The sequence below is a fragment of the Molothrus aeneus genome, chromosome 11 (assembly GCF_037042795.1).
Source record: "Molothrus aeneus isolate 106 chromosome 11, BPBGC_Maene_1.0, whole genome shotgun sequence".
Classification (NCBI taxonomy): domain Eukaryota; kingdom Metazoa; phylum Chordata; class Aves; order Passeriformes; family Icteridae; genus Molothrus; species Molothrus aeneus.
In genome coordinates, this window is record NC_089656.1 from 1764180 (window position 1) to 1905769 (window position 141590).

At 47.3% G+C, this 141590-nt stretch overlaps 4 protein-coding genes across 6 annotated transcripts; 2 read left to right on the forward strand and 2 right to left on the reverse strand.

Moving 5' to 3' along the window:
- Nucleotides 1-2736: 2736 nt before the first annotated feature.
- Nucleotides 2737-76925, reverse strand: LOC136561416 (hydrocephalus-inducing protein-like). The gene is made up of 65 exons (XM_066557712.1): nucleotides 76916-76925; nucleotides 74192-74475; nucleotides 68872-68991; nucleotides 66953-67087; nucleotides 65481-65680; nucleotides 61944-62041; nucleotides 61688-61710; nucleotides 60471-60697; nucleotides 57505-57697; nucleotides 56403-56502; nucleotides 55109-55227; nucleotides 53730-53953; nucleotides 51730-51797; nucleotides 49666-49898; nucleotides 48748-48848; nucleotides 47372-47507; nucleotides 46760-46924; nucleotides 43751-43989; nucleotides 42353-42605; nucleotides 41581-41724; nucleotides 40183-40323; nucleotides 39378-39694; nucleotides 37093-37291; nucleotides 36192-36401; nucleotides 35209-35337; nucleotides 32483-32660; nucleotides 31789-31964; nucleotides 30941-31074; nucleotides 29873-30009; nucleotides 29220-29341; nucleotides 28939-29132; nucleotides 27042-27216; nucleotides 26416-26667; nucleotides 26059-26170; nucleotides 25490-25588; nucleotides 25037-25189; nucleotides 23192-23331; nucleotides 22632-22760; nucleotides 22133-22334; nucleotides 21513-21636; nucleotides 19939-20264; nucleotides 19004-19095; nucleotides 18396-18583; nucleotides 18035-18217; nucleotides 17695-17814; nucleotides 16293-16449; nucleotides 16015-16187; nucleotides 15660-15858; nucleotides 14858-14957; nucleotides 14152-14251; nucleotides 13510-13678; nucleotides 13062-13300; nucleotides 12671-12743; nucleotides 11849-12053; nucleotides 11218-11444; nucleotides 10475-10626; nucleotides 9338-9530; nucleotides 8676-8784; nucleotides 7846-8094; nucleotides 7359-7501; nucleotides 6797-7018; nucleotides 5471-5631; nucleotides 4855-4955; nucleotides 3881-4268; nucleotides 2737-3085 (listed from the first exon to the last, which is right to left on the reverse strand). The coding sequence occupies exons 1-65, from the start codon at nucleotides 76923-76925 to the stop codon at nucleotides 2947-2949; spliced, it is 10803 nt and encodes a 3600-aa protein (XP_066413809.1). The 3' UTR covers nucleotides 2737-2946.
- Nucleotides 76926-80813: 3888 nt separating this feature from the next.
- NAE1 (NEDD8 activating enzyme E1 subunit 1) lies at nucleotides 80814-94195 on the reverse strand. 2 transcript variants are annotated; one of them, XM_066557585.1, is made up of 20 exons: nucleotides 94105-94195; nucleotides 92138-92241; nucleotides 91986-92046; nucleotides 91076-91106; nucleotides 90370-90441; nucleotides 89966-90045; nucleotides 89369-89478; nucleotides 88925-89034; nucleotides 88269-88331; nucleotides 87972-88035; nucleotides 86812-86903; nucleotides 85501-85560; nucleotides 85279-85412; nucleotides 85053-85128; nucleotides 84760-84799; nucleotides 83702-83788; nucleotides 82718-82810; nucleotides 82207-82321; nucleotides 82082-82131; nucleotides 80814-81132 (listed from the first exon to the last, which is right to left on the reverse strand). In XM_066557585.1, exons 1-20 carry the CDS (start codon nucleotides 94158-94160, stop codon nucleotides 81023-81025), a joined length of 1608 nt encoding a protein of 535 aa, XP_066413682.1. In that variant the 5' UTR covers nucleotides 94161-94195; the 3' UTR covers nucleotides 80814-81022. The 2 variants fall into 2 exon arrangements, with proteins under 2 accessions (XP_066413682.1, XP_066413683.1); XM_066557586.1 differs by lacking the exons at nucleotides 91986-92046; nucleotides 94105-94195 and having other exon boundaries at nucleotides 92138-92223.
- Nucleotides 94196-100317: 6122 nt separating this feature from the next.
- On the forward strand, nucleotides 100318-110348 carry CA7 (carbonic anhydrase 7). Its single transcript, XM_066557376.1, is given in 8 exon segments — nucleotides 100318-100446; nucleotides 100449-100485; nucleotides 102351-102548; nucleotides 105277-105395; nucleotides 106737-106832; nucleotides 107073-107135; nucleotides 108136-108291; nucleotides 108590-110348. Coding segments are annotated over 8 exon segments (921 nt in total). The 3' UTR covers nucleotides 108713-110348.
- A 5820-nt stretch (nucleotides 110349-116168) lies between these two features.
- On the forward strand, nucleotides 116169-121031 carry PDP2 (pyruvate dehydrogenase phosphatase catalytic subunit 2). 2 transcript variants are annotated; one of them, XM_066557275.1, is made up of 2 exons: nucleotides 116169-116257; nucleotides 118937-121031. In XM_066557275.1, exon 2 carries the CDS (start codon nucleotides 118992-118994, stop codon nucleotides 120594-120596), a length of 1605 nt encoding a protein of 534 aa, XP_066413372.1. In that variant the 5' UTR covers nucleotides 116169-116257; nucleotides 118937-118991; the 3' UTR covers nucleotides 120597-121031. The 2 variants fall into 2 exon arrangements, with proteins under 2 accessions (XP_066413372.1, XP_066413371.1); XM_066557274.1 differs by lacking the exon at nucleotides 116169-116257 and adding an exon at nucleotides 116267-116374.
- The last annotated feature ends 20559 nt before the right edge of the window (nucleotides 121032-141590 follow it).

The following is a 141590-nucleotide window of genomic DNA, read 5'->3' on the forward strand; positions in this document are numbered from 1 at the left end:
AACAAAAGGAAGGCTGCAAAAATGAGTTCACTCTGGAGCTAATTGCTTTTCAGAAGAGTTTAATTTAATACATGTTTATACAATTATACAATATAGGAAGCACAAGGGCTTTAAAACTGTATGTATACAAGGACACATCTTGACCTTTTCCTGGATCATTTTTACTTTTGCAATCTATAGAAGGTACACAAAATAGTATTTATAAGCCAGCCTACATTAAGTAGATGCAAACAGCTCACCTCGGTTGTTGCATCACAGAGCAAGGTGGAAAGACAAGCAACTAGATTTATTTCAACAAACAGCTGGCAAATGTTGCATATAAAACTCTTCTCCATCAGTTATGGAAAATAACCCAGTAATATTGCTTCAAACCTCAGAAACCACTCCTGGAGAAGCGCAGATCTGTCAACGTGTGTGCTCAGCAGCACTAGAGCACATGGCTGTCGGCAGACCAGCCAGCCTGGGCGGGACTTATCCTTGTAAACCCAGGGACCAAAGCCCAGAGGGGAGAAGTGCGGCTTGTTGGCGTCCTGTGGAAACCAAAGCCCACAGCAGCAGCTGAGGCCGTGAGGAGGCTGCGCTGTGGAACAGGACTTGGGGGTGTCCTGGCCTATTTCAGCTCCCTCGCACCCTCCTCCCTCAGATGAGCCGTGTGTGATTTACAGGTCATTATCAGAGCTCCACTTGGAAGTCTTAGCAAACACTCCAGATCAGCCCAAATATAAAAGGGAAAGAACATAAGAAAGGGGGAGAGGGATGAAAGGCAACAGTCTAAAAGATGAAACAGCAGCTGCATTCTTCTGTGGGAAGGCTGGGGAGTCCCGAGGGGGGAAATGGGGCACGGCTCGGGTACCTGTGATCCAGTGGCGCGGGTGGCTCCGGGCAAACCCCGATGCGAGGCACCCGCTGCCGAGCGCTGCCCGACTGAAGATGGGATCTGCGGGCTGAGGGGTGGGATCGCCGGGCTGAAGGACAGCGAGGCCCCGCCGGCCTGAGGGCTGGGATTGCCCGGCTGAAGGACAGGGAGGCCCCGCCGGCCTGAGGGCTGGGATTGCCCGCCTGAAGGACAGCGGAGGCCCCGCCGGCCTGAGGGCTGCGATTGCCCGGCTGAAGGACAGCGGAGGCCCCGCCGGCCTGAGGGCTGCGATCTCGCGGAGCTCAGGGCAGAGCCCGGCCCGGCCCCTCAGGAGACGCCGCAGCCGCAGCGCCGCCCGAGCGCCTCAGGGCGCGGCCGCCCTCGGACTCGGGACAGCCCTGAGCCTTCCCCTCAGCCAGGCGGGAAGCGCTTGGAGTTGTAGAACCGGCAGGGGTGAACGACATCTTTAAGACCATCAGTTCAACGTCAGCCCAGCACTGACACTGCAAACCCTAAACCACTGAACCATTTGCCAGTGTCAGATCCAGAGGCCTCTTTAACACCTCCAGGGATGGCAACTCCACCACCTCTCTAGCCAACCTATTCCCAGGCCCGAACTCCTGAACAGTGAAATTTTTTTTTCTAAAATCTAACCTGAATTTCCTCTCAAGGTGAGGCCACTTCCTCTGGTTCTTAGTGCATAGTTAATATCTGAGTTTATTAGAAACCCATTCTGTTATACACCGTTCTGATACAGGTGTGGACCTGATTGGTCATTTAATCAACACCTTGTCACACCATCTGCTAATTAAGAAGACACCCTTTGGTAAACTTCTTATGAAAAAACAACTGTTCAAAGCACCAGCTATAATTGCCTGCAATAATTTCTGAGATGTAAGTCATTAGTTTCAGCTCTACCTTCCCAGATAAGGTAACCCAAGTAATATTTCATTGGGAGAAACTGCTATGCCCTTTCTTGGAGCACTTCTGATCAGTAATAATGCTAATCTGGTTTCAATCATTAATTTGGTAATATGGTTCTTAAGGATAGCATTCATTCTCTCCACACATCCAGAGCTTTGAGGGTGCCATGGGGTATGGAATTTCCAATTTATGTCTAATACAACACATAGAATAGAAAAGTTTTGAAGTATAGTGTGTTCCCTTATCTGAGTCCATTCTTTCAGTTATTCATATCTGGGAATGATTTGTTCTAATAGCATCTTAGCTACTTTGGAGGTAGTTGCAGTTGAGGTAGCAAAGGCTACCAGTGGGTGAGGTGATCAACTGTTCCAAGAAGATATTTCCATCTCTGTATTTTGGGGAACTCCGTCTAATCTATTTGCGTATTTTGAAAGGGTCTAAGGGCTAGGGCTCTTCCCTCACTAGGCTGTTTTCTCATCACTTATCTTTTAATAACTTCAACTTTGTCCAGTCACTATTTGGCTACTGCAGAGACTCCCTCACAGCAATAAGTTCTTCAGAATTGATCATACAGTGCTTGAGCTCTCCAGTGTATTCCTTGGTGTAGCTTAATTAAAATTACTGTAGCAATTGCTTTATTCATTATTTGCCTCCCTGTCCTGCCCAGCTGTGACTGGAACTACACCAAAGGGAAAGTGCCTGCAGCCGAAGGAAGGCTGTGCCTGGGTATCTGGTTCTGTTTGTTGTTGCTGCCAGCATTGTTGTTTTTTTGCCTTGTTGTACATACTGGCAAAGAACTTCTCCCATATCTTTGCCTGAAAGCCCCTAATTTCAAAGTTATCATAATTTGGAGAGAAGGAGGTCACATTCTCCATTCCAGAGAGGTCCCACAGACACCTGTCTTTCAAACCAAGACAAGCTGACAATTAACAATTTATTAACAATTGTTTATTAACCATTAACAATTAGTTGTCAATCATGAATTAATTATCAATCTAATAAAGAGTTAAGTAATGTAGGTAATTAAAAGATAAGTTAGAGGTGTTCACTGGAGCTCAGAAGGGTAGCTGCGGAGGTCTCTGGTGAAGGGTGGGAGACCAGCAGCAGCAGAAGGCACGATGTTGCCGGCTCCTGCAGGAGGCTCCAGCTGACACAAGTGCTGTCCCTCAGGTGCTGCTTTCCAGAGCACCTGCTTCTTGGCTCCCTGGCCTTTCTCTGTCTGCTCTACCAAGAATGTTCTGCTCCCGGGCTCTGCCTTTCACAGTCACCTGCCTCATCTTCTCAGCTGGATTCAGGTTAGGAATCCTAGGAAGGAAGGGACTGGGATTAGCCAGACAAACATTCCCAGCCAGTTGCTCTGCAACTCGCAGAGCAAGTTGCACAGTATTGCATCCTCTCTCTGTGCAAGCAGCAAGCAGCAAATTAAACAACTGCACTCTCTGCATGGAGGCTGCAGAGGTGCAAGGGCAGGACCATGACCAGTTAAGTGCCTGGGGACCAACTACAGCACACAGGGTTCCATGTAGAGAAGGCCCTTGCTTGTCTCAAAAGGAAGCAGAGCTAGGGACTGGCTGGTTCCTGGATCTTTTCTTCCAGATTTTGCAACCTTCCAGCAGCGTGATGTTTCATACGGTGTCTTTTCCCAGTGCCTCCCTACCAAGGCCAGATGATGATCTTTCTGTGCTCCTGTGGCTGTTTCTGCCACCTCTCTGGGGCTGCCTGTCTCCCACCTCCCCATCCCAGCCAGAGGGACTGAAGGGAGGGTGTTAGGGGATGAACCAGGCTGTGCTTGGTGGTGCCCAGCATTAGGACAAGAGGCAATGGGCAGAACCTGAAGAGGAAATTCCACCTCAACCTGAGGAAGAACTTCTTTCCTGTGTAGGTGACAGCTTGCCCAGAGAGGGTGTGGAGTGTCCCTCACTGGAATGATTCCAGAGCCCTCTGGACACAAGCCTGTGCCATGTGCTCTGGGATGACCCTGCTTGAGCAGGAAAGTGGGACCAGATGATCTACTGGGGTCCTTTCCACCCTGTCCCACCCTGTGATCACCCAGTGATACCCATCAGAAACATGAGCTGGCAAGGGCTGGATGTTCCTCACCTGCACAGCAGGGTGGTCTGAAACGTCCCCGCGCACTTTGGGGAGAACTGCACTTGAAAGGCCTGCTTCTGGCCAGGAGTGATGATGCCGTGGTAGGGCTTGATGGAGAACAGTGGAAGGCTGTAGATGGCATCTGGGAAGATTTCCAGGGCGGAACCAACACGCTTTGAGCGGCGCAGCTTCTTGGAATGGTCCTGCTGCTCGAGCTGCTGCTTGGAATCCTGCTGCTGCAGCTGCTGCTTGGAATCCTGCTGCTGCAGCTGCTTAGCCAGCTGCTGCAGCAGCCGCAGCTCAAAAGGATGAGTTTCAAAGGGACTCTCCTGCTGCCACCCAAAACGATGCAGCAGCTTTCTGCAACGCCTTAAAGTTTCAGAGGAGAGGAAATGACCTGCAGAGGGGAAGAGGACACCTTTCAGAGACAAAATCCTGTGCTCCCAGCAGCTCTGCCTCCTGCTGCAGGTAGGTGGAAAAGAGCTGGGATGCACTTGGAGCATCTCTGGCCAAGTACTTTTAGCAGGAAAGAGAGCGTCTGGGAGCAGGGTCTCTGACTGCAGCACACACTCCTGTGCCAAAGCAGCAGAGTTGGTTTTAGACGGTGACTTTGCATTTGCCCTGGAGTGGGGAACTGCACACAGACAGTGGCTACAGGTCAGCTCACTTGTTACACCATTGTTTTTCCCAGTCTCAGACTTCTCAAAGAATCTGAGATGTCCCTGATGTCCCCCTTCCCAGTCCTGACCCAGCACGTGGTTGTCCTCAGAGCCTGGCTCAGCTCCTTTGCAGAGCAGAAGTGGCAGAGCAAGAACAGAAGGGGATGAACGGCAGATAGGGGCAAAAACTCTCCAGCTGCAGCTGGGAAGATGCTGATGAAAGTGGACGTGTGGAGAAGGATGAAAAAGCAATTCATGTTTTGGAGTGAAGTGGCAGGGCCCACCCCTCCCCAGGCCCTCAGCTACCAAGTGAAACGCCCTTACGTGTCAGAGCAGGTGAGAATGGCTTCTTCACTGCTTCACTATCTGCAGCTTCCTCCCAGTAGTATTCCAGGGCTACCTTCCCTGTGTTGCATAGTCTGAAACTGAAAAGCAAGAAGGAGGAGTAACAAAAAATTTCCAATAAATATAAAGCAAATAGTACAGTAACATTGTCTGATGGACTCCTGGTACCACTTTCTGCTGAAGAGCACCTTCTTCCCCAGGCAACTCTGCCATGCTCAGACTGCTGTCCTGGGTGGTCTAAAAAAGTATTTCAAATTCTGGAAGTTTAAGAGGAAAGGGCCAACATGGTGCCCAGGACATTGAAGCCAAGGGGCTTACTCTGGACTTTAGGTCTTGGTTTGACTACAAACTTATTTTTGAGCAGATGAGGACAGGTGACATGCAGTGAAAGCAAACCCATGGCTGCTCTCAGCAGAAAGGTATGGCAGCACTGAGGCTCTCCTGACCACCATCTCCTGCTTGGCCTTGTGTGCACGTAAAAGGGCCTGTGCTGGTTTGGGCTGGGGCAGAGTTCTGGGAAGCAGGCACTGGGCCAGCCCTGGGCAAAGGCAGCTCCTGCTCCCAGGAGGAGCTGGGCCTGGCCTCCAGCACTCACGTAGCTGTCCTTGTCTGGAAGGGCAAGGTATCCTTGAACTCAACCATGGTCGTGCTCAGTTTGAACTGGGTGTAGGCAATAACAGCACTGAGGTACACCTCAGCCTCCTGGCTGCTCTCCTCCAGCACAGTGTGAGCTGGTTCCAGGACTGGCTCAACCACCTGCAAACAGAGGAGGGAGGAATCACTGAGCAGAGCCCAGAAGGTCAGGCTGAGAAGGGAATCGTCTGGCCTCCAAGATCAGCCTCATAGAGGGACTGGAAAGGACCATTCACTTTTACTTCCCTGGAAGGATGACAAAATTGGGACTGCTCTGCTACAGTAGTAGTTGTTTCTACCCACTGATCCAAGCAGTCACTACCACAGCTGTTAATATCCCCATGGAGACTACAGCTGTGTTCCAGTCCCTGTACTTCAACCTTGTAGAGGGACTGGCTTTTTTCCTGTCCCCTATAAATCCAGCAGGTCTCTAAATTAGGGTTAAGTTCTCCTGCTGGAGCTTTGTGGATGGAGAACCCAAAGACTGAAGAGTTTTAGAAAGCACCTTTTCCTTCTTGTCTTAGGAGAAAGTGCTCTCCAGATGTCATGTCTGGAGCAACAGCCACACTGCTGGGAGCTGAGCATGGGCATTTTGGGATGTGAAAGATCTCACTTGGAAAGTCTCCAACTGCAGATGTTCTGATTGAAAAGAGGATGGTTTTTAGAGGCCTTAAAATGGTCCAGAAACTCAGAAAGAACCTTCACCCAAGATGAGTGTGTTTGGCAATAATGACAAGAAAAGCAAGAGTCTCAGGAGATGATCCTTCTCTGGCCTCCTCCATAGAGTCATACAGTGCCTGGGCTACTCCATGATGAGACATCCCACACAATACAGAGACCACAACTATTCTCTGGTATCCATGCAGACAAAACTTGGAGCTCACCAGCATATGCAGGAGAAGTGTATTTCTCTCCACTTTAAAAGAAGAGACTTAACTCCTTGTTTGTGAAAAGGCACCAAATGAGATGAAGAGATTTCGAACACCATAAAATGGGATAAAATCATAAAACATTGTCTCCCATTCAACATGGGCTGCAACACTTGTGCTTGTGGCACAGACTGATGGTTTGTGTGTGGCTAAAGGTCTCTTGTCCAAAGGCTTCCCCCTCTAGTGTGAGTGTATCCAGTCACTGTGCATCCACCTCTCCCCTGGACTGCACTGCTGGTGAGCCTCATGGCTGTGCAGTGTCCAGAGGAAGCAGGAGCTGCACAGCCAGCAGGGATGGTGTTATGGTGGTTCTTTTGGTAAAAGCTGGGTTGCCTTTTTTTTTCCTTTTTGCTTCTTACCTTCTCTCTTTTAGGCCACCTGGCTGCTGGGTCTTTCCATGTGATATCCTTCCACGTGACAATGCACATTTGGTCATCCCAGTCTAGGACCTTCCTTCGTGGCAGCTCAAAGTTGATCTTGGTCACCTTACATTTCACAAGGTGCCTTCTGAAGGTGGCTGGGACATCTGCTTTCAAGATCACTGTGATGCCCTTAGCACAGCCAGGATGGAGGTGTCCCACCTAGGGAGAATCAGGGAGTCAAGACCAAACTGGAAGCACTGCCAAGGGCAGGACTGACAGCAAAAGGGACTGATGTGGTGAACAGCTGTGCCAGGAATCTGCACCTCAGAGTGGATTTATGTGAAATTTGACAGACAAAAGTATGAACAAAAGGTGCCACCTCCCAAAATATGAAGCCTTTTCTGCAAGGCTGGCAGCCTTGGTCCAGCCAAGCCAGGGACTGCATCTCCTCATGGCACTGGAATGGGCTGTCAGGGGCATGTGAGGACTCCCTGCCAGCTCCTGGGAACACCAGGGCAGGCCTTGAGCAATGGGGAGAGGCAGAGCAGTCCACGCTCACCTTGGGGGAGAACTGGAATGGGCCGTCTGCCTCCCACTCAAAGCGCATGACCTGCGTAAGGGTGTGGTTGGTGATGGTGAAGGTCCTGCGGCAGCGCTTCCCGACGGGACAGTGCCCAAACTCAATGTGATTGACTCTGACAGCTGTAAAGGAGGAGAGCAAGGGATGTCAGCATGCAGGGAGCTCCACCTGCCCCCCTCACATGCAAAGACACCTGCACGTTCAATGCTTCCTTGCTCCAAGTCTTTCTCCCTCTGCAGGGAGTTCCCCAGGCAGTTCCCCATCCCACCACTTCCAGGGAAACACCCTGACACATCCCTAAGCCAGCGACATGCAGCACAGCACACACTGCTCCTCATGCATGGCTGCCCTGCCCACAGGCCACCAAGTCCCAAGGGTGACAGCCCAGGCCAGGCTAGAGGGAGGACACACGTGATCAGACATTGTCCTCTTCCTTGCTCCACCTTGGCAGCCTCTCCTCTCTTACCATCAATGATGTCTTTCCTCAGACTGCTCTTAGCATTCCTCTCCTGGGTGTCTTCCTTTAATCCATCAAGGGTGAATTCGTCCTTGTGGCCTTCACCCACCAGCTCTACTAGGGTCATGCAGACGTCCCCCACTAACAGACCAATCTTCCCTTCCAGACGTTGAGCCAGGGTGGGTTTGAAAATGACATTAAACTGTGCCGATTGCCCATGACGCAGAAGGAAGAAAGGCTGCTTTGAGGGCTTGGTCTCTGCACAGCAATGGAAATCAGAGTTAAGTGATACAGCTGTACAGAGGAAATATTTCCATAGGATAAATGAGGAATAAGAGGTTCAAACCAGCTGCCTTCTAAGCACAGCTTCTACCCGCAGTGGATCCAGACCCTCTTGCTATGTTCACAAGACTGCCACCTCCAGACACATCACCACTGAAGCAGCTTAACCTCAGGCTGATGCCCAGCCCTCATTCCACCTGCTTCCAGCCAGCTCCAGCCATATACAAAGCTGAGCCAAAGAGTGCTTTTGGCTTCTGCTGGCTGTCTGTGTGCTCAAGGGCTGTGTCTATTCAGGCTAGTACCTTTCCACATGCAGCAAATACCTCAGAGGGTCCACTGAGGTAGTCACAGTCCCCCACAACTCAACCCACCATGTCTAGAAGAACAGAACAACTTCCTAGAAGAAGATCCCTCAAAACATCCCCAAGAAGAGCCTGGGGGACAGACAGCCCAAAGAATGAAACTAACATCTGGCTGCTGCTCAGAGAAGCCAAGAGCAGGGCTCTTTTTTTGTTTTCCCTCTGTGCATGATTGCACTTCGTGGTTAATGAATTTACCGTTTCTGATGGAGTCCCCTTCCACACTTCCAGCGAGGGATGTCTTGAACGTGGAGGCCCTGCCTTTCAACAAGAACACTCCATGCTCATCCTCCAGGCGTAACATAAACTGAGAAAAGGGAAACCAGAGCACAGTGATGCTGGTGTAAGTACAGGATGGCACAGAGACTGACACAACAGTGCTGCTGGTCCCACAGGGGAGCCCAGCACCTCTCCCACTACAAGCAGCACTTAGCACAAAAGTGAAGTCAAACCAGCTGAGAAAAAAGGGCATTCAGAGGCATCTGGACAGAACTGACACAGAACCAAACAGGACAGAAAGTAAGGGGCAGAATGTAATTAAACCACAACTAAGTTTCCTTCAAATGTAGTAAACTGGGATCAAATACAATCTAATGGAATTGGGAAACCACACATGTCCATGAGAACAAAAGGTGACCTGAGAGATGGGGGAAAATACTTCACCACGTTTCTTGTGTTCAACTTAAAGAAAAAAGACTGGATGGAAAATTTTCAAGAACTCTCTTTTTGGAGAACAGATGTCAGTCACTTGCTTAAAAAGAATTTCTGACACCTCTTCCCAGGTCTGCCGTGTTTTCTGGGACCCTTCCCCTGTGCCACAAGCACTTGTTCCCAAACCTTCCTGAGCAGGTCCTCCTCACCTTGACAGGTGTGGTGCCATTGTTACGGAGGACCAGGGGGAGTATCTCTGAATCCTCCAGCTGGAGCCTCTTGAAGCGCAGCACGGCCGTTCCCCTCTTGCTGCGAGCACTTGGGCGCACGACTGTCACCGGCAGCTCCTGCCCCTTCCCACTGATGATGAAGGTCAGGATTTGGGGTTTAATTTCCACAGAGCTGCAGGAGAGGCGCAGAAAAAATTTCAGCTGGCACTAACCCATTTCTCACTGGGCAAGTGAAGCACCAAGGGCCACCCACAGTGTTTTCCCTGCTTGTTGCTCCTGGTGCTGGTGGGGGGCTCCCACAACACAGCCCCCCACCAGCCTCTTCCCAATCCACTCAGGGCCATTCGCTAGAGGAATCTGCTCCAAAGAGCCAGAGCCTTCCACAATAACAGTTAAAAACAATTTCACTTAATTGAATCATGAAGTACAGCAGGTAAATAAGGAGGCACCAGATGAGATATGGCAAATCCCCTGGCTGCAGTGAGATGAACTTATGCAACAAGCAAAAGCACAGCACAAAAGCAGTACAAAAGCAACAAGGCAAAAATAAATCATCGTCACCATCAGCAAAGATCATTTCCAAGAACAGTAAAAAAGCAACTGCTTTTTAGCAATTAGACTTGTCTTGTTCCAATTCAGCCACTAAAGGGTTGAGGAAGGGCAGGTCAAAGCCCCAGTTCACAGGTCCCAGGGCAGAGGAACTGGGTTCCTCTTTCATACCAGCTCAAATCACTCACATAAAAAAGCTCAATGAATGCCAGGGAGTCACAGAGGATCACTTAATTTTACAGAAACCAAGAGGAAAATGTGACTGCTGACTTGCTGGCACAGAAACTGCTTCATCTAAAACTTTGTCCGTGGAAACACCCAGGTCAGCTGCAGCACATCTCAGTAACTTCCAATTGGCTACCTAATATTTCCCTATCTTGATAGTTCTTCATACAGAATAAACTATCAGCCTCATTTGTTTACTCTAAGAGTTACTCCTATATCATCTCATGCCAAGTACTCTGCCTAAGGCTACTGAAAGCATTAGAGCTAACAAGAGGCCTGTGCCTTCTCAGTGGAGAGGCAGCTATCAGTGAGGCCTCCCCAGTATTTCACAGGGTCAGTTACCCTTTTGGGATGACAAGGGAAGCCTTGAAGATGCAGTCGTAGCTCTGCTTGTCTGGCGGGGTGAAGGTCACCGTAGCAACGGCACAGGATGAGCCACGAATGGACATCTTGACAGGATACAGATTGAAAACGTTGCTGACAGGGATTTGTTCCTTGGGGGAACCCAGAGAGCAGTGTTAGGAGAAAACACCTTTCAACATGACAGAGTTTTATTCATAAATGCATTACTGAGAACAGTCCCAGACATTGTGTCTTCCTTCCTGCCTCCCTGGGCAGGCTTCCGTCCTCCCCTTCCTCAGGGAATGCTGACCTTGTGCTAAAGCATTGTGTGTTTTGAGTGCTGGCAGCTGCCCCAGCCTATATGGGAGGTGGGCACTGCATGAAAGACCCTGCAAACAACCTAGAACTGGCCTTCAAAGAGAAGGAAAAGCCAGGGAGCCTGAGGAAATGCTCTGCTTTGAGCCCTGCCAGGTCAGTTCATAACAGCCCCTCTCTGTGTGTGCTTCCAGGAGAGGTTCAGAAGGATTCACTTCTCCCACTGAAGACCCAGAGGTGTGAGCCAAACCTTGCCCAAGACATGCAGAATTCCACACAACTGTTCCCTGGCTCTGCTGCTCTCCCCTGCAGTTTGACCTGCACTGAGCTAGCTTAGTCTGGGCCACAGGAAGCAACGCATCTGGAGAACAAAGCAGGCTCTCACCCGGCCCTCAGAGGGCAATCACCACCTTGGCTCCTGTTCTTACCTCTCCAGGCAGGATGGAGAGGACCACATCACATGGCAGACGGCCTGCATTGCAAATTCTGAAATGAGCTTCTGCCTCTTGGCCAACCAGAACCTTGTTGAAGATGAATCTGTTCTCATCTCTGATGAACAGGCCCGTGCATTCCACCAACTGCAGCTTGCGGTCGAGGTCGGTGCTGCTGCAGATCGGGTACTCCTTGAAGATTAACGCGACATCCTCAACAAGCGCTGTGGACAGACCAGAGGGATGAGCATGGAGAAGCCTCCCTGACCAGAGGGATGAGCATGGAGAAGCCTCCCTGATGAATTTGTCTAGACCCTCCTGGCCTCTCAGAAGCCTTGATAAGCCCTTTCTGCCCGGGTGACTGCTAAACCCAGCCTTGGGTGGGGGAGTTGGCTGTGAGGAAGGAGCTCAGTCAACCTCAGTCTTAGAGAGCATTGCTTTCCTTTTATCCTTCCATGCATCCCTCTCAGCCTGGGAGGGATGAGTCCACTGGTGGACTTGAAGAGGGCTGGAACCTCTGAGGATTTTAAGGTGGGACACCAGGGCTAGTGTGCCTCTCTATCCCAGCAGCAAGTTGAGGTGCTGATCAGCAGCAGGTGTGACCAAGGGCCCTGTGGGCAGTGTGTACCTGGGAGGCAGGACTCGGCAATCAGGGTGAAGGGAATGCCGTGGGGATTGTCCTTGGGGTCTCTGCCCATGATGTCAATGTAGAGATGCTCCTCACATGTCCCCTCCTGCCTTGCAAGGCATTCCACTGTGATCACCTGCAGGCCACATGGACGGATGGAGCCACAGCAGGGGGACACCGTGAACACGCCAAGATTGAGGTGACTCTGCAGAAAAAGTTCCAGGAGAGGCTGATGGCTAATAGCTGTGCCTTGAGCACCCCAGCAAAGAGTACGTCCTGCCCTGGCCTCCAGCTGGGCCCAAGCACCCAGTCCCAGGGCAGGGAAGGATGACTTCATGGCCCAAAGGCAGCCCCAGGCTGAGAGCAACAAACCAAGAGGAGCTGCAAGCCTGTCCCAAGTGGCAGAGAGAAAGGAGTTTGAATCTAAAGAATGAAGGTGGTAGTTCTGATCCTTCAACCTCCAGAGGTAACACCAGAGAGCAGAAATAGTTCTGAGAAATGATAGGAGAGAGGTAGGGAACTGAGAAGAAGAACAAGTAATGTTGTCTGAGCTCTGTGGACTGGGAGTTCAGTGGGGGATGGTTTTGCTTCTGAGGTGTTCACAGACCTATGCTGGCTTGCAGCTACCAAACACAGGACCTGCTCCCCTCTGTTGACCCCACAACTCCAGGTCAGAGCCAGGCTAAAGGACTGTCAGTGGGACTGAGCAGATACTGGTCTTGCAGACTACGTCCCACCCTGTGGTGATGAGCCCCAGCCTGGGCACAGCAGCATCTTCTCAATCCCCTGCAGCAGCACTGCTGGGCAGCAGGAGTCACCCACCTGTGTCAAGGAGCTTGACTCCTTTCCTGTCGAGTGCTCTGTAGCTGATGGAGCAGATTCCCCTTGCTTTGAACTGAGGGGAGAAAGCAGAGGTATCTGTCATGCTCAGCTCCCCTGCCTCAAAGGCCACAGCTGGCCTTCCTCCTCACAGAGAAAAGCCTTCCTGCTCCTGATGGCTCCCAGAGAGCAGCCAGCAGCTCCCATTGCTGGACTGAGCAGCTCTATCACCAGCTTAGTCCTACACATGGGGATACTGAGGTGTTTTTTAGCTCCCTCTCTCCAAGCCAGGGACGCAAATGGACGATAGCCCAGGTCTCCTGGCTGCCTGCCACATACCAGCTGTGTGGGGCTGCCTCCTCTGACAGGAAGGGTCCTGCAGGGCTTCTCATACCTTTTGATTTCCAATGCACATGCAAGCTTAGGTGCTTGGCGGATGCAGAATTTGAAATCGGCCATGCCTATGTTCTTCACCACAACACTCCTGGTCTTCGTGGTGCCCATGACCATGGCTCCGAAGTCGGTGGGTGAGGCAGGCACGATGCTGTACTTGCTGTACTCCGCTTCGGCCGACACCCTCACTGGGATGTTGGCGACAGCCGGGCGTCCTCGACCTGGGCTGGCATCTGCCACCTGTGTCCACAGGAAGGGGTGGTAAACAATAAAGAGGCCAGCCAGATTCTCAGCTCCCCTTAACAAGCCTCACAAATGGTGTTGAAAGACTTTGTTTGTGTACGTAGGAGAGAGGATTCTCCAGTTAAAGCCCTCCTTCCATTAGACATCTATCCTGTTTACACTCCCAAAACACCATGTGATAATGCAGCCCGGCCCAGGCAGCTCACCTGGCAGTACAGGATGGGTTTGTTCTTGAGGAAGATTTCACTCGTGGGGTGGAAGAGCATCTCAACATTCTCACCAGGCTGGGAGGCAATCAGCACGCCCGACTGAGGCTCAACAGTGAAGTGGGACGCCACGTCTCGCATCCTGGGACCTGTACCCTTCAGTGTGAAACTGGAGAGAAAGGGAAGGAATGGAGATCTCTGCAGTTAAAAGTACAGGTGCCACCAACACAGCCAGGACTTTGCATAGGACCAGAAAAAAAAGGGAGAGTTCAGCTCTGTCAGGGAATCCTGGATCTTGACAGAGAGTGCAGACAATCACAAGATTACTGCAAGAAACCTTGAGACTGAAATTTTTCATTCACTCCTTCACAGAGTCTCAGAAAGAGAAAGGAGGTGACCACCAAAAAAAGGCAATGAATCTCAGCATTTCAGTGGCTGAAATTTCTGGGGCTCTCCTTTGGGCTCCAGCTGAGCTGTGAAGAACTGCTGGTTTGTGGCTGAATTCTCTGGTAAAATAATTGAGATCAGAGACCCCAGGTTTTGTATTTACCGTGAGGTAGCCAGCATGGAAACAGGTTCTAGCCATTGACAGAGGGAGAATGAAGGCCTGGGAAATGCTCACTACCAGGCAGCAGGACTCACCTGTACTCAATGTTGTATACCCCTTTGTTCTGTAGACTCAGGATTTTCTTCACGTTATCCAGGACATTAATGGTTCCAAATTCCAAGCTTCCATCTGGACCTGCAGAACACCCACAGAGCAAGGTCAAACACGGTATTTGTAAGCTGCTGCAGAATACACCAGCTCACAAGCTACATGGAGGTCTCGGCACAAAACCCTTTTCAGCAAGATCTCATTCTTGAAAGTGTTTTCCAGCTACTTGTCTGCCCTTTCTCTTCTTACTCAAAATATCTGCAGGCTTAGTAGCTAAAGAGCTCGCCTTCCATTTCCTCGCTCCCAAGCACAAATCCAATTACTTTATATGCTGTGCTGAGCCTGTGGGCGTTGCCAACTGCCTGTTCACGTCACTGTTGTTTCAAAGCCCCCAGATCCAATCTGCATATGAAACTGCACACTTCAAAGTTCAGGAGGGATAGACTTAAGGCTGTCAGAGCCCTGACAATGCTTTATTCCACGCAGCTTGCAGAGTATGTGCTTTACATATCCATGCCTTCCTTGCATGCTGTCCCGTCCCATCCCGTCCCATCCCATCCCATCCCATCCCATCCCATCCCATCCCATCCCATCCCATCCCATCCCATCCCATCCCATCAAGTGCTTTGGTTGCCCACCTCCCAAGGTAATGCAGTGCACCTGGACTGCTTTGTTTGGGAGGCATCCACTGACCTTCAGGCATGTCAATGCTCAGAGAAACATCATAGACCTCTGCAGAGATTTCGATGTTTTCAGCCTGAACATTCCCCAGGATGTTTTCTGTATCTGAAACCTGAGGCAGCAAGAAACAAACACTGTTCAGATTATTCTTTTGGTAGACAGCCTGAAAGTCCTTGTCTCTTCTGGCTGCTTCCCCTATGGCCTCCCTGGCTTCACAAGCATTGGTGGACTCCCAAGCTTTGCTAACCTGTTCCTCTCATGGGCTGCCCCAGTGGGATTCTGCTGCAGTAAAAAACCCTATCAGCCCAACTCTGCACTCCTAGAGCAGGGAATGCTGCTGCTAAAGCATCCTTGAGAGGCACAGGAGTATAAGAACAACCACAAGAAGTGTGAGGTGTCTCAGAGCAGGTGGCATTGACAACCCTCTCCGATCACCTAGCACCCTGTCTGAAATGCAGCCCCTAAACAGAGGGAAGGGGAACAAAATCCCATGGGGAGATTTTGTTGCACTATGGAAGAGCTTCAGACAAAGTCCAGGAGGAACGTAGAGATCACGCTGCAGTCTGTACCACCAAACAACAACCTTCAACCTTTCAAAGGAAAAGGTGGTTGTGGCACAGGCTCAGGATGCAGTGTCTGCTTATCTGGGGGGATCTGGATGCACTGCATGTTCTGGCAAATGCTGTGTAGAGGCAGAAGTTGGGGTCACAGCACCCTTGTGTCTGTCAGGTGCAGCTCTTCCTGACTCTGTCCCTAGGAGCACATGGCTGCTCACTGTGCCCTGCCCTGCCAGGCAGAGCACAGTTCCTCTCACCTCTAGTCGGAGGATCTTCTCAATGTTGCCAATGTGCTCAGCCTTGAAATGCAGTGTCACTTCAAGCTCTGAGCAGGGATCAAGGATGCCATTATCTTGTGACAAGGAGAAGTTCTCAGCAAGGTCATCCAGGCCACTGAGCTGCCAGGCCATGGGCAGTAGGGTGTTGTTTTTCAGGACCAAGGTCCTGCTGTCAGTTCTGCAGAGAGAGGAAGGCACTTGGCATCAGCTGCTAGATGGTCACACCAGCCTCACCACTGAATGCAACTCGGAGCAGCTCCATCCATGCCCCAGAAACCAGAGTCAAATGTTTTCTCTTTGTCACCAGTCTTGGAGTGCTTGTGGGATGACTGACCTGTGCAGAAGCAGCTTGTCAAAAGACAGCTGCAGGGGGCTGACCTCCAGCTTCATGTCCACCCCATGGCAGCACAGGCTGAAGACCACTGGCTCCGGGTTCTTCCCAATGCTGCAGATGAGTTTGTCTTCCAGGAAGCCAGGGCAAGTGGGGAATGCCCAAATGGTCAGCTCCTGGACACGGCCCCACAGGAAGAAATCAAAGGAGCTCTGAGTGTGAGCAGGAGGAGCAGCCCCTGGGCACTTCTACAGTGCCTGCTCTACCTGCCCTTCTCCTACCCGCTTCTCCTTTGGTTTCAGGGTCATGCGGCGAGGGCTCAGAAGGAATGTCTCTTCCCCATCATTCTCAAAGGAGAACTGGACCTCTGCATCCGTGGGGGAGTTGTTGAGGATGGTCAGATTCTCCGAGTTGCTGGGACAGTTCTGCGCCTTGTACCTGTCCACAAAAGGGGAAAAGGCTGCAGAGCAGACTGTTGCCTTTGCCACACACCAAGGAGAGCACCGTGTGCACCCGAGGAAGAGGTGCTGGAAGACCCCACTCTTAACAAACAAACAAGTGAGGGAAATGGATCCCAGTCAGAGGCATGGCAAGGATCCTTGCCGTACTTTGATGCCTAACCCCTGGACTTGGTGCCTCCATCCCAGAAGCCTGATGATGCTCAGGCTACTTTGAGAGTTTTTAATACAACATAAATTCAAGGGTGCCTAGAAAAATAACAGTACACCAGGCACATTGGGTTCTTTCCCCTTCTTTCTTGGGGTGCCTTCCCTGCAGGATATAAAGAAAGGCTTTTGGAAAAAGAGTTTAGCTGATCTCTTTCATAAAAGTCATGAAACTGCTTTGGATTTCATGGATTAGCTCAAAGTCTGAGAGGAAATATAAAGCACCAATTCCCAAGAGGAATGCAAAGAGATAACAAATGATCCTTCTCTCGGGTGTGGAAATAACTTTGGAGTGAAAGGGTTAAAGAGGCAAACAGAAATCCCAAACCATCCATCAACCTGGCTAAAGATCGTCTGGTTTTTTAAACCATTTTAATTTCATTTCCTTGGGTTGTCAAAATAGACCGAACCCTCCAGAGTTCCTATGGAGACAAGAACTTTAATGCTATTAAAAAAACTAGTGACAGTAAAAGTAGAAATACACAATAGCTTCAATGACCACGTGTTTAGGCAGATTTTATCCAGCAGTGAGCATGCAATGCCATTACAGGAAAATGTAATTCCTGCTGTATGTTCCCCCCAACACCCATTTGCAGGTCAATAATAAAATCTTGTTATAATTACAGATGAATGAAAGTTTTACAAAACCATCTACAGAATAATTGCTTGATCAGGCTACCTGCAGAGCTCAAAGCACTTCAAAAACCACCATAAAGTTCATTTCCTAAGGGGTGAAGCTGAGATGTGGTGGGGGGCAGGAGTTGCCATCCAACATCTTTGGACTGGCGGCAGCACGCGGCTCTGGCCACCAAGGCAGCTACCAAGGCACCCAATGGGTAGGCAGAGCAGCTCCTCCAAGGCTCATTTGCCTCTTATCTGTTCAAGTTCACATCTGTGGTCCTTCAAACCTGTGTCTCTCCCAGGACTCTGCTGGAGACTGCCCTGGATTGTGCCACCAGGACAGCATGTCTCTCCAGGCATGTCCAGAAAAGTACAAGGCCCAGCAGGGAGCACATACCACTCTCTTGATTTCCCACACACCAGCGGTCCAAAGTGGAATTGCTTTGTGCTCTCAACATATTCCTTGAAGATGATTTCATCCTCCTCCATGGTCTCCCTCCAGTGTGGAAACACCAGCCTGGGCAGAGAAAGTGGAGAAGGAGGAGCTATGAGATGCTCCAAGTAGGAAATGTCATCAGAAAGCCATAACCCTTCCTGGTGGCTGAGGTACCATCTGCCTTCCCAGCTCCCAGCCCAGGAAGAGGTGTTGGGCCACCTCAGGCAGCACAATCTGCCCAGGCCTGGCTGTGAGTCCAGGGGCAGCTGTGCTGTGGGAGGCTGCCAGGGCCCAGCCTTACCGAGGGTTCTGGCTGATGCTGGGGTAGAGGCCGGTGACACTGCAGGGCAGCTCATACTGGCGCTTGGACAGCACGAGCTCAAACCTCAGCGTCTGCTCAAACTTCCCTGGCTTTTTGGCGAAGAAGTGGACCTTCAGTTCCACCTCACCCTGGGCAGGCACTTTCCACCGGTACCGTTTCAGCCTGGCAAATAAAGAGGAGGCTTCAGACATTGCTGAGGAGCAAATGAAGCAAGGAGGGTGCCATGGTCTCGCCATCCCATGGAGGCACTGGCACGGGGTCACTGTGGAGCTGGGGACAATGGACCTTGTTTGGCAAGAGGACCAAGAAGCAGAGGCATCACCTCCTCTTTGTGGCTCACCTGAGGAATGCTGCAGGGGTTGAGGGTCTTTCCAGCACTTTCAAAGTACTTCTGGATCTTGTTGCAGAGGAATCCCGGGGACTTTCTGTTCTCTGTGTGGAGATCTTTGCAGACCTGACTCTGCTGACCACTTTACCTGTCTTTGGCCGCCTCTCAGCAGAACTGCCCTTCGCATCTGGGGCCTTGGCCTAAGGAGAGAGAGAAAAGGGAGGGAGAGGTGAGCCCTGAGACATCCCCGTCCTGGAGAGTAAAATGGGGGTTTGTTCACCAACAGAAGAGAGAATAAATACATAAGTCCACCTGCCCATGGGCTTGGTTTTCCTTATTGGTGCTTGTTTTGCCTAGGATGCCCCTTCTTATGCAAGACCCTCTCCTCAAAGGAAGTTGATGGTTTTAAGTTATTTTTTTCCTTCTTGTCTTACAGAACTGCTCTGTTTCCAGCAGAGTCCCATCCCTGACAGAAAGGAGACCTGCAGACATGGGGCCCCCCATCACATCTTCACTACCTCTCCACAATGATCGCTTTCCATCCAGCCTGTCCCCCATGCCCCCATCCAGCCTGGTCCCTGCCCTGGCACCTTCAGTGCCAGCACCACTGGAGCACCCACCAGATTGTCTCCCATGGCAGCACCTCCTGGTGCCACAATGGTGAAGGGCTCCACACGCTCTGCAGAGCCCAGCCTCTCCTCTGGGTACTCGACTGTGGAGAGCGCAGCACCAGGGGGAAGGGGAGGGCTGTCAGGATGCAGTTCCAAATCTTTCAGCAGCTAAACAGAAGAGAAAATCCTGTTGATACTTCTGTCACCTTCATCCTCACAACTCCTTCTTTAAAGGCACCGAGCTTTCGGCAATGGGGTTTTTGACTTATAGGAAGTACAAGCGCTTTGCTATGCCCAGTGGGGTGAGCAGGCTCCAGAGCAGATGCAAGAGCAACAAGCGGGACCGGGAGAGAAGCCTCTCCCAAGTGACTCAGCTGAAGAAAACAATGGCCATGAGCTGCCCTGTCCTGGGACCGTTTATATTGATTTCTGGAGACTCTGAACAGATGGGATACTTGTACACAGAGCACTCCCACTTCTTGCCCATCTGAGGAATGGTGATAACCTCCCCATTCACATAGATGCTACATAGTCATTGTGGAACATCATCAGAGGTCTGGACAAGGCTCAGTGACATTACCACCTGGGAGGGACGCAATGCTCCAGGGCCCACAACCACGGCAAGCTCAGGATCTGAGCCTTGCAGGGTTTTACCTGTTCTTCCGTTGGCAGCTTCCCATCCCTCAGGATCTCTCCAATCATGGCCTTTGGATCTGTGACCTGGATGTCCAAGCACGGCACCCCGACACGCTTGTCTCTGACTGCTCCTTCTGCAACTTTGCTTTGTGTCCCCGGCTGAGATGACTGAAGACTGCTTCGGCCTTCATGTTTTGGTTTAAGCTGCTTCTTCACCTTCTCCCAAGGCCTTCTGGTCCTCTGACCTTTGTTTCCAGCTGCTGGCTGGGACATGTTTCCCTTTTGGATCACAGGTAACTGCACGGTACCCTGAACCCGGTCCCAGTAGGAGAAAACCTGTGCGATGTCCTGCTGTGATGACTCATAGATCTGAAACCTCAGGATCAAATTCTCATCTGGGTCCTCCAGGGCTTTGGTTTCCCCCCTCCCAGAGGCTTTGGTTCCCCTCTTCTGTGGGGGTTTGGGTGCCCCCTTCTCTGGGGCTTTGGTGTCCTTCTCTGGGGCTTTGATTTCCTTCTCTGGTTTTGCAGGCTGCCTCTCCAAGGAGACATTCTTCTTTTCCTCCTTCTGCCTCTCTTCCTCCACTAAGGCTTTTGCCTCCTCCTCAAGCTTTTGAGCCGGCTGCTTCAGCTCCCTTCAGCAAACAAAATAGAAAACATCGCTGAGAGTCACCACCAGAAACTTGGGCTCACTAGTCCTGGCTGGCCCTGCACTCCATTCCTTGATCCTGAGGCCATGGCAGAATTAATTTCTGTGGATTTTCCTCAACCCACAGAGGTTGGGAACATCCCAAGTGAGGGGATTGGTGGAAGGGGACCTCCAGGACCAGCCAAACCTAAGCCTTGCCATTGTAAGGCCTCAACTGTACAACCTCCCTCTTAAGGCACAGCCAGACACCTCCAGCCCACTGCCAAAGGCTGATCCACCAGCTCTTTGTGCTGATGCCTGAAAATGATCTTTGTCTCTTGACTTCCCAGTTTAAAGCAGAGCACAGATTGCTGACATCTGCTTATCTCTCCTACAATTCTCACTCAGCTCATTCAGCCCCCTTCTCTGTGGGCACAGCCTGCTCCTTAATGAGAATAATCCTAGCAGTCAGAAAGCAAAGGCTGCAGGAACTCCTTTCCTGCAAGACAGGCTCCTGTCAGCCAGATTTCCTGCTGGAACCCAGCTGTGACCAAGCAAACTATCTGACCAAGTGCTATCTGCCATGGAAACAACTTGAAGCAGCCTCATCTGTCTCCTCCCCATGAAACCAACTTCAGCCTGGCCTGAAAGGAGTCCTGAGCTTGCTTCAAGCACCTCCACTCCCAGCTCCACACTTTTCCTGTGAGTCCTGAGCTGGGCTGCCTTGCTGGAGCTGAGCTTCTCCTGGGCTTGCCCACGGCTGCAGCTGCAGGGGAGCCTAAAGGACAGGAGCTTTTCTGGCTGCTGTCCCAGCATAAGGAGAACCCTGGCAGATCAGCACTGCAAGGACTTCATCTGGGGCAGGAGCAGGACCCAAAGCAAGGGTTTGTCTGTGCCCCACACCTGCCCATACCACAATCTCACTGTTTTGGTGAAGAAGGGAGATGATGAAGAAGGTGCAAATCAACATTGTGGACTTGAAGAGACTTCTACAGGCAGTGCCAAGGCAAGCCCAGAGCCCAGCTCCCTGCAGGCAGCAGCTAAGCTGGGAGGGCTCAGCACTCAAAGAGAGAAGATGTTGTGTCTCAACAGAAGAAGGTCCTTCCTCTCTTGGGAGCCAGGGAGCTAAGAGAGTGGCCATCCTTGTGTTGCTTCTGGCCTTTGCTATCAAATACTTCTGAGCTCAAAGTCCTTGGAGCAGGGAAACCTTCTAGGGACAAAACTCTGAGCAGTAACCCATGGAAGGCTTACTCACCCCTCCGTCTGTGTACTCTTCCTTTCCTGTAATATTTTATCCATTTCTGCTTTCTTCTCCTCAGGGAGGGCATCATACTCATCCTCATCCATTTGCAAGATGTGTTCTGTGTTCCTCTGCAGAACTTTTTCCTGCTGCAGTTCTTTAGCACAAACCAGAGGAGAAACAATGAGTGACTGCAAGCAGAGCTGGGTGCTCTGGGTCAGCTGCAGGGATTCACAGCTTTTCCCCACCCAGCCTATCATCCCAGGAGATATTGGGGAGCTCATATCCCTGCTCCAAAATTCAGACAATCCCCCAAACTATGGCCGAGCAGAGAGTTCCTGGGCTTTGCCTGGCTTAAGTGCACCAAGGCTGAGGACAGTCGTTTGTCACTGAGCTACAGCAGCTGGCACTTGTGCCCAAGATTTAATGGTAGAGATTAACATCTCTAACATCTGAGGTCTTTAAACCTCAGACCTCCTGCAACTCTGAGATGAGTGCTGCTTACACTGAGGCAGAAGGTAAAAAGATTAATAAAAACATTTCTTACAAGCTCTGCTGCAAACCCAGATACACAGAGATAAGGTTGAGGGCTTGAGATAAGATTGAGAGAGAAGATTTGAGAGAAGATATCTCACCTTCCTTCTCTCTTTCTGCTTCCTTCTTTCTTTTAGCTTTGTCCTTGGCTTTCCAAGAAGCATAATCCTGATGCAGGTTCACCATGTAGATATGACGCCGGTTCTTGACAGCTTTGAGTACACAGAGCAGAGAAGACTCCAGGCTGCTTGTAAAGAGGCTCTCCAAGCCATCAAAGATCACTCCCTTGGAGCAGTCTTTCTGCTGCAAATAAAGGGAAGAGTAAGTCAGCCATTGCACGCAGGGGGCTCGCAGCTGGACACTAAGCCCAGATGTCCCAGGGCACCAGCTATCCTTGTTCCAAGTGCAGCAGCTAAGAGCAGCTGGGACCTGTCCCTAGGCTCTGCCAGCTAAGGGCAGCTGCAGCTTCCCCCAGGGTTCCCTGCACACAGTCCAGGATCCTCCAGCAGCATGTACAGACCTCCTCCTCCTCTCTGAGTTTGTTGTTCAGTGCCTGTCTCTGCAGAGCAGGAATGGCTCCTTTTCCCCCACCCCACACACCTTCAGCCTCTCACTGAGGATGTCCACCAGCAGCTCCTCGGGCAGCACACAGCTCAAGCAGTTCAGCTCTTCCCCACGACTGCTGATGATGTTCAGCTGCTGGGGCGCAGGAGCAGTGGAAACTGTGAACTGCAATGGGAACCATTGTAAGGAAAAGAAACCACGGTGGAAAGCCCTGAACAACTCCCACTGCTGGGCTTGGAGCTGGGGTTCCTCACTAGTGGAGACTAGAACAGACTAGCAGTGCAGGCTGGGGGCTCCAGGGGATGGTCCTGGAGGGCCCATCCCTTGGCCAGCAGAGACCTGAGCTTGCAAGCCCCAGTGCAGCCTCCCAGCACTTTGCTCCCTGCCTGCAGCCACACTAGCCAGGACTGCACTTTGCCAGCAAAGCACTGAGAACCAGAGGAGCTGTCTGCCAGAGCACATTCCCAGCCCAAGTCATGGCACGATGGACCCACAGGAGGCCCTGGCTGGCACAGAGCCTCCACTGTAAGCACTCCCTGCTCTTCTCAAAGACAATGTAAAGGTCCCAGGCATCAGCCAGGGCAGATCATGTTTACCTTGGTGTCCTTTATGTTGGGTCTGTTGGCTGGCTCCTTCTTTTGTGCTGGAGGGTTCTTGCCTTTGGCATACTTCTTGTTGAATTTTTCCCCAGAGGCTTCTTTATTCTTCCTGTGAGCAGTGAGCTGAGGCCTTTTACCTGCACAGGGGACAGACAGTTCAGGGGGGCTTTGTAAAGCAAGCAGGCACCTTTCACTGCATTGGGCACAACCTTGGGCCCTGGAAGGAACATGGCACTTGTTCCCCAGTCTGCTGGGCACTGGCAGCACTGTTTCCCAGAAGCAGCTCCTTGCCTGCTTCTCTTACCAGCAGGTAAAAGCATGCCATACTTGATTTTAAAGCCAGCACTATGTCCCTCCTAACAACTGTGCATGCAGGTGATGCTGCTCGCTCAGCAGTTCCCCTGAGGATCAAGCCAGAGATTTGTCCTCCAGGAGCATTGTTCCCATACACTGCACCTGTTGGGGTTCGTCTTTTATGTATGTTAAATTTCCCCCCTTATTGTTATGTTAGTGGTTTTGCCCAAGTTCCAGTTTCGTGTCAACCTCTGTGCCCCTCCCACGTTACTATGGTTTCCCCAATGTATCTCGTTTGTTCCCCTCCCCTGGCTGCCTGCCTGTCACTCGGCACCCCTGCCTCTTTTTCCAGAAGATTCTGGCTGGGGTGTCGGGTGATTGGTTCAGGGGCAAGGGCCCCACCCGCAACTGTATCCTATTGGCTCCCCACAAATGTCTATCTCCAATGTACCCTCCCTACCCCTCTTCTGATTTGTTGCCTCAAACCCCTCCATTTTCCTTTATAACTTGAGGTTTTGCCTGCCTCGGGGCTCCGGACTTCAACTCCCCGACCCGTCACCTTCCCTTCCAATAAACCTCCTTTCCCAAGAAGCAGTGAGTCGCCCTTTCTTCAGTGTCCTGCAGCATCGGAGTTTCCCATCTGCGGCCACTCGCCCTCAAGCACAACACCGCTTGGGCACAGGGCCTGGATTTCGCGTCTAGGCAGTGCCCGACTGGCTGGAGGCTGGCTGGACACTGTTTCTCTAGCCTGGGCGTTTTCTATCTCCCTGCCGCCGCTCCATGCACCCATCCTGCATTCTCATGTGGAGACCTGCAGCCTGCCCCACTTGCATCATTTGTCTCCACTGAAGCTAAATCCTCCTTGTGGGAAAACCCCAGACGGGACTCAGACTCTTCTTCCTTCCACCAGCTCCCAACCCAGCCAGGTTCAAAACTGAACAATGCAAAACTTTCCCCTGCACTGAACCAGGTCTGGCCTCACCCTGCAGTGCTCAGGGCACCAACTGCCCAGGAAGTTTCATAAATGTCTCTGTGTAACCTGACAGTGGCCATAGGTAACTCTCTGGAGAAAAGAGCTCATCTGGACCATGTCTCTCATTGGAAATTCCTCTGGGAGGCTGTCCTTCCCTTCCTCTTGTTTGCAAGGTTACACTCATAGTCAGCCCTCCTGTGCTTAATGAGTCACTTCAGAAGGCTTTTTCCTTGTTCAGGTGGGCAGCAGTTCTGCCTGCGGCCCATGAGGAGCAAGCTCAATTCAGCTTTGAGGAAATAGAAAATATTTGTGAAAGAGACAGGCGTGCTTCAACACTCCTAGAAAAACAAACATGTTCCAAGAATAGCAGAAAAGGGGGCTATAAAAGAACCCCTGACTGAGCCCTTAAAAGTATTTTTTTTTAAACAAGCCAGAGACACACTTCAGCCATGTTCCCTGAGAGACACAAGGACTGGAAAACTGCTGCTCTGAGTAAGCAGACGTGGACAGTCGTGGTGGGTTTCTCAAGCACTGGCTCTAGCATTTCTCCTTACCAGCATCACTTTTGTGTTTACCTTTTTGCTCCATGGCAGCCTGGGTGCAGAGCTCCCGGGCACGGAGCCCCGCTGGGCTCCCGTCCTTGGCCATGGCCTCTTTCACCACGGTGTCAATGGACACGCAAGCAGCGTCGTAATACTGACACAGGCCTGCTGCTATCTCTGTCTTTCCTGAGAGAGAGAGGAGGGCTGCTTGGTGACACTGGCACAGGAGGCATTGCAGGGACACGCCCTGGAAAAACCTCCAACAAGATTTAAAGGTTAAAAGGACAGTGGGAAAGCAGGTGTCCCTCCAGGGGAGGCCATGAGGGAGGCAGCTGCAGCGTGGGTACGAGCTCTGAATTCCAGAGCCAAGAGGATCATCTCCACCTCCCGTTCAGCTGAGGACTTTGCCTTAAGCACCATGGCCCACCAGGATGTGCTCCTCCTGCTTGTCCCTCTCCCCACAGCCCTGGGCTGCAGCTCACGTACCTGCCCGGGGTGGCCCATGGACGATGACAACCATCCCTCGGTGACTCCCAGTCTCTTTCAGCAGGGACTCGGGATTGAACAGGACAGTCCTGTGATGTGCTGCAGTGCAAAACCAGGGGGAAAAGTCAGCCTCCTGCCTACCTTTGATCCTCATCATCCTCCCCATCTCCTCAGATCCCAGGAAAGGAGACTTGGTGAAAGCAACATGAGCTGGTTCTTTTGTTGCTAGGAAGGGTCAAATATAAAAGAGCCAGTGATATTAGACCTGGTCCTACTGGCTGAGGAACTCATCCAGCCCTAGTCTTTGTGGCTAAGGGAGACAAGGGAATATCCTGATTTTTTCCCCAGTCTGTGGCAGGAACTTGCTTTGGCTACATCCAGGTTGGAAGAGGATGCTACAGCCCTTCAGCCAAGAGTTGCTCCACCAAGCTGGGGAACAGGCAGCTGTTAAAAGCATGGGCTTTCCCTGGAGAGCAAGGTGACAGAGAGTTCAGGGTGCATGGGCTGGACTCCCTGCTCTGACCACAGTCCAAACAGGGACACTGGCAAACCCTCACTGTTTTTCTGACCTGCTGCTGCCTTGCCCATGGCCTTGGCTTCAGCCTCAGCCCTGGCCTTGAGCTCTGCCTTCAGCCTCTTCTGTGCTTCATGGTCCTCAGACCTCACTGCCATCCGCAGGATCTGTGTGTGGAGGGAAGAGAAACCATACACAAGATTCCTTTTCTTGCCTTTCCTCACACAGACTCAATAAACCTATTTTCTGGCTCCTCCCTTCCTCCCAACAACACAAACTATTTAGTTTAGGTCTTCCCACAGCATGTCAGCAGAGTTGGCTTTACCCTGGGGATTGCCTCCATCTCCCTGGCACAAGCCTGGGAATCCTGGAGTGCTGTGAAGCTTGGGCAGCGTGTCCATGGGGACCAGACCTGCCTTCTCACCTTCTCCTTCTCAAGGTACTGCTCATCAAAGTCCAGGGCGTAAAACTCAATGGGAAATTTGCACGGGTTCTTCACCACCACTGTGGCTTCCACCCCATTGCTGTCCACCAGCATCCATCCCATCTCTAGTGCTGGGGGTCTGAACTCCAACCGTGGCTCCAGACCTTGTCCTGAGAGGTGCAGCTTTAAGCGATTGCTGCTCCCATAAATGTTAAGCTCCAGCTCATTCTCGTAAGACCTCTGAAAAGAGGAAAGTGCAGAAAACTCATCCATGAAGTCCCAGGTGACAGGACCCCAAATACAACAATGCTTGCCCCAAGGCTGGGGTGTTATCAGTTTCTCCAAGGTAAATGGAAACCAGATATTTACTTATGCTAGGGACTAGAGCATCTGTAGTAGTCTGGGTCTGAGTAACTGGGATGAATGCTGGTGTGCACTGTAACTGGGTATTTGGGAATCAGATGGATGTATGTACAATGGACTGTCAGACATTTTCACCTAGTCATGCAGGAGTGCAATGCTTCTGGGAAGGGCCCTCGAGGCTACAGTGTCCAGACACTGGCACTGCTGCATCAGGCAAATGCCAGCTCCAGGAGAGGCAAATGAGCTCTTGCTGGCCAGAAATAAGGGTTGCAGCAGTGGCTCTCAATTGTCAGCGTCCGGCTAGCTCCAGCACTGCTAGCAGCACGAGGGGCACTTCTCCCGAGAGCTGGCTTCAGGATAGCACCTAAGGCAGTGCCCAGCTTGCGGCTGTAGGCACACCTTGTGCAGGACGGAGTCCAGTAAAGGCTGCAACCAGCGGAAAGAAGAGGGCGGACTCCAACTGTGGCTTAATCCGGGCTTTAATGAACCCCGGAGGGACCGACAGGAGAAGACGGGTGGGGGGAAGGGGGGGGGGGGGGGGGGGTGACAGCAAGTTTTAAGGGAAAGGGAGAACAAGGGAGGTGCCAGGCATTGGGCCAATGGGGGTGCAGTGGGGAGTGGGGTCCAAGGGATTGACACGTGGGTATCACCAACAGGAAACATTCTGGGGAGGGGCCCCGGTTCCTCAGCCAACCATTGAACTCCCCTGCTGGAACATTCTAGCAGTAAGGGTGGGGAGTGAGAGTGATTGGCGGGGTACTGGGGAGGGATCAGAAGAAAAAATACAGGGGTTTCCAGGGAAACCAGGGCGGAGTTTAGGGGATACATTGTTGGCTGGGGTGGAGCCAGGAAGACAGACAGCTCCAAAGGCGGGAAGGGAGAACTGGGGCAGAACCATTTTCAGACAGAAGGGGATTGGAATAAACCAACCTAATAACTTAACAAAACACACTACAACAAAGGGTCATCTTCTCTGCTTAGTGTTTGGCTCTGGTCCAAGCCAGACACAAGATGGTTACATTTCTTGAGCGATTAAAAGATCCCTGGGACTGTGTGTGGGCACAGAAGCACTTGTGGCCATGCTGGTACACACTGCCAGTTTCTGAGACCCAGCAGCCACAGGCAAACCACTTTTGGGAATCCTTTGTCCTTTAAGCTGAATCCCCAGCTGCACAGGAATGTGCAGGCAGGCCAGAGCCCCAGGGACTGCTGGCAGCACCCCACTACAGGTGACCGTCCTGCCATGCCCAGGAAGGTGGGTGGTGGCTGTTTGGTCTGTCAGTCCTGCAGCAGGATGAGCCATTCCAGGATTATCCTCTGTGAGTGGGCAGCTGCTCTGCACTGAGTGTCACAGCTGCAAATACAGCCAGGCAAGGGGGAGGCTGAGGGGAGTTGGGCACATCCCCCCCATGTGCCGAGAGGCAGCCTCAGAGCCCTGGTGCTCTCTGTGCAAGCTCCCTGTGGGCATTTCAAAGCACATCTCGCACGAGTGCTCTGTGGGGTGAACTGAGCCACGCAGAGTACGGGGCTTGCAGAAAGCTCCCTGTGAAGGCAGAGCTCCTACCACACTCTCTGCACCAGGCCCTCATTTCCAGACAGCCCTGACAGCCTCCTGGGCTGACACCCGCCAATCTCACCTCTTCCTTGGGTGTAAATTTGATTTGCAGATTCTGGCACCTTCCTGCACCAAGAGTTCCTCTGGGGGGCTTCACTTCAAAGGGACAGGGCTCATCCTCCAGCGCCTGCTGCTTCTGATGTACGGCTGGTGTCATGTATTTGCACTGATTGCTCTGGGCACAGAAACCAATTGTGTGAGGTCTCCTCGTGCTCTGAGACACTGACACGGTGCTGAGAGCACCCACAGCCAAACCAAGTGTGGGCCCCATAGTCTACAGCAGGAGGGAAGCCCTGGAGACAGGGCAAGCAGATAGGGAACTACTGTCCTCAGAGGAGGAAGAGGAATGGGTGAAGATGGCAGCAAAGCAAAGCATCAGCTAATGGAACAGGTTGAGGCAAACCAGCCTTGATCTAGACCCTCAGAAGCTTCCTCAAACACACTGTAGACCCAAGTGCTCAGGCAGCCACAGGAGCAGAAAGGGCAAGAATCACAAAAAAAACCCAACCAAGAAGTTCCGTGTTCAATGTTGCCTGTGCTTTACCTTCTGAACAGGCTTTACGGACCATCTGCAGGGTACTCGGAACCAGTTGTAGAGATGGATTGTCTCAACCTTGCACTGCCCAACCACGACAGCAGAGTAGTGCAGAGTGTTCTTGGAAAGTTCAATTGACAGTTCAGACACATTGGCATGAAGACGGATGTTATATGTGGGGCCTTTTGTCACCTGGAGAAGGACAGAGAATTCAGTGGAGCATGCAGGTGACATCTGCTGCTGTGCCCAGCCTGCTGCCTGCCCCAAGAGCTGTGGTACCTCTATGGGCAGCAGCACATCCACATCGCCCCGTGGCCGCCGCGCGCTTTCGAAGCGCACGTCAAATTTCTTGATGTAGCTGTGGGGCAGGCCCTCCACCTGGTCCAGGTCCACGCTGAAACCTTGAAGAGATGAACACAAAGCAGCTGAGATACACCAGAAATACAAAATGTGTCATAAGCACATTAAGGCCTTACAGGTGTCCTGGCTGAGAGGTCTGGCAAAAGCCCCACGCCGTGCTGTGACCTGGACAAAAACTTAAGAGTGCACCTGAACACCCCTCAGACACAGTGAGCCACTGGGGGATGGAAGGGCAGCCTTGCCTCAAGGCCTCTTTTGGAAACCTCTTTTGATCCACCAGAGGATCTCACAGGCTGTTTCCTCAATAAAGGCTGAATGTAAGTTCTGTGACAGTGTGAACTCCAAACAAAGCACTTCAAAAATACAGCAGATCCCACTGGTTGGCAAAGTAAGCCCACAGAGTGCCCAAAGAAACTTGATGCCCATGGGAGCATCAAATTTCTGCCCCTAAAGCTCCCAGCAGGGGCACTGAGAAGAAAAAGCTCAGAAACCTCCCCAAGTTCAATGGCTTAAGCTAATCTGTCTGAGACACCTCCTTCAAGGCCACAGGAAGTGTCTCCAGCACTGCTTACCTGTGTCCTCCAGGACAGATACATTGACCTGGAAAGACACTGGGATCTGCCCATGGTTGGTGATCTCCAGAGTGCTTCTCTCAGTGAAACCCTTCCGGACAGTGCCCATGTCCAGGACATACTCGGGCAGCTCAACTCTGCAAGGAAGATTAAGGACAGTCCTTAAACCACAGCCTGGCTACACATCCAGGTGGATGGAGGATACAAATACAGTGGCTATTTCTTTATTCACTGCTGTAAAAACTCAGCTCAAGCCATGAAACCCATGGCCTGACCACCTGGCAATGACTTTGGGAAGTCAGGAGGAGTGCAGGTCCTAGGTTTTTTCAGCTACTAATGGTACCTGAAAATAAGTTTAAAATGGACACTGGCCACAGCTCCTCTGCCATGAAAACCCAGTGTAAGTGAGTATACTAAGTCTCCACTGGTCTCAATGAAACTGCTTAGCCTGGTGTACAGCCTGAGCCTGAAATTGCTTTGGGTTCTAGGAACAAGATTTGCCTGCACAGGAAATCTTCATTGCTCTGCAACCAGATCACACGATCAGTTCTGCAGAGCATCTTCTTCCTGAATTGAAGCTCCCATGCTTGTGCTGCATCATGATGGTGCAAAGGGATGGAGCAAGTTACCTAGATAAGCCCTGCCACCCCACCAGGGTTCAAGCCATCTGATTTTGGGTTTTAAAGGGTTTGCTGACATGTGCAGTTCCCTTCTCCTTTTGTTCAGTGTCACAGCTGCACAGCTGTTAGTTGGAAGCAAGACTTCAGCTGGGAGTTGTCTCCTTCAGAGCTAGGCAGCAGGGACAGAGTCTATGCTGTCTGGAAGGGCTTGAAGATCTGCACTGGGTCCCCCAGCTCTAGGGACAGAACCCCACAGCTGTGGGGAGCTGAGCAGTCCAAAGCTCAGCGTGGTGCTGGGGAAGGGAGGACACTCCACTGCTCACAGGCAGTGTGTCACAGCCACCAGAGCCTTTCTGTTCCCAGCTCTGCAGACCCAAGGAGCTCTCAGGAGAAGAGGACATGGCTGGGTGTTCCCCTGGGGCACCTGGAGATGGGAGTCCCTACTCACTTGACAAGGCTCTGGCACAGCTCCCTGTCAGGGAAGCTGCTCTTCGGGGGCTGGGATGTGAGCTTTTCCTGCAGCTCCAGAGCAGCCTTCTCTATCAGCTTCCTCACCATGTTTATCTGCAGCTGACTGTTTGGCTGAGGAAAGGGAAGACAGGGGCTGGTTAGCAAAGGTCCTTCCCAAGGTTTACACCTGAGAAAGGATCCCACCCCACTCTTGCTGGGAGGGGGTGTGGGGTCCTCCTGTCTGGCTGCTCAGTGCCTGTGACACCTCCTGCTCTCTTAGCCAGGACCTCATCTCCAGGGAACTCCAGCATCTTTGCCTGCCCAGACACTGTCAGCAAAGCTGATCTGGCCAGGCAGACAGACAAGCCAGGAACCTTCCAGAGCTCCAGATACTTGCCTGCCCCCAGCCAGTACCCATGCAGCTTGGACAAAAACTGTCTTGAAAGGGGGACCAAGCTGGTGCCTCTTGGAGATGAGCAGGGCCAGCACAGCCCCTGGGCACAGTCAGGCAGCTGCTGTTAAGGGCTGTAAATCTGGCAGGGCTTGGGTTGGAACCAACAAACTGCCCAGCAATGACCTGCATCTCCCTCAAAGCACCATCAACTCCATCCCTGGAGCATGGCCTTCAGGATCTCTCCCTGGGGTAGCCAGAAAGCTGCTGCAGCCCCAGAAGAGACCATGAGCAGAGGGGCAGCCCTAGGGGCAATGCTGAGGTGACACAAGGTTGTCAGTGGGCAGGGAGGTCCCAAGTGTCATCAGGGCAGTGGGGAGCTGCTGTGGGCTGCAAGGGGCTCAGGTGACATGGAGAGGGTGGCCTGTGCCAAACAGGGCTGCAGTTGTTCTTACTACAATGCCAGAGTCAAGGATGCTGGGCTGCAGGTCCTGAGTCTTCGGAATCAGACTCTTTGGAGTCTCAGTTTTTGGGGTCTGAGTCTTCTTCTGAACAGCTGATTTATTCCTCTGACTGTATTGTTGCAGGGGTTTTATGAGCTGTGTCAGAGGCTTCTCATGTGTTTCTTTTCCTGAAGGAAGAAAACATCCACAAAGAGAAGTGTGAACAAAGTGCCCGTCCCATTGAAGCTGGGAAGTCCCTACCTCCCAACACTGGTTTCTTCCAGAAAGAAATCCCTCAAGCCATCTATGGGAAGTGGATGCTGCTGCTCCTCTCTGAATCCTCATGTTCGCTCCCACCCATCTCCCTCCCCACTGAGGAGCAGCTCATCCCCTGCAATGTCACACAAACCCAACCCTGCCAGAAGCCCTGCCAGCCTCTCTTACAGCTTTCCCAAGCCTTTCACTCAAGCCATCGTCCTTCAGGACCCTGCCAGATGAGCTGGCAGGCTCTGCAGGGTGGTTCCTGGGACAAAGTTCACATGGGATCCTCTGCTCAAGACTCATGAAGCAACCAGGGGGCTTGACTTGGTCTGGGAGTCCTGCAACCCTCCAGGCTCGGTGGAGGTTGGCATGAGCTGCCCTCTGGGCCTATGGTAGGGAACGAAACCAGAGGGGCCTTTCCTGAGGGCAGACAGGCAGTGCCCACCTTTGGTGTTCCAGGGCAGGTTCAAAGTGATCATAGGAAAGGATGCCTCTCCTTTCAGGCAGATATTTTCTGGTTCCAGGTCACCCACTTTAAGCTGATAAGTCCTGCTGAAGGCTCCTGGAAATCCAGGCATGTAAGAGAATTCCAGCACTTGCTTCTCACCAGGTGCAACAGAGCCCTGCATGGAGAGGAGAAGAGAGAGAGAATGTATCAGAGTGTTTGATGGGGACGGCTCAGGGGACAGACAGGCTGAGCAGACAGGTTCTCATCTAGAAGAAACCATCAGACCACATCACCTTAGTGATAAACATATTACAGTATTGGCTTTCACAACTGTTAGAGTAAATACTATGTGGTTTATAATGTTGACTTTTGTAAAAGAAGTTTTACTAAAGTTTAGAGTTCTTTTAATGCGAATGTTGTGTTGTGATACCAATGTTGGTGAAGAGTTGTTGTAGTATTAACACTTAACCAATAAAGGAATGGAAACCTGTTGAATGTGTCAAAAAGTAAAAAATGACCAGGGCTAGAACAACTGCACATGCTCCAAAAAGGTGAGACGGAGGAGGAACTATGTTAAAATGTTTCAATATGTATAAGCATTTGTAGATATGGATTAGGCTGATGCAGTACCCAAGGTGTATCAGGGGTGTTGCTGTGTTGACTGGTCTGTGCCTCTGCCTCAGCACCCAAGCCAAGCACCCAGCGCTGTTACTTCTGCTTTGTTGACTTTGTCTCCTATTGTCTCTTATTAAATTTTCTTTAAATTTTAACTGAGGAGCGGCCTTCATTTTTCATACCTTCTACCTTCCTTGTGCCCTAAGAGTCGAGCCTCTGACCCTGGGGTGCTGTGTGTCCTCCCCAGGGCTCATAAGGCTGCAGCCCCAGCACAGCCTGATGTGAGCACAGTCCGATGGGAGCACAGCTCTGCTGCTGATGGGGTTTGCCCTCGGCCAGCAAGAGCCTGCCTCATCAACAAAAGGCGCTTCTGCTGCCGCTGTGGAAGGGAAATCCCCGCACTGAGCAGGGCCAGCAGCTCCTCTCGTCCCTTGTAGGAGACAGGCATGAAGAAATGGAAAGCCAATCGGCTTCCTCTTCCCACCGCAGGGAGGGACAAAGGCAGGAGCGCTGCTTTGGCTCAAAGGCATCCAGGCAGGACTGAGAAGCTTGGACAGCGGTGGGATGCTGCTAGTTTCTCTCCAGCTCTTCCAGCCCCGCTGCTCCCTGGCCCCCTCACTGCCCCACAAAGCCGCTGCACAGCAACAAAGCTGGAGGAGGCAGGGAGCAGCAAGCCTACTAAGGGATATGTGATCACACAGCCTGGGTAAGGTGACCCTCAGAAACGCTCCAGTGCCAGCACAGCCTGAGATCTCAGCCATCGGGGTCCCCTGAGTGACTGTGAGCAACCAATGAAATTTTAAGTTATGCCACAACAAATGTTATAAATCCACTTTTTGACATGGGGTGAAAAATTACTATAGAGGCTGTAGACGTGCTGGGAGCCTTGATACATCCCACGTGTAAAGGAGATCGCTAGGAGAAAATGCAGGCAGGCTCCGTGTCTGGGGGCTGCAAGAGACCTCCCCCTTGGAGGCGGACAGACCCCGAAGCTCGGGAAAATTTTGCCCGTCTGAGCAAGAGTCTTCCTAAAAGGGCTGAGTTATGGGAGGAATCTTAGCATATACAAGCAGTTAACACTGACAGTTTTTCCCGGCCGTTTTTGGTTTTTTGTTGGGCTGGGAGCACCTGGAGGGTCCGGCTCCCTGCAGAGCCACTTCTTCCCTGTCTAATCCTGCTGTTGCCGCTTCCCCGCTCGCCACGGCAACCCAGCGCTCTGCTGTTCCGCCGAGGGAGCCGCCGCCGCGCCCCGACCGTGACAAGCGGCGGCTGCTGAGCCCGGTGGCCGCAGCCTGCGGGACAACTGGCCCCGCTGCGGGCCCACGGAGCCCGGCCCCGCTGCCGGCCGATCCAGCCAGGCCCTGCTGCCGGCCCACGGAGCCCGGCCCCGCTGCCGGCCGATCCAGCCAGGCCCCGCTGCCGGCCGATCCAGCCCCGGCCCCGCTGCCGGCCGATCCAGCCCCGGCCCCGCTGCCGGCCGATCCAGCCCCGGCCCCGCTGCCGGCCGATCCAGCCCCGGCCCCGCTGCCGGCCCATGGAGCCCCTCCCGCCGCGGCGGGCACGCACGCTGGTGCGGTTGGCAGCACTTGCTCCATCTGCCGAGCAGGAGCCGACACAGCGCCTCAGGGCTCTAGCGGTGACGCTCTGTCCCCGTCCTCTGTTGCTCTCTCCGTTTCTCATTTTCTCTCTCACTCTCTTTTCTGTCCCCTTCTGGTCGGGACCATACCCTTTCTTTACCAATAAACAGTTTTCAGATATAAGGGTTTGTGCCTTATTTTCATCTGAGAAATCTATCAAAAAGAATTCTCCTCTGCTTCCCTTCCAGCAGGACAGGACAGTGACCCACGCACCTGTGCCTCCCGCCGGTGTCTGCCTCTGACAGCAGAGCCACCCACCAGCCAAGGCCATGGGGGAGTCTGTCAGGAGAGCACTTGTTTGACCTTCTCTGCCCACAGCAGAAATTGCTTACAGCCCTGTCTCTCTCATGGCTGGGTTTGGGGTTTTCCTCTCCGACTTTCCCCCTCCCCACCTCCCCCCCTTTTTTTTCCCTTTAACACTCTCCTGGGCCACCTGACACAGGGCTGGGCTCAGTGACTTGTGCTACTTACAGTGGTGGGGTTGACCAGAAACACACCAGGCAGATGCTGGTCTGCAGGGCTAGGCTTTAGCACCCAGTTGAATTCAATCTTGCCAGTGTTCTCCAGGGTGACCTTGCTGTGATGAATTGCATTAAACATCTGGAGAGAAGGCACAGGAGAGGGAAGTTACAGACCCAGGCCTGCTGCTGGGAATCTCCTTCCTCCCTCCTGGGCTTGAAAGCAGACACATCATGGGAGCAGGGACCAGGGAGGAGATAGGGGCACTTGGGAACCTGGGGAACCCCCAGGCCCAGGGCACCTGCACAGCACCAGGGAGCTCTGGCAGCACACAGAGCTGTGATAACAACCATGTGAGGGCCAGCAATAAATGAACCAGGGCACACAGGCCCTCTGCCCTCTGAGGGGTCACCAACAGCCAGGAGAAACAGAGACAGCACTGAGGCGTTCCAGGAGAAAAGGCACCTGCGTGCAAGTATTGGCAAGCAACATAGATGCAACAAGGGAGTCACCCGGGGCAACACAGACAGGGCCAGCAGCTGGAAATATCTGTGGGCTTTCCACTGAAAAAGAGTGAAGTGGGGATTATTCTGGGACAGTCTCTCCAACTGTAGTGCCTGGAAGCCCAACTTCTTCCCTTGATTATTGTGTGGATTAAGCAAGAGCTTTAGACAAGAGCATCTCCTTGGAGGTCAGGCTTTAGGTGTGGATCAGCAGAGAGATGTCTCAGGGACACACCCCTCAGAGCACCCTCACTGGGACCCTGCCTGCCCCAGGAGGCAGTGTTAGGTACCCTGAAAAAGAGGCATTCCCAGCATTGTGGAGAGGGTTGGAGATGGCCATTTTAGAGCAGCTTGGATGCCAGATGTGTCCCTCAAAGGTTGGACTTCCAAGCCCCAGAGCCAACAAAGGGGCTGGGAAGGGAAGGGAGCCCTGGAGCGAGGTGGGCAGGAACCCACCAAGGCAAGGAGCTGTGCCAGGGATGTGTGTGGTACCTGAGAGCCACAGTTGGTCTCCCGGGGGCTCACAGAGTAGCTGATGCATGCGGTCTCCCCAGTCAGCACCACCTCGTAGGTGGGGCCTCCCTCCACGTGGCACAGCGCCGTGACATTGGAGATGGTGTTGAAATGGCTACAGAAGGTGAAGGAGACCTGCTGGCTCTCTCCTGGCTGCAGCACACCAGACAGTGGCAGGATACTGAAAACCTGGAGGACAGGAGAGATTGAGCTGTTGAGCATGGCAATGGATGCAGAAGAGCATCTTGGAGCAAAGTGCAGCTGTAGCCAGAGGGGCCTATTCCCCAAACACTGCCAAATCACCCTAATCTCATCCTGCATCTGTGCCACTGACCAGTGCAGGGACCATGGGGAAAATCATCTCCCATCCTCACGGGTCAATGCATTAATTAATACACTACATTAAAGTAAACGTCTCCTGGCAGTAGAAATGCTCTCTGATGCACAACTTGCCTTTAAAAAGCCTTTCTTACTGCTTTTAGAAAAGGTGGACACTCAGAGTGAGAGCTCTTGGAGCTCAGGGAGCTCAGAGAAGAACTCCAGCCCAGCTCATCTGACTCCTGAGGCCTTTCCCCTTTCTCTCTGATATATATGGTGTGCTCTCAAGGTGCCTCAGCAAAAGCTCCTGCAAAACTTTCCTATGAGATGAGGTCCAGGGGGAGCAGTGCCCTCCACAGGTGCTGCACTGCGTCCTTGGGCAGCCCTACAATGTGTCCTGCAAGGCCTCTCCAACAAGCAGCTGCTTCAGCAGCACTTTGTGATGGGCCTGCAGGGATGGGAGGCCCCTCTGTGGCCAATGCTGAGGGCCCCCAGTGGCACTGGCAGCTCCAGCCCTGCTGGCCACACTGACAATGTGCAAGTGAGACAGATTCCCTCTTACCTCCTCTGCTTCCAGGGGAGTGTGCAGTACATCCGTGGGGGACATGGTTCCCACCAGCCCTAGTGGGATGTAATACCGTCCACGAGTTTCTGCTGGCACCTGGAAAACAAGCCATTTTCTGTGCTGGGAGGAAGAGACAGCCACTTTGCAAAGTCTCCCTTTGTAAGACAGCTCCAGGGCCAGCAGTGCAATAGCAGCTCTGGGTGAAAGCAGAGCCCTGCAAACAGGGAGTCTGGCTGTACTGGGAAGAGGCTCCATGGAGATCAGGATCATCCCAGCTTGCTCTGGGAAGCAAGCTGGAGGTCTTATCATCATGCTGCATATAAAAGCCTCATCTTACATTGCGAAGGAAACAAGGCAAAAAATCCCACACTCAACACAGGTCTGTAGGATCTGAGTGAGCTTCTCCAAGGAAAACTCTCCTGTTTCTCCCTCCCACACACTCCATGTCCAGCCACTGGCCCTGCTGCCCAGCCCACTCTCAGGGCACAGCACAGCAGGGCAGCAAAAAGAGAGGTCAGCAGCACAAGCGTGACTTGTTGGTGGCAGGCTGGGGAGGCAACACAAGCACTAGGTGTACAAGAAAATCTACCTCTGCTCCTGAAGATTGGCTAACATCCTGAGATTCTTCCAGGGCTGTGACTGGCTCCTCCACATTTCTAATCCTGAGGCGTCTCCTTTGAGATGCCGAGGAATGCAGACTGGGTCTCTTCTCCTTTGGTGGTTGGGGTTTGAATTTATTAAGTTCATATCTGGAATATAACATAACTATGAACAGGGACCTGCAGTGGGAGGGAGGGACACCTGCACCAGCAGCTCCTGGCCAGGATGCAGCCCCTGGGTGGGTGCTGGCACACTGAACTGAGAAATGGTTGGATCCAGCCCTTCCCAATCCAGGCTGGAGCAGGTCTGTTCTAAAGGCAGCCCAGGGATGACACTGAGGTGCTGCAGCAGCTGCAACTGCTTGCATTGAGCAACTACAGAGGACAGGCATGAACAACTTGTGGGGATGCAAAAAGCACAGTGGGAGTGGCAAAGACAGAGAAGGCAAGCAAAAGGTGAGATCTGAGGCACCAAGGGGTAGAGCTGGCCACTGATGAGCCAGCACAGCCCCCACCCCCAGTGCCCAACACCAGAAACTGCAGCTCTACCAGGGATTTATCAGGAATGTTTCCCTGACAGTGTTCGGGGGCTTGGTTGACATTGTCCAACACTCCCAGGTGACTCAGGTCACATCCCCCATTTTAAATTGAAGCAGGTGCTCAGGGTAACTCTGCTTGTGTTTCTAATGCCATGTGAGGGACACAGCTGAGCTGTGCCTGCCTGTCAGCCTGCTGAGCTGCAAGTGCTCTCCACAGTCAAACACCACCTGGATGCTCCATTCCCAGACAGGCCTGTAATGACCTGCTCCCCAAAGAATCACTGTCTTTAGCTTTGTAGCTTGTTATCTAAGCCTGGGTTTCATTTCTGGATGAGGTGCTCTCTCATCATAACCCCCAAGAGATCCCTAATCATCTATTCCACTGTCTTTAGTTGTAATGAATAGTTTGAGGCAACTTCCCAGGACCATGGTGCCCAGAAAATGACATTTTTCACTCTAAAGTAGAAACTCTCTGGGAGACAGGGATAGGAGATAATGTGATGAACAAGTCCTGCTGTCAAGCACTACAGAACCCATAAGGGACATGTTGCAGTGAGGGAAAGTCAAAATGAGTAACAAGTGTCACAAAAAAAGGGAGTGAAGAATCCAAGGTGTCCTCTGAAAGCTGACCCCTGGGAAAGAAATTGTCCTGGCAGTAAAGGAGTTGTCTCAGAAAAGAAGGGAAGGCTGTTCAGCTGGCTATTCAGCATCAGCCCAGGCACTAAGTAGCTCTTTGTCTGGTGTTGGGACTGTCTGGGCATCCTCCAGCACAATGCAAGGGAGGAAGGTGAGGAGCAGAGAGAAGCACCTGCAGAGAGGACCCATCCCAAAGCAGAGGGGCCAGAAGGGCCTCCAGCAGCACTGTGGGAGGTGGGACTAGGAGCCCTTCATCAAGGTGGACATTGCCTCATGCCACAGAAGTCTGAGAAAGCAGCTTTCACCCTAGCTTTCCTTCCCAGGGAAACCACTGTGGGGGCAGCACCAAATTGTAGAAAACCCATTCCCTGGGCATCCAGCCTGAGCACAGCTGGTCGGTGTTATTTGCATAAGAAAAAGCCAGAAGCAGTCTGTCAGATCCCAGGCAAATAGTACAAACAGGACACCAGCAAGAAGAGCTTCAAGGAGAGGGCAAAGGTGCACATACCTCAACCTGTAAACCTGGCTCTTGGAGTGGAATGACCAGCGGTACTGGACGGGCAGTGGGCTGCAGTTGGTCATCTCCAGGGAACGCACTTCTTCAGCACCAGCCACGATGCAGCCAAACTCCAGGGAGCTGGGCTGCATTTGGAGATTTGGGAAGTGCACTTCTCCCCAAAGGATGATACGCTCCACAAAAGGATGGCCCCTGACCAAGTTTATATTCAGAATCTTCTCTTTTTTCCAGGTCTTAAAATCCAGTTCATAAGCTGGGTCAAACGCGACATAGAGATGACAGGTCTCCCCTACATCCACTCTCACAGGCTGCAAGGAGATGAGCAGTAATTAATCACCTGTGGGATGATGCCCCAAGGTCTGACAGCATGAAACAGTAAATGCTCCAAGTGACCCCAGCACGGGCTTCTCAGTTCATGGTTCATCTCTCTACAGCAGGGGTCTGGCTGCAGGCACCACAGGCCAGTCCAGGATCCCTCAGGCTCCCGTTTCTGTGCTCAGCCCCAGTACAAGGGGGTGGCTGCTGGAGAGCTGGCATGGCTTTCCAGGAGACACCTTCCCTGCATGGCTTGCCCAGACCCAGCTGCCTGCTCCCTTCTCCCTGTGCCTTAAAGCCAGGATGGATCTTCTCAATTCAGATAAGATTTTGATTCTTTCAGCAGCTTTGCTGATGCAGCTCAGGCCAGCCCACTGCTGATGCTACAGAATAAACTTCTTGACTCAAGGAGCTCCCAACAGAAAGGCACCACCACATCCCTCCTCTTCAGACCCCACTAGAGGAGGCCAGGGCTGCTCACCTGGCCACCTGGGAGGGGCTGCTGCTTCTTATCACAGACCAGGAACGGCCGCTCCAAGTCCAGCATGAGGTCCAGTGGCAGCATGCAGGTGTTTTTTAAAGCCAAAGGCTGGTACTTCAGCCTCAGGACATCACTGGGTTTCTATGGAAACAGGAGAGAAGGAAAACCAGCCTCAACTAGCCATAGACGTCCTTCTGCTTCTGATGCATCTCACATTCTTCAGCCCCACAAGTGCATCCATCTCTATTTACCCTTTCTATTTGTTTCTACCCTTCCAGGCAGTTTTTCTTTATAGCAGATGCTTTTCATGTTTAGAAACCACAGCATCATCTGGGGGACAGGGAAACACTCCCAAGTACAGATGAGGGAATAGGCCCCTGAGAGGAGGTGGCTGCTTGACCAAGATCTAAAGCAAAAAGTGAATCCAGGCCATTTGTCTGCAGATTTGTCTTTCTGTTGGGCAAAACAGCACTAGATGGTCCTCATTCCCATACAGTCATTTCTCACAGCCTTATTGGCTCTAGCAGCCTCATAAAAGCCTGGGCTCTTCCTTCCTGTCTGTGCATTGTGCTGGGCTTCCTGCATGGTTTAGAGAAACCAGAGACTTTGGGAAGCCAGTTCAGGAGGTACTGATACCAAACAGGTGCTGTGCCATAGTATGCAATAAATCAGTTTGTGTGTGTGGCATTGAGCAAAACCCAGGCAGAATCAGGGAGAGCTGAAAAGCTCCTAAATTACATCTGAACTGCCTGTTGCAGGGGGGATTCTGTACTTCAGTGGAAGCCTGGGAAACCAGAGGAGAGGCCTGAAACTACAGAAACCAAAGGATGAAAGATCTTCTCTTTTTTAGACAACTTGCAGGAGAGGGAAAGGTGATGCTGGAGTTGGGATCCAGAGACTAAAGGGCACCTGCTCTGCCTCAGTGTTATCACTGCAGCTGCAAGATGTCTGGGGTTCTTTGAAGCAGGTGAGACTTAGGGAAATGCACAGAGCTGTACCATATAACTATATCATAAAGTATTCATGCCAACAGCAGAGAAGGCAAAGAGACACAGGAGGTGATGGGTTTTTCCTTGTCAGCCTGAGGAATTCACAGGAATCTCCATTTTTCCCAGCTTCCCTACAGCATCAGTGTACAGACATCACCGTGCCGTGGAGCATCCTCCAAAACCTCCCTTTACAGTGAGCACAGAAACTGGCATTTCTCTGGAAGTGGCCACAATCCCCCTTGGCAGTGCAGCTGTAACTGCAATTTTACTTTGGGGAAATTAAATACCAGTCTCATCTCTAAAAGCATCTTCACTCACTTTACAGAGTGAAGCGTAAAGAGGGGCTTTAACACAAGCACACACCCCCCTCAGCCATGCTGTTAAATGCTAGGATGCAATCCAGACTTACCTTGTTCACCCGGAAAGAGAAGTGTGTGGCTGACATTTCTATAGAGGGGTGAATAAACTTGCAGGTAAGGACTGTCTCTATTATCTTCTCTGTCCTGCTGGTTATCATACTGACAGCTTCACACATCACATAATCCTGCACCTCCTGCATGCAAGAGTCACTTGTCACCAGTGGGTGGTGGCAGAGCATCCAGCAAATGCCCTCCACTGGCTCAGCACCCACCACCCACCACAGGCTCTATTCTTGCCACAGAGTTATGGTCACTGGCCCCTTTTCTTCCAGTGATGCAGCCTATTTATTTTGTGCTCAATTGTCTGTAGTACTGTATCCCAATACCCACAAAAGGCACTTGTGAAATACTCCCTCTCTTCCCAAGGCTTTTGTTTTACTCTGTGCTTACCCCAGATAAATCACTTGGCACTTGTTTAATTCACTTTCTTTTTGGGCTCTTAGACTAAGTGTAACTTATTTCTATGCCCTTCTTTGCTGACTAAGCATGCAGCACTGTTTGCCCAAAAAGAGCAATATTTCCTTCCACTGCTGCTTTGGGATCAGCACTGGGTTTTGATAGCTGTGGAATCACAATGAAGTCTCAGCTGGTCTGATGGTGGCCAGCAAGGAAAGCAACTGGTGCTGCCACAGAAACGTGTGGTCTTACATCAGCTTCTTGAAGGCCTCTGCTCATTTGCCCAGGCAAATGTCAAGGGACTGTGGAACAAGCCCAGAGGAGGGGCTGATGGTTCCCCAGGCTCAGCCATGGTGGGGACCTCACCTGTGGGATGCGGGAGAAGCCTCGCAGCACCATGTCCTCAGACTGGCCTGGCTGCAGGTCCATCGACAGTGGCTCCAGCCCAAACACGGGGCTGGCACGTTTGGGGCCCTGGGAATCATCCCTGGGGCTGCTGAGGGCTGAGACACTCTGGCCCTCCTGCTCAGATGGGCTGTGGCATTCCACACTCCAGAAGAGCCGATGGAAATGGTGGCCCCTGTTTGTTACTTTGAACTGATGAATACAGGGCATGAGGCTGGAATAGAAGGCAGGATGGAAAATAGTATGGGAGTAGCTATTTCCCTGGTCATCAGATTGCTCCCAGTGAGCAACCTGAGGTGTTAATTTCTTGGAGACTGTCTACATTTCCAGCTCCTAATGTGGACCAGAAATAGTGTCTGATAAGGTGCCCTTTTGACGTCATTATTGCAAAGGGAAATATGTTTATAATGGTAATGTAACATTTTCCAGGTGAGGCTAACAGGAGGTGGTGTTTTCCCCCAGAATGTTTGTTCTGAGTTGATTCATACTGTTGCTGTATTTTGTATTAATCTGTGCCTGAAACTGTTACTGAATCTTTGAGATCCTGCACTTGGGGACCTTGTGTGTGAGGGTATGACTGCAGACATTTCTAAAAGCCAGCTCGGAGACAGTTTCTGGATGATACCAGCAAGCTGGTAAAAACTGCCTGCTCCAGGAGAGGACACCAGGGGTGCAGAGCCTCTCTCATTCATAGTAGCTTTGGTTTTGCACTGCTAGCCATTTGTAGAAACTTCATTTTGCATTAGAAACTGTTTGGAAGTGAACTTTGCAAACTCTGCTGGCAGTGAAAAATTGAGCGAGGCCCTGGGCAGAGCAGGGCAGCAGCAGAGCCCACGAACAGCACGAGGAAGCGGCAGCAGCAGCAGTGCAGACCCCGCACAAACCAGAGAGTTTCCATCTGCCTCTGGAACTGCTCTGTGGGCTCCTGCCTTGCCGGTGGGGGTTGTCACCCTCCTGTCTCTTTGTTCCCGGGGCCCCTGCTTGCCATTTTGGAAGGGAAGGGTGTGATGCCATCTTCCCTTGGTCCCTCAGCCACACGGAGGGACCGCCTCATCTGGGCACCATTTCGGGAACCTTTTGTTCTGGGGGAACCTGCGAGATCATTTCTTGGTCAAGTGAGGACATCAACGTCTTAGAACTAAAGACAATTCAATGGCAATTTAACAACTGGTTTCCCTGTCAGTGGCTTTTGAGGGTGTCTAACAACTCTCAACTGGCCCTCACGTGTTTCTAAAGGAATCTCTGCCTTCAGGGAAGAGTCAGGGCTTTGAACACTGAAGAAGACTTTGCTTGAAGGACGACAGCAAAACTGCTCCTTGTTGAGACAGGAGGCGAGGTGGGGGTGGAGAGATCTCCTACCTGAATTGGTATCCCAAGTTGAGCTCTGGGCTGAATGGCTTGTCTATGACAATTGTGGTGCCAGTGCTCAAAGCCACCAGCCAGAAGGCGGTGCAACGGTTGCTCCCAAAGAACAGCCGGACAGGGACAGAAAAAAGCCCCGTGTCATCCAGCGTTGCTGTGACAGTCACAGACACCTCACCCTCAGCAGGGATCACTCCTTTGCTGGGTTCAATGGCACAGCAGTGGGGTTTGCGAGCCTGTAAGACAAGCACAACATGCATTTAGGAAACTACCCTGGTCTCTTGTGGGGTACAAGAGAAGAAAGACTAAAGAGGGGATGATAAAAATCATAAAGGCTTAAAATCCCTAAAATGCAGTATTGGGCAACAGCAGAGCTCATACAACCTGTATTTTCCCCTCCTTTAATGGACTCACCTAACTAACCTAACTATAAGGGATGCTTATCCTCAGGAGAGTGTTCCTTCCCCAGTCTTTCTCTGCAGTGTGGGCCAAGGAAAGCTGCTTTCTCTCTCCTGGCCTCTCACAAAGGCTCAAGGCCAGAGGAAGCCAGGACTGCTCAAATCCCACTGCAGAAACCACATGGCTGGAGGATACTGCTGAGAGCCTGAAGAATGTCTCTGCAAAACCAGTTGTGCAAAACCCCAACAGCAAACTATTTTTTCCCAAGGGGCCATCAGTGCTTCTCAACATCCCCTAAAGGACTGAAGCCCTCACTCCCCACCAATCATCAGCTGTAGAGAGATGCCCCAGTGCCCTCTGCCTAAAGAAAAGTCACCTCCAAATGCTTATAGCAGAGCAGGAAAGCAGGAAGCAGAAAGAAAACTGGATGCATGTGCTCTGTGGGCATGGCCCACTCTTCCCAAGAACTCTTGTCATCTGCTTTCTCATGGACTTCACAGATTGGCCAAGAGAGCTGGAGGCTGCCCAAAGGAGGGAGGAAAGGCCTTGCACCAGCACAGCTGTGCAGACACAGCTCTGCAGGTCTGGCCCTGGCAGGAGCACATGAAACCCAACCTTTACACACCATGAGCACCCAGCCAAGGGGCATTGCTCCCTGCAGAGGCTGAAAGCAGAACTCCATTGTGGAAATAGCTGGAAAAGCAGCAAGAGGAAAATTCACACCCCTCCTCCTTGGCCCAGGAGGCTGTGGCTGGACTCTCCCACATGGCCTGATGCTTTATCCACAGACACAGACAAGTCCATGGTATCAGGTTTTAACCAGCTCCACACGTTCAACACACCCAGCATGAAGAAGAACAAACCTCAAGCCCCTCACAGATCTCCCCCTCCAGCAGACATCCCACCCAGCCCCAGGCCCAGCCTACAAGCCCTTCCTGGCTGCACCAGCCCTGCTCCCCCTGCCAGGGGAGCAGCCCCAGCTCCTTCTGCCCTATGCAGCCCCCACATATTAAACAGCCTTTCTCTGCAGCTGCTCCCCAAAGATGCTCTTCAATAGCACAGAGATCACAGGCTGGGGGGTGCACAACCCCCACCCTTGTCCTTGTGTGGACAGCCCAGCTGGCTTGACCCCCAGGAGGTGTGAAAATTGCCTCCCCACCAGCAGTCTGAGGACACACCTCACACCCTGCTCTCTACTATTAACAGCAGTTTGGCACAAAGCAAATGTAGATGGGACAGGGAAACCACAGTGAAATCCATGCTCTGGGGAGCAAAGGACCACAGGTTTCTCTTGATCGCAGAGCTCCAAAATGTGACACACACAGCTAAAGACCTTCCATAAAATTAAGGGAGAACTTTGTCAACACAACCCAGATTAATTTCTGCTCCAACATCTCTGCACCTGATTTCACTGAGAGGTGCCCCAGCTAAAACCACTCCAGAGCCAGGTTCCTCTTGCCTCGCTCAGAGGGAATATTGGAGTATCTTGCCTCCTCTCACACAGGACTGTATGGAAATCTTGCATATAAAAACCGAGTCATGGCTGCTACTGACCAGTCCATTTCCCTGGAAAACAGCCCCACAGATACTTACAACCTCCATCCTGAAGTCTGTAGGGACGAGACTGTTGTTGAAGAGGGTGAGGCTTCGTGAAGTAGGCTGTAGAGCTGGGATCCTGCCAAACTCTATCAGCCTGGGACTTGGGTAGATTTCTGCCAGCTGTTGTCCAGAGCTCCGTAATTCTGGTCTCTGTTCCAGGAAGCAGGCAAGAAAGATTTCAAAAAAAAAACAAAACAAACCATAACAGGGAAACCTAAAAAAGCTTAAACAGCTCAACTCCACTCAAGTTGTTTCTTTAGGGACTACTTCCACTTTCCAGCTGAAATGCTGGGCTTTTGGGGAAAAAAAAAATACATATTCACCTCCAAATTAAAAAGGATTAAGGTATGAGAAACTTTCAAACCACAAATTATTGGCCCAAAGGTAGAAGCTTTGCAAGAAATTTCTAGTTAAGATCAGGCTGAGAGTTAAACAACTGGTTATTCTGGTGGGGAGAAACCCTCCTCTTTAAGGGAAGCAGCCTGATAGTAGAAAGCAACTGTTTGTGAGACTTCAGCTTGCACTGCCTGTCCTTCCTGTTCACTGATTTACAGGCAGTGCCACAATGGCCCAGGTTCAGATGTTTGGTGCCACCTAGGGAATTTGGCATCATCATTTCCATCTGTTTTAATATAAATTTAAATCCTTCTCCAACCACTCTTCAAATGCCAGCTTTCCTTTCTTTTACAGAAGGCTCAAGGTTCCCAGAAATCTTCTGACATCCTCTTTTGTGCTCAGAGAGATGAGAAGACATTTTAAAACAGACGTTTCCAAAATAACCAGCATTAAAGATTAATTAACTAAAATAATCCTTGATTCCAGCTTAGATGAGCTACCTTCTCTGTCAGACACTGAGATTGCCACCTCTAAGGCAGGAGCTGTTTGTGCCACCATCCCTCCTGTCCTTCTCCCCAGCAGCCTGTGCCTGTTTTCCCCGGCAGAATCCCTGTCCCTGTGCACCCTGCCAGGAGCAGTTGCACACAGGCTCACATCTCCCCTTGTCCTCACCAGGGGGTTTCTCTCATCCCCGAACACGCCGATAAGAACGTTGGTGAAATGCCTGTCCAGTGTTTGGACTTCGATGATAACTGGGATCTCTGCAAAGCTGTGAGGCTGCACAATCCCACAGGGCTTGGGGCTGGAGTAGAATACAGGAGAGTTGTCCTTGCGTTGCTGGAAGAGACAGAATGAAATGCAAATTTAGAGGGACCTCTGAAGAAACCTTAAACTCCTGAACATCCATGCAACAGCAACTTACACACATGTTTAAAAATCCCCAGGACAAAGGTCAAAGGCACAAACAAGATGCAAGAATTGTAGGCTTAGCATTCTCAGGGGGTCCTGCAAGGAGGCTGCCAGCACAGGCATTGGTGTCTGTGGATGCAGCAGCTTTTCACAACTAAGATCTCCCACAAGAAAACACCCTGAAGACTAGACTAGAACATAAACTGTTTCCTCAGGAGGTTGAACTTCATCCTAAAGTTTACATTCAGGTAGGATCCTGTTCTCAGCAGGTCTTTAAGACTGAATAGAAACCAGCAAGGCTTTATCCAAACCCTTTTTTTCCCCTAATAATCCCCTAATAATATTTGAGAGGAGGAAGTGGATGTGATGCCAAACCTGGGGAATGAGCCCATAGCAGCCAGGAAGGTCGGTGTCATTTGCAATGAGGAACTTCCTCTCGTAGGGCACATTCGGGTGGCACTCATCGTATAGCAGGATTTCAGGGTACACCCGCAGCACAGGAACAAGACACCTGGGCAAAGAGATGACCCCAGGGCAATCAGAGATACTGACAGAATGGAGAACATTTACCCCCAAAGATTGTGAAATGGAGCAGAACACATTGGTCACTGTCCAATGCACATTGAACAGCCCTACAGTGATAAATTGCCTTCTACCTCTTCCCACTCCAACATGTCTTGTCAAGGAGGGGCAAACCCTGAGAGGCAGCACCCAGAGGCTGCCAAGTGCCCCAGGCAGAGCCCTTTGCCCCACAGCTGCCTCAGCCCCTCCTTTACCCAGGAAGGCTTGACAGGACTCCTGGAACAGTCCCAGTGACCCACGAGCTCTGGGGGAGCCTTCCCAACAAGGATCAGGGCTCCCTAAGGCCCAAGGAACACACAACTCCAGTGTCTCAGTAAAAATGACTCCCTTCTCTGCCATGGTGCTGTGGCCCTGCCTGAGAACTCAGCTGCTGGCCCCAGCCTTGGAGGGCACGAAACAGCAGCTGCCCCACAGAGTGGCTGATCAGCCACCCCCTCCCAGGCCCTGCAGCTCCCTGGCTCCTTCACTGCACAGCTCCAGGCCCTGCCTGGCCCCAGCTCCATTTGCTTGACAAAATGGCAGCCCAGGCACTGCCTGGATGGCTCTGCCTGGGACAGGGAACAGCACCAGGGAGCTGCATCCCTCTTGGCATTCAACTGACACCCACAGCAGCACAGCAGGGTGGAATTCTGCTGCAGCAACAACGACTTTTGGTTTAAGTCTGAGAACATTAAAGCTCAAAATAGGAAGCACAGGGAAGGAGAAAAACTGGAGCTGACCTGCCACATAAAGGGCTGCTTTCCCCTCATAAGATCTTGCCCCCACCACTCTTTCTGTGAGCCACTTTCCCCTGTCACATGCTCTCATTAACATAACCAGACCCTGACTCTCAGCAGCTGCCTGGTGTGTCCCAAACCAGCGCATGGTGGTCACAACCAGCACAACTCCACCTCTTGTAGGAAGGAGAGGAGGCCCTTGGGAAATTTGTTCCACCTCAAGCACCAAAACCCAGGCCAATAAAAATATCATTCCTGATCCCTTTAGAAAAAGGCCCAGGACCGTGCTGGGCTGTGAGCAGGGGTGCTTTTCACCACAGGCTGCTGCCCAAGCACTGCTGTTCTCATGTCCAGCTGGCACAACATGAGGGCATTAACTAGCACTTCTCCTTGGCAGCTGCAGCCAGCAAAGCCTGTGCAAGGCAGTGCCTGGGGGAGGCCAGGCAAGGGTACCTGGCTGTGATGACCAGTGCTGACATTCCCTTGCCAAAACCCTCCAGGTCTACCAGCATTCTCTGGTAGAAATCCATCACGGTGTTGGAGCACAGGGTCACCTGGTGGAAGAGAAGAACAGTCAATTCTTCCTTACAAAAGCTCATTATCCACGTGTAATATCCTCCAGTTCTTGTTTCATGGTAAGGAAAGGGCAGATTTTGCCTTAATTCTTCTGCTGGTCCATGTTAGAGCACAGTCTTTGAGAGTAACAAAAGCCTTCTGGCAATACCAGATTTGTTAAACACACCTTGCTATCACAGCATAGGTCAGCTTCATTAAAACATTAGACTAAAGCTCTATGCACCACTGCATTCAAATTAAGGGGCCAATTTTTCATCTGACTAGGATGACATAAATGCAGAGGAAATCTGCTGACTTGAACACAATGAGTTCAGCTTTACAGCAGGAAGCTGAGGGCAAAGTGTGGCCTAGCAGGTGCTGGGCAGTTCATGGCTGCAGAGTGTTTTGTCTCCACTGGAGATTCCTGCAGTGAACACAAATCATTCTGCTCCCCAGGAGGGGGGAAATGAGACCAAGAAGAAAAGCTAACTGCTTTATACAATGACATCTCTCTAACAGGCACCTTCTGCCCTCATCTTCGCTCTGCCCACTTGCAATCAAAGAAATCGCTCTCAAAAACACAAGAATGGCTTCAGGCCTTGACCATAAGGTATGAGACCTCAGCATGTGATTTTGGAAACCAAACAGTGCTCCCTGAGGAACATCCCGAGTAAGCCAGCTAGCAGAGGCCTCCCAGCAGTGCAGATCTCTCACTGCCAGGATGCTCAAAGCTGGCACCAGAGCTAAAGCCCTCCCACACTGCAGTGCAGCTCCAGCCCTGGTGCTGCAGCGTCTGTGGCTGGGCTCTGGCCGTACCTCGATATCCTGGTGTCCCTGGGGGAGGATGGTGCCTTGGCTGGGATTAATTGTGAACTCCTTGGGCTTCAGATAGAAATGAATTCCCTCCTTCCAGGATGGGTCACCTTCCTTGCGTATTTGATCAAAGCTGCTCACAGCCGGCTGCGTGCCATCGTCCGACATGCGGAGCTGGAACGTCAGGGGCACCGGGGAGCTGTTGGTGAGGCGGCAGCGCCGCGTGCAGGGAAAGCCTGGGGAAGGACACAAATATCCATTCAGGCACCCATTATGGCATGATCCTGGGGGAATATCCTGGCAGGATGAAAGTGGGATTGGAGTTGAGCTCTTTATGATCTGAACTACAGCTCAGCGAGAAGCTGCGTGAGGAATGAATTGTTACTGAGTTCCCTTTGACACAGATTCCAGACCACAGCCTTGAAAATGCCCACTCCTAGCCCTGCTGAACACTGCAAGCTTCTCTCTTTGGGATGGGGAGGAGCTCCCTCACCTGCCCCAAACCAGCACCAGTTCTCTCTCAGTGATGAGTGTGCACCCAGACCCAGCATTTACTCTGAGAATTCAAGCTGTCAAATTTCCTGGTCAGCTTGCCAACACTACCACCATTTTCAAGATACATAAACAGTGAGTTGTCATTGAGAAGAAGCTACAGCAAAAGAAAGTGAGGATGGAATCAGGAACTAGAACATGATGCAAAGCACCCTAATGCAGTTTCTCACTGCAGGACCCTTAAAGCATCTCTTGGTTTGGGCCAGACTGAGCACATGACAGCTCAGAGCCCACTCAACTGGGGGCACACCCCAACCTTGCTTTGAGATTAGCAATTAGGAACCAGGTCCCACCTCAGCCAACAACCAGGGACATTACAGCCATGTTGCTCACTGTGATTGCTGCCTGCAAGGGTTTCCCCCACTTTAGATCTGAGATTTGCTTTCCATCCTGCAAAGCCAGAGATACAGCCACTCATGGTGGGGATGTCCTGCAGAGCCCGCAGAGCAGCCACAGCCTGCTCTGCAGTGCACATCTGGCTGGGCTGGCAGCTCTGTGGGGAGGACACTTCTCCCCAGGCCTGCTCACCAAGAGTCACTGGAACACAGATGGGGAGAAAAAACAACTGCAGCTGCAGTCCAGAGCTTCTCTGTGCCCACCCAAGTGACCACTGCCAGCTCCAGCAGTGACTCCAGCAGGGAGGCAAGAGAGGCGCAAAAAGGACAAACCCAGATGTCAAAACCTCAAATGAGACTGAGGCCAGCACATGCAGACAACAGTCAAGAGTTGAAAAGAAGCAAAGATACAACAGCTGCCTTCAGCTGAAGAGATTTCAGGAATGAAATCGGATTAAGTAGGGTGAATCTCCTGTTTCAGAACCATATTTCTATCTGTTGCCTTTCTTCTTTCATTTATTCAAAAGGCAACTTGACAAGTCCCTCAGTGGTGATGCAGGGTGGGGAAGAAGCAGCTCAGGAAAGGCAATTAGTTTTCTTAAAGTTTATGAACTTCATTAATATGGGTTTAGGCTTCATAGTGAATATTCCCCTTGGTCTGGGAAGGGGGACAGGGGTTTTGGGGGGTTTTGGCCCTGGGGGTGGGCTTTTCTGGGATCCCCACAGCTCCTCCTGCCTTTGATCACAACTACGCCAAAGGGGATGAACACTAGTTGGTGGGTTGGAAACTTCTGTTATTGTGTTCTTGTTTGTGCTGTCCTGATATATTCTAGGAAAGAACTGTTATTCCTTTTCCCATATTTTTTTGCCTGGAAGCCCTGTAATTTCAAAAGTATAATAATTTGAAGGGAGGGGGTCCTCTTTCCATTCTAGGAAGATTCCCACCTTCCTTGGCAGACATCTGTCTTTTCAAGCATCACAGAGACACCAGAAAATACTGACTTTCTATTCCTTGCTTCCATTGGATCTCACAATGGCAAAATGCCCCCTGAGGCACCAGCCCTGCAGCCCTGCAGTTCCCAGCCTGAAGAGGCTGCTGGGGCAGACCAGGAGTGAGGGATGCTTTTCTGTTGGAAGGCACAGATCCCTGACGCTGTGTCCCAGCCCAGGCAACACTCACCAAAGGAGATTTCACCGAAGTTGATCTCATCGACATCGAACTCTAAACTCGGTGCGGTGACGCTGCCCCTGGAGGCCGAGGACAGAGCAGGAAAGGGCTCGGTTAAAGGGATTGCAAAGGTCCGGCTGTCGTGGCTCAGGGGCACAAAACCTGGGCTCAGGGCACCCTGGGTTTCCAACCAACACAGCACCGTGTGCTCAGCACAGGGCCCTGTGCACAGGGGGCAGCTCAAGCCAAGTGGCAGCAGCCAACAGCCCCTGATGGGCTCTGGGCACAGGGCAGGCAGGAGAAGCCCCCGGGTTGCTGGGGGTCCCATGAAGGACCCTGAACACACACCCAGACAGGGCTCCATGCCTCAGTTTCCCCATCTGCAATGGGATGGACATCAAGGTGTCCCCACAAGCTTCTGTAAGCAGCCCTTCCAGCCACAGGTTCCCTGCTTTGCTCCTTCTTAGCTGCAACTGCTGTTCCCATGGAGGAGCTTTCTCAGGATTTTGACCCACATAATCATTACAGAGTTCTGAGACATGAATCCAGGGGAGCCCCAAACATCCTCTGGAAAGAGCAGCAACAGTTCTACCCAGGGGACAGATGAATCCTAGAGGAAAGGACCAGCTTGTCAGCAGTGCCCCAGCTGGCACAGCCAAGAGCAAGAGCTTCAACAAGCAAACAAGGCTGTCCTGAATCTAGCACAGCACCTCCCCTGGCCTTGAACTCAGCAGACATACTCCAAAAGTCACCAACATCCACTGAAATCAGCACTTGAAGCTGCACTCATAAATAAACACTCATGAGTTGATTTCATGGTTGATGCCAATCAATGCCCACTCTGCCTTTTGGTTCCAAATCAAGGAGCAGTGACCTGGGCCTTGTGTTGTATTCACAGGACTGCCCCCGGCTCTGCTCTGCACATCCCAACAAGAGACACCTGCCCTTGCTCCAGGAGAAAGCTGCTTATGCAGAAACACCCCATGAGCAGTTTGGGGGAGGGACAGAGGAGAATCAATTATTTGATGGTGAAAGGTTCCCTCTTGATTTCCAAACTAAAAAAGCAGCACTTTTCATCCAAAAACAAAGCCAGCATACTTGTTTCTCCACTATGGGCACACCTACTCACCACTTTTCTCTTGCTAAGGAATAACTTCCTTGTTCTTTTTAATCCATTTCCCTTAACTCATTGGTATAATAGACTGCAGATTGTTTTCATTTGTTGACTGCCTTGAGCCAGTGCCCCCCAAGAGCAGCAGCCCAGCTCCAAAGCTGCAGAGCAGCCAGCATCAGCTCTCCTGCTTCCACTGCATTATCCCAGCAGCACATGGCTCAGGCTGGCAGGGACAAGGCCTCACACTGCTGTGGTGCTGAGGACTGAGCTCTGCCTCCCCTGTGATCAGCCCTTCTCCCTTTGGCTGGGCCAGGATTGTCTCCTGCCATGGCACCAGCCCACGGGATGGTGCCCCAGTCCTTGGCACAGTTCCTGCTGCACAGTTCCCCGACTCCCACATCAGCCCTTTGCTGGCTGTGCAAAGGAGGCACCAGAGCACTCTGTGCACAGGAGCTGGGAGCACGGTCTGTGCCCCACAGCATGGCCATGAGAGGGGAGCTGATGCTGCTGCTGCCCATCTAGCATGGATTATTAACACAAGTTTTTACAAACACTGCTGCTGGGGCAGAATCACCCAGGCTGGCCCATCTGCAAAGCCCTGGGGGCCTTGCTGGGTGTTCAGCTGGGACATCCCAGAGCAGCTGCTGCCCAAAGCTGATCCATCCCACTGCCTGCCATGGCCCAAGGCACAGGGAGATCCCTGCAGGGAGGAGTCATGCCAGCTGCCAGGCACCACAGAGGGCAGAAGGCATCCTCACACTAAGGTAATGCCAGGATCACAGCAAAGATTAGGACCTCAGGAAACACCTTTTTTCTCTGCTCAACCCCAAAAGGAGGTAGGTGGGAGATGTCCCAGAGACAGCCACAGATGTGCCCACCCAGCTGCCAGGGTCCTTACTTGATGGTCAGGACAGCAGGCATAGGAGATCCAGCCACACTGAACTGGAACTCCTCCTCAAAGCTCCCCAGCACGGTGCTATGGAAGGAGATCTGAAGAGTCTGGCTCCCACCTGCTGCAATGATGCCCTCCTCGGGCTCAAACTTGAAGAGGGAGCCTACATCTGTGGTTGAAGTGATGTAGGTGAAGGGACCATCAAGAACTCCTTGGTTTATCAGCTTCACCTGAAGCAGCAAGAAATAAAAATGGAAATACATGTGGAACCATCTCTTCTTGTGAGTTCTTGTCTAATGATGCAATGAACACCCAGCAAAGGCAGAAGATGCTTTGTGCTGCTGAATGGCAGAAGTCAAAGAAATACAACAGGACAAGTTCTGCCTTTGGGTTTTCATGCAGAGCAGTGGCAACTCCACAGACCTGCAGTCACCCTGGGCTTATCCCATGGACACAGAGCAGTGCACCTCTGCTCAGCAGCACCCAGCTCATTGGGAGCTGGCCCTGAGAGCCCTGAGTGGGGTGATTGCAGCTGCAGAGTGAATCACCCCAGAGCTGCTGCTGCCCCAGTGAGCACAGCTCCAACAGCACCATCTACTCATTCACCTTTCCCATACCATGAAACAATACATTGAGAATGAGGCATCAGCATCAAAATGTGTAGACAGCATCATCTTTTGGTAAGAAAACTCAGTGTGTCTTTCCCTTCCACAGCCAAGCTTTTGAAAGTGTCTGGCATGATGTAGAGCCTCATTTTCTACCTCTTTCAGTTGCTCTCCCTTGATTTTTTTTTTTTCTGGAGGGAGAGGCAAATAGGTAGAAAACTCCTCTGCTTTATTCCCAGGAGCACTTTTCTCTTTCTAGGATCAGAGATGCACCAAGGCCAAAGTGTGGTGAGGGACTGCTCAGCAAAGGAGAGAACTCCCGAGCCTTTAGCAAGGGCCAGTACTGAGCCAGGAGGCTGGATGGATTTCCTGTGACTTCCAGGAATAAGCAGGGACACTTGACTGGGAGCTGTTTGCAGAGGCTGAAGCTCAAAGGCAGCCAGTTTGTTGCAGCTGCTTCTGCAGAGCCCAGTCCAAAGGTGCCTTGTGTCTGGCACTGCCACAAACGCCTCTGAACATGCAGCTTTTGGAGCCAGTGCTGGTTTCATGGCCCAAGGGGTTGTTTTGCAGGAAGCCTCCCAGCTGATCCCTAAGGAAGGCTGCCTAAAAGCAGGGACTGGGGCTTCAGGAACAGACACACGTTTCTGACCCCCCAGGTTTGAGCAGTTCATCAAATATTCCCTGCTCACAAGTGCCCAGGCTGGCAGCAATTCCACAGCTCCACCAGGCTTGCTGCCGCCTCAGGAGCCATCAGGATCCATCCCAAGCCCTGCTGCTTACCTCACAGACATGGGAGGTGTTGACAAGAACATTCTCAAGGTTCAGTGTAGGAGAGCTGAGTTCAATCAAGGGTCCTTGGCCTTCCCCTCTGAGGTGCAGGGGCAGCCTGCTCTCACGGCCTGGGGAGAGATGTCCATTGCAGTACAGTCATTGCCTCTGTCACACTGGATTTTCCAGGCTGCCTCAGTGCTAGTCCCTGACTCTGAGCTGGATGCAACTACCTCCTGATGCTTCAGGAGAAGATATAGGCCCTTCTTTTCCCTCAGGAGATATCCCTTGGGGCTGACTTCTAATTTCTAACCCATTCCTTGGGCTGCTTTCCAATTTTAACCACCAGTCTACTGAGTTTAAAACATCTCTGATGTCCTGTAGCGACAGGCCAAGGCATAATGGGTATAAATTGAAAGAAAGGAAATTTAGGTTAGATATTAGGAAGAAATTTTTTACTGTGGGGGTGGTGAGACACTGGGGCAGATTCCCCAGGGGTGAGGCTCCAGCCCTGAAAGTGTTCAAAGCCAGGCTGGATGGGGCTTAGAGCTACCTGATCTAGTGGGAGGGGACTGTTTGATCTTTAAGGTCCATTCCATCCTGAACATACTATAATTCTGTGGTTTCTTTTCCATGCCTTTAGAGAAGCTTTGAAATCCATTCAGTGAAGGCACAAAGCTCATAAAGAGCAAATTGCCAGACAGCAATTGCCAAACTACCTGGCCCAGTAGCACATGACTTTGTTGCCAAAGTCCTCAACTTCTGACACTCAGCACTGTGTTCTATTTCCACAGACTGAGTTGCAAGGTGACAATTCCCACACAGGGACAGAAGCAAGTGCTGGCCAAGGGTGCTCCTTCTACAACCACCCTGGGCTCAGTGGGGCTCAGCCACCTTTGGGCAGTGGGAGGTGATCCAGGCTCAGGGAGCACATTTACAATTCAGCTCCTGCTGCCTGATGATGGATCCATGTCAAATGGACCCATCCTGGAGGTGTCTAGAGGGGCTTAGTGCTTGTTCACTAAAGCTGCTCTGCTCTGGAGCTCTTTGGCCTTTGAGGAAATGCTGGCAAAGCCATGGCATGAAAACCTCTCCCTGCACTGCCTGGGCTGTTCTGGGATTGGTAACCCAGACACAGCATTCTGAGCCCTGGCCTAGCACAGGAGACTCCCTGGAGGCTGCAGGGCCAGGGGGGATGTGCCAGCACTGCCCTGCTGACCAGGGACTCTTCCCAGCAGTTACACAGGAGCCCAGGCTTGCACCATGGCCTCACTGTGGGTGAGAGAAGCAGAGGAAGGAGCTGTACCTGAGATGTTGCAGTAAGCCATACTTTGGTACCCCAGTGCCTCTAGGGGTTTGAAGATCACCTTGATTTCAGCCGAACAATGTGGCCCGATTTCTCCCTCCTACAACAGAAAGAGACAGCAAAACATTGCTCTTCAAATTCATGTTTCTTGTTTTTAACCACAGTCCTGTAAGCCTTGATTTAGAGCATCAATGATGAGTGAACAACACAAGGAGCCCAAGGAAACACTCCAAACCCAGCTTAACATAGTGCTGGAAGCTCTCAATGCTCAGCTGATCAGCTGCCTCTCTCCACAATATTCCTGCTGCTCTGACACAAGCTCTTGGGCACATCATGCTGCTGTCAGCTACATGGGATGTAACTGCCACTTTGCACTTGGCCTTAGATGGGCCACAGGAGTAACCAAGAAGAGAAGATGATCCCTTCCTTGGAAATAAAAATATTAGTTTAACCTGTTTTGAAAGAAAGCAGAGGTTGGCATTATTCTGGGCTTTACTGCAAGATGAGAAGGGATTTTTCTCCGTGCAGACACCAGGCATTCATCATCTCTCCCAATGCCAGTACTCAGAATCAGGGCTCTGGCTGATGGGAGCACGTGGCAGTTTGCTTGCATCACCAGAAAAGGAAAAGGTTTTCTGTCCCTGTGTGCAGGAGAGCTCCAAAGGCCCATTTCAACCTTGCACCCTTGTGTCCAGGCTCACACAAGGATGACACTGGAAGGGACACTCAGCAATAGTGCAAGGCGTGCTCACAGGAGGGGATTGGCATTTCTGTCATTAACCTTGGGCTGAATTTGGCCTCCTTTTGCCAGGGAACCATTGCAAGCCTCAGGTCAGTGTGTGAGCTGGCAGTGCTCCAACAGCCTCTGCTGAGCCCCACGTGTGGGGGGAGCCCCTGCCTACAGGAACTGCTCCCTGTGACACTGCAAGGACACGCACGCAGGGCCTTGAGCTCCAGCCTGGCAGCAGAGCTGGGCTGTGTCAGGCTCCCAGCCCTGCCTTGAGCCTGCAGGGCACAAATGCTTTGAGCAGGGAGCTCTGCAGCCGCTCCAGAAAGGAGGAGGAGGAGGAGGAGGAAAATGAGGCTCTCAGCTATCACTTACCATTGGCTCAATGAAAAAAATGTCACTGGAGAACAGCATGGAGTCTTCTTGCACCTTTGCCATCTTCTCCTGGACCATGCTGCTCAGGAGGGCACTGCGATCTTCATAAGAGCCCTTCTCCTTCTCCATTTTTTTCTCCTCTGTGAATTTTTCCAGCCTCGCCTCACTCGGTGGGTGCAGCAAAGGACGCTGCCTGCAGCCCCAGGGAGAGACAAGGCCAGCAGATGGTTTCATGAGCCACAGATTTGCAGAGAGAAGTGGGAGTGCAGGAGAGCAAAGCACCTGGGGAGGAGCAGCAGCAGCAGCTCCCCAGCAAGGGCTGACCCCAAGCCATGGGGGTCCCAGATGGATCAGAGGATAACTTATTCACTGGCACAGCAGGGAGTTTTACTCCACACTTGCAAGCTCAGCAGAGGTTTCCAAAGCCAGCAGCCCTCAAGAGAACCTCCTGGCTCAAAGCCTCTGCCAAAACTGAGGGAGAATCCACCTGCCATTTCAAGTGGCTTTTCCTACCACTGAGTTGCTTGGGGGAAGCAGATAAAAGATGATGGAGCAGCACTTCCCTGGCAAGGGGACAGCAAGCTGGCTTGCAGCTACATGTTACCAGCATCACTCTTTGTTTCTTCCATTTTGGACCTGCCCTGTTCCCTACTCTGCCTTTCACAAGAGCATCCCAGAGCACTTCCAAAGGAAATTGATGAATTCAGGCACCGAATCCCTTCAGTGACATTCAAGGTTTTATATGCATGAAAACAGAGGCTCTGAGAGGGGAAGGGACTTTGTTGTGCAGGAGGGAGACAGCAAACTCCTGGAGTTTCATGATCCAGAGCTTTTTGGGTCCCATCCCAGTGCATGGCAGTAGAATGTCCTGAAAGGAAAAGGATCCTGCACTATCTCCTCTCATAAAAAGTCCTCTTTGCTCTGAGATCTCAAAAGCTTCTCTGACAGCAGGACAGTGGCCTTGGAGCTAAAACCATTCCAGTGACCAGAAGCAAGGAAGAACAACATGTCCTGGTGACAGTCTAGGACACAAACTGGCATAAAACCAAATATAATTGGAAGAAACCCCACAAAACCAAAACCAGGTTGAAGTTTACTTTGGGGAAATGTAGTTGCTTCTGAGGGGAAAGTGGATCACCTGGGGTCCAGGCTGAGGCAGGCAAGTGGGAAAAAATGGAAATAAACAGCCCAGGGAAGTAGCCAGAGAAGGTCATGGGATTTTCTTTTAACACACAGAGCTTGTATGGAAGTCAAACACTGTGTAAGGAGATGGAGAACAGTGGAAAACCAAGAAGCCCAGGGCACTAAAGGACCCTCTCACCAGCCATTTGAGCGGGCAAGGGTCGCTCTCCTGGTCCTTTGCAGGCAATTTCAAATGGCTCTGGAGAGTGCAAGTGACCTGGCCCACAGCAAACAGGGGCTTGCCACAGCAGTTTTGGCCCAGCAGTTTTTCAGGTTTTGCCTGGCTGAGCAGAAAGGGTGCAGTGACCCACTCTCCTTGTGTAGTGGGTTGTGTCTATTGGCTGGCTGTGAGGTGCTTGCCTTTTTTTTTTCTTTCTTTCTTCTTTCTGCCTTTTTTTTTTCCTAGCAATGGTTTACAAATGATGAAAAGCCATTGCTGCTGCTGCTGCTGCCAGCAGGAGTGTACTAACTCAAAGAGAACCCCCCAGGAAGGATGCAGCTGTCCAGGCCCCTGGCTGCAGGGAGGGTCTGAGCCTGGTGTTAATATCAGAGGTTAGTGCAAAAGACACCTGCATGTGGTGTGAGCAGGTGAATGATCTGCTCTGTCTGGTGACAGAGCTTAAGGAAGAAGTGGAAAGGCTGAGGAGCATTAGGGAGAGTGAAAAAGAAATAAACTGGTGGAGTTACACCCATCCAACCCTGAGAGAAGCTCAGCAGGAACCAGAGGAGCCCTGCCCATCTTGTGAGCAGGCAGAAGGAGGATACCTAAGAGACAGTGGGGAATGGAAATGGGTCTCTGCTGGGGAGGTAATAAAATTCTGTCCTCACCCCCATCACCTACCCAGGTGCCTGACCCCAGGCTCCAGAGGGTCAGGCAGATGACACTAAAGAAAAAATTCTGTCTAGAGAGTGTCCCAGTTGCACTTGGTCTCTCAAACAGATCACAGCCTCAAGTATTAAGAAGAAAGGTAGTGGTAGTAGGTGACTCCCTTCTAAGGGGAACTGAGGGCCCTGTAGATTGACCAGATCCATTCCACAGGGAAGTGTGCTACCTCCCTGGAGTCCAGGTACTGGATATCACCAGGAGATTCCCTAATGATGAAGAATTAGGGAATTTAGTTCCCTAAATGAACTTGATCTGTTCACCACTGTCTGGGATACAGTGACCGTGAAATAATCAAGTTCTCAATATTTGGTGAAACAAGGAGGGGAATCAACAAAACTTCAACACTGGACTTCTGGAGGGCAGACTTTGGCCTGTTCAAGAGACTGATTTGGAGAATGCCCTTAAAAACAAAGGGGTCCAGGAAGAATGGAGATACTTCAAGAAAGAAGTCTTGAAGACACAGGAACAAACTGTCCCTGTGTGCTGAAAGACAAGCTGATGGGGAAGACAACCAGCCTGGATGGGCAAGGAGCTCTTGAAGAACTAAGGGAAAAAAAGAGGGTGTATCACCTTTGGAAAGAGGGGCTAGCAACTCAGGAATTGTTTAAGAATGTTGGTCATGTAGGAAGAAGATTAGAGAGGCAAAAGCCCAATCAGAACTTGAGGAAATCCAGTCATTGTAACCAACCTTTCCTTCCCAAAATGCCATCCTTGGTTGGAGTTTAAATGGAACTGGAATGCTGAGTGCTGAGCTCCTGAAGCCCAGGGACACACACCCCAGTGCCAGGCATGGGTTACTTGGCCTAAACCATTCCAAAGCACCAACACCCCCCTGAGGCCACACATCAGTTTTAGTCTTGGGCCATGTATCTCACTGAAATGTATCTTTCAAACCAACCTCCTCTTCTCTTCATTCTCATCTTCCTCAGTAGGAAAAGCCTTCCACTGGAAGTGGGCTGTGATGTTACTCCTGTTTTCAATGAACAGGGTTCTGTGGCTTGACATGGTGATGAAGGTCTTGCCAGCCTCCACGGAATTTGTGCTCAACCCAATGTTGACATCTACAGCTTCTCCGTGGAGCTTTGTGTGGATTCTTTCTTCACCTGGAACAAAGCAAAGGGGAGTCTTTGCTCAGCTCACTGGCTGATGGAAGCACAAGGAACAGAGCAAACCACAGGGCACAGAAGGTGTCACAGCTTTTAGCTGTGTTAGCAATTCTGTGGATCAGTCCATTTGTCACATCCTGACAGCTCTGTGTGTAGAGCGTGGGGATGTCCTGGGCAGCTCCTTAAACACCTTATTTCTGAGTGTGTTTGTGGAGATTTGGCCCCAAGGTGACGGTATGGGCAGGGAGATTTGTCAGATGTGCTCTGGTGACTCACTCAGAGCAGCCCTGTTCAGCCCTGCCTTGCCCAGGGTCTCCCCGGGCATCCCAGGAGACTCCTGTCTCTTCTGATCCCTTGGATCCCTTGTTGCTGACCAGCAAATATGCCTGGGGGCAGGTGGGCAGCAAAAGGAGGCCCAGAGGAACAAGTGAAGTGACAGCCCACAGCATGAGGGGACACAGGTGAGGAAACACAACCAGCCTGGCTCTGCAATATGACAAACCACTACAAAATGAACAACATGAAAATCATCATCATTTCCCTTTCCAAACCCACAGCCACAACAGTCTTGAAATATTTTATATTGTTCTGATCTCAAAAACCAAGCATTTCAAATTAAATAAAAAAGGGACAAAGGAAAGATTAATAAGTACAGAGCAGCTTCTTTATGAAGACTGAATGGGATTCCTCAGTCTAGAAATCAAATGGGAGATAGATGTGAGAGGTTTGCAACAGCGTGAACAGCCTGGGAAATGGGGATGACGAAAACTTTGTCTTGACTTGTCACTGACCAGGAACTCGAGGGCCTGAAACCGTTATTAGACAGAAACTACATTTATGTGTAGAGGGCAACATAGAAAAAGGGTCTGTGACAAGCCAGTGGAGAAGCAGCATATGGGACAGAGGTGTGCAAGAAATCCATTGCATTGGAGAGAGTCTGATGGAAACCTCACACCTCTCATACAGCATTGTCCAGGAATCAAATAAAACTTCACCCAGGCATAGCCACATCGTAGTGGAGAATTAGGGTTCCTCCTTCCTCCACTCAGCAACTCCCAGCAGAACAGGAGTCCAAAAATCCCCTGTTAGAGGGGGTTTTATCAACTCCCCAAACACCAAGGAGTTCTCAGTTTTCTTTGGGGTAAATCTGGAACAGAGAGGCACCTCTAGAGGGAATGCAGGGGATGGGACAGCAGGGAGCCATGTGGAGAACTGTCCTGTGCCCTGCAGGGCCCAGCACTCACCTGTGTTGCAGCTCAGGAGGCTGCAATGGTCCCCGTTGGTCAGCGGGTGAAATGTCACTGTCACCCGCATGGTGTCACCAGCACCCAGAGTTCCTGCGGTCGGCACCACGGAGAAAGGACTGCAACACAAAGAGAGGCATCAGGGCTGGGGGGACACCTGGCCAGGAGATTCCTGCTGCACTGCAGCTCCCTTGGGCAAGCAGGGAGCAAACCAAGCACAGGCAGCAGAGGACAGAACAGACAGGCTCAGAAACAGCCACTGAGCCACTGCTGAGGAGATCCAGCCCTCACAAGATCCTGGGGGATAAAATTACTTCATGTCCCCCATGCTCTGCATCCAGCTCTCTGCAATGAGGCTCAAGGGTCCCACTGCCAGCAATCCCATCAGAGAATGGTTTGTGAAGAGCACAGAGAGGGTTCAGAGCTATCTGCATGCAGAACTTGACACTGACTGCCTCAGGAATTTCTCTTTTCCTGCTGCCTATAAACCTCATGAGATGCAAATGTTGAGGCACTACCTGTCCTGTGAAATTACAGCCTAGGAATCAGACAGGGAGAAGGAACTTTTCCTTGAAGACCAAGGCATAATTAATGTTGAATTTGCAGTGTAGTTCTTTGGTTTATTTTACCTTGAAAACATCCCGATTTAGCCTAAAAAGGGCACATTTTATCAGCATTTCAATGAAAGCTGCTCTAAGAAAAGGAGCAGTCAAAACTCTAAAAGAGTGCAGATTGTGGGAGGATGGATTGTAAGAGAATAGAGATAGTGCAGGAGGCAATCTCACCCCTGAGGAGTTGCAGCTGTACTAATTACCAAAGAGTAAGAACAGCCTTGCCCTTAATAGGTCACTGCTGTGTCCAGTAAGGATGGTGCAATAAGGATGGGTGTTATAAAAGAGTGGATTAGCTGGTGGAGAGGAGAGTTGGAGTTTTTCAGCTGTGCTGTGAAGAGTAAGGGTCAGGTAGTTGTGTAGGGACAGTAAGGGTTAGTATGTGCTGTGAGGGACAGGAAGGAGTCAGCTGGCCATGAGGAAGAAAGAGAAAAGGAGTCAGTGTTGTGAGGAGCTGCCCATGAGAACTCACAGAGAGAAGGTATGAAAGTTTTACAGGGGCATGATAAACTGACAGAGTCAGTTCCCATCTGCCATCAACTGGTGCCAAGCACCAACACCAGCAGCAGATTAGAGCAATACAGTGACATGGAAACAAGACCCAAAAGGAGGATGCCATTTACAGTCTGAGGGATCCAATCCCAGCTAAATGAAGCACCATGAGCAGGAGCACATCAAGGAAGCAGAACAGAAGGTTTCTGTGTGTTTACCAGCAATGTAGTCTGGGACTCTGGGCTGTCATGCAGGCTGGTAATTGTTTGCTTGGCCCAGCAGAGAAACTCTGTGCAATGTGTTGGAAATAATTATGCAGATGTGTTGCTGCACTTTGGATTTAACAGGAGCAATGAGGATTGGCCACCAGGTAAAGAGCTCTTGCCTGACAAGCACAAGACTGTGCTTTGATGCTCAGGGGAAATGTGCTTGTGCCCAGCAGCTGCTGGGCTTTGTGCTCTTCTACAGCCCTGGCCTTGGTGCTTTGCTGCTGGTCAATCTGTCACTAAAAGTGTCTTCTGGGGAGTTTGGTGATGAATGCATCACACACAAAAACAAAGAGAGCATCTGGCAAGCTGAACTTTGTTCATGTCAGCAGTGACAGCTGATGAACTTGCTTCAGGTTCTGCTCATTCAGGACCTCTTGCTGCAGTGATGGGCTGAGCTGTTCCCATTCCCACTGGTGAGACCATCACTGGCTGATGGAGAAGCCTTGGGCCAGCAATGTTCATGTGCTGGGCGTGAGACTTTGGAGGGAGGGGAGGAAAGACAAGGCCCCAGCAGCCCCAGAGCCAGATCAGTGCACGGGCTCCTGCATCTGCCCCAGGGCTGATGCCAGCACTGCTGCAGGTCCCTGCTGGGGCTTGGGGGGATCAGGGCCTGCTGGGGGCAAGGCACAGCATTCTTCTCTTAGTCTTCTGCCAGAAATTTCATCAGAACAGAGAAGCTGCCACTTAGGGGAATCCCTGGCCAGGCTTCAGCACTACCTTCCATTCCATTCCCTTCCCACTGCTGCTCCATGTTATATGTTCCCATGCTCCTGCCCTCAGATGGCAGGATGGGAATAACATTTCTGGGGGTGACTTCAGGGGTTGCCTGAGAAAGAAGGTATCTTCATATTTTCAAATTATCAGGAGAAGAGGATCCAGCCAAGTCCAGGACTCAGTTGTCAGGACTGAAAAACTGAATGCAAATCAGCCCCTGCATCTCCTGCATCCCTCACCAGACTCCTCTGTTCCTGCTGTAGCAGGACTTAACTGAACTTAACTCCTCTGAATTTCAGCCAACATCACTAAGCTGTTCCCTGAGCCCACAGATAGAAGAGCTGTGAAGGAGACATCCCTGACACTGTAAGAACCAAATGAAAGCGACTGCCAAGAGATGGGGCCAGCAAGCTAAATTTTGGCCTTTTATCTGATAATTGTGAGCTGTTCCTTAAGATAGTTCTCATCCTCTTAGATCCATCCTCTCAATGAATCACTACTGCACTTGACAGGCAGAAAAGATAAGGGATGGAGGGGGTTTTAATAGGCTGTTTTCTTCTGCTTTTTAACTAGGTCCATTGGTATGTTTGTTTCCTTGTGTGGCATCTAAAGACAGGTCCAGATCTCCCAATGGCACCTTGCAATCCCCAGACACTGGTCTTACTTTGAGCAGTGTGTGTGCTCAGATGATTTCCAGAGGTCCCCTCCAGCAAAAGATATACTTTTATCTTCTAAATCAGCCCAATTGCTTTTCACATAGTCACTAAATGTCTCCTATTTCCTATACACCTGTGCATGTACCTATGGGCATGTGGTATATGGAGAGGCATTAGAGGAGCTCGACCATCATCAAAGTTCCCAATGAAGAGTTCATGATCTTTTGGCAAACATTTAACACAAAACAAAAACAAAAAACAGCAGAAACACAAGAACTTTGGAGTATTTAAAAAGAAATCTCAATGAAAGGGGCACAACCTTATTCAGAGATTTAAATCATCTGTTTGAAATCTTAAACTGTCTCTCAAAGGTTCATCATGGAACAGAAGAGGTGACTGATGCCCTCAGCTGACAAGGGTAATCAGATCAGCTTTAAGTAACAAGAACTGCACTGGCTGCCTGCAGCACAGCTCATTTGGGCATCTCATGAGAGGACCACTGGAAGGCCCCATGCCTGTGGTGTCCCAGAGAATGGCTCTCTTTGGCTGACAGTGCTGAGGAAGCATTTCAGAAGCTGCTGGTGCTCAGCAGGGTGCAAGCCAGCTACCAACATGTTCCAGCAGCCTCCAGGAAATCTGGGACAGAGAAAGTTCAAAGGCCACTGAAAGCAAGAGCAGATGCCATCCATGCTGCTCACTTCCAGCCAGGCTGCAGGGCAGCAGCTGCAATGCTCTGGCTCCTTTTGCTGCTCCTTCCCAACTCTGCTCTCACCCAAAGGTGATATCCTTTGCACAAGGACAGATGAGCTGCCTCACCTCTGGGTGCTCAGCTGGTAATGAGCTTCCAGGTTACCAGTGTTGCAGATCAGCAGAGTCTTCTGGGTGCTGACCTTGACTGGACACTCTGAGAAGTCCAGCTGGGCAGGGAGGTCCAGCACAACTCGGGCACCAGTGGCCCGAAGTGGCACAACTATCCTTTCCCTGGCAGTGACGCAGATGAACTCGTGGCAATAATCCTGCAGGAAAAGAGCACAGGACATGTAGTGCCATCCCCATGGCAGAAGAAAAACCATTTCCTATAACCCTTCAAGGGCATCAACTTACCTACTGCACCCTAAAATGAACACTAAGTTCTACTAAGATGTCACATTTTAAAGACACCAGTGCACTTTGCAAATCCTGTCTCTGTGGCATTAAGCTCCCGTGTCACTTGGGTCATACGGAGAACTACCCTAGGCCACCATAATTTTTACTCTAAACTTTAATGATGTTAAATAGTTCCTAAGTCCCTTCTAAGGAACATGGAGCAAGGGAACACAGGACATTGCTCTTTAGGTTTCTCTATTCTCACTGTCTGAGAATAGGACAAAGTGTTAAACTGACTCTAAGCAGCAAAAGGAAGATGAGAAAACAGCTGCACCCAAAGAGATCCTGCACCTCTGGCCTGGTGCAGAAACATCAGTTGGCTCAGAACTCCCCTCTAACTTTGCCTCTCCAACAAGTCAGGAGAAGAACAGTGCTAAGAGGCTGCAGGATGCTGTTGGAAAGGGCCTCTCTTTGTTTCCCTGCAAGGCTTCCTCCCTTCCATGCCATGTCCTAAACCCTTCCGTATGAACAAGTCTCCAGATGCCAGCAGTGAGATCAGACTTGCCAGGGCCTCAGCACTGCTGTGCAAACCTCCCCACAAAAGCACCTTTGGCACGGAATGGGTGCCAGCTGACAGAGCAAGCACAGTGACAGGCATGAAGACAGAGCCCCAGCAGTGTCACTGCCACAGGCTCTGGGCTCACAGCTCTGCCTGCAGCTTGTACCTGGCCCTGCAGCTGTGCCATGGTCACCTGTGCTCTGGGACAGCACAGCTGCAAGGCTGCAGAACAGAGGGGCTGAAAAAGCACCATCTTTGCTCCAGCCCAGGTGAGGCAGGGAAGCTGTTGGCAGTCAGGAAGGAGGAAAGCTCCCTGACCTCTTTGTTCCTCTGCTGTTTTCCATAATAATGAAACCCCTTCCACTGGACCTAGAGATGGCTGAACATCTATCAACAGCCCTCTGTCCTTTTCATCCTATTCCCTGTGCATCTTCCCCTGGCAATGCTCAGGGATGTGCAGGGAGGGAAGCAGAGCCTGTCAGGCCTGGCTGCAGTGCCTGCCAGCAGTGCCAAGGTGTGACTGGCTGCAGGCTGCCTGCCCAGGGCCTGGAGCCCAGCTCACAGCATGCAATGGGCTGGAGCAGAGTGCAGGGAGAACAATGGCTGTGGAGATCATTGTGCGTTTTGGCTCCTGCAGCCTCACCTTGCTCTCGTCGGGGGTGAAGCGGACGTGCACAGGGACGGTGGCGCCCGGCAGCACGACACGGTACGCGTCGTTGGAGCCCATGAGCTGGAAGTAAGGGGAGCTCTCCATGGAGATCTTCACCACCTGAGGAAACTGCAGCAAAGACACCAAATGATGATTTTGCCACTTGTGGAAACAGGACCAGAGGAGACCTGTCCGTGCCCTGCTGACATCCCTCCCTGGCCCCTTTCCCAAAGCACTTTCAGCTGTGCAGGCACAGGCACATCATTCACAAGGCTGAGCTTGAATCCCTCCTGTCTGGCTCCAGCATTGTGGCCAGGGCCAGTAGGGCAGTGCCTGCTGGGAAGGAAGGGCCCAGCAGCTCAGCACCAGCAGGATGGAGACAGAGCACCTGAACCAAGTCATCTGCATATTCAACAAGGCCAAAAAACCTGCTGGCTTCTGCCTGCACACAGCTATGCAGTTGTGTTCCAGAGGGGGAATGTGCTACCTGAAAGCAAACCAGCACATTATCCTGGGGGATGGAAGAAATTCCCTTCTAGCAGATCAGGTTTGGGTAGGGACATTGTGGGGATACAGTCAGGCAGGCAGAGCAGCAAGAGAGGAGACCAAACACTGTGGCCTTACTGGGAATAAAATCAAATCTGAAAAGCAAAAGAAGGAACACAACAAGACCATCCCTAAAACAAGGAGATGACAAAGAGAATTTAAATGGGCAGTAAAGCAGCAAGGAGGAATCATAAAACCATGAAAGCAATCAGCTTGCCAAAAGTGACAGAAACACAGATAGGCTGTGCCTATTGACTCTGGGCTTCAAAGGCATTTTCTGCCTGGAGAAACATGACCAGCACTGACTGACAGTGTGGTTCCAAGTATTAAAGCCAATCTTGGCTCTCCAGGGCTTCTTGCTGCCTGTGCAGGCAAGCTGGGCTGCTGGGCATTCCTGCCTGCAGCCAGCAGGCCAGGTTCTGCCCTCTGGGATTCACAGACACAGCACACATGCATTTTCTAGTACACAGATATCATCAACCCCTGAGCACCAAAATGCTTTCCAAAAGTCTAAACCAGATGATTTGGCCTCCCTCCTGTCCCTTCCCACCAGCCCACTCTTGGCACAAGCCTCACTTGAAAAAATGTTTCCCTGACTGAAATTCAAATGGTCTCAGTTGTCCTCTTTACAGTGGAACACAACTGCTGACCTTTTTCAACCTTTTCCCTCTCAGCTCTCTTGGGAAACTCCAAAACAATCACAATTATTTCATATGAAGGTGGAAACCTCCAGGAGCACATGGCTTTGGATGTGCTGTGGTTCTCCAAAGGGAAAGCAGAGCACCGTGTTGCTTTTGGAAAAGCTGAGCAGAGCCGGATGAAGCTGAGCAGGAGCCTGAAGTGGCACCTAAAGGCCTCTCACTGCTTCTGCTCCATCACTCTGATTGCAGGGCTCTTTCAGAACACGGTTCCTGCAGTGCCAATGTCATTAATGAGAAGTGATTCCAGCATAAAGTGCAGAAGGCTCAGCCCCTGAGCTGACTGTGAGCTGCACAAAGGGAGCCAAACTGGCTGAGAGAGGCAGAGATTCCTGCCAGGAGCCAAGATTAACCAAGGAGACACAGGGTGTGGTATAGACTCAAGGCAAAGCATGAGAGCAGGTAAGAACTGTACAGCCCTCAACATTCTTATCAATGCAGAGCTTTCCAGAGAAGGAAACTCCTTTGGGATAGACACCATCAACACATGGCCAAAAGCAGGGGACAATTCCCAGCACAGGAAGATTTCCATCATCTTGCAGAACAAAGGTGCTGAGGCATTTTCTTCTGCATGTGCTGCAGCAGATAACTTGCTTTGCTGTACACTGGGGGAATGACAGCACTCTCCTCTTCCAGCACAGTGTTAAAGCTCTGGGTGCCAGCACTTACCTTGTTCTTATTAATGAGAGACAGCGCCATCTCATAAACCTCATGAGCGACGATGTTCTGAAATACCAGCTCTGGTGGGGAAACCTGAAACGAGCTCTGTTTCTGGGCAGCTAACGACAGCTGGAGAGGAGAGAGAGCAGGGAGAGCTTCAGCTGCTGGGAGGAAGGTTCATGAAGGATCCCTTCCACTGATCCCCAGTGAAGTACAGACTCTGGGTGAGCACGTCTGCCCAGCCCACACTGGGCAAACAGTGGCTCACCCACCTCTGCTCTGAGCTGATTCAGAGCTGCTGGGCCACACAGAGCAGGCTCAAGCCAAGCTGCTCTTTTGGCATGGATTCCTCCAGGTTTCTTTCTCCAGAATGCCAGGCAGCACTTATTTTAGGCACAGCCCTGCGCCCATGTGGTCACAGAGCTCTGGGGCACTGATTGAGCACTCCTGGAGTAAGTAAAACCCATGAATTTGCAGGAGACTCCATGGGAAACAATTTTGGTTTGTCCTTTACTCTGAGACAGGGAAACCGAGGCCCACACAACTGCAAATACCTTTTTTGCTCTAGAACTTAGACATCAGTAAGAAGAATACAGTACTAGACTAGGAGGTGTGAGAGATGAGGTGACATTTGGCTGAAGCCAAAAGGTTATGAAGCAAAAGAATGGAATTTGTTGGTTCTGTGTGTTGTTTGTGGTTTGGATTTGTTCAGGTTGGTTTGTTGAGTGTCGCAGTGAGAGGGACGGGGTTGAAGACCTGACCAAAAGGAAGGAGGACGAGAGGGGAGGGGACAGAAAAGTTGGTGGTCAGTAGAGAATGGAAGCTCCTGAGTACCCATCCAATGGCAAAGGGCACAGGGGCCGCCCCAGACGGGTACAAAGGGGATACAAAGATTGCCATTTTCTCGGAGGGTGTGTGTGTGTGCTTGGCTCTCGGGGAGGGAGACACGCCCGGCTCAGCTGAATCGTTACTAATAAACCATTTTCTTTTGCTTCGATGATTTTGTCCCCTTTCATTGTACTTAAAAATTAGTGCGTTTCAAACAGAGGGAAAGGCAAAAATAAAAAGACAAGTGAGGTGAATGCTGAATGAGGACAAGGTTCAGTTATTTTCTCAGTGACTTGGGTAAAAGTAGAGTTGCTATCTCCTTTTTCCATGTGTTTTAAATGGGTGCTTTCTAGTAATTATTGCTATCTTATTTAATGCCATTGTAGAGGCACATCTGGAATGATGAGGCAACAACAGCAAATGCTTCTGGAGCAGAGACATTGCTTGGAGAAAACTCTGCCCTGCTTTGTCTGCCTTCTCCAGCCACACTGCTGTCACTGCAGAGACGCAAGCAGGTCTCCTCTGTGACTTCCCAGCAGACACAGTCTGCTGAAGGGAGTGGCTGCAGCACACTGTCCCTTAGCTGTGCCTTTCCCTGAGGTGTTCCCAAGGCCCCTCTCCAGGGCAATCCTTAACCTGGATTGTGTTCTGTGTCTCTTGCTGCCAATTTCCTGCTCAACAGCCCACCTCGGTCACCTACCCCTTTGGACTGTGCTTTCTACTGAGCCAGTCCTGCCAGAAAAGCAGCTTTAAACACAACTCTAAGTAGGCACTGATCCAGATAAAGCACATCCATTCCCCTCTGCCCAGGGCCAGTCCCCTGTACATCTGGCAGCCTGCAAAATCCAATACCCCGTCCAGGTCCCAGCACATTGTTCCAACTCAAATATTAATGCGATTAATTCATTTTGTTAAATCTGAAGTAATTCCTGCAGGTCCTCGGCCTTCAAAGGCCAACGCTGGCACTCTGGAGGGAATCCCATGACCCCAAGCATTTAATGGTGACCACACCAAAGCAAGAGGTGGCTCCTTCAGCAGGAGAATGGCACTTGGCAATGTTGTGCCTTTGTGTCTCCAGCCTTCCCCCTGTTAGCAATGGCAGCTACGCTCCAGCACACCCCAGCAGCTTCAGCTGAGGTTATTTGTGCTGCTTAGTGCAGATCAGGACTCCCAGTCCACCACTCCCAGCAGTTTGCAATGACAGCAGGACCTGGACACTGAGGTATTTTGCTGGAGGCAAGCCTGTCACAAGCACACACCCTCTTCAAACTTCCTGTTAAACAGAAAGGAAAAGAGCAGGAAAAGGCTACCTTTCGACGAGTCTCACTCCTGTCTAGAAACGGGCCAATTCTGGGCAGAATATTCTTCCCAGGGCTGGCCTCCGTCTTCGTGCTGAGAAACTTCTCCCTCAGGAACTTAGAGGGAAGCAGCTGAAAGGCAAAAATAAACCAGCTAGAGCCTCAGAGATGTGCTTGTTCAGAAAGACTTTTCTTGAACAAGTGGCACTGATGAATAATTTGTGATCACAGCCACTAGCACAGTTCTGGAAGCCCTGGAAGTCTCCTGCTGAAATACTTAGTATCAGTCAATTAATAAGACAGAGTGGAATACACATACTTCCAGCCACATGGCTGTGTCCCATGAGCTTCTCTGTGACTGGATGGGACATGGTTGGGGATTCTGCTCTTTGGGCATTTGTTTCCTCTTATGTTTCATTGGATTGAGGCAGTGACCTTTCCAGAGAATGGGGAGGAGCTCTCAGAGCTGCCTGAACTCCAGCCCTGCACAACACTCAGAACTCACAGCAAGGAGATATCGCTGCTGGCTGAGTCCAAGAGATGCAAGAAAACAAAGTTGTACCTAGAGTGAGGTGCACAGGAATGTGTCCAGGTTTTAGTTCTCCCTGTTAATTGTTTTCTCTGTCTGGGCTGACAGAGCCCTCCACAGAAGAAAACAGAGGGATGTCCTTGGCAGAGCCTCAGCAGTGGGGCATCTTCAGTCAAGTGAGCTGCAGACAGCAAGGGACCTTTGTGGCCCTGGCTCCAGTGCTGCCTGCAGGGCTGCATCTGTGCCCACCCAGCAGCTGGGAGAGAACAGCTGCTTTGGAAGCTCTTCCAGCTGGGACCAGCCGTGGCTCTCAAGGCTTGGGGCAGAGTTTGAGCTTTCCCCCTCACATGCCCAGGTGCCCAAGGGCAGCTTGGTCAGAGCAGCACAGGTGAGTGCCCAGCCTGACAGAAGGAATTGCATTGGCAAAGGGAAAGGGACAGAACACATGCTCAGGGCTTCAGCTGTACATTGGTTTCACTTGGCTCAGCTGGCACAGCCAGGCAAGGCACTGAGCTGTCCCTGACACATCCCACAGTGTTCCCTACTGCACCAGGACAGCCCCAGCAGCAGGAGCACGGCACAAAGGGCTGGGGAGGGGCTCTGCAGCTCACAGCACTGCTGGACAACAGGGGCAGGGAGAGCAGGGACACCAGCAGAGTTTCCAGTGGGTACTTACAGTAAAAGATTTCAGCATTTCCCGGGACAAAAGACGAGGTGTTGGTGTCTTTGGCAACCCAGACTCCATTTTAAAGGGATGATGTCGCAGATGAGCGACAATGCCTCAACAAAACTGTAAAGAGCAACAATGGAACTCTGAAAATCCAGAACCCAATTCATGGCAGATTCAAGGCATATACTGGTGCTAAAAATTTTATATTATTTGAAAGTAGTTGAGTGCTTGTTTGGCATAAGTAGCTAATGTTTTTAGGCCTCTAGTTGGACTTTATTTGACCTATCTGGCTACTTTGTGCAATTCAAAGATGGATCATACTGAAACCTGGAGCTAAATAGCTGAACATTAATAATAGTTTGAACAGAGAAAGCTATAGCTTAAATATTACTTAAAAATAGCTTGAGTGGACCTCCTCTTCTTTAGGCTAAATGACCCCTGCTCTCTCAGCTGCTCCTCACAGGACTTGTGAGAGACTGGAATGTTATGGCTAATGGCTTAAATATTGTTAGGAAGGACTTTTTGCCCATTCTGACAAAACTGAATAAAGAAGTTGTGACCACTGAAGCCCACCTCTCCCTGAAAATGCCTCCTGACTGAACTTGGGACTGTGAGTTAAGCCACCTAAGGGAACTTGAGGCAAGATAAAGGTGACACTATTGTCCTGTTCTCTCAGGTCTGGGGAAAAGTAAAGAAGACTAAGGGAGAAAAATGTATCCACAACAAAGCCAAACCCAGCAGCTGTCCTGAAAATCAGCTCTGTCTGCCTTCATGCTGGGGAAGTCATAGCCACAGACTCGTCTGCTGAGGCCAGGTTTGCACTCAAACCTCCCATCAACAGAGGGGGGAGGAGGAAATTCTGGGCGTGTGGCACAACCTCTGCTAAGGGGCAGTGGACACCCATCCTCCCTGAGACAAACTGGCTCAGCTCTAAAAGCCCCCAGCCCCAGAAGGCCACATCCAGGGGACATTCCCATGAGGGGCAGCTGAGGGGGTGTCACAACCCATCAAAGACCTCCAAAGTGCCCCCACAGCCATTCCTGAGGCCTTGCACCAGACGACTGCAGGGCATGCAAAGTAACACAACAGATCTGAAAATCCACAACCCAATTCATGGCAGACTCAAAAGGATATACTGGTGCTAAAGATTTTATATTCTTTGAAAGTAGCAAGAGATAGAGTCCAACTTGCCCTACCCCAGGGAGCTACCTGGGCAGTCCCACCTTGCCCAAATCTGCATTAATCCTTTGGAGTCTTACATTTTGCCAGACCTCACCACAGAGAGGACCAGAAGAGGATTTAATGGTATGCCAGTGAGATCCATGCAATGGTGATACTTTCTACCTAATCTGTCACTCTCTATTTCTCTCCCCCTCCCCAACCCCCTTCTCTATCTCTCTCTCTCTCTTCCTCACATTTACTGTTACATAAAATCCAGACTACTAACTTTGGCATATGGTCTTGTTTGCACCTTAATTCAGGGGCATCTCCCTAATAATTTTAGTAACTAGATCATAACAACCCACTGAAACTTGAACAGAACTCATTCACCTTTAAGTAGTTTAAGTAATCGCTATAGAAAAAAGGTATAGACTAGTATATATAGGAAATTCTGCACTTCTTCAGTGGAAAAAAAAAAGCACCATCAGTCGACCATACAGTGCATCCACTCAGCTGGACATGCCACTGAACTGCTGCGCCAGAAGACTGGCATTATCACATCCTGTACTTCCCTTTGGAATTCTCTTTCAGAGCACCGATGTGACAAAACCAAAAAGTACAACTTCAGTCAATCTTTACCTTCAAACGAAATTCAGTACACCCTGCAAAGACTAATGCTCTGCGGGTTCAGGACTCCTTAGTCGTAGAGATCAATGCTTCGCGCGTTCAGGACTCGCTCGCAGGGACAATCTCTGTGCACAAGTCCCTTGGCGAATCGCTGACTGAAGCCGCTTCACGAGCCCCAGGCTGGGAACAAGCAGCCCGGAGCGCGCTCTGTGGCACCTGAGGCGGCAGCGCCGTCACAGCCGCGGGCACCTGAGGCGGCAGCGCCGTCACAGCCGCGGGCACCTGAGGCGGCAGCGCCGTCACAGCCGCGGTGGCCGCGCCCGCGGTTCCCGGGCAGCCGCGGCCCCCGATTGTCGTGGCCGGGCCGGGGCCGGGGACGCCGGGCGGGCCTCGGACCCCGCTCGTTCCAGCCCTGGAACCCGCTCCGGGGCCCGGAAGGTGACGTGCGCGGTGGCAGCGCTCGATGTCGCCAGACCCTTGCCCCCAGCTCCGGGCTGCTCCTTCACAACGGGAAAAACCCAGGGTCTCAACAGTTGGTGTTCAGCGCACAGAACAAGTGGGAATCAGCCAGCTGCAGGTGCTGGGCAGTAACGTGTAGCTTCTGGTTCTTAGGGACACACACGGAGCAGAAGTCATTTCCTGGTGTAATGGTTTATCACCTAATCAGTAGCCAGGAATTAGTGCTCCAGAAGACTGACATTATCACATCCTATATTTCTCTTTGGCATTCTCTTTCAGAACACAGATGTGCTAAAAGGAAAAAAAAAACCAACCTACAATATTTATCAACCTCTACCTTCAAATGAAATGCAAGACTGATTTTCAGTTTTATTCCCAGCATTGTAATAAAAAAACACTAGAACCATAACTGTTGCAAGTTTCCTTGCAGTAAACTCGAGATTTTAATATTCTTTCCAAGTTTATCTGTAATATATAGGTTTATATATTATAAAGAACTTAGGTTTGTTAAATTACTGCATACACCTTCATGCTACTGAGCAATAGCACAGATTGATTGTGTCTTCAGCAGAACTGGTTTGCCTTAGTAGAAAGACTTAGAAATGAAAAACTTTCCGAGTTAACCAGAATTAAGTAAGTACTTTTGAAAACAAAGGAGGGAAAAAAGACCAACCCTATTAATTTCTGATGTTTCTAAGTCTACTACTCTGTGCAGCCTAAGGAAGCTGTAATGGAATAAGGGAAGAGAGATCTTACAGCCATGTTATCCACAAGTGTGTGGAAAACCTTCACACAGAGTGCCTGCACAGCCACTTTAAAGACTTGGTGACAGAGGAGCAACATAGGATTGAGCTAAGACAGACAAATATCCAATTCAAGTCAAATTACAAGTTATTTTATTTTCAGATAGGGCCGCAGATTGTACACTGCTCACCAATCCTGGGAGGTCAGAATGTCCTGCAGCATGGCTGAGCCATGAGACTTGTGGAGTAGAATTATGAAAAGGTGAAGCACAAACATTTTTTATGCACCTATATTGCATTACCAGCTCAATTTAAATCTCTGAAGTAGTCATTAGTGTGATTCAGTAGGACTGTGATTCAGTAGGACTTTTCAGTTTGGAAACAAGGCAAGTTTAATAATGTGGAGTCAAAACAAATGCCCTCTAGGATCAAAGCAAAGCAAAACACAGTTAAGGTTTGATCTGTTTTTGCTATCTAAATAGTTAAATTTGTATATCAAATAGCTAAACCTGCACTCAGGCCAACCAGGGGAAAAGAACAAGGTGGTCATGAGGTCTCAGGATAGCATAGCTGGTCATTAGCTTTTCATGTAGTTTCTCCCCATTTCTCTTGGCCTTCATGAAACTTATGTGCCAGTTGTCAAATGTGCTGCCTGAAGTGAAATTGCAGGACTGTTTTGGAAAATATAGGGAAAAAATCCTGAGAAAAACATGATACTTACAGTCTGGTCTGTTACCTGGACTCTGACATGTCCTTTGAACGAGCAGGCTGTAAGGCAGAGCAGAGAAGGTTGGTTTTTAAAATGCCTTGCTCTAAGCTCTGACTTCCATTCTGCCACACTTCCCCATAAGCATCTAAAATTATGCACTTAAATTAAAACAGTGAGATTATTGCACAGAAAGAAGTAGTGTTCAGCCTTGTAGCGGAGGGAGAAGCAAAGGCTCTGATCTTTCTGTCTGAGTGGCTCAACTTTGTATTCAATTCCCTTCAATGCTGTGTCTCAGATCTTTGCCCTTCCATGCAGCAATGGACATAGAATAGCACACAGGGGGAAGCATATCCAAGTGGCTGGTAATGATTTTAGTGGGGAGGGAGGGAGAAAAGGACAATTTCTCCTGCAAAATTACATCTATTCTTGCTTTGCCTGAGCACTTCAGAAGAAACTGAGAACCTCCTGGACAGTCACTAGAAGGACTGTCTGAATAACTGATGCTTAAAGCAATGGTATTTATAAAGCATTGTGGTTACCTGACAGACACAGGGATATTCCACAAAATTTCTTTAGAGATCTACTAAAAGCAGATGTAGAATGCTACTTGAAATCGTCTTCCCAGTGCTGACAAACTCTTAGATTCTGGAAACCTCTACGGTTGAGGGTATTAAGAAATCTTCAGAGTGTTGTCATTCTAGTATTGAGGCAACTGAGGTGGTGTTAGAAAACCTATGGAAAGAGATGAATTTCCTTCAAACATAAAGTAAGAAACAGGGAATGCATCAGACTTTATGGACTACATGGAAAGAGCCATAAAACTTTTTTTATTAATTTGAGCAGTGAAGATGGTAGTGCACAGGTAAAATTCCCAATTTTTCAGCAGCTGGATAAGGATTACTTCCTGCATTTGCTTCCTCCCACTCCAAACTTCAAGCAAAACAAGCATCTGTCAGCATACACTGACTATTCACCCAAAGGATTTGAATATGTTAGTTAGGGGCTTTATCCTTACACCTTACAACATACCTTTTACCATCCTTGGTTTCTTGTCTTTTATTTTTGAAACCAGAGCTTTCATTGTTCTACCAGTCTCAATAATGCCCTGAAAGAGATAAAAAAATAAATTATCCTTCAAGTTTGAAAGGAAATCCAGACTGTCAGTGGATAAAATTAGAGCATACCAACCTGGCAGCACAGTAACATACTTAATTATTATATGTAATATGTATTATTTTGAAAAGAAAGGAGAAAAAAAAATCTGTGTTATTCCTCACCTCCCTTCAGTCATTACCTATGTCTGCTACTAAAGCATTCTGAAGGAAGGGAAAGGGAAAATACTTAAATGGCAATTTGCAGCAAATTACACAGGCAAGAAAAGCACACTAAAACCCTCAGTTAAAGGAAATTGCACTGATTTTCAAAGGAGATTGTTGCTTGAACTACTGACTTTACTTTGGTGCTTTCTGAAGAGTCTTTCTGTAAGCATTTATGAATGCTTAAAATATGGTGATAAAGGCCCCTATCTCAGGTCCATGTATTTCTCTATGTATAGCACTAGTATTCTAGAGCCACACTGAATGAGTCAGTTTGGTATAGTTCATTTCTGGGCATTCTGGGATACAATGGGGAATAGGATCTTTGGGAGCAATCATCACTGATCAATTCAAGTTTCCATTGAGATCAGTGGGAATTATTCACTCTTTCAAAGCCCAGCAATTTAAATCAGTGTTAAGTGGCTGGAAATATGCAGTATCAAAATCTTAATAAAGATGGATTTCCTGGAAAATACACAAGAACAGTTGTTTCCCTTTAAAAGCTGAAGATACTAATTAATCCCTTACCATTTAGTGCAGACAGGTCCTCTCCAAAAAAAAAAAAAAAAAACAAACTGATTTTTTTTTTTTTCAGAAGAAGCATTCTAGAATGATAAAGAAGAGCTGAAGTCATGTAAAGCATGCCCAAAAGGTTATCCTGTATTTAGCTGAAAGGTGTGCTGCTCTTGCTTTTTGTAAGAGGAGGGAGTTTGAGCTCTGCCCCTGGCTTTGTCATGCCGAGTGTTCTGCTGTATGTTTATTCCAGTGAACATATAATATCCACCCTTTGGGGCAGATCAGGAAATCAGTTCCCACAGCTGTACAACCCTGAGCATTTCATGCATGAAAATATTAAAATTAGAGGTTTGAATGTCCAGCAATTAAAAATTAATTCAGCTTCTTTTTCTATCTCATAGAAAATCTGGGGTTACAATAAACAAGAATACTTCATACAATACAGATGCCTCCATTCTCTGCACACCTGTAACTCAGTCTGATCTACAATACTGATAAAAGCTGCAGGTTGTACTTTCACACAAATCCAACGTGTGTTCCTGGGTTTTTTGCTCACATGGAAATTACCTTAGGGATTTACTTTCTCTTTCTCCTTAAACTCTGGAAAGATGTGATTAGTTTCATACTATTTTGGTAAGTAGGCCAACCTCATCGTGCTGTTTTTCAATTGAGTTTATTCTGTGTAAAATTTCTTTCGCTTTCTTCCAGTAGTCTTGCAGACATCTTTTTCTGACTTGCACATCCAATTCTTCTGCATTGTTCACATTTAATGACTTATCATATAATTTCAGACACAACTGTTCAGCTTTATAAAATACAAAACATTAAAATTTTATCAAGTAACATTTAAAAATATTTATTATATTTAGTATGCTGAGGGACAACCCCAATAATTTAATGCAAAATAACATTTTTTATAAAACTTAAATTTATACATAAATGTTAACACACTTGAAATATACACTGCAGTTACAAGAGGTGAACTTGCAATTATAGTTCCTGTAAACTGTTTTCACAATGATGCTGTGAAAAAAAAAAAAAACTTTTTCACTGAATTAGCTCTGGGTTCTTCACCAGTACGAGCTGCTGCTTTAAAAAAAAAAAAAACAATTCTATATTAATGGACACTACAAAGCCCCATACCCCTGACAGCCCTGACAGAGAACACAAGACTAACACCATGAATGCCTTCAAGCATCAGCACTTTATTATACCCCAGTACAGCCTTTTATACCCTTTTGCCTTATGCATAACACCTGTGTGCCCTTTTACCCCCTTGGCATTGGCATTGTGCACTTCAGCATTCCTGCTGCTTTTTCCCTTAAGGATGATCACCTGTTTTACACAGCTGCACCTTATCAGGGGCGAGACTGCCTGCAGCACTATCTCTATTCTCTTACAATCCATTCTCCCACACACACCCTCAATCTTACACAAACCTCTCAGTTGTACTTGCAGCACAGAAATGTGGATACCTGTTTGTTTTTTCCTAATTAGCAATTGCTAATTGTTTCATGGGAGGGATCTCGCGGAGCTGAGGGCTGGGATTGCCCGGCTGAAGGACAGCGGAGGCCCCGCCGGCCTGAGGGCTGGGATTGCCCGGCTGAAGGACAGCGGAGGCCCCGCCGGCCTGAGGGCTGCGATCTCGTGGAGCTCAGGGCAGAGCCCGGCCCGGCCCGGCCCCTCAGGAGACGCCGCAGCCGCAGCGCCGCCCGAGCGCCTCAGGGCGCGGCCGCCCTCGGACTCGGGACAGCCCTGAGCCTTCCCCTCAGCCAGGCGGGAAGCGCTTGGAGTTGTAGAACCGGCAGGGGTGAACGACATCTTTAAGACCATCAGTTCAACGTCAGCCCAGCACTGACACTGCAAACCCTAAACCACTGAACCATTTGCCAGTGTCAGATCCAGAGGCCTCTTTAACACCTCCAGGGATGGCAACTGCACCAATTCTCTAGCCAACCTATTCCCAGGCCTGAACTCCTGAACAGTGAAAAGTTTTTTCTAAAATCTAACCTGAATTTCCTCTCAAGGTGAGGCCACTTCCTCTGGTTCTCAGTGCAGGCCCAGCAGCAGCGAGCAGCCCCCCCTCAGTGCACTCTCCAGCCAGGGAGTTGGAGACAGCGGTGAGGTCCCTCCTGAGCCTCTTCTCCAGTCTGAACAAACCCAGCTCCCTCAGCTACTCCTCATGGGCCATGTTTTCTAGAGCCTTCATGAGCCTTGCTGCCCTTCTCTGGCCACACTCAGCCCCTCAATGTCCTTTTTCCCGAGGGGCCCAGAGCTGGACACAGCACTCGAGGTGTGGCCTCAGCAGTGCCCAGCTCAGAGGGGCAGGCGCTGCCTGCTCCTGCTGCCCACACTGCTGCTGATCCAGGCCAGGTGCCATTGGCCTCTTGTCCCCTTGGGCACACTTTGGCTCACCCTGAGGCGGCTGGTGACCTGCAGGATGTGCCAATTGGCCTTGTGGAACCTCAGGCCCTTGTCCTTGGCCCATTGATCGAGTCGGTCCAAGTCTCACTGCAGAGCCTTCCCGTCCTCGAGCAGATCCACACTCCCACCCAACTGAGCATCTGCAAATTTACTGAGGGTGCTCTCAGTGCCCACCTCCAGATGATCAATAATGATGTTAACCAGGACCAGCCCCAAACGGAGCCCTGGAGAACACATTTCAATGCAGCTCACTTTGCATACTCTGCAGTTGGAGGCTGCAATGCCCCCACAACAGAAAGAGCTGCCATCCCTTGGCATTGGCCACACACACACAGGTGCAGGAAAAAAACCTTTTACTAGGTGAATATGGCTGACAGAACTGAGCTCTCAGGCACACCCTCCCTTTCCTTAATGACCCTGAACTCAAGAAAAGGGATTTCACCTTCCAGCTCTTTGCACCATTGGATCCTCACACCATCAGAGCTCCACCAGCCTCTCTCATCCTTTTGTGCCTTCTCCCCACTCAAGCTGATGAGCAGCTTTTATAAGAAAAAATGCAGTTCTGCTGCCAATGAGGTGAGCCAATTTGCAAATGCCACTTACCCTGCCAAAAACAGCTACTGCCTTTTTCTTTCAGAGGTGAGTAAAAAAATTTAGATTTTAAAGAACTGTCAAGATATAGTATGATTTTATTTGTCCTCAGGAAACAACAACAACAAAAAGAAGATAATTACAAATTAAGAAACTTTAATTGGCAGGTAATACAGAACAGAACAGTCCAGTCAGTGGTAGAACATCACTGTATTTACAGAACGGTAAATACTGTAAAAACTGTAAATACAGCAGCAGCGTCTGGAGGCATTGAAGTCAAGACCTTATCCTACAGCTGGAAAGTTGCTGAAGTCTGTGACATTCCACTGTAAATAAAGGTGTTATTAAAAATTACAAACTGCCCTGTAATGACTTTGATAACTTCCTGTGCAGCAGCTCCTGCAAAAGAGAAGAAAAACCAGAAGGCAGTTAGCAGGTCATATTTAAACAATAGTAAAATAATGTTACTTATCTAGAAGTCCCTACACTGGAATTATTTCAGAAGTGCCTGATAAATGTCCTAGGAGGCAAAAATGCCCTTCAGTACTTTCCACTATAAAAGAAGATCAGAAAGCTACTACTTCAGCAGTTAGCTTTGCATACACTTTCTCTCCATGTACAGACACACAGAATAAAAATGGGTGAGCAGACAGACCCATGCAAATTGCGACCTCTCTCATCAGAGAAGCTGAATTTAAAAAAAAAATCATGTAAAATTTAACTGCAAAATAAACTGAAGGGTCACTTCAGTGTGTTCCCTCTGAGTTTTCCTGTAGTAAGAAACATTCTGTAACTTCCTCAGAAATTACCTTTATGTATAACAAATTTTGCTTTATCAGAAAAAAACTCCTACATATACAGAATATAATACAAAATCTTCAGCACTGCATGAAGCCAAATAAAGAAGGTAAGTGAATTGATGTATCAATTTGGGGCATCCATTAAAATATATCTGCAGGTCAAATGAAAGTAAGAATCCAAGGCTACTGATATTTCATAGATCTTTAACATATATGTACTATGTTAAAAGAAGATATATACTGCACTAATTTTAAAATTACTATAATTATCACTTTTCTTTAAAAAAATTAAGCCTCTTTCCAGCATTTAATTTCTTAACACATTTTTAAGCTTGAAGAGCTGATTGTTTTTGAAGTTTATTTATTTTACTGATTATAACCCTCGGTGCATTCACTTACTCTATATGTACTGTAAGAGGTCACATCTGGAGAATGAAGGGGAGGATTGTGCCCTATGCTATGTGTGACTGCAGCCTTTGCTCTGAGAGGCCAGAGTAATGAAGGCAGCAGAGTTGTGGCTGAGCAGCTGCTCTTTGTGTCACCCTTACCTCCCATGAAGGCAGCAACAGCGTGAGGCTCGGCAGCTCCGTAGCGACAACTGCACAGGAAAGGAACAGTCACCAACTGCCCAGCAGTTCTACCAACAGAGCCACACCTCAAAAACAACACTTACAACTCCTGCACATAGTCATCTTTCACCACTACAGACAGCCCATGTTCTTGGAGGAAACCAGTAAGGCATGATTTTAGCTTTCCAATATCATCTTCCACCTGGTAGTTGTAGACACCTGGAAAATAAATCACCTGTTTCATCACACAACTGTAACATCACAGTCAGGTTTAAATGGCAGCCTAAATAGTTTGTTTTCCTAAAGTTTCTAAGCAAATTACTGTGTTATTAGTACTAGACAAATAATAATTGAATATTCTGTTGATGCTTCTTATGATAGACAAATTACTGCATAGCTGAAGTGATTCATAATCCAAACAACCCATTAATGATACCAATTCAGATAACTTCCTTAAGTTCCTGACGAGAAAAAACTCTAATTTTCATATTCCTAAAGCTGTATTACTATGGAAACAAAACCACAACTAATGTTTTTGCAGTTTATAACTTGAACTACAGTAACTATTGGACTTTATATCTTTTTGATGATGTGAAGTAACTGGTATTGACATACCTGGGTATCTGCCATGCTGCTTGTAAAACCTATTGACAGCCCTCAGCATCAAGTACAGCACTATTTCACTGTCAGGGTTATCCATATGGGAAACTGAAAACAGCAGGAGAACTGGTTAGCTGGTGCAGACGGAATGGAAACAGCAATGTTTTGAATTGCCTGAAAACAAATAGTAAAATCTGCAGCAGAAAGAAACCTTAATGAATGCAACCTATGACAGAACCTTAATCAAACAGCTGTCAGATACACAATTTTGCCTCCAAAATTTATGACAAAACCGTATTTTATGTATTTAATATAAACTATTCTGTGAAGAAACTCACATTTCAATTCTGGCAGGTGCTTTAATTTAAATGGGTATTCCTTAGTTATAATTTTAGGATTTGAAAGACATGCTTTAAGTATTATCTGTAATGACTGTAATTATAAAACAGGTCTTAAATCCCTTACCACAAGCACAGTTTGTAAATACTAACTGCTACTTATATCTGGCTCTAAAAAAAAAAGGCAATATAAAAAGCAGAAAGCAATATCAAGTAACTAGTTTGTTAGTTCACATCCTAAAGAGATAAAGGGGTCAAGATATTTATTTTATTTGGTCAGGTTAAAGCACCTTTTCAGCTCTGTCAGAAATAACTGATGTACAGAAAAGAGAAGTTTGAAAAACTCAGTGTTTTATTTACAGAGTACTACAAGTAAAATCCACAAGAAAACAAAAGCTGAAATATGCATCCATCTGTAAGGTCACTTTTGAAATTTCAAAATCAAATTGAATTCAACATTCTACACCTAAATCTCCACAACTGTAGTTGAGAGACATATTCCTTACACTAAGAATTGATTTTAATTCACCGAAGACTTTGTGACATTCCAAATGATAAAACTCCATAACGCACCAGAACATGTAGCTTACATTTTGTTTTCCTCACCCAACCATTCCAAGCTGGAAATGCAGTGAGGTGAGTGGCCAGCAGCAGTACTTACTGATTGCATCCCTGCTGCAGGAGTTGGGGCTGTGCTCCTCAGCCAGCGAGCGGCAGCGCACCACGCGCAGGAAGGCGGCGTTGCTGCCTGGCACGGGGACAGGAGAGAGGGCCCGTCAGTGCCACCGCTCACTGCAGCTCTGTCTCACTGCCAGGTGACATGGGAAAGGCCACAGCCTAACAGCTTTTCATTCAACACCTCCCTGTTTCTATTCAGCTGGCAGTAATAAAAGCCTGTTTAACTACCTTTGGGTCTAGGGTCAGGAGAGTTATAGGGAAATCCTCTGTGCTCATGTGGAATCTCTATGGATCTGCAAGGTTAATGTAACAGCTACACCACAGCAATTCATCAGTCACAGCCAGCATGTCTCCCTCTTCCAGGCTGCAAATCAACATGGTTCTTTCCATCTTCCACCACATCTAACACTGCCTCACATGTTCTCAATTAGTATTTTAACAGCACAGCCATGGGCTGGAAAAGGTCCTTTTCCAGTATCATTGCTATGGATCGACCCACGGTGCAATTACAACCCAGCATTGAAAAAGGAGCAACTGGGAGGCTCCCAAATGCTTTTACCAATGCAGGGCAGCACGCTCTAGGCTCTGTGCTTACAGGGGAGCTTTCCTCAGGGGAGCTCTGAGGAGCCTCAGCCAGGCTGCTGCTGGAGACATGTACACATCCAGGACAGACACAGCCCAAAGTGCCACCAGCTGAGTTACAGCTTTGCAGACTGCCTCAAGTCTGCAGAGCCCACACTCTGAAACCAGTACCCCAGCATGAGCAAGAGTGCTCAGGTACTCATCACAGAAAGCAGAGGGCAGCTGCTCCCTGTTGTTTGGAGTGAAAAGATACATCACTTTAAAGCCAACCTTTACAGACTCACTCCTGAGAGATGCTGAACATCTGCTACTTCTCCTGAAAATGAGGGATGCAAACCACTTAGTACTTACTTAAAAAATTCAAATATTGACTTACTGCTTAATAACTACATGATTATTCAAAAGTTTTTGGTTTTTGATCATTTGCATGAACCCAGAACAGAATCCAAGCATACTCACAGAACAATTTCAATTCTCTCTCTGAAATAGACTCAGGTGCCTAAAAGAGAGAATATACTCATTCCAGTACACACAATGGCCAGAGAATTCCTACTTTCACTTATATATTAATATATTTATTGTGAAATAACAAGTTACTAATGTACCAAAAAAAAAAACCCCAGTCTTAAATTGTAAAGAGTATATCCCTGTACGCATTTTACTTTTATACAATCAAACCAAATTCATAAATAAAGCAGATACTTCACAGATACTTAATTCCATTACAAGAATGGGCATAGGTTTGCACTCACCTTGCCCAGGGACTGTAACAATTTAGCAGCATGGCTCCCCACAGCAGCAGTATCCTTCTTTGCTTTTTCACGGTAGCTGGTAATAATGAAGAAGTAAATAATTACAACAGAAAGCCATCAACTCCACATTGAAGGCAATCTTTATTTTTTGTTTGTTTCACATTATAAAGACAAAATACAAGCCACATGAATGGTAGTGAGCTCCCTCAAGGAGTTGTCTACTTACACATTTTGCAATTTGATGAATTTACTGGAGTCTGCCATCATATCAGGGATGGTGCCCCGGACAGGCAAGCTTCCTTGCCCTTCATTTGCCACAAATTCTTTTAAAGCTCGAACCAAAATCCAGAAGGAAGATGACTACAAAAAGCACAGGAGACAGTCACATACACAGATGTTATATACAATGCTTTTTCTACATTTCAGTCTTACCTTTAACTACTCATACCTGCTCTGTTAGTTTTAGGCAGCAATCATCATTAAAAAGCTCTTCAATGCCTCTTGGAATCTATGAAAATAAATAAATTGGGTTGGTAATTCTTTGACTTTTGATTTCTTGAATTATCTCATCACTCACTACACAGGTGAGCCAACTCCAAGTGACCTCAGAGTTTCACAGCAAATCTCTGAATCCTACACAGGCAGTGCTGCTCAGACACACTTCAAACAGCAGCCCTGCCCAAGAGCAAGGCAATGCTTCTGAGCAAGATCAATGTCACAAGCAAAATCTCATCTGACTTCCATCTGTGACAGAGAAGATTTAAAGAACTGCAGCAGTAACTGCCCACCTGCCTGGTGGGGCAGAGCAGCTGAAAGGCCAGGGAAGGGGCATGGGGCTACAGAAGTCAGTTAGTCAGAATCCTTAACTGCTGCAGGTCAGTCTGGCACATAAACTCAAATAAATATTAACATCCTGGGCTGTGTCTTGGAGTGGCTTGGATGACAGCACTAAGTTTTACCTGCTGCTTTCTTGGGAGACTTAACATGACCATCCAAGCAAGGATCAGCACAGTTCAAAACAAAAGAACATAATCTAAGAAGAATCACAGAATGTCCTTTTGCCCCATGTAGCCTTTGCAGTTTACCCCAGATGAGAAACTAAAGAAATCAGAGCTTAATTTTTAACCACAAGTTATGAGGTCAGGATTATTTAAGAAACAATGAAAACATCACTTCTAATGCTTTTAATTCTTGACCAGTTTATGAAGGGAATTTTGTAGTAAGTTTTTTCTAGAGAAAAGAAGTGAATTTATTGTATCAGGAGTCCCATGCAGCCTTTCAGTTCTATAGAGAGTAACTAGTACAGCCCCTGGCTTCAAGACAGCACAATTTCAGTAAGTGCTCTCAGTTTCTCTCACACCAATGTATTTAAATTGGTATCAGCCACACCTCTCACTCCTAAATCCTTGCAATTGTACCCAGGATTTCAGAGTTTTTTACAGACTGAACTGTAGAAGTCAGACAAGAACTCACTGATGCACTCTGGTTGCTGACTCATTCTAGACTTGAATTCAAGTCTGCAGAAGGGAAATGCAGAATTCTTGCAAGAGCAAAGGAGTAAGAGAATTTCCATAAGCTACATTTCCAGCTAGTCTAGGTCTATTTAACTACACAATTGCAGTTCTAACATTGTACTAATCCTGTTTTAGCTAAATACAAGTGTTACAAATGGAATTTCTGTCCTAAAACTGAATAATATATTCTGAGAAAATGAGGCAGTAAAATTGCTTCAGTTATATCACAGAAATGTTTATTTTACCTCTGTACGATTTAATGCTGTATTCACATTTTTTATAGCTTCCTCAAAGTTCTCCTCATCTTCTGGAGTGCCATTTTCATTCTTTAAGATACCTTATTGAAAAAAAAAATTAAAACACACAACTGTTTGAATTACATCTCATGATTTATGTCTTACTAACAGAGCAGACTGGCTGTGGATGTATTTGTGGCATTATCAGCTACCAGCAAAAAAATGAAAAATAAAACACAAGAAAAAAGATCAGATGTAATTATAAAGCTAAATTCATCTAAATTCTACATATGATTAATTTTCCTGTAATGTTAAGTAGAAATTACTCAGCACAAAAGCACTGGGTGGTTTTTTTTTTTTGTGTAAGAAGGATGTAATGAAGCTTCATAGGCACTAAATTAACAATTCAACTCTCCTTCCCATGCCAATCATGTTTTGCTGGGGTTTTTGGATCAAATTTGGCAAATACTTATGCATCCACAGATCGAGCCAGCCCAAGAAAGGGCCTCCACTAAAAATCTGACATAACCAAAGGTAATTCCTATGGATCAGATCTGCTCCTTTTCACAGCCTGGGGATAAGGACCTCTTCAAACTTGCCCACAGGACATCTTCAAGTAAGGAAATACCAAAAATTCAGTCAATGGTGTTTTGCTACAATAATTTAAGGCATATAGATCATAAAAATGCCACATGAGTTGTAGTACCCTAAAAAGGCATTGGACTGAAACTCCTGCAAAATGAAGTCATTCACACACTGGTTACAGTGCAGTCAGTGCTACAGAACCTGGCCATGCAGAGGTGAATGATTACCAAGTGTCTGATGGGTCAGTGGGCACACCAAATACTTGCAGAATAACAATTCCAGTGTCAAAAGCCATTTGCTCTCCTCTTTATCACATTTTTAACAGAATTTTATCTTACGGCCTTTGCTCCCACCCAAATCATACTCTGGATCTTAGACAGGATCAAACATTGACAACAAACATTTATAAGCAAATCTGGCATCTTAAGATCCACCTGTACAAAGCAATCATTTAGCAGAAGAATCAGTATATACCAGCATATCTTTCATAAATTAAACTTGAGAGAACTAAGGATTACTTTTCAGGTGCCACCTTGTATCTATTTCTGCCAGCAGGAATCAGGGACCCCTGGGACATGGATTACCTTGCCGAATCAGGTCTTTGAAGGCTTCTTTCTCTTTGTAACTCTTAGGCCACTGTTCACTTTTCTAAATTTAAAAAACATAAAGAGATTTTTGTCTTTAAAATGCCTACTACTAAGCTTACTGTGTTCAGACTGCTGAACTCCAGGAGTCTGCTACTGCTCACACATTCACTTGTATTTCAGTTAGTAATTTTTTTTTATGACTCCACCTTTTTTTTATGTTACACACTGCAGAAATAATTAACTGCTTCAGAAAAGACAGAATAATAATAGTACTAATACAGTTTTGCAACATACCTCGTTGAACCATTTTGTGAGATACTTGGCTACAATCACAATCCACGGGGTGTGGCTGTGGTCCTGTAATTGAACAGTGGAGAAATCTTTGTCAGAATGAGAAAAGATAAAAAATAGGAAACAAATTAAAAACCTATTTTTAATGTAATCTCCAAATATCCTTTCCACTACTCTAAAGACACACGACATGTTCCAGATTTTGATTCAGCCAAAATGTTCTTTAAGTACTATAAAAGAAATTATCAAATTATTATTACTTTATTTAAAAAAGGGTGAGCCAAGTTCTCCAATATTTTTCTGGAGTGAAACTCATGCTATGCACAACCACCCACGGTGCAGAGCTCTGCAACAGTAGGTTCACCATAAAAATTAAAAAACAAATTCCACAAGAGGGTGTGAGGGGGTATTCAATCTAACAAAAGATCAAGTTGTCCAAGAATACTCCTTGATTCCTAAGACCCCCACCTGCTTAAGATTTAAATAGACTGGAACATTTGGAGCAGAGGCAAAAATAGTTCCTCGTGACTGATTCTAGAGTTGGTTCTGTTCAGATGAGACTTGGCACCAGAGTCATCTGCCAGGAGCCATTTTCACAGGATCCCTGCACTGTATGTCTGCATCTGTCCTGGGCAGCACAGTGCACACCACACACCAACCTTTTTGTCCATATGCTCCAAGTCGTAATCCTGAACGTGTTCTGTCAGTTCTGGAAAGGGTTTGTCCAGTCTCAAATCTTCTAACATATTGTCAGGGTGAGATTCAACAACTGTGAAAAAACAACACAACTCATTTCTCAGCATTATGTCTGGCCTTCAAAACAGAGCTACACAAATACAGGATCACCTGCTACTTTCACTGCTTGATTCTCAAAGTCAGTGTTCTGTGTAAGTCACCCATAATGTCGGGAAAATCTCCAATTTTACTATTTGTTGCAGTCCATAATCCCCATGCATTCCTAAAAGAATGCAAACTACCTAGGACTTAACAAATACTAAATGTATCACAAGATGAAAAAAGACAAACAAAAAACCCCAAACTGACATAAGTTAGTGAAGCTTTAAACCTTCCAGAGAAGTCTTTACCTCAGCAAACCCTCTAACCTGTATGTTCTTTAATCACAACTCTCATGTAACCAACCAGTCCATAGGTCCTGCAGACCAGCAGAGGAATGTTGGAATTCCAGAGAACTTCAGCCAGGCGCAACAATGTACTGTAAGGAAAACCATGCTGTTTTCAGATCTACAGGAGACAACATCTGACTGTAGAGTTAACTCCTGCACCAGTTACTCTGTGAAAGAGTCCTCTCAGAAAACTTTATCATCATGATCCTAAACACGTAAGGTGATCAATTTCATACAGGAATTTACAGTGAGTTGGAAAAATATTCATCCATTATCTTACTAACGTCTCATCCCACCCTCCCAAATGCTCCAAGTATCAAATAAAAAGCTTCAATGAGTTGTGAGATAGAAATAAAGGATTAGATCCATGTGTTGCAGAGTCCTACATCACTGGCTGTAATTTTCCTTCACAATGACAGAGTTCTGTTCTGTTTAAGTTTTTCTGCAAGGAAGTACCTGTGCATAAATGTGCACACACACACACACACAAACACACACACATATATATATATATATATATAAACCTGCTTTTACAACTGAATGAAAACAGGTAATTCAATCTTAGGTAATTCTTACCTTTCTGGCAGTTGTGTTGCGACCACTAAGTTAAACCGATTAAAAAAGGAAGGGTCGTTGTCTAAAAGCTTTTCTGGACTCTAAATAGGGGGGAAATATATGTCAGGGAACACTGAAAATTTCTGAGTACAGAGCAAGTCTGCTGAATGTGATGTGTTAAGTGAAAGTTATAAAATGAAGATGAAGTTACAAAATAGTGTTTGAAATACATGAAGTGATTTTTCATTTGAAATACATACAAATGATTTATCTTTCTCCAATGCTGTTTTATCCTGAATCTATTTAAACTGCAACATCACAAAGCAGCACAGAGCTGTTATTTCACATTTTTATCACACAGCTGTTATTTCACATTTTTATCACACTGTATAATACACACATAGTACTAATTTAGGAAGACAAACCTCTTCAACAAAGTTTCCAGAAACATCACTATTCAATTCCTGCAAGAGCTCCATGGCACTCTGGGCACGACTCTGTTTAGAGCAATCAGAATGAAATGTAGTTTATACAGTGTATGAGTACTACAAAATGCCACATGCTAACAATGCCAAACCAAGCAATACCAACAAAACAACCCCAGAAAACACCCCACAACAAAGCTCATTTACAAGCTAAGGCTCCTTACTTCAAGCCTTGCTCATCTGAAGCAAAAATGCATCCCATAATAGCAGACACTTTGTTTGAGAGCATTTTCTGTAATATCATTTTAAAAAGACAAATTGTGAGACAGCTATTTCCTAATTTCCAGATTCATTACAGAATTTCCAGGAGTTATCCATGCCTCTTGTACTCTCTGTTTTTGTGATATTTTTTCCCCATTTCCCTCTCTACTCTTAGCTTTACTCCTTCAACCACAATGGTCTTATACCTCATCCTTCCATAGATTTTAATCATAAGCTCTTCATTTTTTTCTATTCAATCTTGCCACAATTGAGTTTATCTTCTCACTCATGAGCAACTAAAAATAAACACGGGGAATTCTGTTAAAGAATAAACAGACTTTAACCTAAACACATATGATTTTAGCATTATTCATAATACCATGTTTAAATACTCAACACCTCCATGCTTTCAATACACGTAAACTGACATTTATTAACTCCTTACCTGACCAATATGGCTTTTTTGTAGAAAGAAACTGAAAAAGAGGCAAGAGGAAATTACATGTGAATTTTTATTCTGAAGAAAAAACAACACTGAAGTTACAGTTTGTTCTGCAGAATATGCTGCTCTCATGCACAACACACTACTTTCCCCTTTAAATCTGCTTTTTCTCACCACTGTTGTATTCTCCTCAGAAACAGTTTCTTAAGAAAGCTTTTCAATTCCCAAGCTATAAATGTGAAATACAGAACATGCCAACTTCTCTAGAAGACAGGCTCATGCTGCAGGGTCTTTCTCACCGGGCTAATCAAAGACTCAGATTTCCTCATATAATGGAATATCCTTCCCCCTCACATAACCCCTGTAGGTATCTATGCACACCATAACAGAACTTGATCAAGAATCAGTATTCAAATAATTTTTACAGGATTTGCAAACATTTTCTTACCTTTTCCCCTGCTGCACAGAGCCTTTCAAAGCTATGAAAGCTAATAAATGCCTAGCAGTCACAGTTGCACAATGACTAGTGAAAATTAAGTCATCTGCATCACCAGAATTAGGGAAAATATTTGAACCACACTGAAACACTAGCACTGTCATAGCCCAAGACTACATCAAACAAATTAACTTTCAATATTTTTATATTGAGTAGAGCATTGTCCTTATAAACTTGATGTGTGAAGCAAACAGACCTGTAAGGTCCAAACCCAGCAAGTAAAATAATTTAGCAACTAATATCAAAATGATTGTGCATGCTGTTTGTCACCAACCTCCAAACCCACAGAAGACCTGGAGAAACACAGAGTGGCTTTTAAAAGAATCTTAAAGGGCTTCTTAGCAAATATAGAGATGGAACTACCTATGAAACTCTGTCACTTGTCAATTTGTAACTGAAATCAATAAAAAAACCTACTTATTTCCAACATCTTCTCCAGAGACTTGATTCCCATCGACAATTGTAAACGAACCAATACCTTTGGGGGGAAAAAACCTCCTATGAATAACTTGGCATCATTAAGCTATCAGACAGATCACAAAAAAGAGACAGAAGAAATATCTACTGACCTGGCAGCACCAAGTTCTTGAGTATTTCAGTTCCTGTTGCTGTTGCATTTATCACGCAAACATGGGCAGATTCCAACGCTTCTTGGCCATGGTCACCCCACAGTCTGAATTGGGAGGGAAACCAAAAGGCAATGAAGCTATTTAACTTCAGATTGCACAGCCAATAAAAACAAATACCAACAACAACAACAACAACAACAGGACAAATGGAGGGCTGGCATGCTACTGTCCAGTCACTGCTGAGGACCTAAACAGCACTAACCAAAATAAACATCCTTAAAGAAACTTACTGTGAAAACTGAGACTTTCCAAAGAGCAGTTTCTCTGACATCTCATTTTCTCCAACTTTACACCATATGCATGCACACACCTCTTTCTCTTCAAACACACTTTAACTGTTCAAAACCCAGCATGGGTTAAAGCAGTCCTTGCCCAAATTTTGTCCTAATGCCGAACATTCTGTTTTTCCTAACTTTTATAATAAGTAATAGAATTTTATATGTATTTTTTAAAATTTCTCGTACAAGACACTGAAAAAACACACAGGAGACAGAAATCAGTCTTGCTGAGTCTGGTACTTCAGACCCCCAGAAAACAGCACTGAGGCTGAGATCTGGCTGGGACAGTCCTGGGTCACACGTCCTGATGATTTCACTGGGGTAGTAACTCACAGAATTTTTAGGGTTGGAAGGGAGCTCTGGAGGTCACCCAGTCCAAGCCCTGCCCAGGCAGGGTCACCTAGAGCAGGTGACACAGGAACATGTCCAGATAGGTTTGGAATGTCCCAGAGATGGAGATTCCACAGCCTCCCTGGGCATCAGCTCCAGGGCTTTGCCCCCTCCAGGAAAACAAATTCTTCCTCATGTTGGGGTGAATTTTTTTGTGTTTTAGCTTATGGCCATTGCTCTTTGTCCTGCTGCTGGGCATCACTCAAGAGTCTTGCCCCACCCTCTTACACCCACTTTTGAGATATTTCTCTGCATTGATGAGATCCCCTCTCAGTTTTCTCTTCTCTGGGCCAAATAGGTCCAGCTCCCAGCAGACTCTCCTCACCAGAGGTGCTCCAGACCCCAGATCCTCTCTGTGCCTTCCACAGGACCCTCTCCAGCGGCTCCTTGTGGAAACTTAACAGCTGCACTGCAGACAGACAGCCCTAACTCCGGGTAACCTGGTAACTCGGACCTTTTTTGCCCTTTCACAGAACCCAAGAATGGATCAGCCTGGAGAGGCCCACGGGGGCTGCTCTGGTGGCACCTCCCTGCTCCAGCAGGGCCATCCCAGAGCCCAGGGCACAGCAGTGTGTCCGTGTGGCTCTGCAGTACCCCCAGGCAGGAGCCTGCACAGCCTCTGTGCACCACCTGCTCAGGGCTGGGCACTGCCCAGGGCAGGAGCTCTGGGCATGGGCAGGGGCAGCTCCTGGGCTCAGGCCCTGCCCGTGGCTCTGGGGCCATGGCTGGGCCCGGAGCAGAGCCTGGCTCTGCCTTTTCAGCACACCCCCTTTATACACTCATATATACACAGAGAGATATACATAACATCAATATTTAGAATATACATATTTATATATTTATATACTATGTACTTATACAACAAACATATTACAAATAATCTATATATCTTATATAAAAACGTACATAAGTACCTACGTGTATATATATATTTTATGTATCGCTATCCCCCTTTGTGTATACACTTGAGATTATGTATGCATATATATGTGTGTATATATATGCCCCTAAATATATCCTGTTAATTTATTGCATATCTACTGTTCGTGTGCCGGTGGAGCCCTCACGGCCCCGGCGGTCGGACACAGCTCCTGCTCCCCGCGGCCCCGGGGGCCTGTTCCCGGCGCGGCGCCGAGCGGGCCCGTGCCCGCCGCGGGCCGCCGGAGGCGCGGCCCCGCTCCCCGCTGGGTCGGAGCCTGTCCGCGCCGGGCGATGCCGGTCCGTGCCCGCCCGCGGTACCTGAGCTGGCGGTCGTAGCGCTGCTCCTTGAGGCCGGCCCGGCCCGGCCGCGCCATGGCCGCTGCTGCCGCTGCGCACGCGCGGGGCGGGTCCTGCCCTGCCCCGCCCTGCCCTGAGGAGCGGCCCCGGCTGCGGTGCCGAGCTCGGGCTGGGTGCTGGTGCCGGCCGCGTCTCTGCCTCTCTCAGCCCTGGCTGACAGCAGCACTGCACTGCACTGCACTGCACTGCACTGCACTGCACTGCACTGCACTGCACTGCACTGCTGGAGGCTCGAAGCCGGCAAGGTCGGTAGCACTCGTAACTTCCCCTCTCACTCGCACCCACCCCGTGTGCACCAACGCCGCCCTCGCCCTTCGCTGTGCCGCTCCTGGGGACCCCTCAGCACCGTTTGCCGGCACGTGAGGCCTCAGAGAGAACTGTATTAAACACGGCTTTTCCACATCAAATAATTTCGCCCTAATAATAGTCACAATAGGAGTAAACCTGCCCCCAGCAGCTTTCCTCCTCATCTCAACCCACCCATTCTTTAAAGCAATGCTACTCCTCTGCTCAGAGTCCGTTATCCATAGCCTGAACAGAGAACAGGAAAAATAGGAGGCCTACAAAAAATACTTCCAACAACCACTCCATGCCTAACCACTGGCAATCCAGCCCTCATGGGAACCCCACTGCTAGCAGGATTCCACTCAAAAGAGCTCATGGAGAGTTTAATCATATCCTACCTATGCCTCGGCATTACTCCTCATAAAATGTGGAGTATGTAAAATTTTGTTAAGAAAATGTACTTTGCTGACTGATCTCTGTAACTTGCAAACCTGATCAACAAGGAGGGAGATTTAATCTGTGAAACAGAGCGGCCAACAAGCTCTAAGTGATGTGCAGCTGTTAGAAACACAAATTCCTGGTCAGCAGCATTGCCTTGTTAAGGTTTGGGGCTGGACATGTTCTGATGATCTCAGCCCCGTGGGAAGTTAACAGAGATCAGGAGAAGGATTTCCACCGATACACGAGGAATGCAGCATTCAGCGGCCACGAGGACAAGGAACAAACCAAGGCCGCTCAGTAACTGTGTGGAATCAGCTCCGAGCGGGTAAAGGGGAATTGCGGCAGGGGCAGGTCAGGAGCACCAACTCTCGGAGCGGCCCGCAGGAAAGCAGCGAGACAAAGGCGGAGAAAGAGAGAGCATGGCAGTGATCAGCAGGAGAGGCGAGACATCATCAACCAATAGAAGAGAGAATACTAATAAATAACAGAACTATGTAACCTGTAATAAGAGAACTATGTAACCTGTAGCCAATGGACACTCATGTCTTTGTTTGCTAAAATATATAAATAGGGGAAAGTATAGATAGTTGGGACAAGTTGGGCTGCTTGATTTGTGGAACACCACCGAGCACGAGGCTTGGCAACTCTGAAATAGACAATCAATGTCTCTCTCAAATGTGTATTTACTGGCTGTTGCACAGTAATGGATCCAACTTATCTGGACAACAGTGCCATTACCAGAATTTATGATCAAAATGGGCATTTCTCTGCATCTCTTGATGCACTTTCTGTACGGACTTTTGAGGCATTTTCAGGCAGACTGAGGCAGAAGCCCTGAAGGTACTGCAGTCAGGAAAATCTGGTAGGATATATTTTGCAGAGATGTTGCACATTATTGCAGCTATTCCTGCTTAGTATGGAGACAAGAACATATGAAATCTGTTGTGCCTGTGTGTTTCTGTTATGAAGATCTTCCCATATAGGATCAGCATTGGTTGGACTTTGACAGTGTACAAAAAAGGAGAATATTGCAACACCTTAAAAGATTTAAACCAACATTTCTGGCACTACGTTTCAACAACAAAAGAGAGGTCCTGAAATACCTGCATTGTTCACACTGATTTGTTAGTCCATATAAAAAGTCCATTATCCTTTTAATCTGCTTCTCTTCAGTAACTTTAGTTCTCTGTACATCTGCTGGAATGATGTACACAGGAGTGCATTATTACATGGAGTGGTTTACATCTTGCAGGTGATGTACTACAAAACAGGGCTTCCTCTTTTGTTTTCCATACACAGCATCTCCAGCCAAGTTCATTTTTCAGGATTTGTGTTTGCTGTGCCACAGTAAATACTTCCTTTTGCTGTCATTTCAGTGACCATTGCTGGATTTCAGGAAAATTCTGTTTCCCAAAATCAAAAGAAGTCTCCTGTTCTTGCTCTCTACTACACTGCTTAATCTGGACAAACCATAAATTTCAAGAATGAATATTTCAGGCTTAGTTCCAGAATGCAGTTCCCATAGTATAAGGCAACCAAGTGTGTATAGCTTTAAAAGTCAAAAATAAGTAATAAAAAAATGGTGTATAAAGGCTGGGAAAGTCCTAGAGAACCAGGTGCCTCATTCCCCTTTTTCTGCCCCACTTTCCCAAGTGTTCCTACTAAATTCCTTCTATCCCTTCTATCTTGGCCCGTGTTTGATACAAGCTTTTTCTCTTGCATAGTTGTCTGTTAACTATATGCATGTACTTTTTGTCCTTTTCTCCTTAATCCCTTCACTTTGGAACAATTTTTTTGTTTTCCTCAATTCCAGGAGGAGATTCCCAGTTGAGTTTTTGCCTTAGAAATCTCATGACTCTCAGAAATCTCTCTAGCTGGGGGAGAAGGTTGACCACTTTCAGCTTCTGAAGTTCCACTGGCTGCATGAGAATCTCAATATATCAATATACATATGACCTCAATGTGTCAATGTACATACATATGTATATAATCTCAATATGTCAGTGTAAGTACAAAAACCATCACATTTTTGTGTTGGCAGGGAAGACCTTGAGAATTTAAAAGTTGAAATTTCTGTGGTCAACCAAGAACTGTAGGCAGTCTGTTTTAAAATAAAATAGTAAAAAATACAAAAAGTATCTGGAATGATTGTGCTTTTTAGTGTTCAGTGTTGGCAGTACACTGTTCTGCTTATATTTACTGTGTGGAGTATTTTTGTGCAGCTCCTGTGTTCCTTTGAAATGCCTTTAGCACACATGTAAAGAACAGATGCCAGCTCAGGGTAACCCCCTGTGGGAGCTGCCAGCATCTGTGGTGGCAATGTAAGAGGAGAGAGGAGCTGCCTGGATAAACAGATACTCTGTCAAGAGCCCGAGGCACAGGCAGGCTCTGGAGTGATGAATGTTTTATTTAACATTTCATCTGCTCCTACCCGTGGTACGTGAGCGGCTCGGAGCGTGCAGCCTGCACCCAGACTGGTGGGATTTCTAACCTGGTTTTGTTGGCATGCAGTGACACCCCAGACACGCTGGGGTGCATTAAAGAAGGCACAGAACACCTTGCTCAAATGTGTCACCATTATTAATGATGTCAGCAGATGTTATTGCCAAGTTACTTAATACACTTAGAGTGCCATTGAGCCATTCACCTTGGAACCAAATAACTCTTACTTCATCTTACTTACCTTGAAATGCAGCTCTGCCCCTCCACAGTGATGCAGTAATATTTATCAGAAGCATTATCCTCACCTCCATGTGCAACAACCTCCCAACAATCAGACCTGTAGTATTATAGAGGCATTTTACCTTAGAGATTAAAATCCCCAATTTCCTCAAAACTGCAAAACTTAAATATGTCCAACTTCAATCCAGCATTCCAATCTTGAAGTTTTCTAACCATAATATACAGTCCTTATATATATAGCAATTATATAGCAATTTTAATAAAGGGAGCTCCAATTAAATAATAAAGAAAATTAATTCTATATATAAAGGAGGGGAACCTGCAGCATTCATTGTTAGTTCTGTATCACAACCTGGTGACAGGTTCAGAAGACCCCCTGTATTTGTCCTGGGCTGCTGCTCTGTTCTCATCACTGCTGGCACAGGGGAATAAAACGCTGAGTGAGAAGGCTGGGGAAGACAGATTTCTGCTTTAAGGTGGCCTGAAACATGTCACTGTAGTGAATGGAATTATGTCTTCCCATCACTCACTGTGAAGCAGACACTTCTGACATGGCGTGAAGAGCCCAGGAGAAATTTGTGGAAATCATGTCACTTTTAGCTCAGCATTGGAGAAATCCACACCTTGAGCACCAAGCACTCTGTTGTTCTCACCTCCATAAGTTCACAAGTGTGATGTAATTGTCCTGGATTCAAACCAGTAAAACAGAACAGAATTACATGGTGACTGCAGCTTTTGAAGTGATAAATGATAATTTGAGGACAGAATCAGTAAAACCCATTACTAGAGTCAGCCAATATCCAGAGGTATCAGGGTTACAGAATAACATGATATTTGTATAAGCAACACTGTTACCTTATATTAAAGGAAAATTTAATATTTTCCTCATAAAGAAAGAAGGCTGGCTGGGTTGGAAGCACCTAAAGTTGTCACTTACACACTGACTATCAATAATAATACATTTTACAAGCTAAAGTTTTATTCAGGCTTTCTTTCCTTTCCCTTCAGGTATTATCATTGCCCCTTTCCACTTTTCTAAATCCATCCATTTAAACCTCCATTTTGTGGAGTCTGTTTCCTGCCATGTCTTCGGGATATTTTCACTTGTCTCAGAGCTCTTCCTGTGCCACGTGTTTGTAGTGCAGATGTGCAGGGACCTGTGTGGGTTGGAGTGAGAAGATAAAAGCTGAAGGGGTCGATGGTGCCCAGTGCAGGTTGGGCACTGCAGTGCCCTGTGGGCTCACCTGAGCCCAGTGATGATGTTTCTCTTGAAAGCAGTTGCTCAGCATTCTCTGCCTTGCATGTGGGCCTCCCCAGCCTATGGTCTGCTCTTTTAACACACAAAATCCCTCTTCCATTTCTTTTCACTGCTGTGTTGGTATTTTTTGTACTTTTCCCTAGAACCGCTTTCCTGACTCTGCATCTGAGTATTTTAAGGTTCTAATTCCAGGGTTGGGTGCCCACAAGGGCCTGTGTGCCCAGACTGTTGGGACACAGCTGTACCCAGTGTCTGTGCCAGGGACCTGAGTGGGTCACAGCAGCTTGACAGGAACAAACTGAGGAGCTGACCTGAGTAAGTCATTGTAGAACTCTCCTGTGGAGACCTTTGCAGCAATTTACATCCCTCTGTGAGTGATTTAGCTGGCATCAGCAACTCTTAAAGGTTTTATAGCTGACTATCATGGAAACCTCCTGAAAAAAAAATAAATGAATACTTAAAGGCAGTACCACAACATAAAAGTTGCATAAAATGCTCTTATTGATTTATTCTTCCATATTCTTGATTGCATACTAAAAGAATTCCTATTTTTGTGTGCTACTGTCTTTGTGAAAATCAATGTGTTTGTAAAATGTAGCCTTGACAGAGAGCATTTCCTCAGAGCTAACAAAATTACAATGAAGGAGCCTTTTTCCTTGCCCCAGAGATGTCTTAAGACATTTTACAGCTGCAGATTGGGTGTCTCATTGTAGCCTCTCCATGAGTTTAGCAGGGTGCAGGCAACTGCTGGATCATTCCAGGTAACTGAGGCTTCCCAGATCAACTCCTTTCTCTGGAGTCTGCTATGTTCTATCCCTAATATAACCACGCTTTTAATTTTGTCCATTTACAATGTTTCTTTAAAGTTGCAAAATTAAAATCAGATTGTCAATTCCTCCTTACTTTGTTTGATTTGTACCTTGTTTAAATGCAGCACAAGAAGTTTTTTTCCAAGGTGAGGATGTTCTCCATCTCATCTAAGCACCAATTGTGATTAATTACAGATCTGGTGAAAACACCATTCCCTTTTTGCAGCTGGCAGCAGGGTTTCAGAAGAGAGGCAGTGATGTTTCCCCTGAAGAACAGACATGTGAGAAGGGCTGGTCCCACCTGCACACGACTGTCCTGATGCTCAGAGCACCTTATGGCTTTTTCTTCCTTGGGGCCGAGAATGAGAAAACACTGATGTTTTTTCTAAATTTGATCCACAGTTTGGTTTTCTCTCTAAGTCCTGAGACTTCATTTATCTGAATTTTACATTTTCCTTCACCTGTGCTGCCTTAGCAAATAGGGGGAGCAGGAGCAGAGCAGGAGCAGGAGCAGGAGCAGAGCAGGAGCAGCAAGGCTGGAGCAGGAGAACACGGGCACTCTCCCTGTCCTGCAGGAATTGCTTTGGCTGCTCTGTATCTTTAAGGGGCTGACCCTATCCCACGGGGAGCCGCTATAAAGGCAGGTAGGCAGCAGTGCCCTGCTCAGGGAGCTGGAGCCAAGCAGGGGCAGCTCCCAAAATGACTGGCCACCACAGTTGGGGATATGGGCAGGCTGACGGTAGGTTATGGCATTTCCGTGCTGCATCTCTCTGTCTTCCCCCACTCGTTTTCTTTCTAGAGCTGTTGCCTGAGCCCTGCAGAGCTGCCTGCATTTTGATGTCTGCAAGAATCAAGTATATACAGCAGGTAATTAATTACTTTATTGATAATCAATAGCACCCAGAAAGTGGCACCAAAAGATGTGCAAGTTTACATCTGCTGCCTTTCAGTGTTGCAATCAACATTCCTAAACTGAGGGAAACAGTTTGAATGATTTGGGGTTTTTTCAGACTGCAGATATTACAGATGGGTCCCTTTCCAAAATGCTGTTAGAAAAAAGATTACCTGTGTCTCTCTCCAAAAGCAATTCTGTTAGGTAAAGAAGATTTAGTAGAGCAGTAATAGATCTCCTGGTTCTGTGCAGTTGCTGAAATGTGATATCTAGGCTTTCCTAAAAGTGAATAAAATAAGCTATATGTTATGTATGTCTAGTACATCAATAAATTGTACAGACCAGTATCAGATCTCTTACAGAACAAGTTATGCTTTCTGATTTGACAGTTTTTAATTTAGTCCTCCTCCTTTGCTTCCCACCTCCACGGCTGCGTGTCACAGCGCAGGGGGGATGTGGAGCTCCTGAAGGATTGCCACGGTAGCGTCGTGTAGTGCCTGGATCCTTTACAGACAGGGTGGAGGAGAGCCTGATGCTGGCCAATGAGACAATTGCATAACTTGCTGGAGTCTCTCTCCTTGCAGCAGTTATTTTAGCTGCTGAGTGTCCAACAAGAGTCTTTTGTATAACCTTCAGGGGCCAGTCTCTTTCTTAACAGCAATGCCTTTCGTTTCTGTGAGTCTGAAAGCACGGTTGAATACTAAGTGAAGCTGGTTAGTGCTAGTAAGTAACATTATGTATTTGTGCTTGTAGCTAGGAGTAATAGCACCGTGGGTACTCTTGGGCAGCTTGTGAGAGCCAAATGATATTGTCTTAGCTTGTGTAAGAGCATTTAATTCCTAGATCTGCTTTCTATGCAGGATGAGAAAAGATAATTTTATAAGCTTAGCAGAAAGTGTCAAAGCCAAGTAACAGTGTAATAGATCACTGTTGTGTTATGTAAACTCAAGGACGCTAAATACCTTTGCTTGATTTTAAAAAAAAGCTTCCCCTTGGGAAAGTGAGAATGCTGCAATGAAAAATGTGCTTCTTGAGAATCCTGAAGTACAATTGTTACTGTTATGCTTCATGCATAGAAGCGGCAGAGGAATTTAATTGCTGCTTTCACTACCATAGCAAAGTAGAAAATGAGCCATAAGAAACAGGGATTCTTAGATATGGATAAGCTTTTGTCATCTTAAATGGCTTAAGAATCTTCCAGCTCTGGCAGCAGAGTTCTGCTATTAAATTGGGCCTTTTCCCCTCTCTATTGAGGTCAGGAAGTCCCAAAATGTTAATTATCATCCTATATCCTTCACTCAGGTTAGAGAGATACCATAAGGGGCATGAGTGAAGAATGGAGCTGTCTCAAAGATTTACTGCAGTCATAAAATTATTTTAAAAATAACTGCATAGTCAGTAGCTAAGAGATTGAGTCATCTGCTTCTAATTTGAATTGCTGGAGCTTTTACACTCTCTTTCCCAGGGAGAATTAAATGCTTTTTCTTTGGGGAGTGTGTTTGTGCATGCAAATGTTTACACCTATACCTACCTTGGAACACCTTATCAAGGTAACTGCAGCCTCTGCAGAGAGAGTGGCACAAGTGACTGGGGGCACAGCAGTCATGCCATGATCTCCTCAGTGTGTTCTGGACATGATATTTGAATCCCCATCTTGTTGCAGCCTGCTTGTGCTAATAAAACCACACCAGCCTAGAATTTAAATTAATTTCTCACATTCCAAACATTGGAGTCACTCTTGCTGAGCAAGCTTTATTTCAAGCCTCCTGCAAACCCATAATGACCATTCTGTGTATGGTGGGAAGGAAATAATGCTGCTTTCCTTTGCTTGCTGCTGAAGGCCCATCTGAGTGGCACAAAGCTTACCCCATTGCCCAGGGGAACCGCCAGTCCCCCATCGACATCGACTCCGCACGGGCCGTGTACGACCCCAGCCTGCAGCCCCTCGTCATCTCCTACGAGTCCTGCGCCTCCCTCAGCATCGCCAACACCGGCCACTCCGTCATGGTGGAGTTTGAGGACACTGACGACAGGACAGGTGAGACTGGCACAGCCAGATCACTCAGAACTGAGTTATCCACCTTGGGGCTTCGTGGGGGAAGCACATTCTGTACAGAGTAACTTCTATGATGTATAATTTCAGCTTAGAACAAGGCATGTGACTGGAGCCATTTATATTCTGTCTTGTCTTGGAGCCTCTCTAGCAATGCAATATCACAGATCAATAAGTGTTTCTTCATTAGGAAAAGCTCTTGTGTCATGAAAATGAGAAGTTTGATTGCAGTCCTTTTCTTTTAGATGAGCACTGACGTTTGCTGGGCATCTCTCCAGCACTGCCAGACCACATCCAGCACCCAGAGCAGGGATGTAAGCTCCTCAGTGCCCTGGTTTGTGATCACCCCAATCAAAGATGCCAACTCATGTGCCAGCTCTGGCTCAGTGCCCAGCTCCCACCCACAGGGAAGGGAAGAGGACAAGCAGAGCAGCACAGTCATCATAATCATAATCACTGCACCGATTTGTACCTGGACAAGTTACTGTTACCTTGCATTTTCTTTTCTCCTCCCTGACTTGTAGCACTTTGGTTTCCTCAGAAATTAGAAACTCTTCAGCTCATTCTGGGTTCTGAGTTGGTAGCAGCCAACTTTGGATGTTGGACTGTCTGCAGTTGTACATTATTCTTGTCTCAGCCCTTGGCAGAGAATGTAAATTCTTTAAGTGATTGATTTCTTCTGTTAGGTCTGTTTCCATGGTAGACTGTGCTTTTACATCTGGGGGTAGGGGAAGAGCATTCAAATGGAGATAATAAAGCAGCTGATAAATGGGAAGAGTGCATTAAAAAACAAACCAAAAAGAACCGTAACAATTTGTAAGCCTATCAGCTGATTTCATATTCCTTTTGGGTGTGCTGATTGTGCAAGCTAAATAGGATACCTTGATTTTGAAAACAAATTCCTTTTTCTGTGAAGTGGCTTGTCTGCCCTTCTAAATAAGTGCTAAGGTTAATATTCCAGACATCTTATTTTAAAATTTCTCTTCTGGAATGAATTTAAGAACCTGCCCAATGGGGTAGTCAAGTTTTTAAGCATCTTATCTTTACTGAATTTGCAAACTGGGTGAGCATTTTCCACTTTTACTGTACAGATCTGTTCAGAATAACACCTTATAAATAGAATTTGTAAAACCTTTCTGGAAGTATTATCTTAACTTGGTAACTACTTTAATGCAATTTTCAGCTGAACTGTATCTGTGTAACAGTGAACTTTATTCAGCCTTAGAAGTTAAGAGCATGTATTACTCTGCACTTAGTGACACAGATCCAGAGCACCTGCCAGGAATGAGACCCTTTCTACACTAAGCATGTCCTGTTTCAATAACACTTTTTCAAGGAAGATGACTGCTAGGAGTGGGAAACATGGTTTAAACTGCTTTTAGTTGTGTTGAAATAGATCTAGTGACTCAAAGCTCTGCATAAATGACACAACAGAATTTTGACAGTAATCCATAATAGCTAAATTTCTTAAAATATTAGGGACAGGTGATGCATTCTTTTGCTAACTTTAGAAAAATGTACTAGGAGTATTTATATCTTTAATTAATATTAAAACCTTTGCTTTGGCAAGGCCAGTTTCCTGCTTAAAGGCCAGCTGGCCATGCACATGTGGTAGCACCATGAAAGTCCCATTTTCCACTCTTTAAATAAAATGTTATGAACTGCACTGAGGATGCAAGCTTTACAGATATTAAATGTAATTTTAATTTTCTTAATGTGAGACTCTGATCAGGTCTTGAGGTCTGTTGGGCAAAGTGAGATTTGGTGGCATATAAAATTACAGGGATTACTGATGCTGTGATAAAATATCTTCTATAGGTGGCATCTTAAACATTTGTCCGTGCTTAGGTGTTATTTCTAAATGATGTATGAAGTGTCTCTGTGGCATTTCCTTACCTTTAGAAGGTGATTTGAGGTTGAGTGGTGTCATGTGAAGTACCAGCTATTATATTTCCTCTTTTATGGGATCAGGTATTTAAAGGAAATGGAATATAGATAACCTCCACTGAAAGTAAAGATGCTGTAAGAAGGAAATACTTATCTGAATTGTCTAGCCGATGTTCAGGGTGTAAGGTTTCCTTGGAGCTGCCTTGTCTCCAGGTGAGCAATGGCAGCTGTGCCAGCCTTTCCTCCCAGCAGAGCTGCTCCATCCCTCTGCTCATCCTGGTGCCTCCTCTGGGCTCTCTGCAGCAGCTCCAGGTCCTGGCTGTGCTGGGCCAGGGCTGGGGCAGCTCTGCAGGTGGGGTCTCACCTGAGGGGCAGAGGGGCAGAATCCCCTCATTGGGGTCAGCCCAGGGCAGGGGGGTTCAGGGCTGGGGCAGGACCAGCTCTCACCCACAGCACCCCCAGGTCCCTCTCCCAGCACTGCTCCACCTGTTCCACTTGCATTTATTGTGTTTACCAGGAAAGGCATAACCATAGTGGTGGCTACCACATCTTCATGTGTCAAATATGCTCTTTCAAGAAAGCTACAAATTTTGTACAGGTAGCCACACAGTGGTTTTAATTTCTATTTTTTTCATATGAGTTTTGAGGCTCCCCATTAGTAAATCCACCCCTCTTAAATGCCTGGATGATGCATATTTTGCATGCTGGCAGCTTTTTTCCACTATTGTGCCAACAGTGGTTAGTTTTACTAGCGGGAAGCTAAAAAGCCAGAATGCTTAAACCTTCTTCTCCTGTTTTTTATTTCTTTTTTTGTTCTTCTGCCCAGCAATCAGTGGAGGGCCCTTTCAGAATCCATTCCGGCTAAAGCAGTTCCACTTCCACTGGGGCACCACTCACAGCCAGGGATCAGAGCACACCATTGATGGAAAACCTTTTCCCTCTGAGGTAAGGATGTGTTTTCACAGATGGGATTATTTCATGCAAATAATGTTGTCACCTGACTTTGTCTGCAGTGGGGGCAGGATTAGGATTCTGATTACTTGCTCACCATAGGTAGATCAGCCATCCCTGCCCTCCTCAGCTGGATGGGGAGAGAGGAGAGATAAGGAGATAAGGAAAAGCTTGTGAGTCCAGATAAGGGCAGGGAGAGCTCCCTCACCAGTTACTGACACAGCAAAACAAAAAATCTATTAACAACCAAATCAGAGTAGGATAATGGCAAATAAAAGCTAAATCTTAAAACAGGTTCTCCTCACCCCTCCTTTCTTCCTGGGTTTAACTTTACTCCCAGCTTTCTCCACCTCTGCCCTGAGTGGTGCAGGGGGATGGGGAATGGGGGCTGTGCTCAGCTCATCCCATGTTGTCTCTGCTGCTCCTTCCTCCTCAGGGCAAGGGCCCCTCACATCTTCCTGTGCTCCAGTGTGGGGTCCCTCCCACAGGGGACAGTGAGCTCCTTGAGCTTCTGCAGCCTGAGAGCTTCCCATGGGCTGCATCCTTCAGGATCTGCTCCAGCCTGGTCCTTTCCATGGGTGCAGTCAGTCCTTCAGGAGCTGCTCCAGCCTGATCCTGTCCATGGGTGCAGTCAGTCCTTCAGGATCTGCTCCAGCCTGGTCCCTTTCCATGGGTGCAGTCAGTCCTTCAGGAGCTGCTCCAGCCTGGTCCTTTCCATGGGTGCAGTCAGTCCTTCAGGAGCTGCTCCAGCCTGGTCCTTTCCATGGGTGCAGTCAGTCCTTCAGGATCTGCTCCAGCCTGGTCCCTTTCCATGGCTGCAGTCAGTCCTTCAGGAGCTGCTCCAGCCTGGTCCCTTCCCATGGGTGCAGTCAGTCCTTCAGGATCTGCTCCAGCCTGGTCCTTCCCATGGGTGCAGTCAGTCCTTCAGGATCTGCTCCAGCCTGGTCCTTTCCATGGGTGCAGTCAGTCCTTCAGGAGCTGCTCCAGCCTGGTCCTTTCCATGGGTGCAGTCAGTCCTTCAGGAGCTGCTCCAGCCTGGTCCCTTCCTTGTGATCACGAGCTGGGGAAGCTTCTGGCAGTTTCTCACAGGAGCCACCCCTGTATCCTCCCACTCCCAAAGCCTGGCCATGCCACCCCCGTGTGGGCTGCTACAGAAAACTTGCCGGGTTCCTACCCACACTCATGGACCTGTCCAAAGGATTGAACTTTATGTTTCCAGCAATGCCTTTGGCACAAAACTATTTTGTTATGAACAATTGTTAGTGCTATCAGTGAGAAACCACGTTGATAACTTCGATCACTAATTTAATTCTTATTTGTTATTTTTCTTTTAAGCTCCACTTAGTACATTGGAATGCCAGAAAATATGCAACATTTGGAGAGGCAGCAGCAGCTCCAGATGGCTTGGCAGTAGTTGGTGTTTTCTTGGAGGTAAGAATTGCAAAAATAGCATGTTTACATGATAAAAAGCATTATGCTGTAAAGTGTTTGAGGACTATGCCACATATTTAAGAAGTGCTTAAGGAAAACAGATGACTTACTGGAAGCATTAATGCATTGCAAATTGCTGAAAACTTTGGTAGGAATGTTAAGATTTGAGTAAGAAAGCAACCCCTAATTAAAGCATAGTTGTAGTCCTTCTTATTTAACCTGTCTATTCCATTCTTTTAGATTGGAAAAGAACATGCCAGTATGAACAGACTCACTGATGCTTTGTACATGGTAAAATTTAAAGTAAGTTCTAAGCTCTTTAAATTTGCTTCTGGGATAGCCTTTAAAAATCATGCTCATGTACATCATTGAGACAAAAATGAAAAATCACTCGCCCACAGATCCTCCCATAACTAGAACATAACTGTAGTTGTAGCTTCTTTTTCCTCTCCAAAGTTCATATAATTTTCCAAATCTCAGGTGCATCACAAGGGCCATGCTGACCTCACTGGTCATCCAGAGGTTCTGCCTTTCTCAAAAAGTCTAAAATCCACAGCTCCGTGACCCTTGAGACTCAGCTCTTAGACTCAGTAGAATAATCCTTCTCCACTGAGCCTCAGCTGGCACAAGGGAAAGCTGCCTGTTTGCCTTTGCTGCAGAGCTCTGTCAGGGATGATCTCACTGAGGTCCAGAGTTTGTTCCTGAGGTGTTTTCTGAGTGACTGAGACCCTTTTGGATGATCCTTCAGCCTGAAGAATGTTGCTCTAGACTGTGGTACTTAAGGCAATCACTATTTTAGGCAGCACCCCCTTCTATTTCTACCAGTCTTTTGGTTGATGTATCTTCCTCTATCAATCCACCTTCCTCTAATTTTAGACTTGAAGGTTTGATTTTTTTTTTAAGACAGTATTTACTATAGCAGACAATAACTACAGGATTTAAATTTTCCTACTAAAATAGATGAGAAAGTAATGAAACCAGGAACTCTGCTGTGATATTATCTATTCTCACACTGAACACTATATACAGAACACATTTCCTGCATTATTTTTGGGCCTGTTGTGACAAGAGGTGAATTTTGGTAGAGACAATGGTGCAAGATCTCAAAGTCCAGTAAGCCAGCATGAGGCATCACACTTGCCATCTACTTTTGGCTAACAGTTATAAGGCAGCCAAACCTTTACAGAATTCTCCTTTCCCCTATTTTTAATCTTAGTTTAACATTTTCTTCTCTTTCAAAAAAGTTATTTTACCTGCTCTTAAAAGTAAAAGGATAAATTTCAAGTCTATTTTTTTTTCCCAGGGAACAAAAGCTCAGTTTAGAGGCTTCAACCCTAAATGTCTCCTGCCCATGTGTCTAGATTATTGGACATACCTTGGTTCTCTGACAACCCCACCCCTTAATGAGAGCGTGACATGGATAGTGCTGAAAGAACCCATAAGAATCTCTGTCAAACAGGTAAATTTCTCATACTCTCTATTATGGTAGCATTCAATGCTGGATAAGCAGGCAAAGACTGTTTTGATTTGAAATTAGGCTAAGTTAAAAGTCTCTGAATATTTAGCCTGTTCAATCCTCAGGGCTTCTGTTGATTTCTGTTAATACTCTCTAGGAGCTTTGCTTGAACCTGTTCCATTAGAATTACTGAACCTGTTCCTGATTAAAATATACTGAATATTTCCTTTTAGTCCTTTAAAAAAAAATATTACTGTTGATTGCCCCCTTGAGCAGTGAATTGTTTCCCCTGAACTTCCAGCTGGAGAAATTCCGCATGCTGCTCTTCACTGGTGAGGAAGACCAGAGGATCCAAATGGCCAATAACTTTCGCCCCCCTCAGCCTCTGAAGGGGAGAATTGTTCGAGCTTCCTTCAAGGCCTGAAGAAAACTGATGATGGCCCTGAGATATCCAAGAGCTTCCACATGTGAGATACTCTAAACAGAAACTCTGGTCTACAGACCACTCATGGAACACACAAGGCAGACATTTCCATGAACCCTCTGCTTGGACAGGGACAATCTTCTGGCTTTCTATTTTAATTGAAGTGCTCATTCTTTGGAGAAATGGCATCTTTTTAACCAGCACTATTTAATATAAAGGATAGCTGAGTGAACTAGGTTTGTTATCCAAGATCTGAAACTTTATAAAATTAAAATGACATCAAAACCCAACTTGATAGAAAGTGGAAAATTGTGTAGTGATCTACTAGTGCTGATGGCCACAACTTCTACTTGTCTCATTTAATACATGAGGAAGCAGTAATCAAGAATTTTGGACAAACTGGACTTAAATTTCCCTTACTGATCTGTTACCATTTGCTGAGCTCTGATTTAAAGATTGCTTTCACTGTATTCTTGCTTCCTGATGACACAGCATGTGAGTAGCACTAGAAAAAAGTTCTTTACTCGCCTCAAATAGGCCCTGGTATGAAACTTAACTATATCTTTTAAATCTACTGTTCTAAGATGCTATCTTACAATGTAATGCTGTGTTTAAAAGCAGAGCAGTTTACTGCAATGTTATTTAGGTATTTGTCCTTTCAGCCCATGCAGGACACGGGACCACAGTGCCCTGGTCAGGGTCAGTTTGGTTGAAGAGTTCCTCTGTAGTGATCCAGGTGTGTTTTGTGTTCCTCAGTTGCTCAGATTCTACCTCAGCTCAGTGCTATGCTCTGCAATATGACCTCCTTCAGTGTCTGCCCTACAGAGACCAGGTATTTTGTTTCCTTTAGGGACCTAACTTGGGTAGATCTTGTCTGCCCTGGGTGAGCATTGCTGCACAGACCCTCCCTGCTCCAGGGCTGCCTGGCAGGGATGCTCCCTGCACATACAAGGCTTCAGCACTCCTGAGTCCTTTTACCTCTGCAAAAGTTGCTTTAGAACAGCCACGTGTTGGTTCTGCAACTTAGGGACAAAATTCTGACTCTGGTACTCAATACTGTGATGTTCTCTGTGACTACCCACAGTCAGTTCCCAGCTCCTTGAGCTCTGGGCCTCACATGGCCTGTTCTGCCTGTGTAGTTCAGGTAGAAATTGCTGATGTTGATCACTTTGCATCAGCTGAGATGGAGAAATCAGGATCTACAAGGCCAAGGGAAGTGGGGAGCAGGGAGAACAGCAGCTGCTGTGCCTGCTCCCCTTTCTCCAGGGAAGGATGACACGAGGTGTGGAGCACAGTACAAGGAGTGAAGGACTGTAGTTCTGCTCCTCAAATCTCCATGGTTTTTCTGGTACACTGACCTAAAACTTTGTTTCTCAGTTTCCTCTTATGTAGAAAGAGGGTAACACTGACCTCTACCTCACAGGGCTGTTGTGAGGGCTAATTCAGCATTGTTTTAGATGTGAGATTCTTATCCAGGAGATGCTGAAGGCAATGGAAAATGCTTACAAAATGCAATGGTTTTAGCTATTATGAATGTATTATGAACTTTGCTAGTAATGCAAACTGGTATTGTACCAACTCTATTTAATGTATCTTAATTTCTTTAACAAATTAAATAAATGAGACTTTAAAATCACATGTGCATATCTTCATCTTTCTTTTTGAGAAGACCCACCTCTCCCTACTTTACAGCATCATTTTTCTTGGATTTTCATTAACAGAAATTATGTTGTTTTCAACAGTTGCATCTCTTTTGGATCAAGGAATGCTTTGACTGTTTCAGTTCTACAGAAACCTTCCCTAAGCTACTGTGGAATTATCTAAGTACAGATAAGAGTTATCCCTCTCAAGTTTGTGGGATGTTTTTAAATTCTAGAAATTATTTCTGACACCTCTTTTTAGTTTATATCACAGTTCTTACCATCTTCTAGGATTAACACTTTCTGTTTCAGCTTAATCCTTTCACTTAAGTTCTAACATAGTGTGTACCTTGAATGACTTCTTGCCCAGAGTTAAATTATTATCAGTAATCTTATGTCACTGTTAAAATTCACAGTAAGAGATGCATTCTAAAATGCAAAAAGTCTTTCAAATCACCTTACACTTTGATAGCCAAAAAACATTTATTAGGGGCAAATTTAAAATATAACCAATATTATTTACCATATGTAGCATAATCAAGCTATCCCAGCACTGCTGCATTAATATTAGTACAGGTGTTCACAGAGCAGCACTTGCAGTGTTTTTCTCTCATTTTAGGCAAAGGCAGAGGTTTCTGATCCCTGTCTCTCACAGGAGGTAAAGAGGGCTTGTGTGCTGAAACTTTGTCCAGTTTTCCCCAGTTCCAACCCCTCAATCTAAAAAGAAGTTTATTTACACCCAGGACGTGTCTGCTGTGACCTTGCACACAGTACTTAAGCTTCTTTGAGGGTGGTTTATCCATGAGCAGCATAAGGATAATGTTTAGCTTACACAGTTATTGTAAAAGCTCAGCCATTGCAAAGAGCTTTAAATGCTGCATTGCCCAAGGTGTTCAGTTCCAGGGAGAAGCTGAACTGTACCTTCCTGCAGAAATAAATTTGATTTTGCTTACAGGGTATGTTGGGTTGGGTTGGGTTTTTTTCAGTTGTTGGATGCAAGAACATGATCTATTTTTTACTATGGGGAAGTAAAATAAAATATAAAAGAAATACTTTTATATCCTTTGTTGTTTCTTGAGACCCTGATCATCCAACAAAAGCCACAAGTATTGTATTGGATAAACACCTATTCAATGTACTTCATTTAGAGACTGAACAATTCTAAAACAAGAGCTATCCTTATCTTTTACCAAGTTGCTGTGTTGAAGGAAAAATGGGAGTTGACTGTAATTATTGCAGCAAGAGTTCACTTACCTTCTCCTGGGATTGCAACCTTCCTGACTGAGAGAACAGAGGCCTCACGTTTAGGACAGCAACTGAACTTGCTGTCCTAAATGTGATGGATTAAAAATGCCATCTAGTGGCTCTCCTTCCCTTTCTTACGACAATGCTTAAAACGATTGTTAAGGCCCATTCAATCAAAATACAACAGATGAGAGAATTTAACTCTGACAATTTGTAGATATGAGTGATTGCCATTGAAAACCCCTTGCTGGTTCTGTGTATGTAGTCATTGAAACTCCTTCCTCAGATAAAAATCAGTCTGACAAAAGAAACTCCATAAACCAGTTACAATTTTTTCTTCCTCATTTCACTGCTGAGCAGAGAGATCCTCTGCTTGGTGAGCTGCACACTCTCTTAACTTTAGCTTTTAAAGTTTAATAGCTGTAGTTACAGTTCAACTTTGGGATTTTTCCCCAATCTCTCACAAACAGAAAGATTTTTAGGCAGTTTCCATCATACAGTTGCTATGATGTAGCAGATTTATAACTATATGTTTCATGATAAGGGTAAATTAATCCAAATACAAGAATTGGGGAAAAGTTTTGCAAGGTACCTCAACACCATATGGTGCTTTTGGCAGAGTTCAAAGGTCAGAAAGATAAAAATGCAAGCATTTCAGGAAAAACAGAGATAAGCCTGAAGAAAATGGGGTGTGATACCTCAGTGTAGCTGCTTTCCTCTCTGAATTCCTCTGCGTGCAGAAGTGACCATTTAGTAACAGCACAAGCATCAAAGGACTGACTCTGCTCTGCCTGGGAGAGTGGGGATCTTCGCTTTTTCTCACTTACCCTGAGGAAAGCACAGCAGAGGACAGAACCTGACTGACTTGCACAGAACTGTTTCCAACTTGCTCAGCTGTGAGGCAGGGAACTTTCACTCCTCTGATGTTCCATTTATGCTCCACCTGCAGTGCATTTGACATTTAGTAAAATTTCAGCATCTTACTCCAGGTTGTGAACAGCAACATAGTAACACAAATAATTTAATTTCATATTGACACAGTGGAATATTAAATAAAATTTAGGAGTCAGCTCACCCTGTTTGTCTGTTGGAGGAGCAGAAGGTGGAAGGAGGAGAGAGAGGAAAGGAATATAATCACTTTTTTACACATGAGCACTTCTTCCCATGACACAAGACTTTCCTGGACTTGAAAACTCACCCCAAGAAATGTAAATTTACTTTCACAGTGGCACAGAACCTTAATGAACATTTGTTTGTTTAATGAAAACCATTTTAAGCAACATCCAATAAAAATGATCCATGTGGCATTCAGATCCCATTACAGCAACTGGGAAGACCTTTGCACCAGTGCAATTACATTGACTTAAACTGGGTCTTCAGATTAACCCCTGCAACTCCAGGCACTGCTGAGCCTCTGCTGCAAGGAGAGGCTACATGAAGCTGGAGGGCTGGAATGGCACCTTTCCTACCATTGCTCATGGTGTTTACCTCTGTTCATCGATGTTTCTTGCAGCTTGCCTTCTTTCCTAGCATTTGAGTGTTTGGTTTAGATTACTTAGGAAGACCAGACAGGAAACAGCTGCACCTAAACTAGAAAGTGCAGTTGCTCTAACAGACCTAGAGCCTCCTTCATTTCTCCATTTGTTTGTGGGGTTGGTGTGTTTATAAGAAGAGATTTCTGCAACTGTGGTGCCAATTTGCCTTTTGTGAAAATCCAAAATGTCTTATACAGCAGATGAAATATCATTATTCACAGGGCAAGATACAGCCAGCAAATGGGACATTCTTAAGGGTGCTCAGCAGGAAGGTGTTTTGTGGGCTGGTGCTGTTTCCCTTCCAAAAGCTGGTTATTAGACTGTAGAGCTTTCTGTGCAAAAAGCACAAAACTCAGTCTGTGTTCAATGAGATGGGCCAGGGAGACAGTTTGTTTAAAGCAGCCACTTTGCTTTGCATGCTCACAAGTTTCCAAAGGGTTTGGATCTATTGTTTTCTAATCTGTATCACTAGGCTGACTCTCTTTATTGCAGAAAAACTTCTGAAAACTAGGAAACTACTTTTAGTAGTAATTTACTACTTTTTTTTTTATTCAAACTTTTTGCCGGTGGTCAGCTTTTTGATAAAAGGATTCGCTATTAGAAATATTAGTCCAATTTTAACTTGTTATCTTAGGTGTATCTGGCTTCTTTGGTGTTCGTGATCTTTGTGTGTCCCCATAACAAGAAATGTTTACAAAGCATCAGGAGTCCCAGACTGTTCATGAATATCAATGAGGTCACAGAAGGTAATCCGTGCTAGCACCTGCTGTGAAGGCAGTGGGGATGAGGGGCAGCTGTGTGCAGCCTCTGGAAGCAGAAGATGTTTAAATTGCACCCAAGTAGCCACAGCCAGTTTTCCAAAGGAACAAGCAGGGAGAAAAATAACATTCTATGGGAAAGAAGGAAACCCCAAATAGTGCAGTCTGGCCTAAACAAGAACACAGAAATGAGTTCAAAAATGTATTTATACAGAAGACCAGAGTTGCTGACTGTACAAGTCAGCAGATAAGATTGTTCCTTGAAAAAAGTCTAAATATAGGATCTGCTATATTTTAACATATAGCTGCACCTTAATACAGTACCTGGAATTAGACTCATTTTCTTATAAATACGGGTAAGGATTTTCTTCTGGCACAGGACTAAACTTTGCTCACCTATAATCAGCAAAGTCAAAACCAAATCTGAGCTTTTTTTAAAGAAACTAGAGTTCTAATTTTTTCAATGCAAATTAAGAGCACAGAGCACTATGGCAACCAAGCATCATTGCTACAGAAATTTGCCATTTTTATTTGACATTCCTAAAGGCAAAAACACTGCAAGCCTGAGCAATACAATTTCTTTCCTCAGATGATATTAGAGAGTAGCATTTCTACTATTTTTTTGCTTCAATTATATATCACTTTAGTTCATCAGCATAATCAAACACTCCAAAGCAGAATCTAAATCTCAATTCAAGTTGATATTCAGCCCAGTCAAGTACCTTCAATATAGTATTCCTTCTTGTGTTTAGAAAGTGTGGAGTGAAAGGGACATCTCCTGCAGGACTGTTAATTGTTTCACCTTCATTTACATAGTTCCTAAGTCACTTCAGCTTTATGCATATGAATTTATGAAATTACTGCATGAACATGTGAGCAATAAGTTACAGTTTTCAGCTGAAGAGAAGCATTTAACCACGGTGGGATCACAGGAAACTCAGAGCAGTCAGGCTTGTTTTCAGGCTGCTGCGTGAGGCTTTATCAGTTTTGTAAATGGTACAAAAACTGAAAATTGGTGGGGCAGAAGAAAGAATCATTAAATCATGGAGTATCCTGAGTTGGAAGGGACCCACAAGGGTGATTGAGTCCAGCTCCTGTCCCTGCACAGACACCCCAACAATCCCAGCCTGTGCATCCCTGGCACGATGCCCAAAGGCTCCAGGAGTTTGGCAGCCGTGCCCATGCCCTGGGGAGATCCCGAAGCTGCTTTTGGTGTATCTGAGCACTGCACAGAGCAGAGAGGTGTAGGTAAGGGCTGCTATGGGTGTCCTCTTTCAGCTCAGATTTGTCAGACAGATAAAATAATTATGTCAAACTTAAGGTAGTTTGGTTTTGGTTGTTGAGGTTTTTTTTTTGCGTGTGCTAAAATACTGTTCTGAAATTTTTTGTTACGATGACCTACTTTTTTGCATGTTCTTCCACGTGACATAAAACTATCATTTCATTGTTTTAATAAAAACAAGAAACAAGTGAAAGCTCAGAGTTATTGAGGATGATCGGCAGCTTTCCACATGAGACAACCTGGGAGCATGCTCATCTCATCTAGGATACTTGCACCACAGTATTCAACTAAAATTCCTTGAATACAAGAAACAAAAATACACTGTTAGTATCAAAGCCTCTTGTGACTTGCGAGCCTCTGTTTTTGCAAAAATGATTGTTAGAGGTTCTAAAGCAGGGACTACTAAGTAACCACGGCGTTAACATCAGTAACTACTGATTAACCTCCGTGCACTTTGGGCCCATTCCTTCCCCTCATTACCGGGCTTAGAACCGCTCAGCGGAAATGTTAAACGAGACAAGCAGTCATATGAAACCAAAAAGCCGGGGAGTCAGCAAAATGAGCCCTTTTGTTCTCCATAATTTATATGGCGAGGTAATAACGAAAGAGCTTTGCGATTTTGAGCCCCTTCAGCCGGTGTCCTCAGCGCTGAAGGGTGTAGACTCGTAGTGGAAAAAAAACGGAGAAGCCGAGGGGTCCCCCCCCAAGGAAACAGCGTGGTTTTGAGCGTTATAAACGAGGAAGAAACCCCTGCTGGTGCTTTTTCTTCCTGACACGTGTCACTCGCTTCCTTTTTGCTCTCGGTATTGGGCTGCCCAGGGCCGCGCCCCGCGCCCCCTCAGCGCCTCAGGGGCAGCGCGCGCGGGACGGTGCCGGCAGCGAGGGGGGCCGGGGCCCCTCAGCCCGGGCGGCCGCGCCCGCCGCGCACAACATGGCGGAGGGGCGGGGCCGCGCCCGCCCCGCCGTGTCCTGACGGGAACCCGCGGCAGGGCGGGTTGGGCAGCGGGGCTGTCGGTCAGCGCCGTCCTTCAGCCCCGCCGGGGGCAGCGCGGGGCCGGCGGGCTCGACTGGCGGCTGCTCGGCCGGTGGGTGCGCCGGGGGCGGAGGACGGGGCGGGCAGAAAGCGGCGGCCGCCGGGGCAGCCGTGCCGGGGCACAGGGAGTGGAGCCGGGCCTGGAGCGACGACTGTGCGGAAGCGGGAGGTGGGAGTTGTGCGGGGCACGGGCTGCCGCGGCGGCGGTGGGGTGAGGGGTGTGTGTGCGGGGCACAGGGCGTGTTCTGTGCGGGGCCGGGTGGGTATGTGTGCGGGGACGGGCTGTGTGAGGGTGCGGTGCGGCTGTGCGGGAGCAGAGGGGTGAGTGCGGGACAGGGTTATGGGGGTTCGGGCTGTTGGGGAGCAGAGGGGGTCTGTGTGTCGGTGCGTGGGGCTGGGGCGGTGCGAAGGTGGCGCGGCAGCGGTCGGTGTGTGCCGGATGTGTGTGGGATGAGAATGGGTGTGGGCAGCGTCAGGAGGATGAGTGAGGAGAATGTGGGGATCTCAGAGAGGCTGTAAATCCAAATGTATCGGGTATCTGTTCTTTCGCTGGGAAAAGCGGGCGCTGCTGCGCTGTGCGGTCCGGCAGCTGCGGGCCGTGCCGGGGCTGGCCGGGCCCCGCTGGGACACCGCGTCCCCGGGGAGGCAGTGCCGGCGCTGGAGCGGGAGCGAGTTTATGTAATAATTGGCTCTTACATAATGGTCTTTAGCACACCGCTTTAATTAGCACCGCTACCGGGGGCGTCCTGGGCTGCAGCGTCTGCACACTGCGGCTGGGAGGACCCCGAGGGTGGGAGCGCAGAGAGCAGGGCTGGCACACAGGAGCTCCAGGGCTCGTCAGCGCTGCCTGACCTTAGGCGAGGGCAGGGCTAACCGGTGTCAGTGACTGCTACTGGGCGGAAAACCACACTGCCTCGCACTGTCAGCCCGCCGGGGGGAACGGGGCACGTTTCTTTAAACACTGTTTCAATTCTGGTTTTGATCAAGTATGTGAAAGTCATCCTTCTTTCAATCTCATGGCTGAGAGGGACAGAAAAAGAATAAAGGAAAAACAGAATGGTGAATGGACTGAAAAAGGTTGGCAAACCTTGTCTTGTCTTGTGCTGTAGGTGCTTTCTGGGTTTAGCTATTGGTAGTGTCAGCTGTCTTCCTATTATATTGGTTGCATTCTTTTGGTGGAACAACAAAAGGCACTGTGTGTGTTGGGAGATGCAGTGTCCCAGGAGATTGCAGGCGAGCCTTGGACAGGGAACTGGCACTGCCTTTTCCATCTCCTCTCCTGACATCAGCAGTGAAATTATGCTGTGTCTTTGCCTGTTCTCACCAGGTCGCCAGAATCAAAGTGGTGGGGTCTGTTGGAATGCTTTTCTGCTCTTTTCTGCTTTAAGTATGGGTAGCACACTTCAGAAATGTTTTGTGACACGTTGCTTTGGGTTCCAAACAGGATTTTAGCAGTTCTTGGGTTGTATCAGTAGGCCTTCTGTTTAGAATGGCTCAAGGTGACTTCTACTTTCTGCTGATTTCTTGGAAACATTTCCACTCATCTGATCTGGCTGGTTTCTTGTTATTTCTTGTGAAGCGTGCTGCTAAAAAACTGGTGTGGCAGCATGTAGTGTCTTTAGCCTGAGCAAGTGGTGTCACAGGCCACCTCAAAGTGTTTGAAACCTCACAGAGAACTCTCTTTTCTCAGTGGCTGCTAATGGGATCTTTTGGGAATAATTGTACCTGTGGTGCCGCCATACAGTGAGTTTTTTAAATCCATGGGGCAAAATTCTGTTTGTGAGTGAACATCTGGTTGTACTTAGCACTATCCCACAGCTGGAATACCTTATTGAAAGCAGGAGACAATGTGAGGACCTCCCCCATGGCAACTGAAGAGCTTCAGCTGCTGAAGTGCCTGAGGTTTCAGTGCTGTTGGCAGCAGAGATCTTTCCTGCAGCTTGTTCTAATTGCCCTCCAAATGAACAAGCCAAATTGTGAACCTGTAAAAGTTGTCAATGTCTTATACCTTTCACTGCGCCAGAGTGCACAATGCTGGAAAAAAAGCATTAATTAACCAGCAGTAGAATTTGCCTTCAGCTGTGTAAAAGATCCTGCCTGCCTGAGGGTTGGTTAAGACCTTGAAGGTAAAAAAAAGAATAGCTGAGCTTGTAAGCTGTAACAGAATTGGAAAGGTAGACTGGCTGGTTCTAGCTGTGAGGATCATGGTAATTCACATAAATCATTAACTGGCCACATGTCTCCACAGTCTTTCCACAGGGTTTAAGTACTTATCTTCTCTTGGGTTTGAAGTTTTGAGTCTATTAATAGAGTTGTACTCTAGCAGGCTTTTTGAGAGTTGTGCAACAATTGTCACTTTAAGTCCCAATTTTCAAGCTCACTGCATCTGTTTGTTCTGTGTCACGTTAGATGAGGCTTTTCGTTGCGCAGTTTCCAATAATGTTTCTTGTAATGTTGCCATTTCTTCTTATTCTTGCCACAATGAGGAAAAAAAGCTTGTCTGGAAAGTAAAAATCATCTTTTCTGATGAGTTAAAAGCAGCAGTCATATCCTTGGTTATAATTAAGTGACAGAAATGGTATCACTTTTAAGATGCCTTTATCCATAGCAATCTCTTTTGGAAAGAAGTTCTCAATGTTTCTGAGAGCTCTAGATATGCTTTTGAACTTCTATATGGAAAGCTTCCTATGAACTTTCTAATTATTTTCCCTTTCCTCCATTTATATTCCAGGCTGCAAGGACATTCCGTGTTACTGAAGGAAGGTGCTCCATTTCTGGAGTGACTTATGATGTCAAGAACTGTATCATCCTGGATTTTAAGCTCAGCCAGAAGCAGCATTATTTTACAAGGGAAAGGACGTTGGTACTCCATCTGTATCCCAAATAGAAACAAGACCAAATGGAAGCTGGTTTTCTCCAAAACACGTCCCTCCCCTGCTGGGAGCTGCAGCTTAGACAGAACTTTCTCCTTTCCCAAAGCATTCCGGCACACTTCCACCGAAGAAGAACATTTTTCCTTCCAGTTGTCTCCGGCACAAATCAACGACATACTCAGAGCAGGCGAACTATGCCACAGAACATTGGATTTGAATGGCAAGAATGCAAATTCCGTGCTGAGGTTTGAAAGCAACCAGCTGGCCTCCAACAGCCCCATTGAGGACCGGCGGAGCGCGGCCACGTGCCTGCAGACGGCGGGGATGATGTTCGGGGTGTTCGACGGCCACGCGGGCGCCGCCTGCGCCCAGGCCGTGAGCGAGAGGCTGCTGCACTACATCGCCGTGTCCCTCATGCCCCGCCAAAGCCTGGAGGAGATCGAGCTGGCCGTGGAGGCCATGAAACCAGTGCGGCCCATCCTGCAGTGGCACAGGCATCCCAGCGATGTGGAGTACCGGGAAATCACCTCGCAGTACTTTGAGAACCTCCGCGTTTACTGGCAGCACTTGCTGGACCTGGACACTGAGCCGGGCTTTAGTTTGGAGGAAGCCATGATTTGTGCATTCAAAAGGTTAGACTCAGACATATCACTGGAAGTTCAGGCTCCTCAGGAAAATGAGTTGATGAGAAATATTGCCCTGCAAGTAGCTTTTTCCGGTGCAACAGCCTGTGTAGCTCACATTGATGGCGTTCACCTACATGTGGCAAACACTGGTGATTGCAGGGCGGTTTTAGGGGTCCGTGAAGAAGATGGAACATGGTCTACTCTGCCTTTAACCCGAGACCACAATGCCTATGATGAATTTGAAATCAGAAGATTGAAGCGAGAGCATCCTAGATCTGAGGAGAAAACCCTATTTGTGAATGACAGATTGCTGGGGATTCTCATGCCCTCCAGAGCTTTTGGAGATGTGCAATTAAAATGGAGTAAAGAATTGCAACACAGCATTCTCGAGAACAGCTGCGATGTTGAGGCTCTAAACATTTATCAGTATGTTCCTCCAAACTACCATACCCCCCCTTATTTAACTGCAGAGCCTGAAGTCACATACCACAAGTTAAGAAGCAAGGATAAGTTTCTCGTTATTGCTTCAGATGGGCTATGGGAGATGCTGAGTAATGAGAAGGTTGTAAAACTTGTTGCTGGACACCTTACAGAGCTCAACATGCAGAAACCACCGCTGACTTTTAAGAAACCCATTAATTTGGGTTACATGCACAACTTGTTGCTGCAGAGGAAGAGCAAAGGCCTGGCCTCCCTGGACCAGAACACGGCCACGCATCTGATCCGGCACGCCATTGGCAGCAACGAGTACGGCGAGGTGGACCCGGAGAAGCTGGCTGCCATGCTGACCCTGCCCGAGGACCTGGCCAGGATGTACAGGGACGACATCACCGTCACCGTGGTGCACTTCAACTCAGAAACCATTGAAGATTACTACAGGAGCCACGAGTAGAGCCTTGCACTGCTGCAGTCCCCACTAGGGAACGTCGATCCTGAACCGTTCCTCTTGCTCTCTGGTAGTCCAGCTGCTACCAGCGCCTGCAAGTTCCTCAATCTTTTTGTTACTTACTGGCTTTGAAAATAACTTTCTAAAAGGTGAAATTTCCCTGGGTTTCCAGGTTTGTATACACTGAAGAAAAATGTTTTCATAAAACCTCACTGAAATGTGATTGAACTAAAGATTGTGGACCAGTTCTGATTCCATGAGAACCTCTGGTAAAACTTTCCAATGAACAAACAAGGCAAATTTCACTGAGACTGGTACAATTTAATGGAGATGGCTAATAGGTGTAGCTGCATGGAGTATCAGGCTCTGCTCTTGTGGAGAGTGAGTAGCATCCTGTTGAAGCACTGTAACTGAATTAAATAAATTAACTACCAAACCTTTTTTGGATGTGTCAGATATTTTAACAAATTCCCCCATATTTATAAAATAACATGAAAGAAGGCTGTTCAGAGAGCCCCTGGGATTGTCAGATGTCTTTCCTGATTGTCTTCCTAAAGCAAGGGAAAAATTGTACCTTCTTGTGCAGTTCTTTTCAAGTGGGAACTCATATTCTCTTTGTGGACTTGTGTGACAGCTTAGAGTTCAAACACGAGGGCCTTCACAGTTCCCTGTTCAGGATTTAACACTACTAGACCTAAGCATTTGAGTCTTTTGCTTAAACAATGTACTCTTTATTAAAGTATTGATAATTTAAATTGTTTGTCAGATCTAGAAGTTCAAAAATTCACCTAAAAGTAAATACAGCAAAAGAGAGCACCTTTCTCTCCAGATTTAAATTAGAAGAGATAACAGTGCTGATACTTCTCCAAAATAGCTTTAATCTTTCATTCTTGCTTTTCCATATAGGTACAGAGTTATTTTCCCTAATGAATGTATGTGTTAGTCTCTGAACATACACAAAAAGTGTATTTTACAATGGATTTCCTTTATACTGAGCTTTCCAGAGTGCCATCCAAGCTTGCAAATAAGCTTTTACATGTGGTGTTCTCTGGTGCCTCTTCCTTGTTTACACTCCACAGGAACTGTTTCCCACAAGGATTTACACTCTGGGAGTATAGACCTGTTTACTGTTCTTGCTGCTGAGTAAGAACTCGTGTGGGTGCAGAAGAGCAAATAAAAATATTACTTTTTTTCTTAAATTCACTTAAAAACATTATCCTCCTACAGTTTAGTAAATTAAAAAGTTTGTTTTCTTTTTTTTTTCTCATTATCTTAAGTAGACAAGGTCTTGAGGCTTAAACTGGAAGCATTTTTGGATTTGGGGCTCTTTGTGTACTTTTCCTTATACATAAAATTTCTTAGTGCTTTTTTCAGGCATTTAATAATCTGTTTTGAAGATGGGATTAGAAAGAGAAGGAAGATAAACCTGTTAAAAAATATTCATGCTTTTGACTATTCAGGCTTGATTATAATTAAGTGCTACAATTGCAATCACTAAATGCATCCCTAAAAAAACCCTTTTGAATTTACTGCTATTTTTTTGTTTATTTGTCTAGTACATTTTGGAATACATCCAGCCATTCAACCTGAAGGCAGATTCAATGGGTAGGTCTGTTCCCCTTGATACCAGCAAACCAGGATTTACCTCAGGAAATGTGCCCCTGAGCTCTGGGTGCTAAGGGCTGCAAGCAGACCTTGGGTTTGTGCCAGATGCTGAGAGGTTGTGAAGTTCCTGCTGTGGGGTGCAGCTTGCTTTAAAGGGTGCCCTGTGCCCTGCTGTCACCCCCTGGGCTGGTGCTGTGGGGACTGAGATTCCCTGCCAGGAAAGGCAGGCAGGGATGCTCAGGCCTGTGTTAACCTCAGGAAAGGCCTGCAGGGCAGGGGCTGAGGAGGGGAGAGCTCCTCAGCAGCACCCCTGGACCCTTCTGGCTTCACTGGGCTCTGTTTGCTCCTACAAATCCTCTTGTGGGATCAGCTACAGGCTCCACTGCCTGAAATTTAGCCATAAAGTAGTGAAAAAGCATTTCTCAGCTACCTCTAACTTGAGAAATTACTTGGCAGCAGTGTAGCCAGAGGCACAAAGGTGCTAAACCATTATCAAAGGGGTGTGAACTGAGACTTGTCTTATGAAGGTAGTGTAGAAAAAATTAATGTAGAGCCAAACTGCTGCTGCCAGAGTAGTGTGGCAAAGCAGCAAGTGTCTAGTCAAAATAAACACCAAGTTCTTTTCACCATCCGGTGGTGAAGTCATCTCTTGAAAGAGTCACTGTGGCACTTTTTCATCACGTGTAAGTCTTGGAGACATTGCTATGTGTAGATTGTAACTGCACCTGCAAATTGGTGGTGATTGTTTTGGGGAATGTCTAAAAATCAGAAAGCTATTCCCCATTTCTCAGTAGGTTTGCTCAGTTTTGACATGCAGCACTATAATTATCTGTGGTGAAAAAGGATGATGTTAAACTAGTTAAAAGCTTGATTTGGTTTGGTTGGTTGTTTTTTTAAATACAAATCATGGATTCAGCTGCATATTCCCTGGAATTTGTTGCTGTCAGTGGAAGCAATCCATCCATACTTAGAATCATTTAGGCTGAAAACATCTCTAAGATTGAATCGAGCTGTGAAGCCAGCACTGCCAAGGCCACCACTGAACCGTGTCCCTAAGCACCACATGGCTCTAAATGTCTGCAGGGGTGGTGACTCCACCACTGCCCTGAGCAAGCACTCAGGGAATTTGCCAGAAATCCTCCCTCTCCACAAAATGAGTGTGAACCAGGACTAATGAGGATGGGAAAACCCCAGGGTGAAAAGTCCACCCGAGTAGAAGAAGTGTGTGAGAGCTCTGGAAACCCAAAGCTGATCCTCTGAGATGCCAAGCACATGGAGAAGACAACCTTCAGGTAAGCAAGGTGTTATTCTGCATTCTTATCAGAACACTGAGTTTTGTGGTCTCAGTTGATGCCCCATAACTGAGATGACAGAGCTGTGGATTGTTACCACAGAGCCCCTGGACATCACTCTGCCAGTGTGGCTGTCACACCCAGGTGACAGGAGCAGCCAGCTGGAGGTGCCACACCCCAGGCAGCTGCTGTGGCACCCGGGCTGTGTCACTCATCCCATCAAAGAGCTGAGCAGCTGCAGCCACACGAGCACTGAGATTCATTTCGACTTCCACGCTGACATAGGAACAAGGTGACAATTCTGTCACCCCTCCTCTTGTGACCTCTGACAGCTGGCACCAGGTGATCCAAAAGAACTGTACCTGATCAAAATGAGGGGGATTCTCTCAACAAGCCTGAGGGATCTTCAGCTCTGAAGAGCTGCTCGAACAGAATAAATATTTCATTGTGCTGAAATATTGCATTTTCTTACAATTCCTTCCAGTCTCAATTCTCTGCAGTATTAGGTGTGCATATTTACTCAGGAAATAATCACATTTTAAAGTCACTGCAGAAATTAAAGGTTGTGCTGAGCTGTGACAGTGTGCACACAGCAAAATGATTTGTGATGAATTCACCCACTACAAGCATGGTAAGTAGCATGAGTCCAACAGCTTACTGCACCCTGCAATTGCCTGAATTGACAGCAATTCAATTGTGCCTTCCATCCAATGTATTTTAACAAAGTTCCAGATTCAGTCAAGCTAAATTCTCAGTAATGTCTACACCATACACTGGGGGTGAGGAAAATTGTAACCATTTGAACTGGATCATAGGTATTTTCATCTCTAAATTGCTTCGTTAATTAGTGCAATCAGAGCTAACTGGCACTAATAAAAATAGTATTTTGTCACTTGGAGAGTCAAAAATTTTATGTGAGCAAACTAACTGCCTTAACCTGCTCCTGCAAGCTTGATGTGAAGATTTATGAGAACATTTAGAAGCAATTCCTGCAAAATTGACAATCTGTTGGAATGAACATCTTTGCAGGCATTCTGGCTTAGGTTAGATAGTTCTGCTTGCCTTTTGTGTTCTTCATTTCCACAGCAGTAAGAGACATAATAGTCAATAGCAGTCACACAAATTCTGTGCCTTAAAATTATGGGCATTATGACTTTTAAATAAAATATCTGAGGTTAAGCATGGATGTAAATACTAGGAAAAACATTATTTTCTTCCCTAAAAGTTACACCTTGTGCTCAAATACACCTTTGTCACTCTTTCTCTTCAGTACTCCAAAATTATTATGCTTATTTATATTTAAGTATTCAGACCTCCATAATGTAGTTGGAGTTGGGAGAGGGTCTTTTTTTTGTAACTTTTTTTGTAGTTGGTGTGGGGGAATAACTGTAAGTATTTTGTAAGTACAAATACTCCTTTCACACTTAAAACCAGTCTTTATTAAATGGATAAAAGGCAATGTTTTGGTTGCTGCACTGGAATGCAGCTCCTAGGGAAATGTGCCAGGTTCCAGGTCAAAAAGCACAAATGTTCAACCTGGGGTAGAAGTAAACAGCTGGAGTTTGCTGAAGTGTTTGTAGCTCTGGGGGTTTTCCACAACAAAAACAACTCTTAATAAATGAAAGTAAAGACATCTTGACACCATTGAGGTTCCAACAAATTAACCAGGTAGCATTGGGGACATGAGTTCACCAGCTAAAATATCCAAACTGAGCTTTAGTTAATTTGACACTTTCAGAAAGTTATTTTAACTTTGATATGTATGTGTTCATCAGCAGTTAAAGCATCACTGTAACATTCAAAATGTTGTTGTAATTGTCTTAAAATAATGCAAACCCCCCCTACAACACCTACAAAACCAATAAATCCTGGAATAGCAATAGACCAGTAGCAAGGCAAGTGTTGATGTACTCAGTCTTGGAGCTTAACTTTATTCCCATTAATTCTGAGGAATGTATCTGTTCTTGGAGAGGTAAAAAGAAAAGAAAATTGTTTGGGACTGATTTCTTCCAGAAGAAGATACATATCTAAAATTGAGGAAGAGTTTTTTGGTACAAAGTTGAGCAGAGGTTCTCTGTCAGAGCTGTAGTTGTAACGAGAACCAGAGGCAGAGCTGTGCACACCTGGGGGTGTTGTCAGGGCTCAGTTTGTCCCACTGCTGGTGTGTGCCCTGGACTGCCACAGGCTGAGGACTTCCATAGAAAGCAGAAAGGGAAGAATCCCAGGTGTGAGCTTCTCTTGGGGTTACAAAGCATGGTGTGACATGAAAAAATGTTTTCCCTTCTTGTATCTGTGGTGGGGACGTTGACCTTCAAATTGTCACTGTCCAGTAGAACACTTGCCATTTTAGCAGATCCCTGTGTTTATCCTGAAGGACTGGCTCACACTGCTCCTGCTGGATCTCTGCACTTGTCAGCTGGGTGAGGTCATTTCTGTGCTGGTGGCTCAGGGACATCACAGCCTGGCCTGTGCCAGCAGCACAGAGCACACAGGGCACCTCTGCTGGAGCTGGGCCTCCACTGGGGATGCTCCAAGTGAAGCTTTTTAACATCCTCAGGAAAAAGGTGACTGAGAGCCAGCACTTGGGGCAGAGAAGAATAATTATGGTTTTTATTTGGGTTGAGGGAACTTATCTGGCACTTTTCTTAAAAAGAAAAAAACTGCATGGCTTGATGAGTTGTTTTTTTTTTTTTAATTAGGCAGGGCAGAAGGGGAAACTGTGGTCAGCAGGCAATGTTTAAAATTATATGGGTCATAAAGCACACTTCCCATGCCTCCCTGCTGAAATTTTGGAGCCAATCCTTTAGAGGCTTGTTCTGGGGTGGGTAGTGAGCTCAGACTCTGGCTCTGTACTTCTCCCAAACCAGCCCAGAGGTTCTCCCTGTGGAAGTTCTTCCCACCTGTAGGTGACTGCAGTGCCTTAGGAGCCAGTGTCCTGCTGCCAGTACAGGGGGTTCTGAGCTCCCAGGGTGGAGCCTTGGGCATGGCCCTTCCTGTTTGTGTTCATTTGCTTTTGTTTGCCCCCTCTGAAATGCACTTGGTTCCTTTGAGGTGGCTGTCATAGCCCAACTTCACACTCCACGTTTCTGTGTTGATTTTCTTGACAAGCAGAATTCCCATTTCAGTGCCTTACTGGATAATCCTTGCTTTGGTACCTGCAGAGCCGGGCTTGGCCAGACGATGTCACCTGAGTTTTGCAGAAGGATTGCTGTGCTGTGACCAGTCTCTCCTTGTTCTTAATCTTCATAACATAAATTTCAGATGCTCTTGAAAATAGAGGGAAAAACCAACAACCACCTACACACACCTTAAAAATTCTGTGTGATTTATCAGTACTTCAAACTTACAAGCAGGGTAATCTAAGCAAGAGTTTGATTGACTTTAATTCTTTTTCAAGACCAAGTTTGAAGAGCCTGAGTACCCTTAGGGTACTGAAGCTTTGTCTCCTTGTCCTGGTGCTGTGAGGTACAAGAACAACCAAGGGAAGCCAGGACACACCTGCCTGAGCTTCCTGGAGAGGCTGCAGTTGCACAAGAGGCAAAGATGCTGCCAGAGCTGGGGAAATGTTTGCTCAGCCACAACCCCAGGGTCTCCTCCTGCTGCTGTGCAGCTCCAGCTGCTGCCCCAGGACCATGCTGTGGCTTAGGGTAGGACATTTTCATTTGGACAAATTTCTAGTCTGGGAATTGCATTGGAATGCTCCTGGAGGAATGGGGATGCATCTTTAGGCTGGGTGTTCATAGAGATGTCTTGCTCCAGCCTCTTTGTCACCTGGCACTCCTGAGTAAAATGAGGGTTTTCCCACCCTTTACCCTTTTATCTCCAGTTCTGTTTCTCTGGACACAGCTGCCTGCACTGGGTGCAACTTACCAAAACTTGCATTTTCTGTGTATTCTTGCTGTCACATTTCCCACATCCCTCTCCCCCTCCTATTCCTGTTACTCCATGGTATTACATTTTGTGGTTGTTATTCTGAGCAACTACATCAAGAAAAAGGGACAACATGGTGATTTTAGAGCAATATGAAAAGGGAGACATGACTTTCTTCCACAGAGGAGGGTGAGGGAATTCCAGAGTGCCACCAGATGTAGTTTCAGCCAGGTGCACATGTGAAAAATCCACAATTCGATAGCAAAGCTTCTCCCATTTGCTGCTCTCACAGCAATGCAGATTTAACACAGGACATAATCCCCATCTGAAGTGCTGGGGGACAGAGGAATAACTTTGTCCTCATTGTTATTTGATAAAAGTATTGCATCGTCCTCTTAGACCAACTTTGCCTTTTGTGTAATCCCAAACTTCAGCCTGGGATTTGTTTGAGTCTGTTTCTAACCACTTACCATGAAAATAAAATAACCAGACAATAAGTGGAACTCTACTGAAGGATTAAGATGCTGGGCAGTGGTGGGGCAGGGCAAAGTTGTGGGTTCTGATCTCAAACCCATTTGGAGTCTTTACTAACCAGATTTTTCTGTGCTCTGACTCTATTAGAAGTGAAATCCAGTCATTTGGCCAGATTTTCAGAGGAAATAATAGGTCATGATTAAAATTTTCCAGGGCTGGGGCTCTTGATGCTTCATCCTATTTAAAAACAAAAATTGGAATAGTTATTTCTGACTGTTTGGAAGCATATGTAAAACAAATAAAATCAGTGCACCCAGTCCTAATTCTGATGTGCCATGCATTCAGGAACCTGCTCTTTGCCAGGGCTTTTCTCTGCTGTGAAATTCCCTGTGAATTCCCAAAGCAGGCACACTTGCAGAGTTCAGTTTATGAGTAAGAGGTAATTGCTGTATTATTGAAACTGTGGCAATAGTAGTAAAACCCTAACACTGCTGAAAAAGGGATTTATTTATTTTTGTTATGACTTTGTGGTGAGCCCTGTGTCTCTGAAATCTTTGGCCAATAGTCTGAGTTTCTGTGGTGGAAACCCCAAAACCTGTGAATCCCACAGAAACAATGGCACATTGTTGCCCTTCTATGACCATGTGACATAAAGGAAAAGGGGCTTCCATTTCATTTTGGCTTCAATTTTGTTTTGACTTCAATTTGTGTATGGTTCTTTAATCACATGGTGTGCTTGCTTATCTGGTTATCTTCATTTCCTTGTCTGGAGTGAGAGTTAATTTTTAAATGGCTTTTTCATTTATTTTTTTCCCCCAGTCAGGCTTTTAGAGGCATTCTAGTGTCATTCTCAGTGCATGCTAGTAATAAATATTTCTACTTGATTCACCTGCCAACTCATCTTTTATTCATCCTGCTGATGAAAACAATCTCCCACGAAACTTCTGTTGCTGAGAGAGTTCAAAAACTTTCCAGTTATGGATGTAATTGATCTCCTTTCCAGCTTAGTCTAAGAACCTTCTATTGCTTTTTTACACATTTTTGAAGAGGTCAGGAGTTGTAAAGTTCAGATGTTAATTAGAGCAAGAGGAAGAATGTAACCCAGGAAATGTAGCAAGAGGTGAACCTGCTCTTATTTTATGTCCTTATTGCAAAATACCCAGCAAACAACAGCTGAAATCAAACAGCTCTCCCCCAGCTGTATTTTGCAATTATGTTTTGTGAAAGCTGCAAATTGTGGCAGGAGCCCACATATGTAGCTAAAATATAACAAAATTACCAAATAAATTTGAACAGGTTGTACTGTTCCCCAGACCACCTGATTCCTGCAGCTGTATATGTATTATTTTTGTGTAAGGGTGGCTAAACACATCCCTTGATCTGCAGAGGAAGAACAAGACCTGGAGGCAGGCTGGGATCCTGGGCAGCCATGAGCACCAGGATCTTCCTGCTTTAAATACATTGTTGTGATGAAAATATGATTTTTATGCTGTGTGAAGAAAAAGGAGAGGTATGAATATGCATCCATTTAAACTTTTATTTTTGCCAAAGGAGGTTTTCTCGACTTGATGACATTTTAGCTGCTCTAAGGACGTTGCCATGAGCTGAGAGGCATGGCTGAATTTCTGACATTTCCTTAGGAGCACAGCAAAGGCTGGCTCTGGTTCCCAGGGTGGTGTTGAATTAAAACCAAATGATGTAGGCATTGCACAGAAGTCAGACCTCATGGTCAATAGGACAATTCTACTGGGAAAGTAGAGGGAAAGCAAATGTCCACCTCCAAAAAAAATCACAGGATTTTTGATTCCTTGGCCTGTAGTAGGAAATGCAGTGTTGTGCTCTCCTTGAGCTCACATAAATTTTCACTGCCATGGCACCCTGGGACTCTGTCCAGAGTCACTTGACCTCTCCTTGGGAAACTTGGGAGGAGTAAGAGTGGGACCCCCTGGATGTGCACAGTGTACCTGCATGTGCAGTGTGAGAGATGCTTAAGGGTCTCTGGTTTTATGGCTGATCTCAATTTTGGCTATCAGCTGATGGAGTATATTTTTATTTATTGCTGACCACTTTTTGAACTTTGGTCTCTTTTTTTTTGTAGCAGAAATAGATTGGATCAATAACCTATTAATAACCTATTCAAGCCCAAAGTTCTATTCATCTGCACTTTCCAAACAAGAGATATTTCCATTGTTCATTCTTACGTGCCACTTCCATTTCAACCCTGAACTCATAAATCATAAATGAGCTTGAAGTATTCATTTCCCTCTTTCAGCACTACCTTTATCTGGTATTTGCTGACATGGCTCATTAAAAGTTATTTTTGAGCACAGTCCGACCTTGTTTTCTGAACAGATGAATTCATTGTTGGAAAAGACTCTATAAATAGAATTTAGGGGCCCCCAAAATGAGAAATTCTAGCTCATTAGGATCACAGCTGGAACAATGTGATCAGATATACAGAAATTTTGAGCTGGTGAAATGAAAGCAAAGCCTTAGCTAATCGGTTCTGAACCTTTAAACAACATAAGGGTGATAGAAACCATCTGGAAAAAGAGATTCAAGGCAGCATCCACTGGAAGCAGAGAAGGAAGGAAAAATGAGGGCAGTTAATGCTAAGGAAAATAAATTAAGTGTATACGGTGAGATAAACAAATTATTTCTGGTATCTTCTGCTATTCTGAGCTATCTCCTGTGAGGCTTGCATGAAATTAAAGTCTTATTAACCACTGCTAGTCTTCCTCATGTGTAAGAGGCAGATTTGTCTCCTGTATCAACACAGTGCTGAAGCGGTGAGGTAAATTTATGGATGAGTGACTCCACTCTCTCAAGCAGGATTGCTATTGGAAAATGCATAAATCCTCCAAACTCTCTACCCTCAAGGAAGAGTAAAGACTCACTGCATCAGGCCACAACTAATTCCTGTGGGAGCTGCTAACACAGAACTGGAGCTCTGGAGCTGGGCATGCATGGAGACTTTGCTCTAATTCCTCCCTTATTGGCACATTTCAAGCATGGCTGGATGTCAAACCCGTCAGTTTTATTATCATGAAACAATATCCTAAGTAATGTCTTGATTTCTTCTTTCCTCACTGAGGAACAAAGCTCATTGTGCAGGGTGAGCACCCTGAGACATCAGGCAACGAGGGGGAGCTGGAGGACATTTTTCTAGGATGTGACATTTGATATTTAAGAATTACATTATCATAAAATCACAGAAGGGTTTGGGCTCAAGGGACCTTAAATCCCACCCAGTGCCACCCCAGCCATGGCAGGGACACCTTCCACTGTCCCAGGCTGCTCCAGCCCCAGTGTCCAGCCTGGCCTTGGGCACTGCCAGGGATCCAGGGGCAGCCCCAGCTGTTCTGGGCACCCTGTGCCAGGGCCTGCCCACCCTGCCAGGGAACAATTCCTCATTGCCAAGATCCCATCCAGCCCTGCCCTCTGGCACTGGGAGCCATTCCCTGGCTCCTGTCCCTCCAGCCCTTGGCAATTGTCTCTCTCCATCTTTCCTGCAGCTCCTTCAGGCCCTGCAAGGCCACCCTGAGCTCAGCCCAGAGCCTCTCCTCTCCAGGCTGAACAATCCCAATTTTCTCACCTCTCTTTGTGCAAAACATACAAGAAAATATGTTGTAAATGCCTGAGAAAGGAATAAAGGGCAGAAAGGGCACCCAGTGGAGTGAGGAAGTTTCCTGAGGTCAGACCATGCTAGAAACAGATGAAACCTGTGAGCCCTGGCAGTGCCCAGCTCTGAGCTCAGCCACAGGGCTCAGCAGGTCTTGGGAAAGTCCTGCTTCCTCCTCCTCACAATGGAAGAGTGAAATGTTTTGACAGGAGCTGCTTTTCTTGTTCACACCCAGCACTGCAAAATTCATCAAGTTCTACCAAGAATTCGATCTTCTGAGAGGGCTACTTCAAGAGATACTTTCAACTTTGAGAAATTGTGTCAGCTACAAATAATTTTTTTTTTTTAAATAAAGCATCTCATATTTGTGTCTGGAAGATAAAGAAGACTTTTCTGTGTTCACAGTACTGCATTAAGAAAAGAAGCAGTGATAATGGCCAGACAGGTGGTTGATTTCCCCAACTGTTTCTCACCTGGCTTTTGGGGGATCAGGGTGGCTGCTGGATTTAGACAAACCTGCAAATGCTTTTTTAGACTCACTTATACCACCCTAATGGGAAGGACACAGGCAGTACCTAAAGTTACTCTTTTTTTGTGGTGTTTCTTGTGCTTGTCATTTCTACTGTTAATGTGCATAACTTGCATAACTTCGAGGTGATGTCTGTCTTTCCTCCTGTGTTTTTGACACTTATTTTAGAAATCATTCTTTAACTTCCCTAAAACTGGAAATTTCTGATGTACCTATGTAGTTGAATTTTGTGGCAAAGTTAGACTATCTAAACTAGAGTATTCTGAAGTCAGAAAAAGGAAACCTGAAGCTCAAAATCACTATATCCTTTGAGTTGTGCCTTATTACAATTTTGGTCCCTTCTTCAAAAACTAAAAATACCCCCAAACCCTCAACCTCTGTGGAAACAAACACCATTCCCTCAAAACCAAGCAAGTGTGAATGGGAGTCTGTCCAAGCAGATTTTTCATATTTATGAAGTTCAGAAGACTTGGAGACTGCAGCAAAAATCCTGTGCACACAGTTCAAAACTACCACCTCACATTCAGCTGGCTTGCTGTGTGTGTAGGATCCGAGCTGAAAGCACAAACTGAATTTTAAAAATCTATTTCAGATCTAGATTAAATTAATGATCTTAATTACACTATGGGTAGTGTAAGCCAGGACTGATTAAGGAAAAGAAAGTAATAGAAAATCATGCACTGACCTGAAAAATAAATTTGTTGTGCTCGTTTCAAAATTACTGAAGTACTTCTTGCATGCTGGTCTTTTCCTTTGGTCTCTGTGGATTTGCAAACTTTTTTCCCTCTGGCAAAGGATGTGTTGATTTACATCATACACAATGCTTATAAAAAGAAGAGATTAAATATAATACATAGTCTAAATCCTTTAAGCATACACACACAAAATGGATAAAGACAAGTCTCAGCACAAGGAGTGAGGAAAGAATGTAAAATACTCAGAAAGTACATTGGCAAGCAGAAGTAAATTTGGCTTATTCTATATGAAAGTCTCCATGGTGTATCTTGCCTTCTCATGTTAGTGGTTTGAATGCAGTCATACCCATCCATAAAACACAGATCCTGTGCCTGCAGTGGCTGTCTCTGATCAAAGCTGCCAATCACCATTAGCTCCCTGAATTTTTCCAGGAATTGGTGCTGCTCCCCTCCTCAGTCAGCAGCCAGCGTGGGCTGCTCCCCTCTGATCACACCGTGTTTAATTGCTATGGCAGGGAGGGAATTGCTTCACAGGAAATTAAAGCTGGTTGTGAATGCTGTGCTGGAGGAGGCCCTTTGGCTCTGGCAGTGTCCCTGGAGGTGTTTCAGGAAGCCTGGATGTGGCACTCAGTGCCATGGTCTGGTGACAGGGTGGCCTTGGGTCACTGGCTGGACCTGATGCTCTCAAAGGTCTGGTCCAGCCTGGGTGATTCTGGGCCTCTGGGACTCTGGGCTTCTGTGGTTCTCTGATGTTACCCAGCCCAGGTGAGAGCAGGGGACATTCCCACACTGAGGGAGAGGCCTTGGGAAGGGAGTTCCAAGCTGCCCATCAGGTTAATTTTGGGACACTGGAAAACTCCAGTGGCTCTCAACCACCACAGCCCTGCAGGCGCTGGAGCAGACAAGCTCAGGAGACAATTTTAAGAAGCTGTTACATTTCCCCATCTTAAATCTTTTAAAAATGATGATTCACAATCTTTATTCATTAATGGACAGCTGATTCATCGCTGGTCATAGGGGAAATAGATTTTTATATTGCAGCATAATTGCTCAGATTGCTTTATAAAGACCGTGCAATCACTTCTATGATTGATGTCTGCTTGGAAGGTTTACAAGTTGTCTGCAAAGCCTAAAACCTGCCAAGTCACAGCATTAGGGCAATCACTAAAATGATATAAAGAGATAAGTTTTAATTTATGAAAAGTTTTTTTCTTAAAAAAAAAAAAGAAGTTTTAAAGCACTCACAGCTTTTCAATGGCCTGTAGACCTCTAATTTTAATTTAAAAATGAGACATACAATAATTTTCTGTTGGTTTAAATAAACTGGATTGTTCAGTCACACATTTCACAGTCTTACATGCTGATTTTCACAGGATAAAAACTGGAATGTTTGGAGGTAATCAAAATATTAGAGGAAAATAAACCCTTCAATAAACTTTCCCCCCTCCCTCAGGGTAGGGATGAAAAATCTTAATTTCATCTGAAAAGGCAATTCAGAATTTCCATCAGCACTTTTTAAAGTTAAGTGGCTTATTCAGGATCAGCTTATATAAAACCAGGTATTAATTTTAAAAGTTTCTCTGTCTAAGAGTTGAGCAGGCTGATTCAGGTGGAACCATGACATGACAGTGCCACTGGCCCTCAAGGGCACATTTATTTCATCTTCCCTTGGGAGGAAACCCCTGCCATGGCTGGGTTGGGAACGTGCTGCTTCCTGCACGTACAGACAGGGATCATTCCTTAGGGAGAGCTTTACAAACCCCTTTGGGAGTGGCCACTGGCCACAGGCTGACTTCTGTTAGTGGCTGAGTGATGTTTTGGGGTTTGGCTTTTTTGGTGTTACAGCACACTTTCCTAATTTGCCTGGTAATTCCAAGGAGTTGCCATACTGCTGGGAGAGCTGAGCTGACCAATGGCATCAGGTTGTTCCTGTTTTTTAGTGTCTCAAGATTAAAGGAACTGGCTAAATTGGGGGAACTTTCATTCATCATTCATTCACCACCATCATAATTATAATATAAAAATGTAAAACATTATTATCATTATCATTATCATTATCATTATCATTATTATTCCTCCAATAATTTGGCCCCAAATACTTTGTTGGGCTTTCAGCAAGTCTTTGGCAAGCAGTAACTCCAAGTTGTCTCTCACTGTGGGTGTCTTGCAGAGGCTGGGACTGCAGAGCCAGGATGTTCACAGCTTTGGGTGTTGGGAGCTGAGGGAGTTTATGCCAATGATACTGTGAAATAATTATCTGAGAACAGATTTGTCCTGGTAACAAGGACAGAAAGCTGTCCCTGTTGTTAGGAGGTGACTGCTAGGAATCACTGCTCCTTCTGAGTTCCAACATGTGTAGGGGGTGGGTGAGAACACAAAACCTGGAATTCTGTGGGAAAAAGGAAATCCATGAGAAGCTTTCAGACAGCCTGTCTTCTAAATCTGTTTGTGTCCAAAGGCCAGACAGTCCAGCTTAAAAAATGCTAACTATAAACGTGTAGAAAAGGGAGAAATCTTGAAGCCAAGTGATTCTTTGTGTGATTCTGAACTCCCTTTTCAAATACAAAATCTCTGTGCAACACTGAGTGTAACTGAAGTATAACAGATATAACAGCTCTCTCTAGAACACTGAAAACTCCAAGTAGCTGAGTGAAATCCACTTGTGTCAGGCAAGGATTGATGGTCTGCAGCTGATGGTTGGTGTGGAAGCCTTATCTCTGTCCCCTTTGATAGGTTCTCCTTAAAGTTTCCATCTCTGGCATTTAACCCTCATGTCGATTTTCATAATGTATTTTTTACAGTTTTGATGACAGCTTTATTTCTGTTTCATGTGTTGCTCTTTACTCTCCAGGGCTTGTTACTTCTATCCCATTATTAACATTCAAATTTTGTGAGAAAAGAGTTCATCCAGTGTGAAGGCATTTTTTGGTTGTAAAAGCACAAAATGGGGAGCCATGAGTTACACTCAGGAGATGTGACTGACTAAAGCTTTGTTTATGTGAGCAGAAAGCAGCTGAACCTCTGAACATCCAAACTGCTACAGAGGCTCTTCACAGTATTCTCTTCCTTTTATTGGAGCCCTGCTGGAAATTTCCACTTCCCAGCTTTGCAGAATTCCCATTACTTTAATAGTAAGTGTGGAAATGTAGTTTGTGTAATTCTAACTTTTACCACAATGCATTTCTTATTTCATATTGATACAACTAATTGTATCAATAAAAAACAAAAATAAAATGTCTTATTTTTGTTGCTGTATTCTGAACTAATAATTGATGTCAAAATGAAAGTATAAGGAGGGTGGGGAGGAAATATCATATCTGCATAAGAGATAGACTAAAGTGTATTTATGCAGATAAACAAATATATTTCATAAATACAACAATAAGAGAGCTTAAAGTACATCTATAATTTTTTTTTGTATTTCTTTGAATTGGGAAAAAATGTTGTCTTTTGTCACAATTTTTTCAGAGGCTCTGAGGACTGTGAATTGTTTGTAAGCAAAGTTAGGGGGTAACTGCAGCAGTGAATGAAACCTGTCTGTTTTCTACCACACTTCAGACTGGTCAAAAAGAACTGGTTTTATATGTGAGTCTAGGTGGGAGATACAGAATGTGAAGATCCCTGATTCAAACTTGTGCTTTTCAGAGGCTTTGGCTTCATCCACATCTTGCTCTGATGCTCTGGTGTCAGATACCCCTTTTCAACCCCCTTATTTCTGTGTTCTTCTGTCTGGTGTTTCACCTCCTGGGAGAGAGCACAACAGGATTAATGAGATACTCTTGTCTGCTACAAGGCATTGGAAATGGCACAAAATGGGATGTGTTAATATTCCTTTAGCCTAATGTGCAAAGGAGTTTGAACATTAATTCTGTGATAGGGTTTGCCTTGTTGCATTTAGCTCAAAATGCAAATTCAAGCCAACAGTTGTGCACAAAAAGAAATGGAACAAGAGGAACATCCCTGGTTGACAGCTCAGAAGGGAAATGTTCAGCTAAAGCACAGATGGGTGACTCTGAACAGCTGGGTGACTCTGTTAATCCACAGCTGTCAAATAACTGCAGTGCCAATAACTGCAGTGCCAATGGCTGCAGTGCCAGTGGCTGCAGTGCCAATGGCTGCAGTGCCAATAACTGCAGTGCCAATGATTGCAGTGCCAGTGACTGCAGTGCCAATAATTGCAGTGCCAGTGGCTGCAGTGCCAATGGCTGCAGTGCCAGTGGCTGCAGTGCCAATAATTGCAGTGCCAGGGGCTGCAGTGCCAATGATTGCAGTGCCAATAATTGCAGTGCCAGTGGATGCAGTGCCAATGGCTGCAGTGCCAATGATTGCAGTGCCAGTGACTGCAGTGCCAATGATTGCAGTGCCAATAATTGCAGTGCCAGGGGCTGCAGTGCTAATGGCTGCAGTGCCAGTGACTGCAGTGCCAATAATTGCAGTGCCAGGGGCTGCAGTGCCTGCTCTGCTGGGCACTCAGACTCTGTGCTTTGGGTTTGCAGGGGACCAGGGAGGAAATCTCAGCCAAGGACACAAATTTATGCATTCAACTTTCTTGCTGCTGTGTGGCATCCAAGATTACCTCTGTTTTAGTGGAGAACTGAGGACTGCTGTCCCTGGCTGGTTTCTGGCATGTTTCTCTGAGCAGGATTGACACCATTCTGACACTGTTGCTAATGGCTGTGCGTCCCTGTCACTTGGGATTTTCTGTACTGCAGCTGTGTCTGAGCATTTGTGTTCTGGAGGTGTGTGGGGCCTCTGCATGGGAAAGTGCCAGGTAAAGTTCTGTCCACTGGAACAACAGCTGAAAGACCCATTTGTCATCCAGTTTTTCTTCCATATGTCTTCAAAGTTCCAGCTGAAGTGCCTGAGATCCATAAAGCCCAGGCTGACTGAGCAGAATGGGTCCCTGCATTTCAGTGGGAATTTCCTGCTATCCCTATTTGCACTGCCCTCACCGTTAGAAGAGAAGAGCCAAAAGCTCTGCTGTCACAGACATATTTTATGAAAAATCCCTTTGCTAGGATTTTTCTCCTGAGAAGCTGAGAGGCCTAGAAAGTAAATGTAAACAATGGTTATCTGCTGCTGTGGAATGCAACAGGTGGACCTTTGATTGGTCTCATGTGGCTGTTTTTAATTAATGGCCAATCATAGTCAGCTGTCTCAGACTCTCTGGTCAGTCACAAGACTTTCCTTTCCTTTCCTTTCCTTTCCTTTCCTTTCCTTTCCTTTCCTTTCCTTTCCTTTCCTTTCCTTTCCTTTCCTTTCCTTTCCTTTCTTCTTTTAATATAGTTTTAATATATAATTTTCTTTTAATATAATATATATAATAAAATAATAAATCAGCCTTCTGAAACATGGAGTCAAGATTCTCATCTCTTCTCTCATCCTGGGACCCCTGTGAACACCACCACACTCTGCTACCATAAATGTCTGAAATCCTACTAAAGTCTCTAAGCCATCCTACAGAAGGGCACCCAGCCCCCTTAGAAGCAAGAGAGACTTGAACAGAATCTGTGCCTGCCATAGAGTATTTTTAAAACTAATTGCAGAATAAAAGTTTCCATGTTTTTGAAAAACAGCAATACTCTCTTAAAGACTGAAGCTTTTTCCTTGCCTTTTTTTCAAATTTAATCTATGGATATTTTAAAATTATCTCCTCCTGAGTATAAAAGTGGTAGTGCTCCACTTCTCTGCTGGAAGTATTAACTAAACTTCCCAAAGACATCCTAAAGTCATATCCCCAGTTAGAAGCAGTGCTTGTCACACCCAACTTTAATTTGAAGGTAAATAATATCTGTCTGGGATATGTCCACACTGCATTCTGGTTCCAGAGTTTATGCACAGCAAGATTTGCCATCTCTAAAGCAGCAAAACAGTGTTTGATATTGCAGCACCATATTGTTGGGTTTTTTGAAGGCATATTTATGAATAACCACAGCCAGAAGTTGCCTGCTAAAGAACCAACATTCCAGTTACTTGTACTCATGGAAATGGGGGATTCTTGAGTCTGATCCACCACACAGAGCGGTGCTGGAGCTGGAGGCAGGAAAACACACAAGCACTTTGTTCAGGTGGTGAAAAATGAGTTACAGCGGCAGCATTCAGCTGTGTCCCCCTGGCCAATGAAGGAACAGAGCCAAGCTGTGGTCAAAAAACAGGGCAGAAAAAGAGTAGAAGTAGTAGCTGTTCAACTTTAATCAGCTTTCAATATTTGTCTAGAATGCTCAAATAACTGATCCAACCAAACTAGAATAATTCTGTTTTAGAGGTGTGATTGCATATGAAAGCAAAGAAGAGAGCTCATTTCACTACAGTCTAAATGAAATGCAATATCATTATTTATCTATTTTGGCTAATTTTTGTGTCTGTTCTGCAATTAATAGGCTGACAGCTTACCTTTCAATCAATTCCTCCTAGGAGCAAGGGTGTATTCTTTTGTGCTGTTCCACTTAGGCAACAATGGCTCCTCATCTGGCACCTTACAATTAATTTTTTTTCCAGGTATGTGGTGGAAATGAAAGAGCTGAACTGAGTACAAGAAGGAGCCGTGTCAGCTGTGGGTAGAATGTCTCAACTCTGTGTCAATCACAGGAACAAAGGCAACTTTCCAGCTTTTTGCTCCAGGAAACAAACAGCAGTTGGGAGTTTGCTGCTGCCTCCCAGCTCGGAGCAGGTGAGCTGGTTGGAAACACGGCGCTGAGCACTGCCTGCTTCCACTAAAAACATCCCAGCCCTTCCAGAAAAGAGGCAGGAAATCTGCTGCTGAGATCTGGAGGTAAGGGGAGCAGAGGTGGTGTGTGTAGAGTTGCTTGGTTTTGAGAAAAGACAAAATGGTTCAGGCTTTGCACCCTTTGCAATGAGGGAATAAGGCTTGGCCTGCAGGGCTGCTCTTGGTTTCCAGCAAGGGGACTGGAGAGCTCCTACCAGAAATGGGTTTCCAGTGCATTCATTTTTTAGTGCAGATTCTTTAGCAGTTCTAATTATGGACATTCTTCAGAATTTATAGTTCTAATTATGGAAATACTTTGAACTATGTAATTTACTGTGATTCCAGTCTTTCATCTGTGAGTTTAGAAATCTGCTAACCCACACTGCACTGACATCTGCTGAAATGCCCATTTGGGCTGATTTCTGGGAAGGGGGATTTTCCCTCTGTGAGCTCAGGGAAGGTGAACAGCCCTGGCTGTGGGTGCAGGTGGCCCAGGCACCCAAAACTGTTCAGTTCTCAGTCACCACTGGGAGCCCTCCCTGCCTTTGCCCAATGTCAGTGACACCAGCGTCTGTCTGTCTGTCTGTCTGTCAGTCACGGGGATGAGCTGGGCTGTGGAGCCTCTGAGTCAGTGTTGGATGTGTTTTATCACCCATCTGGGCTCTGTCAGCAGCGTCCTTTCCCCAGCCCCTCACACTGGGATGAGAAAAGCTCCCTAAAGAGAATGTGCTTGACAATTTGCACTGCACCCGAACCATGGAGCTCACAACTGGCACCAAGGACTTCTGAAAGTCCTGGAAACAGATTGATAACACAGATACTAAAACAACGGCCCGATATTTTTGATCTTTAATTGATAGTTGTTTTCCTTTTCCCCTTTAAAAGCTAAATTACAAGGGTATTTCAGACATTAATTCTGAGTTGCCTCTAGCTTACATAATGGTATTCACCTTTTTTGGCATTATTTCATGCTGAAGTGAAGAGAATTCAGAATTCTTGCCAACTTGCTGTCAGGGTGTGTTCAAGAATGCTCATTGCTTATTTCTCTGAGTAATGTAAAATCATAAAACTTATGTATTTCAGTATATAAATAATACTTCCAGGTAAAAACAGGCAGTCAAGACAGTAGAAAAAGAAAATAATCAAGGTTTTGACCTGTTGTCTTGTCATCAGTCTGGAGAAATCCTTGCTGCATTGGGGTCTCACAAGTGTAATGCAGTGGGAGGCTTGGCTGGAGTGGATCAGCTCCCGTGGCTGCAGCCATCACCCCCTGAAGTGTGGCAGGGCACTGGTAAGAGGAGTGGTGTGAACCACAGCCTGTTTATAAACAGGGAATTAGCGCCCATTAGAGGTGTGGATTGTGCCGTTGTGCTCTCTGTGTCCTCTTCAGACCTGCAGAGCCATCCTTGGACAATTCCGTGGGCAGGGGCCAGCAGTGCCCAGCTGGGCTCCAGGGCTGTGCTGCTGCTCTTTGTGCACTGCTGGGATCGGGTGGGATCAGTGCTGGGGTCAGGATCGGTGCTGGGATCGGTGCTGGGATCACTACTGGGATCGGTGCTGGGATCGGTGCTAGGACCAGGTGGGATCAGTGCTGGGATCACTGCTGAAATCAGATGGGATCCCGGCTTTGGGATCCCTGCTTTGAGATCCCTGTTTTGGGATCCCTGCTTTGGGATCACTGCTGGGATCCTCGCCCCGGCTCTGCTGTGTCCTGAGGGAGGTTTGCACATTTTTATTTAAGGGGAAGGCGTTGCCTCCAGCTCAGAGCATCTCTGTGCCCTGGACTGGTTTCCTCTCAGAGATGCTGGCCCACAGGAGGCTGTGGAACAGAGCTAATCAGCAATATCTGATTACAGCTTACCCTGACTTGCTGGTGCTGCTGTGGAGAGCCTGGAGTCACTCCTCAGCAGACAGCCCACACTAGAAATGTTCAGCAAAAGAATTTCTCGCACTTTCATTTTCTGTCAGATTTTATAACACTAATAAATTGAGAGAAAGATGGTTTATGACCATGCAGCTCCTCTCTGATTATGGCTGCATCTCTCTTAAGCTTTCATATTTAGCAGTATTTTAGTACATTTTCTGACAAATGGCAGGATTAAAAATCACTGCTGAATTTCTAAGGGAAGGGAAGGGAACTTTCTCCCACCCAAATCAACTCATTGTGTTACTATATATTTTTCTGATGCCTGTGCTCTGGTTGACAG

Coding starts and splice junctions, on each gene's coding strand:
- LOC136561416 (XM_066557712.1), bottom strand. Junction 36,402..37,092: donor CTCCCCTGGAAGCAGAGGAG/GTAAGAGGGAAT, acceptor CCTGTCCTCCAG/GTTTTCAGTATCCTGCCACT. Junction 13,301..13,509: donor AACCCATCCTGTACTGCCAG/GTGAGCTGCCTG, acceptor CTGTGGACACAG/GTGGCAGATGCCAGCCCAGG.
- NAE1 (XM_066557585.1), bottom strand. CDS start 94,160: ATGGCGCGGCCGGGCCGGGCCGGCCTCAAGGAGCAGCGCTACGACCGC. Junction 90,046..90,369: donor CTGGAAACTTTGTTGAAGAG/GTTTGTCTTCCT, acceptor CCCCCTATTTAG/AGTCCAGAAAAGCTTTTAGA. Junction 85,561..86,811: donor CAGCATTAAATCGTACAGAG/GTAAAATAAACA, acceptor TTATTTTCATAG/ATTCCAAGAGGCATTGAAGA.
- PDP2 (XM_066557275.1), top strand. CDS start 118,992: ATGATGTCAAGAACTGTATCATCCTGGATTTTAAGCTCAGCCAGAAGC.